A 143,303-nucleotide genomic window follows, 5' to 3' on the forward strand; every position below is an offset into this window, starting at 1 on the left:
GCGGGGCTTCCCTTGGAGGCTTTGGGCTGAGTCCCTCCTCCCTGGTCCCCCATTGGGTCAGTGGCTCCTACAGCCCTGCCAGTGAGGGACAAATGAGAAGAGCTGTTGATTTTTTCCCCCTTGGCCATTCAGCATTTCCCTACATAAATACTGAGAAAGATCCTGCCTTCTCCTCACTTCTCTAGACTTGGCCCTGGGCTAGACTTGGTCCCCTGGGGGTGGGAAGGGCCATGGGGGACTTGTTTATGCTCAGGGTGGCTGTGGGCATATGCTATGCAACCTTCAGTGCCTCTGCCTGGTAAGTCCTTCCCTCTCCCTCCCCCCCACCCCCCCTCCTCACCAAGGAAGCTTCTACTACCTCATCCCCATTCACCATTACCTCACTTTTTCTCTTTTTGGTAGGTCAGTGAACAATTTCCTGATAACAGGTCCCAAGGTAGGATGATCTCCTGCTCCTGTTTTTACCCATCCAGGTTCCTAAGGGAACTCTTTTGGGGAAGGAAAAGAGGGGAAGGGAGATAGTGCCAGAAGTCACCCACCCAGAGGAACCTATGATTGATTATTCCCTAATGGAGAGCTAACCCATTTGAGTCTTGCTTGCACCCTCTGACCCAGATGACCTGACTAGAGCCAGGGTTGAAGCTCACATCCTTTCCCCTCTGCCAGGCCTATCTGACCTACACCACCAGTGTGGCCCTGGGTGCCCAGAGTGGCATTGAGGAGTGTAAGTTCCAATTTGCTTGGGAACGCTGGAACTGCCCTGAAAATGCTCTCCAGCTTTCCACTCACAACAGGCTGAGAAGTGGTAAGTTTGTGCACCTGTACAAAGGGGTGTATGTCCATGAAGTTGGGCTTGAAGTATATATGTATGTGTAACATGTATGTGTACAGTGCAATGAAAAAGTTAGCAGTGATCTGCCACTTCCTTGTTGTGTGACCTCAAGTGAGTTACTTCCTCTCTCAACCTCAGTGTTGTCATTTGGGTCAATAAGGTCAGCTGTTTAGCTCACCAGGAGTGTTGTGAGGGTTGAATGAGGTGAATACAAAGGTGTCTCTATAGAAATGTAATTACTCTATTTTTTAATGCATGTCTGTATTTGTGTTTGTACACACTTATCTTGTACTGATTTGCATGAAACAAAAATGGGGAAAGGGCTCTGTGTTTGCAGTCCCTGAGGGAGTTTCAACTGTCATAAAATCCCAACAACAGAGAAACAGAGATCACACATTGAGCTATGCTTCAACTTGAGTGTGTGTGTGTGTGTGTGTGTGTGTGTGTGAGCAGTTGTTTGTAACTATGTATAGTAGTTTGCATGAAAGTTGTTTATGTAGAAACTATTAATGAAGAGTTGCCTGAGAAAAGCTAGGGGGAAGGGAGTAAAGAAGATAGGAAAAAAAGTATCTTCCTGTGGGGTACACAAATAGGATGAGAAGTAAAATGGGACAACGTTTATAAAGAGTTAGGAAGATACAAGCTCAGTAAGTGGTAGGTATTATCATGATGACTATTACATGGCTCCAACTCCATGTCAGAGAGAAGAAAATACCCTTCTCTCTTTCATGAGCCAGCCTCATAGCTCTGAGTCCTCACTGCCTAAGGACAAGAAGCAATGGCTAATGAACAGAGGCCTAGGCTGGATATCAGGGGGATAGTGTCCTGGTCCCAACACCATAACTGCTGAGGAGAGTGGCCTTGGTCTCATCACTTTATCTCTGGGTTTTACTTTCCCCATCTGTAGCATGGGGATGCTCATTCCTGCCTGGATGAAGTAAGGATGCTGGAAAGGCATGCACTGTTCTCTCAAGTAGAAGAGCATTCTCTTAATAAACCCAAAGAGGGAGGGGGACAGGAGAGAGAAATGAAATGGCATTTCTTTTCCAAAAACTCTTCTTTGGGTCATCAGGGTCCTAGTTTCCAGCCCCCTCTTTCTTTCCAAAGCCACCAGGGAGACTTCCTTCATTCATGCTATCAGCTCTGCTGGAGTCATGTACACCATCACCAAGAACTGTAGCATGGGCGACTTTGAAAACTGTGGCTGTGATGAGTCAAAAAATGGAAAAACAGGTAAGTTGTGCTCTCTGATGGGGGTGGGAAGAGGTGAAGGGTATAGAGCTGAGCGTAGGCTAAACTCTTCCAGGGAAAGGCTGAGGGACACAGCTTCTTCAAACCCCTAGACTCTAGCAGCAGCTTCATTGGTGGGAGCTCCTAGATCTAGACCCTCCTAAGAACTGAGCTGGATCCATGATTCTAGGACCAGCAAGTAGCACCAAGCTCTAAAGCCAACAAGGCATCTAGGAAGGAGGAGGCCAAAGAGAGTTTAAAGCTAACCCTTGTATTTCAGGCTTAGAATGACTTGTGCATAATCCAGAGCTACCCAATTATCTGCAGACAGCCCAAGAGACTTGGATTTGTCACTAATGAGGGAGGAGGTGGCTCTAACAAGACTACTGTAGCATAATGGTACAGAATTCTAGAATGTTTGAACTGCAGTGAACATTTGAGATCCTCTAGGCCAGCCCCAGCGTGCCTACCTTTACTTTGGGTATAGAGTTGAACTGTCTAGAGTTGGGGAGTACCTGAAGGGTGGGCAGTTGGCTTTGGGAATAGGACTCCCCCTGACCCCCACCGAAAATACCTCCATTTCCCTGTTTCACCTTTTTCCTTTTTTTTTGGCCGCCCTGCGTGGTTTGCAGGATCTTAGTTCCCTGACCAGGGATTGAACCCCGGCCTTGGCACTGAGAGTGCGGAGTCCTAACCACTGGACTACCAGGGAATTCCCTCCCTGTCTCACCGTTAGCTATAGCTTTACACACTTCTAGGACTCTTGGGGATGGTCTATGTCAGCTAAAATGACCTTGACTCTTCTCCAGGGACTTAGCAGGAAGCTATACACAGAACTTATTCTTTCCTTATGCGTAGGAGGCCATGGCTGGATCTGGGGAGGCTGCAGCGACAATGTAGAGTTTGGGGAAAGAATCTCCAAACTCTTCGTGGACAGTCTGGAGAAGGGGAAGGATGCCAGAGCCCTGATGAATCTTCATAACAACAGGGCAGGCAGGCTGGTACGTATAAGAGTTGACCAATGAGCCAACAGGCTCAGTATTTACAAAAGCCTCACATCCATACAGACCTTCACAACTTACCAAGAGCTGTCTCATACATGTTTCATCCTCACACCACCCAGCAGGACTGGGATAGCTACCCCCATTCTCTGGATGACAAAGCCAGTTAAGGCAGAGCCGTGGCTTGGCCAAGGCAATACATCTCATAAGTATCAGAACCAGACAATGAACACAGATCTTTTAGCCTAGTCCTTTTATCACTAAACCTTATATGCTAGCTCCTTCTACAGGCAGGTTTCTGAGAACACAGAACAAAGGCCTTGCTTTCATGACTTAAAATTTCAACCATTTCAACTGCATTTCTAGGAAATTAACAGGGGTTTATCATACAACCTATGTCCTAATGTCTTTCTGGGCTTGGAGGGGTTGGGACTGATCTAAGCTTCTCTGGAAGGTCTAATCTCCCCCAAGACTTTTGGTGGGGTAGCAATCCTTGGAGTGTTCTGAACTGAAATCTGGAGTCTAGTTGTATTAGAAGCTAAGAGCATAGAAATTTCCCTTTGAACCTATACCTAGATGTCCTGGTTGCCCATGGCAAAGGGAAGAGGTTTTCAAGGCAATTACAACCATGGGTAATCGCCTTGGGGGTAGGGGTTCAGAGCTTCCTTCCCTCTGGGAGAGGGCCCAAAAGACAAATCCAAATACCCACAAATACTCTAGCCCCCAGCTTCAACACAATAACAGTGCCAATGATCATGTTTTTCATTTTTAATTTACAAATTACTTTCTTGATCATTCTTATTCTTATGGGCAGAAAAAGAAACAGGCTCACAAGTGATGAAGTTAGGCCTTCAGCCTAGGTTACCTGACTTCAGTAACCTCCTCAACACTTGCCTCACTTCTTCCATAAGAATCACTCAGGGGAATGTTAAAATCACCAATACCATGGCCTTTAAACCTCTGAACTTCCTAATTGAGAAGATATGAGGTAGGGCCCAGATCTTCTTACGGGCCTCCCTCATAATTCTAATGTACTCTAAAGTTAAGAAGCACAAATCTAAAATATTCCATTAATTGCTAGCCTTTGGTCTTCTCTACTCAGAGCCAATCTCCTTTTGTCCTCCCTCTCTCTTTCTCTCTCTGTGAAGGCAGTGAGAGCCACCATGAAAAGGACTTGCAAATGTCATGGCATCTCGGGGAGCTGTAGCATCCAGACATGCTGGCTGCAGCTGGCTAACTTCCGGGAGATGGGCAACTACCTAAAGGCCAAGTATGACCAGGCACTGAAAATTGAGATGGATAAGCGGCGGCTAAGGGCTGGGAACAGTGCCGAGGGCCACTGGGCACCCACTGAGGCCTTCCTTCCTAGTGCAGAAGCTGAGCTGATCTTTTTAGAGGAATCGCCTGATTACTGTACCCGCAATTCCAGCTTGGGCATCTATGGCACAGAGGGTCGGGAGTGTCTGCAGAACAGCCACAATACATCCAGGTGGGAGCAATGCAGCTGCGGGCGCTTGTGTACAGAGTGTGGCCTGCAGGTGGAAGAGAAGAGAACTGAGGCTATAAGCAGCTGTAACTGCAAATTCCAGTGGTGCTGCACGGTCAAGTGTGACCAGTGTAGGCATGTGGTGAGCAAGTACTACTGCACGCGCTCCCCAGGCAGTGCTTGGTCCCAGGGCAAGGGCAGCACACGATAGCACCCCACAGGAACTTACTTGCTCAGTTGCATGACAATGGAGGGGGGACACAGCTTTTCTCTGGGAGAGAAGAGATAAGAAAAACAATTGGAAAGTCACAGGGTTGATCTGTAGTCCTCTTGATATCTGCTGTACATGGGAAAATGGAGGCCTAAGATTATACAGCATGTTCTTGACAGAGCTGAAATGGGAATCTGGGCCTCCTAACTTGGGTAGACCCCATTTCATCTTTCCTACAAGTTACTTCCTGGTCTTTCTGCCTGTAATTTTGCAGTTTGCTAAAGGGGGAGTTTTGGTTTGGGGTCCATATCCAAAAAGACCTTCAAAGTACTTGCCCCTGGAGTTTCAGACCATGTCCAACCCAGCTGTATGGCTGAGAATCAGAGAATGGAAGCCAAAAATGAGAGTTCTGTCCAGAGTCCTGAAGGAGCAACCTTCCCCTACTCTGGCAAGCTCCAGAAAGACCAACTACAAGTTCATACAGATAAGTGGGGCAGAGGCTACATACCTGCCTAGAGGGAGGTATATACGGTATTGGGTTTTTTACCTCAATATGCACTTTTGAAAAGTTCACCCCACCCAACCCTGGGGAAACCAGTACCCAATATAACCTGATGACTTTTCCAGCTCAGAAACTATCTCTGGAGCCATGGAGAAGGGATGGTTACAGTAAGTGGACAGATGACTACAACTTACCTGCTCAAGGCCCCCCAAGAGGGATTTTCCCCCAAAGAGCTGTAGAACAACTCTCTTTTGTTATTTTCCCAGATTGGGAACTCATCTTCATTCTGCAATAAATGCTTCTAGAATATATATTTAATTGAGACCTTTTATTTCTCTCCTTGGAAACCTTAGAATCAGAAAGGGAATGAGAAACCCTGCTTCTATATCCCAATTATACACAAGGCTAAAAGGAGAAACTGGAAATATCCAAGCCCCTTGATATCAGTGTTTGACAGATAATAAAATTGAGACCCAAGAACTGGCCTATAGGAAAAGAATCCAGATTTCTGAATTTGGAAAGTATTATTTTAATGCAACCTAAGCAACTTGAGGAACAAGCAAGCCCTTCGAACTTGAATCATATTCAAAGTGTGTTTGCTCTCTTAACTTGGGCTTCCTGGGGTGTCTGTACACCAAGGACCTGGGCCCCAAGGCAAGAGACTAGGAAAGTTGTGGATTCTACCTTCCTCATTTACACTTCTACATCTTCTACTGGTAAGCTTTGGAGGAGGAGTAGTTTCCATAAAGAGAGCCCTAGGGGCTCAACCACTGGTCTCCTAAATCTGAGCATCCTGGCCTTTGGAGTCTCCCCTCTCTGCAAAGGTCAAGCACCCTGCAGGGGGGACATATTTCAAATATGTTGAATAAACAAGTAAAATGACTGGTCACCAAGAGTGGGGAAACATTCTTAGCTTAATGTTTTTGAACATACAAATACTTTATTGCTCACCTTTCACACAAAGCACACCTCCAGCCATTTTCTTTCACAGCTTGACAATATTTACGTGTACAAAAACCCAGCAAGAAGCGTCATGTAGATTTCAGTAAAGGTGAGTGTCAAACATCAACGCAGCCAGGCTTTTGTTTTCTGCAGCAATAATAAAGGGCCTCCTGCTCTAAGCAAAAATCTGTCCTCTTACTTGGTAGTGCATTTTTTCCATTACAAAAAAAGTCTCCTGCCCAAAGCAAACTAACTTGTATTTGCTGAGCCAGTGGTATTAACTCGTGCATAAAACAAATTTCAGTTTGCTGTTTCTTCTAGCAGATTTCAAGTAAAAATAAGGTTGAAGGAACTTGTTTTGAATGGATGCAGGTCAGTTTGAATTGCTATACTTAACTAAATGCCTACGTGTACTATAGGTTCACAACTTAGTTTGCTTTTATAATCTTTACGGATTTTGGCCGTGTTCAAGATTTTCAGAGTTGAGCATATGGTACAGTATTCCATCGAAAGGATAAGGCTACTGAATGTGCTATCTGCAGAAGAGCTCATTTAATAGGAACTGACCTTGAAGTTCTATCATGAAGCAAATGTTGCATAACCTCTCAGAATAAAAAGCCAATCAGGGCAGAACTGTGCTTGGAAAATAGGCATTAGAATACTTTAAGGAAAATACATATAAATGGATTGTTAATATGAGGAAGGTTTCCTAGCTGTAAATCTAAAAAAATCTAGGAGAATCCTCATTTTTCAAAACTGCATATTGAAAACATGAAAACTACTTACTCAAGTAATTTTGTTCAGAAAAATATGCATGTTCTGACTGTGGAATTAGTCTACTGGTCAATTAAAGGCAATTTTAATTACCTTTTAAGAAATTCTTCATACAAAGGAGAGATACTGTATGTGTTTCTCAAATAAACAGCATTATGTAAGTCCATTAAAAAAAAAACAAAACCCAAAACGAACAGTATTGTATGAAGACCTACAAATGCTTATGCCAAGCAGGAATCTGCCTGTCACCTGTGGTCTCACATTAACTCAAAAACAATGCTGGATTCAGGATTCTGAAACTAAGTTTCTATTACTTGAGCTCTAGCAAAATGTAAGGTTCTGTAGCCTCAACTAGTATAATGTCTGCCCTGTCCAAATCCAGAATGATTATACTGATAACCTCCATGCTGGAAGTGCTGTTCAAACTGTCCTCCCTGGTGATAATTCTGGCTCCCTCTTCCTCCCCAACCTCCTCCCTGGCCTGCGCGTCCACCACCTCGGCCTCCGCGACCACCTCTCCCTCCGCAACCACTGCCTCGATCACCATGATGCCCTCCATCTTGGTATCTACTGTCCTGCTGATATCCACCACCCTGGTATCCACTTCCTGTATATGTAGATGTTTGGAAGCCACCATAACCACCACCCTGGTAGCCACCACTGTGGCCACTGTGATAGCCACCCGGCTGGAAACCGGAATCTCGGTAACTACCATCTTGGTAGCCACCGCCCCCTCCACTCCCTCCGTCTGTCCAGCCTCCTTGATGCTTATTTCCTCTTCCTCCCCCTCGGCCACCGTGGTCGTAGCCACCACGTCCGCCCCTCCCCCCTCCTTGTTCGTGACCTCCTCGCCCTCCGTATGAGGCATGTTCATAACCACCTCTCCCTGCTCCGCGGCCTCCTGCTGGCTGCTGGGTGCCATCCTGCCTCTTCTGCCATGGTGGCATCTCCGGGGGTGGAGGTTCAATTTCATTGGGCCTACCTCCTCTGTCAGGAACCCTGCCCATCAACACCTTATTGATGGCACAGGCAGTCTTTTCTCTTATAGAGCCACTGCTTGTCCTTAAAATCTTTGACAAGTCTTGTCTTGCGGCCAAAAGGTGGGCAACAGAAATAGTACTTTTAGGAGATAAGACTGAGCGTTTTGGCTGGTAAACCTTCGCTAATTTTTCTGTCTGACTCTTAGCTCTGTCAGACCAGCCAAAAGACTGGACAGTGACATCCAAACGTTTTATTAGCAGCTTTCTCCGAACTTCATATTCATTGGCTACGGCTTGGTTAATTGCTTCTATCTTTTCCCAGTGGGCTGGTCCCATTGGCTTCTTCAATAAAGGCTTTCCCACATGATTAGGTGGAACTTTTGCTAATGTTTCCTTTAATTTTTTTTCAATCCCGCTGAAGAATTGGAACATAGTTATATTGGCTGGAGGTTTGGACATTCCTAGAGCAATACATATGCCTTTCAACTCTTGAAAGACCTCACTACCGCCTCCTTCTTGAGCTTTTTTTGGAAGAGTATTCACACAGAGCATTCTGGCAGCTTCTAGTTCTGAGATGAGGTATGTGAGCAAAAGGAGGCAGTTCTTCTGAATGAGAAGGCGCTTGGTCACATCCCCAGATGTCAGTGAAAGATATGGACAGTTCATCTCCCCTAGTAGCCCACTCACCTCAAGCTGGAATTCTTCAGCTTCACTTGGGCTGTTAGTTGCTTGCACATTTTCGTCTAGTTTACAGAGCACTCTTAATTCAGACACCAACCAAGCACAGAGTTTGGTAAACTCAGGGGAACTGGCTCCAGCAGAGACTGCCTGAGACAGAGCGCCATCTTCTAACAATGGACCCTTGTAACCGAGATCTTCCAAAGACTCCAAGATGTCAGTCTCCATGAGGTCACACTCCATGCTACTGTGGTATTCAAATTTCCGAGTCGTCAGGCTCCCCTCTTCGCCGGTAACTCGTAAACTCGCGCATGCGCTGCCTTCCCGGAACTTCCAAATCCAGCTTAATGTTTTAAATTAAAAAACAATTTAAACGTTCAACATCAGGGCAAACTAGTTAAGTCATGGCTATACAATGGAATATTAGCCATTAAAATAATATTCTGAAAAATATTTAGTAACATGAAAAACATGCATGATATAATTAAGTGAATAAAGTAAATTACAAAACAGCATGTTCAGGATGAACCCAATTTTGTTTTAAAAATAGGAAAATATTAGCTATCATGTAATACCAAAGTAGAGTGGTTTGTTTTCCTTTTTGTGTTTTTCTGTATTTTTATATTTGTCTACAATAAACAAATATTTTTGTCATCAAAAAAATTAATAGTAAGTTATTTTTTTAATGTCAGCAGGGAATAACCAATCCATTTTTTTGTTTGAGTGAAAAAAAAGGTGAAATGTTCATTAAGGAAGTTGGCATCTCAGGAGGAAACATAAGCAGGTGCCTTGAAAGTCTACCCTGGTATCTATTACTTCTGTGCATTTAAAACTACCACAGATGCCAGAAGCCAGAGATAAAGAGAAATCCATAAAAATGCAGCCTATGTCAAGGAAATGGAAGATTTCCTCTACCTCCCTCCTTCTAAGGAAGGTTAAAAAAAACACACTACAGTTAGCAACGAAGAAGTGTGTATGTGTGTGTGTGTGTGTGTATGTGTGTATGTGATGGTGGTGGTGGCAGTGGTAGAAGGGAGAATGGGAGAGATACCATCCAAGCACAAAAATTGTGGTGAAGCAATAGGCAACCAAAAGAAAAGATTATTTCCCTGGGGCTCAGACAAAAAAAAAATTATCTAGCTTGATGTTGAACCCTCAAAACCCTCAATAAACATAGACAATAAACACAGATGCCAAATTACTCATGAAACCTGAGTTGTAACACTGCCAAGGAACTGAACAAACTAGACTTTTCTCTTTATTCGTAACTGAATCTCCATACAAAGACCCCAGGTATCTGATGCTTTGACATTTTCCCCAGGACCTTGTTGACATTCCCAAATAATCTTATGGGAGAACAATTGGGAATTCCATGAAAAGTTTGCCTACTTCCCCAAAAAGCTCATAGTCCCACTCCTCACAAGCCTCTTCCAACCTCATTCATTTTACCCTCATGGCAATCAATCACATCAACCAATCTTCCCACATGGATCCTGGGCCAGAAACTAAAGGAATTTGGATTTCTCTGCATCCATCACCTTCCTGTCAAGGACTCATTCCAAGGCATTACAGTGGCATTCAGATTCATTAGTTACAACCCTACACTCCTTCCCTTTTGGCTCATCCTTAACAAGCTGGCTATCATTAAGGTGACAGAACAGTAAAACCCCCGTGTTTGATAGGTCCAGGGCCCAAGACAGGTAGGTTGGCAGCCACAATCTGATAGTAGATCTTGAAAAGCTGCTGAAAAAGGAATTGACTCAATGAGAGAAACCTGTCCATGAGCCTAGTCCCACATTTCAGTAAATCCAGGCACTGATTCACATTGCCTGGAGAACAGAAGCCTGTATTTTCTCAGTCTATGCTTGCCAGGCCCCTACAAAACTTTTTCTCCTCCTCCTCCACCTCCTCTTCCTTCTCCTTTTTCTTCCTGTCTGATCTTTGCCATGGGCAGAATTAAGAAAACCCTAAGGCCTATTCCCAGAGTTTCCCATGGTCCCCTGCCAGTCTCCTCAGGGCTTGCTGGTGGGTGATCACAAGGGTGGAAAGGGAGTAACTGAGGACCTACTAAGTGTCAGATGCTTAATATATACTATCTCCTTCAATCCTCAGAACAATCCAGTTAAAGAGTTACAATTATTCCCCTCTTACTACTGAGGAAACTGTGGCTCAGAGAAGTTAAGCACCCAACCTAAAATTAAACACATGGAGGTAGATTTGAATTCGGACCTATTACCACATAAATCTATACTCTTCCTTTATACCACTTACACTCTGGGACCCCAGGGATCTCTTGCGACATTCTCCAGCTGTCATGACAGCTTTGTAGAATGACTCCATTTATATGCAGTGAAAGGTGTCCTTTTCCTCCCTCTTCTACAAGTAGAAGAGTCACATTTCTCAGCCCTTCTCCAGAAAGAAGAAACCTAACTTTTGACTTGCAAAGGCCTTCCTTAGAATGATAAAGCAGATAGCCTGGCTCCTGCTGACTTGGGAGGGCAGAATCCTGGTTCTCCAGGGGGTACTCAAAGAAAAAGGCTAACCATTGTGGTCTACATTAGAGGTCAAAGTTTCAAAGGAATGTCAAAAGAGGGGTGTTTATTTTAGAGGCTAGAGGAAAAAAATACAGGAAAGACAGAAAGACAAATTTCTAGCCCCAGATCACATACCACTCATATCATTGATCACAAAAGACAGTGACCAAGGGCCCAGATAATGAGGTTTGAAGTGTGGGGGATGAAACGAAAAGAAAGACCAGAGCAAAGACTTCCAGAAGTTAAAGACCTTCGGGTAGGACTAGTGTTCTACACCATTTTAATTCGGTTGCATTCCCTACCAGAGGAGGTAAGCTAGGTTTAGAGGAGGAAAGTTCCCCCGCACCCAGTATCACCAAGTGAGATAGCTGAACGTTAGACTCCAGGGCCCTGCACACTCTCCATGGCTGGTGCCCTGCCCACCCTGCCAGGCTGCCCTTTTTATCAGGAAATGAATGTATGATGACCAATGAAGGCACTGAAGAAATTAGGCCCAGGCTCTGGGAAGCCTCAAACTGCACTTGGTCAGTGAGGGAGGAAGGAGGCTGTGGGTAAGAGAAGTGGAATATGGGTAGGGGGTGGGTGGGATGTGGGTAAGGGAAAGGTGGTGCGCATTCCTCTCAGATTCTCAGATACCTGCCTAGACCTATGATAGGACTAGGGGATCCTAAAATGGCCACTTCTTCATCAGGAGCTTCTTGCAATCTATAAGAGATCACTTGATTCAGCTACCTGCTTCTTAATAGGAGAGCTCCTAATCTAAGGCCTAAGGAAGAGAAGCACATTTTACACTCTGTGTTGAAAGACCATCAGAGAGGGAGGGAGAAGCTAGTACTTCCCTCCCTGGGATAAAGTGCCTATTAGGAAATTTGCTGCATGCCTAACTGAATCAGCACTGCTATATTTTATTTTATTATTTATTTATTTATTACATCTTTATTGGAATATAATTGCTTTACAATGGTGTGTTAAGTTTCTGCTGTACAACCAAGTGAATCAGCTATAAGTATACATATACCCCCATATTCCCTCCCTCTTGAGCCTCCCTCCCACCCTCCCTTTCCCACCCCTCTAGGTCGCCACAAAGCACTGAGCTGATCTCCCTGTGCTATGTGGCTGCTTCCCACTAGCCATCCATTTTACGTTTGGTAGTGTGTATATGTCAGTGCTACTCTCTCACTTCGTCCCAGCTTTCCCTTCCCCACCCCACCCCCGTGTCCTCAAGGCCATTCTCTATGTCTGCATCTTTATTCGTGTCCTGCCACTAGGTTCATCAGTACCGGTTTTTTAGATTCCATATATAGGCATTAGCGTATGGTATTTGTTTTTCTCTTTCTGACTTACTTCACTCTGTATGACAGACTCTAGGTCCATCCACCTCATTACAACCAACTCAATTTCGTTGCTTTTTATGGCTGAGTAAGCACTGATATATTTTAAGTCTACGAAATCTTCTAGGACCTCTCATTATGGATTGAGGCCTTCAAAATACTCCTTTTCTCCAAGCCGAATAACCCTAATTACTTCAGTTTTTCACTAATTCTCTCTCACACACTTTTTCTTAGACCCTCTTCAAATGCACACCAGCTTTGGGTTTCTGTGAGGGGTTAGGTGAGGGTGTGAGCCAGAAACCCTTCTCAAACCTCAATTGCCATCACCTCTTTGCCCTCAAGTATCTGAAGAATCTGCCTATGCTTGGTTGTCACAGAGCTTTGATTGCCCCATCAGGCCCCACTTGCATTTCTCCATGGCCCAAGTTCATTTCTAACCCCTCCATTTCAGCCAAGTAGCCTTGATTCCCAGCTGCATCAGCTGGAACCTCAGTCATCAGGGTCCTCCTGTGCTAGAGGCTTGCAGGCAGTGCGGGGCAAGAACATGAAACTGACAGGACACACTTCCTTCTCTGCTCTCACCCGTGAAGCATTTAGCTACTTTAAAAGTCCAGTTTTATTTCTGTGCTGATGATTCCAAAATCCCCACTTCTGTGCAAGGTCTAGGCACCACAGCTCTAATATTCCACAGGATGTTTCAACTTGAGTGACAGAATTGATTTTCTCTATGATTCCTCTGCTTCCATCAGTAATCCAATGAAACTTTGAGTGACTAAGGCTTACTAATGAGTCACCCCTCACTTGTCCCTCTGCTCAACTCTTCATATTGTACCTGAATTTTGCACTAACTCAATAACTGATATTTTGCCCCTCAACTCTCCACCTAACACAATGCTACCATACTTATCTTACTAGTACACTACATTCAATTCATCATTACCTGATTAAAAACAAAAAACCTGCAATGTCCTAGAGAATACAATTCCAGTTCTTTGGCCTGACATTTCAAGTCTCCTAAACTTGACACTATCTTATTGTAAGCATTAAAAATTTTTTTCTATGAATATAATCTCATAAAAATCCGAAAAATTTAGAAGTAAACAGACCAAAAAGTGAATAATACCTTCACTCCCTTCTTCCCCCAGCTCACTGCCCTCCCCAGAGGTAACTGTTCCTATTTTGCTTTTCCAGTTTTATTCCTTGCTTCCTCAGTTCCAGCTAGACCAGGTTATGACAATTCTCTGTATATGCCATTCCCATGCAATTTCTGTATCCCAGTTGAGACCATTTCCCTCCCTGAGATACCTTTGCCTCCTCAACTTCAAATATTCCCTCCTTAAGGTCTATCTGCTCTTTGAAATGACCTGCCATTTATTTGAAAGAATCTAAATTTCACTGCCTATGATATCTAGGCATTATGTATTTCTCTATGCCTCAACAATAGAGCTGACAAGTCTCCTCCTTGGAGGTAGGGCCATGTTACCCACCTTCGTGCCTCTGCAAGCCTCTCACGACACTCTGCATTTGGTGGGTGATTACTGCTCTCCAGACACTAGCCAGTCTTGCCCAAAGGTGGTGTTAAGTGTACAGGTCATGGAATTTCAGAGATGGAAGAGACCTTAGAATTCATCTCCTACAAACCTCTCACTTTACAGAAGAGGAAAGACATTTGCCCAAGGTCATTTGCCTAGTTAAAGGTCAAGTTGAGGATAGACCTCAGGTCTCCTAATTCCAAGTTCAAGCAATTGCTAGGACCTCTGCTCTTGGGGGTGGGGGAAGTGGCCCAAAATACTCTCAGGACCAATCAGCTAGGCAGTAACTCAGACAGGTAACTGATGGGGGAGGTCTTGTATATGGTATGTGATATTAAAAAATTTTTAAGTTTAAAGAGAACACTTGAGGTTCCCAAACATACCATTACCACTTGAGCCCAAAGCAAAGGAAAAAGTCAGCCCATTCATTCCCCCTGCTACACTACACTTCATGGCATGTACCCCTTTTCCCCCTCCTCGGTATTCACCTTAAATTGGCTTCACCTGAATAAAAATGTTGAAGGGCACAAAATCAGAGTCATCTTGGATGCTGATATTTCTAGAAATCCACTGCTCTTCCTATTGCTTCATGGTTTATGCCTGCTGTCCCAAGTATAATTGTAATTGTGCCTCCTTTCACTCCAAAAAGTGTACTGTTTGATGGCAATCATATAGTCCTCCTATTTATAACCCACTTCATCCATTCAATAAACATTTCTTGACCACATACTCTGTTATAGGCATAGCACTAATGCGAGAGATGAAGAAGTTCATGACATTGACAAGGTCTCTGCCCTCATGGAACTAGTATTTTCATGGAGGACACATATAATGAACAAGTTAAAAAACAGATTATTACAGATTGAGATAAGTGTCATGATGGAAATAGTAGGGTTCTTATAACAAGGTGGCAACATCTTAAGAAAAAGTGGTCAGAGAAGGTTCTCTGTGAAGTTGACATTTAAAGTTATACCAAAGGAACTAGTTATAAGAGCTTCAAGAAAACATATTTCAGAGAGAAGCATTAACAAGCAATAAGGCCCAAAGCAGAAAAGAGCTTGGAAAATTCCAGGAACTGATAAAAGTTTGATATGACTGAAGAATGCTTTGCGTGTGGTGGCATGAGATGAACTTAGAGAAGTAAGCAGGGGTCAGATCATTGAAGACCCAATCGGTCACAGTAAAATGTCTGAATTTTGTTCCAGAGAAATGGAAAACCATTAAAAGATTTTAAGCTAGGGGATGATAGGATCCTATTTACCTTGTAAGAAAACTGGCTGTTATCTGGAAATAGTCAAGCGTGGAAGGCTGAAGACAAGGAGGCAGTTGTATTAAGACAGGCAAGAGCTGATAGTGACTCGGACTAAGGTAGGGATAAAGTGAACAGAGGGAAGAAGGAAGATGAGCAGTATGTATAAAAGAGGTAGAACCAATAAAATTTGCTGATGGATTGGATGTGATGGGTGAGAGAAGGGGAAGGATCTAGGGTGACTTCCAGTTTCCTAACTTTAGTAACTGAGTGGCAGGTGGTGCTGTTTACGGACATAGGCAAAATGAGAGGACCAGGTTAGGGCTAATGGGAAGATGGGGATCAAGAGTTCCATTTCAAGCACATTAACTTAGAAATTTTTCTGAGACATTCAAGTGGAAATCAAGCAGGCAATTGGCTATTAAGTCTGGGAAAGATACTAAATAAACTAGAAAAGAAAATTGAGATGGAGATGCAAACTTAAGAGTCGCCAATACAGAGAGAGTTTCTGAAGCCATGGGAGTAAATGAGATTTCCTAAAAGGAGTAGGAAGTGAAGGGAAGAGGGCACAGGTCCAAAGAAGCACCACACCTCTCCCATTGACGTCCACAAGTGCCTATTGAATAACCTGAGCAACTGAGCCTCTTTTTTTTTTTTTTTGAGCCTCTTTTTGATTTTAGGAACAGATGGATACAGATTTGCCAGCAGGTAGGGAAATATAAGAGCTAACCTTTGTGGGGGGCCTCCATCAATCTATTCAATCAGTAAATGTCTTCTATGGGTCATGATGGACTGTGCTAGGTGCCTGTCTGGGAGGTAAACACGAAGGGACACGTTCCCTCCCAATCAAGAAGGAAAGCACACCTATGCCCATAAAAACGTGGTGTGATAAATATTCTAATAAAAGTGTGTACAAGGGGGCTTCCCTGGTGGCGCAGTGGTTGAGAGTCCGCCTGCCGATGCAGGGGACACGGGTTCGTGCCCCGGTCCGGGAAGATCCCACATGCTGCGGAGCGGCTGGGCCCGTGAGCCATGGCCACTGAGCCTGAGCGGGAGAGGCCACAACAGTGAGAGGCCTGCTTACCGCAAAAAAAAAAAAAAAAAAAAAAAAAAAGTGTGTACAGGGGCAGTAGGAACATAGGGATGAAAGCAACCAATTTCTGCCTGGCCCAAAACTGAGGCAAACTCATCCAAGTAGTGAGAGGAGCTGAACATTAAAAGGGTGCTCTGAAGCCAGAAAGGCTTCCTTGCACGCTGTTTGTTTCTGTTTTGCTTTAAAACAAATCTCGTACTTCCTAGAATCAAGGTAAAATCATGACAGGTTGGTAGGGGTAAAAAAGGAGGCTTTGGCTCTCTGTCCTTTGACGACAGAGACTAGCCCTTTCCAATGAGCCTTAATCAGGTGTGGGGTGGGGGTAGGGGTTAGAGGAAAAAGTAGAAGAGAGTGGTTTATGGCTGTTCACAAAAAAAAAAAAAAAAAAGCAATAAAATACTTTGCCCTGAGCTGCAGAAGGGTCATAATTGGTATGATAAGCTATCATTTAACATGAGGAGGAAATTGAAGTTTCATTTCCTTGCTTTTGTGGCACCCCTTGAATTGGGTTGATGACACCATTCAGTCAGTCAGCATGAGGCCTGCCTTACCAATTTTGTTTTGCAAAACAAAGCCAGTCACGGTCAAACTCAGTTGGTCAATTCCACAGATTAACATGAGAGACCCCTGGAAAGCAAGACAGCTGGGTTAGCTCTGGCTGGGAAATGACGGGTTAATCCTAGGCCAGCTAGGCAGGGCGCTTTCATAAGATCTTTCAGGCTCCTGGCACCCTCCCACTCCTCACCCCTCCAAGAGCTTCCCACACTCACCAGTGTCCTGGGGTTGACTCTAAATAATCTCCAGAGTTTGAAGGACAGGGCTGAGCTGAGAGTATGGATGCATTTCCCCATTGTGCCATATGTTGATTGCCATCTTCTCGTCTTGATTTTTTAGACGCAGACTGGGTAGTATGGTGTGACAGAAAAAAAGCAGGCAGGAATCTGTATGAGCACAAACTGGGAAGAATGAAATTTTCTTTAAAAATTGACAATAATACAACATTTCTCTCAAATTCTGGGCTCCAATAGGTGTACCTACTCATTCCACAACCTAAAGAAAACAGCAAGGACGAAAATTTTGTTAAAGTTCTAGTTTTGTTGTCTCTATGGCTAAGACATTAGAAAAGAATCATTGATTCTCTTAGAGAATGATTCCCATTCTGATTCTTCTCCATGTCCAGAAAGTTGCTGAAAAATCGAGGCCACTTTAGAATAGATCACAATCTGGAGACTTTCAAAGCTCCCATTTAGCTGAATAATTCCATTTTTCTCTCTTTCTGAAGTCTGATGTTTCTGGTGAAAAAACAATTCTGCCAGTAACACATAAGGACTATCAAAAAGCCAAGAAAATCTGCACATGCAATGAAGTTGCCTGAATAATAATGGGGTTCATGTTCCAAAAGGAGATTAAGGTAATGTTTAATTTTAGTTCCCTGAAGGTTGTCTTACATTTTTCCAAAAGGATTTATTCCTGCAATCTTCTGTGACAATCAACACAATTTAATTTTGAGGTAATCAAGAGAGGTAATTTAGTATTGTGGGAAAAGTGCTGCTGATTTTGCCACAGATTTTACTGTAAAGCCATGCAAATCACTTTCTGTGCTTCAAAATCTTTACTATAAAAAAGAAGGGAATTTGATTAGATTACATTAGATATTCACAACATTTTTTTCAAATTCTAAAGTTCTATTCTGAGCCTCTAAATTTTTCTATCCTGACAGTTCTGGCCTTTATAAGATGTCCCATGCCAATTGCCATACAGAATAAATTAGAACCCCTTCTGGTTTCATGAAACATATAGCCTGTAAAATAGCAATAGTCAGATGTTCTTCATGTACACAGAGTCTTATGATTAGATTTTACTCATTTGAATTTAGTGCAGAAGGAAGCTTCTTTGTACATTATATTTTACAAGGATTTACTATTAAATTACCACCACAAGTAAGATGGCAGGTGGAGGTTTTTAACTGCTTATGACAATAATATTTTCAAGTGCTTCTTCTCAAGGGGTTCCTGGTATAATGAATAGCACTCTGGGTATGAGCCAAGAACATGGATCATCAGCCATTAGCTTTATGTGTGACCTTGGGCATGTCTCTTAGCTACCCTGAGCCTTGTTTGCTTCAATTATAAATAAAGGGCTTGGATTAGGTGGTTCAAAATTAATTAGTGGGCTTCCCTGGTGGCACAGTGGTTAAGAATCTGCCTGTCAATGCAGAGGACATGGGTTCAAGCTCTGGTCCAGGAAGATCCCACATGCTGCAGAGCAACTAAACCCATGTGCCCCAACTACTGAGCCTGCACTCTAGAGCCTGGGAGCCACAACTACTGAGCCCTCGTGCCACAACAACTGAAGCCTGCATGCCTAGAGCCCATGCTCTGCAACAAGAGAATCCACTGCTATGAGAAGCCCATGCACCGCAATGAAGAGTAGCCCCTGCTCACCACACTAGAGAAAGCCCACGCAGCAGTGAAGACCAAATGCAGCCAAAAATAAAGAAAGAAAGAAAGAAAGAAAGTTCCCTTTAAAAAAATAAATAAATAAAATTAGCAAAGCTTTTTTTTTTAATAAAGTTGATGTGCAAGAGCATGTAGTGGTTAAGTGTAAATAAAGGTATCAGTGCCTTTAGTAATACGGAGAATGAAAAGGGGTTTGGAAGCACTTTCTGAGTGAAGAAGGAAGAAAACCTATGATTGTCAGCCACAAAAAGCAATAGCATAAATGGAGTAAAGCCCCAAGTCCCACTTCATTAATTTATACACAATAAATCCATTAAATGAATGAACTTGGTTTATACACAACACTCAGTTGGCCCTATGAGAAAAACAGGAAGTTTCCCATGTCTATGAAGAACCACCATTAAGTAATGGAAAGGCTTTAGAGCCAAATATAATTAAGTTCAAAACCCCAGCTCTAATAATTCCCAGATATGGCCTCTACATCAAATCGTTTTTTTTTTTTTTTTTTTTTTTTTTTTTTGCGGTACGCGGGCCTCTCACTGTTGTGGCCTCTCCCGTTGCGGAGCACAGGCTCCGGACGCGCAGGCTCAGCGGCCATGGCTCACGGGACCAGCCGCTCCGCGGCATGTGGGATCCTCCCGGACCGGGGCACAAACCCGCGTCCCCTGCATCGGCAGGCGGACTCTCAACCACTGCGCCACCAGGGAAGCCCCCATCAAATCGTTTTAACTTCAAGATTGTTGTGAGGATTAAGATAACATAAGTGAAAGTGCTTAGCACAGTGCTTGGCACATAATAGGTAACGACAGATAGTAATCCTTCCATTAATGATGTGAAGAGAGTCCATATATAAGTTTAAAGAAAAAGACCTGAGGTAAAAAATTATAGCTAACTTTAACTGAGTGCTTACTCTGTGTCACAAGGCACTGTTAGGTACTTTTACACATTTAATCCTTAAAACAACCCTGTAAGGTAGGTATTATCATTATCCCCAGTAGAGAGAGGAGGAAACAGACTCAGAGAGGTTAAGCAAATTTTCCCACAGTCACAGAGCTAGGAAGTCATGGAGTTATGATAGAAAACTGCTTTGCTGTTTCCAAAGGCCAAATGCTAAACCATTTCACCATATGTCCAGTACATTATGTCAAAGGAGTATATTATTAAGTGCCAGATAAGTCAGCAATTAAGCTGTATTAGAGCAAAACTATATGAAATTGTCTCCTAGGCTAGGAATTATACAAGCATAAAAGAATAGGAGAATCTTCAGTGTTTGTGATGTAGGATGACAGAGTAAAGCAAAGAATGGCTTTAGCAAATGAACAGAATTAGGAATGGGCAAGGCGAGCAAACCAAACACTCTAGCTAGAACAGTGTCCATACGGCAAGTTCTGAGGATATATGTTTGGAAAGATAAGCATTGACCAGTCTGTGGGAGCCCTGAATGCCAGATTAACAACTATAAAATATTTTTCCAGCATATTATGTATATACAAGATAATAAGTATTTGTTGATTGTCACAAAGTAGTGAACATTAATTTCAAACAGCTACCCATGGAAGTAGGAAACCTGTTTTCTATACGGACAATGTCTATTCAACTTGGGTTCCCCTGACCAAACTGAATAGGAAGAAAACATGTTGGCACACTCTTTTTAATCCTTTCACTCTGTGATGTGCTTCATAATTTCAAAATCTTTTTAAAAATCATATTGCAATATAACTGACATATCAAGATCTTTATAGCAGCTTATGGTCAAGAATACTGAACTCACTGATAAAGATAAAGGGAAATGATCAAGATGAGGACAGGAAAAAAGATGAGGAGAATTTTAAAATAATAGAGCTCTAAAAAGGAAGAAGAGTATTCTAAGAAGATACCAGAGCATGGAATCCAGTGAAAAGGTCAGCTCAGATGGCATAGGAGATCCCAGGGTCAGGCCTCAGACCTAGGTAACTACTGAAGAGCTGAGGACAGGTTGAGGGCACCCAGACCTACAGGAAGCTGGACAAAGGGTCTGGCTTCCTAAATACAAGAGTGTGTTCAGGTTGGACGTACAATATTAGCAACAGAAAGAGGAATATAACAGTGTGATTTCACTAATGTGCCTAAAAATATTACATTTTGACTTAATTTAGTATATTGTGTTTCTTACCACAAAGATTACAGTGGTTTCAAATAATCCATTTTCTCAAACCATCCCTGAGAGGCATGAAGGAACTCATAATGGTTTGCTACTTACGTGTTGAACTTGTATCTCTGAAATGTGCAAACAAGTTAGACTAGAACTTGGGGTTCCTAGTAAATATTTTATTTTAATTGAACTTTGAAAGACTGAAGCTTTAAAATCTAAAAATTTTCATCTGGGATGTTTAGTCTGTAGCTAGTCATCGGATGGTTAGAAGTTTGGCATGACTAATTCTTCACAGTCCATTTGCTAAATGACACATTATAAAAGCAAGCACCACTGAAAAGGATGTGCTTGTTTCGAAAGCTTCAACCTCATTGTAGACTGACTGTTTTATGTGGGTCCGTGGCTAACCGTTTTATGGTGCAAGAGGCTCTAACCACATATATATGTTAAAGACGCCTTGAAATGTTCTCACACTGGCAAGGACTAGGAACACTAGATAAAGACCAGAGAGGCTGTCATTCTGGTCCCAACATAAAGGCCACCCAGAAGGATCAGGATTTTATAATCCTGATTAAAATAAGATTTATTAACCCCTGAGATGCTTATTCTTAAAAAATAGCTTTACCCTCTCTATCCCAAAATTAGAAAACTTGAGCTGAAAAGTAACTAGATCTTAGTAGAACAGTTGAGAATGCTTACTAAGTAAGTTCAGTAGGGCTGCTTCAAAACTAAAAAGTTGAGCACTGAGAGATCCAAACAATGATGACAGAAAGTTTAAAGAAGGATCCAGAAATTGTAGTTTAGGTTGACACATTGTTGGTAGCTGTGTCTTTAAAGGACTTTGTCTATTTCACCTAATTTGTCAAATTTATAAGCATAAAGTTGTTCCTACTATTCCCTTATTGTCCTTTTACTACTGGTAAGGTCTGTAGTGATTTGACAATATTGGGCTAAGTAGAATTGTTTGAGAAAGAAAAAAAAGGGAGGGAAATTTGAGATTGCTTTATGTGAAGCCATAACTTTTCCAAGGAGCATTCCATCGCCGTCTCAGCCAAGAAATGCAGATGAGGCAAGCGGGGGGAAAAAAGGAATTTTTTTTATGGTTCTAGTGATGGGCTGTTGGTTGGATTAGCTGCCCATTTGTCTGCAAGCTGCTTTCTCCTCCCATTCCGAGCTCCCTGCCATCACAGTGCAGCTGCTGGCCAGGAAGCCTGAGGAAGGGGCTCCCTCTGGAGCTGATGGCAGTGGCACTTTGGAAAGTGCTGGCAGGGGGTGGGCTATAAAAAACAATTTGGTCTGGGAACAAAAGGCATCAATCACAGCAGTGTCATCAACCCTTGATTTGGATGAGGGGAGAGAACTTTCTGGGTCATCCTGGAAGCAGGAAAGGAACAGACATCATATTTAGTAATCTCCCCTTTCCAATGGACTAAAGTATGTAGTTAATTTAATAGGAAAACTATGCTGGACTGCTCCACAAAGATTTTTTTCTTTAGTCATGTCCTTCAATGAGGTGGGAGAAAGCTATCTCCCTTACAGTATTTATCTGAAATTGCCAAAAATCATTGGACTCTACATTTAGAAGTGAACTTCTCTACTAAAGGCTCTCATAAGCCAGGGAGTTTCTGAGATTTAGTTAACTTCTGTAAAGTAAATGAAAGGTGCAAAGTTAGTACAGTGAATGTTATTAGTAAGGGGACTAACAAAAATAAAGAACCCAAGATAAGCACCTAAAGTCAAAGAAGTAGCAAACAAAGAAGAATTGAACCATCTCTGAATGAAAATTCAAAGCTTAATCTAAATAGTTCTTACATAGAGTTAACAACAAGAGAGAAGTGGCAGTATTTCTGAGATGGAAAAGTACTTCTAGAAAGTATCTGTGACACTTTCAAATCAAGCTAATCTGTGGCACCCTTAAGCCAGGGCAGATAAACTATTGCCCTGGGTTCTCCAAATGGGGGGGGGGGGCGCTTCTACATGTCATCCCAGAGCTAAACTTCTAAAGAAGTAAAGAAAAATCTAAACTTCTGTTTAGTCCCAAGTCATAAGAGAGCTGCATGCTTGCTTGCTTTTTTCTATGATCTCTTTGAGTCCTAGAGAAAGAAACTAAATGAAGTGGTATATCTTTTTTAACCAGAATACCACACTATCATTCAGTGCAAGAGAAATGCATTAAACCACCACTACTTAACAATAACAAATGTGTACACAGGACTTTGATACCACCTGACAGGTTATGTCAGAAGGCAGTCTTCTCATTTTCTTATTCATTCTATGCTATACTTTCCAGTTCTGGCCCATGAAATAATGACCTCAAATGTGTCCCAAGTTTAAAAATCCTATGGCTAACTACATTGTTTTCCATCTGCATGTATTTTTATCTATTTTTCCTCCAAAGTGTATCTCAAATTAGTCTGTTTTCTCTATTTTTTTCTTCCACTTAAAAAAAAAACCCAAAAACAAATGGCAGGTCTGGCGACTGAAGCTGACTTCCAGTATAGAATTTTTCTGCCATACACAGTGCTGCCTCTTTTTTGCACAAGAGGAGGCTCTTGTGGTGGAAATGACCTCCTGAAGCTGGAATCTCATTGTAAAAACTATTTGCTTTTTCCTATATGCTCTTGACCATTGCTCAAAATATAGCCATCCACTATTTATCTTTGTTTTTAAGATTTTAGTTTGTCTTCCCAACACGATGTTAAAGGTGTTTTGAAATACAGTGGGCACACCAGTCCCAGGAGGAATATGTCCAAAAATTCATATAAACACCATAACTGAGAACTTGTAAAACATCATGGCTCTAGATAGCTTAAAGATAGTCTATTAATAAGGAAGTGTTGCTAACCCTTTTAATGTTGACAACCATTAAAATATTTATCTTTTTAAACCCTTAAAAAATGACAAAAGCAGTAATATGAACACTGTAGAAAAATTAAAATACAGCTAAGCAAAAATAAGAAAATCAGTGTATTCCCACCATCCAGAGATTATATAATAACATTTGAGTGGGCGCCCTTCTACATCTTATTCCACACATATATATGTATTTCTTTATCAAAGTAAGATCTCACTGGGCTTCCCTGGTGGCACAGTGGTTAAGAATCCACCTGCCAGGGCTTCCCTGGTGGTGCAGTGGTTGAGAATCTGCCTGTCAATGCAGGGGACACGGGTTCGAGCCCTGGTCTGGGAAGATCCCACATCCCGCGGAGCAACTAGGCCTGCGAACCACAACTACTGAGCCTGCGCGTCTGGAGCCTGTGCTTCGCAACAAGAGAGGCTGCGATAGTGAGAGGCCCGTGCACCACGATGAAGAGTGGCCCCTGCTCGCCGCAACTAGAGAAAGCCCATGCACAGAAACGAAGACCCAACACAGCCAAAAAAAAATAATAATAAATTAAATTTTTAAAACTTTATAAAAAGAAGAATCCACCTGCCAATGCAGGGGACGCAGGTTCAAGCCCTGGTCCAGGAAGATCCCACATGCCACGGAGCAACTAAGCCCGTGCGCCACAACTACTGAGCCCATGAACCACAGCTGAAGCCTGCGTACCTAGAGCCTGTGCTCCGCAACAAGAGAAGCCATGGCAAGGAGAAGCCCGCGCACCGCAGCAAAGAGTAGCCCCCGCTCGCCACAACTAGAGAAAGCCCACACACAGGAATGAAGACCCAGTGCAGCCAAAAATAAAATAAATAAAATAAATTTATTTTAAAAAAAGTAAGATCTCACTGTACATATTGCTTCGTAACATGTCTTTTCAGTTAACCATCTTTACCTTCCAAGACAACACATTTTCATTGTATCTAATACTCAGTCTAGATTCAAATCTTCCCAGTTATCTCAAAAATGTCCTTTGCAGGGCTTCCCTGGTGGCGCAGTGGTTGAGAGTCTGCCTGCCAGTGCAGGGGATACGGGTTCGAGCCCTGGTCTGGGAAGATCCCACATACCGTGGAGCAACTAGGCCCGTGAGCCACAACTGCTGAGCCTGCGTGCCTGGAGCTTATGCTCTGCAACAAGAGAGGCCGCGACAGTGAGAGGCCTGTGCACCGCAATGAAGACTGGCCCCCGCTCACCGCAACTAGAGAAAGCCCACGCACAGAAACGAAGACCCAACTCAGCCAAATATAAATAAATAAATAAATAAAATTTTTTCAAAATGTCCTTTGCAGCTTGTCTGCATAAATGTGGGTTCAATCTAGAAACTAGTGTTGATTCTGATTATGTATCTCACATCTCTGTTAATCTAAAAGAGTTCCTTTTCTCATAATACCAATTTGTTGAAAGACCAAGGCAGCTGTCTTACAGAACATCACATCTTGTAAATTTTTGCTTCTTTATGGTATCATTCAGATGGCCACATTATTTCCTACTACTGTAAGCAGGAAGGTGGGCCTAAAGGCTTGATAATTTTAAGGTACACATGTTTGGCTAAAACACATCATAGATGATTAGTATATGTCATTTTTATATCAAATCAAGAGCTATATAGTATCTGAATGTTTCCCTATCAACAATGTGAAAAACTGAACACCAGCTTTTGATAATAACATACAGATCTTTTTTCCCCAACTTCATTTGTGAATAGTTTTAAAGCACAGAAAAGTTGAAAGAATAGTACACTAGAGTGCCCACCACCTAGACTGAACAATTGTTAATATTTTGTTAACTTTGCTTTATCTTTACATGTATAAAAATATTTCTTGCTGAACCATTTGAAAATAAGTTGCAAACATCAAAAAATTTCCCCTAGAAATTTCAGAATGCATAACCTAAACATGATATTCTCCTTTTATGGCCATATAATTTTGACCCTTTGAAATTTAGCAATTATTCCCTAATATCACCTAATATTTAGTCCATATCTAAATCTCCTTAATTGTCCCCCCAAAGGTCTTCTATAGATGTTTTTTTAGGCAAGAGCTACTCATTGCTTTTGGTTAAGGTGTTTCTTTGGTCTTCCCCATTTCCATTTTTTGTTTTATAATGACATTGCCTTTCTGAAGAGATGAGGCCAGTTTAATTATTTACTCTTAAAAAAAGTCTTTTACAACTTGGATCTTTTTTTAAGTAAATTAAAATTTCTTTAATAACTGAGAATTTTTCATTTTTTGAAAACTAGCACTTCATCACAAAAACATAATTGAGAAATATTAACCTAAAGACTTTGGTAGAGGGACCAATCATTCCATTTTGTGAAGGATTAAGGGGCCTCAAAGCATGCAGGACTTTCAGTGATACAACCAGAAATGAGTTGTCATGCTACTGTCGGTCACCCTTGTAGGGCACTTATTAATGTTGAGGAAATAATTATATATGACTGGTTAAAACTATAATTGAGTTCTAACCATTTTCATTTTACTAAATATAGGTAGCCCCCCTTTCTGAAAGTTCACTTGATGCCACTTTGCTCTTACGAAAGACCTGCATTCGTATCTGTTTTCACTAACCAAAAGAAATCTGAAGAGGATTTTTGCTTTTATGATAAAAGGCAAAAAGGGAAAACAGAACTATTTGTTTTGCAATGAGCCAATTCAGAGGCAGTGCGCACAGCGAGCAACAAGAGTAGCACCACGAATATCATTCCTAGGGAACTACACTCAGCATCCCAGCATCAAGCCGTGATAGCTTTGAACTGTCAGTGAACACCTGGCCTTTATCCCAATTGATTCTGTGAATCTGTTAGCAACTTGTGAACTAAGGTAATTGATTCTTCACATTACACCCTTTCAGCTTACGAAAGGTTTCATAGGAACACTCTACTATTGGATAGCGGAAAAAACCCGTAATTATTTATATACTTATACTTTTTAAACTCAGCTGTCTGAACTATGCATTAATTATGCATGTAGATATAGGCTAGGGAAAATATAACGAAAATTCCATATCTTCTCGAAATTAAAAAATAATAAGCAATATCTTACATCAGCCTTCTATTACTTAATGCTTACGTCATTGTTAAAATCATATCCTAAATCGACAGCCATTGCAACACAATGAGCTCCTCCACAGAGACAGCACCAGGGCAAGTGAGAGCCAGATGGGCACTGGATGACTGTGACTCACGGAGGAAAAATAACTAAATATGGGAAAGGATATCCTAAGAGACCGAGAAGCACCGTCATATGCATTCTTTGGGCAAACTTGCCAGAAGGAGCACAAGAAGTACCCAGTCACCTTCTCAGAGTTTTCCAAAAGTCCTCAGAGAGATGGAGGACCATGTCTTGCACTGTAAAGCTGTGCAAAACTTGTTTTTAAACTGTATGGTGTCTTTTGTGTATAGTTAACATACTACCAAATGTGTCTTTAGCTACCCCTGTCCTGGTGGTATTTTCAATAGCTACTAACCTTGCCTAGTACATTATGGAGGTTGTAAATTGGCAGAGAAATTTAAAGTAGGTTCTTGTTGGTGCACAGCAAAAATCAGTTATATATAGAAATGGTATCTTATTATCTTCAGTTGTCTCTGTTGCATCCTATATGAACTGTTGTTCTCTTAACTGAATACCACTTTGTAACTGTAAAAATAAAAAGTTGCAGTTACTTTGTTGACATTCTAAATCCTGCTAATACAATTTTCTTATTAAAAAAAAATCATACCCTAAACCAATATTTTACTTTAGATAATGTTATCTGCTGCATGAAATAGTTATTCTTTTAAAATTTATTTTTAAGAAATAATTTATGTCACATGTAGTTACTTAAACCCTTAGGAGTTACTTCTTTCTTAAGTAGAAGCATGCCTTTTACAGTGAGACAGTTCGTGATTTGTTCTTTGAGAGCTTTATTTTAATAAGGTTCTTCTGCAACTGGATGATGACAAAGTTTGGGTTTGTTGGGATTATTTTTCAGCAACCAATCAGCCAGCCAAATCTATGGAAAAAAGAAAAAAAAAAACCCTTACGTTAATTAATGATTACATATTTCTTCAATATATACTATTTCAATTTAAAATAGTTTCCAAAATCACTTTAAGAATAATAAGAAAATGAGCATTAAAAATTGAAACAGGGGGCTTCCCTGGTGGTGCAGTGGGTAAGAATCCACCTGCTAATGCAGGGGACACGGGTTTGAAAACTGGTCCGGGAAGATCCCACATGCTGCGGAGCAACTAAGCTCGTGTGCCACAACTACTGAGCCTGTACTCTAGAGCCCGTGAGCCACAACTACTGAGCCTGTGTGTGACACAACTACTGAAGCCCATGTGCCTAGAGCCTGTGCTCTGTAAAAAGAGAGGCCACCACAATGAGAAGCCCGCCCACCACAAGGAAGAGTAGCCTCCACTCACCGCAACTAGAGAAAGCCTGTGTGCAACAACAAAGAGCCAACACAGCCAAAAATAAATTAATTAATTAAAAAAATTGAAACAATAAGTTTTACATTATGCAATACTGTCAAGTATAGATCCAAACTGGAAAGGAAGGTAAAACTATGTCCATTCACAAATGACATGACCCTATTATATATAGGCAGATCTCCATCAGTTTACTGCACTTTGCAGATAGTGCATTTTTTTTTGTACAAATTGAAGATTTTTGATCACTCTGCATTGAGCAAGAGCAAGATTATTGGCATCATTTTTCTAAGAGTATTTGCTGACTTTGTGTCTCCATGTCATATTTTGCTAATTCTCACAATATTTCAAACATTTCCATTATTATTATATTTGTTATAGTGGTCTATGATCAGGGATCTTTAATGTTAATATTGCAAAAAAATTATGACTCACTGAAGGTTCAGATGATGCCTAGCATTTTTTAGCAATAAGGTATTGTTGCACACTTAATTGACTACAGAATAGTGTAACCATAACTTTTATACCCATTGGGAAACCAAAAAATTTGTATGACTTGCTTTACTGCAATACTTGCTTAATTGTGGTGGTCTGGAACCTAACCCACAACATCTCCATGGTATGCCTGTATTAAAAAATCCCAAAGAATCAAAGAAAGCTACTAGTGCTAATAAATTAATATGGCAAAGTTGTAGGTTACAAGATCAATACACAAAAATCAGTTGTGTTTCCATATATCAGCAATGAATGATTCAAAAAGGAAATTAGGAAATCACATTCATTTATAATGGATTTGAAAAAAATATCTAGGAATAAATTTAACCAACTTGTGTCCTGAAAATTATAAAACATTGCCAAAAGAAATTTAAAAACCTAAATAAATGGAAAGACATCCCATGTCCATGGATAGATTTACTAACATTCAGATGCTAAGATGTCAATATTACTCAAAGTGATCTATAGATTCAACACAATCCCCATCAAATTTCCAACAGTTGTTTTTGCAGAAAAGGAAAAGACAATCCTCAAATTCATATGGAATTTCAAGGAGCTCCAAATAGCCAAAACAATCATGAAAAAAGAAAAAAATCAAGTTGTAGAATTTGTTCTTCCCAATTTCAATATCTTCTATAAAGCTACAGTAATTAAAACAGTGTGGCATATAGATATACATATAGATCAATGGAATAGACTTGAGAGCCAGAAATAAACCCATATATATATGGTCAACTGATTTTTGACAATGGTATCAAGTCCATTCAGTGGAGAAGATATAGTTTCTTCAACCGATGGTACTAAGAAACTGGATTTCCACATGCAAAAGAATGAAGTTGGACCCCCTATCTCACACCATACATGCCGTGCAGCATGGTCAAAAAAGATAAAATAAAATAAAATAATAAAATGTATGGCATTGGCACAAAAACAGACACATAGATCAATGGAAAAGAACAGACAGCCCAGAAATGAACCCACACTTATATGGTCAATCAATCTATGCCAAAGGAGACAGGAAATACAATGGGGAAAAGATAGTCTCTTCAATAAATGGTTTTAGGAAAACTGAACAGCTACATGCAAAAGAATCGAACTGGACTACTCTCTCACACCATATACAAAAACAAACTAAAAATGGAATAAAGAATTAAATGCAGACAGGAAACCATAAAATTCCTAGAAGAAAACACAGGCATTATGCACTTTGAAATCAGTCTTAGCAATATATTTTTGAAAAATTTTATTGAACTATAGTTGATTCACAATGTTGTATTTTTAGAAATATATTTTTGAATATATCTCCTCAGTCAAGGGAAACAAAAGCAAAAAAACCCAAATGGGATGACATAAAACTAAAACACTTATGAACAGTGAAGGAAACTATCAACAAAATGAAAAGGCAGCCTACTGAATGGGAGGAGGTATTTGCAAACAATATACCTGATAAGAGGTTAATATTCAATATATACAAGTGACTCATACAACTCAACATCAAAAAAACAAAAAATGAATTTAAAAATGGGCAGAGAACCTGAATAGACATTTTTCTGAGGAAGACAAACAGATGGCCAACAGACACATGCAAAGATGCTCAACATCGCTAATCATCAAGGAAATGCAAATCAAAACCACAAGGAGATATTACCTCACATCAATTAGAATGGCTATCATCAAAAAGAAAAAATAACAAATGTTGGCAAGGACATGGAGAAAAGGGAACCCTGGTGCACTGTTGGTGGGAATATAAATAATTGATACAGCCACTACAGAAAGCAATATGGAGGTTCCTCAAAAAGTTAGAATCACAACTACCATATGATCTAGCAATTCCGCTTCTGGGTACTTTTCTGAAGAAAACAAAAACACTAATTTGAAAACATATATGCACCCCTATGTTCATTGCAGTATTATTTACAATAGCCAAGATAGGGAAGCAACCTAAGTCAATATATGAACAGATTAAAAAGATGTGATAGAGGGCAGACAGCAGAAGCATGCAGAACTACAATCCTTCAGCCTGTGGAACAAAAACCACATTCACAGAAATATACACAAGATGAAAAGGCAGAGGGCTACGTACCAGATGAAGGAACAAGATAAAACCCCCGAAAAACAACTAAATGGAGATAGGCAACCTTCCAGAAAAAGAATTCAGAATAATGATAGTGAAGATGATCCAGGACCTCAAAAAAAGAATGGAGGCAAATATCGAGAATATGCAAGAAATGTTTAACAAAAATCTAGAAGAATTAAAAGTACAAACAAACACAGATGAACAATACAAAAACTGAAATGAAAACTAAACTAGGGCTTCCCTGGTGGCACAGTGGTTGAGAGTCCGCCTGCCAATGCAGGGGACACAGGATCGTGCCCCAGTCCAGGAATATCCCACATGCCGTGGAGCAGCTGGGCCCGTGAGCCATTGCTGCTGAGCCTGTGCATGCGGAGCCTGTGCTCCGCAACAGGAGAGGCCACAACATTGAGTGGCCCACGTACTGCCAAAAAAAAAAAAAAAAAAAACTACACTAGAAGGAATCAATAGCAGAATAACTGAGGCAGAAGAACGGATAAGTGACCTGAAAGACAGAATGGTGGAATTCACTGCTACACAACAGAAGAAAGAAGAAAGAATGAAAAGAAATGAAGACAGCCTAAGAGACTTCTGGGACAACATTAAACACAACAACATTTGCATTATAGGGGTCCCAGAAGGAGAAGAGAGAGAGAAAGGACCCGAGAAAATATTTGAAGAGATTATAGTCAAAAACTTCCCTAACACAGGAAAGGAAATAGCCACCCAAGTCCAGGAACTGCAGAGAGTCCCATACAGGATAAACCCAAGGAGAAACACGCAGAGACACGTAGTAATCAAATGGGCAAAAATTAAAGACAATGAAAAATTATTGAAAGCAGCAAGGGAAAAACGACAAATAACATACAAGGGAACTCCCATAAGGTTAAGGTGATTTCTCAGCAGAAACCCTACAAGCCAGAATGGAGTGGCATGATATACTTAAAGTGATGAAAGGGAAGAACCTACAACAAGATTACTCTACCTGGCAAGGATCTCATTCATATTCTATGGAGAAATCAAAAGCTTTACAGACAAGCAAAAGCTAAGAGGATTCAGCATCACCAAACCAGCTCTACAACAAATGCTAAAGGAACTTCTCTAAGTGGGAAACCCAAGAGAAGAAAAGGACCTACAAAAACAAACCCAAAACAATTAAGAAAACGGTAATAGGAACATACATATCGATAATTACCTTAAACGTGAATGGATTAAATGCTCCAACCAAAAGATACAGGCTTGCTGAATGGATACAAAAACAAGACCCATATATATGCTGTCTACAAGATACCCACTTCAGACCTAGGGGCACATACAGACTGAAAGTGAGGGGATGGTAAAAGATATTCCATGCAAATGGAAATCAAAAGAAAGCTGGAGTAGCAATACTCATATCAGATAAAATAGACTTTAAAATAAAGAATGTTACAAGAGACAAGGAAGGACGCTATATAATGATCAAGGGATCAATCCAAGAAGAAGATATAACAATTATAAATGTATATGCACCCAACATAGGAGCACCTCAATACATAAGGCAACTGCTAACAGCTATAAAAGAGGAAATCGACAGTAACACAATAATAGTGGGGGACTTTAACACCTCACTTACACCAATGGACAGATCATCCAAACAGAAAATTAATAAGGAAACATAAGTTTTAAATGACACAATAGACCAGATAGATTTAATTGATATTTATAGGACATTCCATCCAAAAACAGCAGATTGCACTTTCTTCTCAAGTGCACACGGAACATTCTCCAGGAGGGATCACATCTTGGGTCACAAATCAAGCCTCAGCAAATTAAGAAAACTGAAATCATATCAAGCATCTTTTCTGACCACAACGCTATCATATTAGAAATCAATTACAGGGAAAAAAATGTAAAAAACACAAACACATGGAGGCTAAACGATACGTTACTAAACAACCAAGAGATCACTGAAGAAATCAAAGAGGAAATCAAAAAATACCTAGAGACAAATGAGAATGAAAACACGACGATCCAAAACCTATGGGATGCAGCAAAAGCAGTTCTAAGAGGGAAGTTTATAGCTATACAAGCCTACCTCAAGAAACAAGAAACGACTCAAATAAACAATCTAACCTTATACCTAAAGTAACTAGAGAAAGAAAAACAAACAAAACCCAAAGTTAGCAGAAGCAGAGAAATCACAAAGATCAGAGCAGGGCTTCCATGGTGGTGCAGTGGTTGAGAGTCCGCCTGCCGATGCAGGGGACACAGGTTCGTGACCCAGTCCGGGAAGATCCCACATGCCGTGGAGCAGCTGGGCCTGTGAGCCATGGCCGCTGAGCCTGCTCGTCTGGAGCCTGTGCTCCGCAACGGGAGGGCCACAACAGTGAGAGGCCTGCATACCGCAAAAAAAAGAAAAGAAAAGAAAAATCTTCCAACTAACAAAAGTCCAGGACCAAATGGCTTCACAGGTGAATTCTATCAAACATTTAGAGAAGAGCTAACACCCATCCTTCTCAAACTCCTCCAAAAAATTGCAGAGGAAAGAACACTCCCAAACTCATTCTATGAGGCCACCATCACCCTGATACCAAAACCAGACAAAGATAGTACAAAAAAAATTACAGACCAATATTACTCATGAATATAGATGCAAAAGTCCTCAACAAAATACTAGCAAACAGAATCCAACAACTCATTAAAAGAATCATACACCATGTTCAAGCGGGATTTTTCTCAGGGGTGCAAGGATTTTTCAATATACACAAATCAGTCATTGTGATACACCATATTAACAAATGGAAGAAGAAATACCGTATGATCATCTCAATAGATGCAGAAAAAGCTTTTGACAAAATTCAACACCCATTTATGATAAAAACTCTCCAGAAAGTGGGCATAGAGGGAACCCACCTCAACATATTAAAGGCCATATACAACAAACCCACAGCAAACATCATTCTCAATGCTGAAAAACTGAAAGCATTTCCTCTAAGATCAGGAACAAGACAAGGATGTCCAATCTCACACTCTTATTCAACATAGTTTTGGAAGTCCTAACCATGGCAATCAGAGAAGAAAAAGAAATAAAAGAATTACAAATTGGAAAAGAAGAAGTAAAACAGATGACATGATACTATACAAATAGAATCCTAGAGATGCCACCAGAAAACTACTAGAGCTGATCAATGAATTTGGTAAAGTTGTAGGATACAAAATTAATGCACAGGAATCTCTTCCTTTCCCATACACTAATGTTAAAAAAATCTGAAAGAGAAATTAAGGAAGCACTGCTATTCACCATTGCAACAAAAAGAATAATATACCTAGGAAGAAATCTACCTAGGGAGACAAAAGATGTGTATGCAGAAAACTATAAGACACTGATGAAAGAAATTAAAGATGATACAAACAGATGGAGAGATATACCATGTTCTTGGATTGGAAGAATCAATATTGTGAAAATGACTGTACTACCCAAAGCAATCTGCAGATTCAATGCAATCCTTATCAAATTACCAATGGCATTTTTCACAGAACTAGAACAAAAAATCTTAAAATTTATATGGAGACACGAAAGACCCCGAATAGCCAAAGCAGTCTTGAGGGAAAAAAACGGAGCTGGAGGAATCAGACTCCCTGACTTCAGACTATACTACAAAGCTACAGTAATCAAGACAGTATGGTACTGGCAGAAAAACAGAAATATAGATCAATGGAACAGGATAGAAAGCCCAGAGATAAACCCACGCACTTATGGTCAACTAATCTATGACAAAGGAGCCAAGGATATACAATGGAGAAAAGACAGTCTCTTCAATAAGTGGTGCTGCGAAAACTGGACAGCTACATGTAAAAGAATGAAATTAGAACACTCCCTAACACCATACACAAAAGTAAACTCAAAATGGATTAGAGACCTAAATGTAAGACCGGACACTATAAAACTCTTAGAGGAAAACATAGGAAGAACACTTTTTGACATAAATCACAGCAAGACCTTTTTTGATCCACCTCCTAGAGTAATGGAAATAAAATCAAAAATAAACAAATGGGACCTAATGTAACTTCAAAGCCTTTGCACAGCAAAGGAAACCGTAAACAAGACGAAAGACAGCCCTCATAATGGGAGAAAATACTTGAAAACGAATCAATGGGAAATACTTGCAAATGAATCAATGGAATCAATCAATCTCCAAAATATATAAACAGCTCATGCAGCTCAATATTAAAAAAACAAACAACCCAATCCCAAAATGGGCAGAAGACCTAAATAGACATTTCTCCAAAGAAGACACACAGATGGCCAAGAGGCACATGAAAAGCTGCTCAACATCACTAATTATTAGAGAAATTCAAATCAAAACTACAATGAGGTATCACCTCACACCAGTTAGAATGGGCATCATCAGAAAATCTACAAACAACAAATGCTGGACAGGGTGTGGAGTAAAAGGAACCCTCGGGCTTCCCTGGTGGCGCAGTGGTTGACAGTCCGCCAGCCAATGCAGGGGACACGGGTTCATGCCCCTGTCTGGGAGGATCCCACGTGCAAAAGAGTAGCTGGGCCTGTGAGCCATGGCTGCTGAGGCTGCGCGTCCCGAGCCTGTGCTCTGCAACGGGAGAGGCCACAGCAGTGAGAGGCCCGCGTACCAAAAAGAAAAAAAAAAATCTACAAACAATAAATGCTGGAGAGGGTGTGAAGAAAAGGGAACCTTCTTGCACTGTTGGTGGGAATGTAAATTGATATGGCCACTACGGAGAACAGTATGGAGGTTCCTTAAAAAACTAAAAATAGAATTACCATATGATCCAGCAATGCCACTAATGGGCATATACCCAGAGAAAACCGTAATTCAAAAAGACACAAGCACCCCAATGTTCACTGCAGCACTATTTACAATAGCCAGGTCATGGAAGCAACCTAAATGCCCATCGACAGATGAATGGATAAAAAAGATGTGGTACATATATACAATGGAATATTACTCAGCCATAAAAAGAACAAAATTGGGTCATTTGTTGAGATGTGGATGGATCTAGTGACTGTCATGCAGAGTGAAGTCAGAAAAACAAATATCGTATATTAACGCATATATGTGGAAGCTAGAAAAATGGTACAGTTGAACTGGTTTGCAGGGCAGAAATTGAGACACAGATGTAGAAAACAAACGTATGGACACCAAGGCGGGAAAGCGGTGGGTGGTGGGGGTGTGGGTGTGCTGAATTGGGTGATTGGGATTGACATGTATACACTGATGTGTATAAAATTGATGACTAATAAGAACCTGCTGTATAAAAAAATTAATAAAATAAAATTCAAAAAAAATGATGTGACATATGTACACACACACACACACAAAGGAATATTACTCAACCGTAAAAAAAGAAAATTTGTCATTTGCAACAAGATGGATAAACCTAGAAGGTATTATACTAGTGAAATAAATCAGAGAAAGATAAATACCATATGATTTCACTTATGTGTGGAATCTAAAAACCAAAACAAATGAATAAATATAACAAAACAGAGTCATAGATAGAGAGAACAAAGAGGTGATTGCCGGAGACAAGTGGGGTTGGGAATAAGTGAAAGAGAAGAGGGATATTAAGAGATATAAACTTCCAGTTACAAAATAAATGTCACAGGGATGAAATGTACCGCATGGGGAATATAGTCAACAACATTTCAATAACTTTGTATGGTGACAGGTGGTAACTAGACTTAATCATAGTGATCATTCTGTACTGTACAGAAATATCAAATCACTATGTCGTGCACCTGGAACTAATATAGTGTTGTAGATTAATTATAATTCAGTAATAAAAAAGGAATTCATACAAAACTCCAACAGATAACTGGACAAAAGATAAACAGATAATTCACAAAGGAGGAAATACAACTAAACATAGAGGGAAATGTTTAACCTCACCATTGTGTGAGGTTAGAACAACTGAATGGAAGTTAAAACAATTGAATTACCATCTTTAATCTATTTTTCCTCTCATCAAATCAGTCGCACTCCCACTCCAGTGTTTTTAACTTAATAAATAAATTTATTTAAAAAAAAGAAAGCAATGTGAGAGTATGTATTGTGACTGAAAATATTCACATTAGAAATTATAATGCAAAACAAAATTAAGAAAATTCTGAAAAAAAAGAGTAATTGAAAGGTTTAGAACTGACTTTGAAATATATTACAAACCTATGACTTAAAGCAATGTGGTACTTACAAATGAACAGATGAAATTAACAAACCAAAAAAAAAAAAAAAGAGAAACCCACTAAATGCATGTAAGAACTTAGTATATATTAACAGTGGGTTTTTAAATCGATGAAGAAAATACATACTGTTCAATAAATGGTTTTTGTCAATTGAGTAACCAAGTGGAAAATAAAATAAAATGTGGCTCTCTACCTCACTCCCTATAGCAAAAAAATATTCCAGATGACCAAAGACATATACATGGGGGGAGAAAAAGGAAATATTAAAAAGTACTAGAAGGCAGAATGAGAGAATGTTACTTATAATCTTGAAACAGAAAACCTTCTTCAAATATAACAGAAACCTGGAAGGCATAAAAGAGCTCAACAAATATAGTACAAAAATATTAAAATATATCCTGGAAGTAGTATTAAACTGAGAAAATCTAGTAACCAACAAAATATGTTGGTTAAAATATGTTTAATTTCTTAAACATAGAGAGTACCAATACAGTAAGAAAAAGACCTAGACGATCAAGCGCTGGCAAATGGACAAAGGCCTGGGGTAGGAAGTTCACAGAAAAGGAAATGCAAATGGCTTTAAGTAGCATATACTAAAAGATATTCAAACTCACTCATAACAAAAGAAATACAAATTAAGTTACGAGATAACCACTTTTCACCTGAGATTGGTTAAAAAAAAAAAATAAAACCCACAAAACTTGAAAAAACATCAGGTACTCTCATTCACTTTTTAAAATTTAATTAATAATTTATTTTTGGCTACATTGGGTCTTTGTTGCTGCATGCGGTCTTCTCATTGTGGTGGCTTCTCTTATTGCGGAGCCTAGGCTCTAGGCACGCAGGCTTCAGTAGTTGTAGCTCACGGGCTCTAGAGTTCAGGCTTCAGTAATGGTGGCACATGCGCTCAGCAGTTGTGGCTCACAGGCTGTAGAGTGCAGGCTCAGTAGTTGTGGCTCTCGGGCTTAGTTGCTCCACAGCATGTGGGATCTTCCTGGACCAGGGCTCGAACCTGTGTCCCCTGCATTGGCAGATGGATTCTTAACCACTGCGCCACCAGGGGACTCAGGGAAGTCTCCTCTCATTCATTTTTGATCAGAGTATAAAATGGTACAACCACTACAAAAGGTAATTTGGCAATATTTATCCAAATTAAAAATGCACACATCGGGCTTCCCTGGTGGCGCAGTAGTTGAGAGTCCGCCTGCCGATGCAGGGGACGTGGGTTTGTGCCCCGGTCCGGGAGGATCCCACATGCCGCGGAGCGGCTGGGCCCGTGAGCCATGGCCGCTGAGCCTGCGGGTCTGGAGCCTGTGCTCCGCAGCGCGAGAGGCCACAACAGTGAGAGGCCCGTGTACTGAAAAAAAAAAAAAAAAAAAGCACATATCAAAAACATCAAAATAACATTCTTTTTGACTTCGTATTTTCATTTGTAGAAATTTATTCTACAAATAAATGGTATGCTGACAAATGAATGAAGATATTCACTGTAGCAGTTTATAATAACAAAAGAGTGGAAACAACCTGAACAACCATCCATATGTGACTAATTAATAAATTGTAGGGAATTCCCTGGTGGTCCAGTGGTTAGGACTCCGCCCTTCCACTGAAGGGGGCATGGGTTCGATCCCTGGTCAGGGAACTAAGATCCCACAAGCTGCACGGCCAAAAAAAAATTTTAAAATTTGTAGAAAATCCATAAAACAGAATGCCATAAGCTGTTCTTTTAAAATGGGGCAATTTTGTTTATGGTGCTATTTAATAATTTATAATACATATTAAGTATATAAGGTAAAAAGCGTCAAATAGTGTGTTTAGTGGCTAGCATTTGTATCTATATGTGTTTTTAAGTACATATAAATAATAAGTATTTTATTTTATGCTTATATATGTATAGAGTTTCTCTGAAAGGATATACTAGAAGCTGGTAACAATAATTAACTCCAAGGAACAACTGGGTAGCTGAGGAAGAGGAATGGAAAGGAGAGTTACTTTTCACTATATATCCTTTTGGAACTTTTAAATTTTATACCATATTCCAACATTGCTTATTCAAAAAATTAAACAGCTTAAAAAATAAGTAAGTTTTTTAAGGGATAAATTTTTTTTTTAATTTCATGTTTTGAATTATAATTTGACTTTTTGATCTCTTTCCAAATGAAATAATCTCAATGTGTGAAAAGTGTTATACTCAGAGATGTTTATTGTTACAGTATTTATAATAGCAAACAACTCAAACAGCAAAAGAATGGTAAAGGTAACAAAAGAAACATCATGTAACTATTAAAATAATCTCTATAAAATATATACTTAAATATACCAATATTTATGGGATATGTGTTTATATGTAGTGATATAAAAAAATAAAATCTGGGCAAAGAAAAAAAAAACAGGACTAGTTTTTTTGAAACTAAACAGGATTAGTTTCATTGGAGATATAGGCTTTAAAAACCAAACCAAACCAAACCAAACCAAAACCAGTAATAGCAGCAGCTAATGTTTGAGCACTTACGCACCAAGCACTTTAAGAATTTTACATGCACTAATACATTTAATCCTAACAATATCCCTACTAGGTAGACAGTTGCCAATATACCTACATCTTATTGATGAGAATAAAGAGACTCAGAGAGAGGTTACGTGTCTAGAGTCAGAGCTGAATCTAAGCAAGATGACTTGGGAGACCATGTTTAGGAAATGGAACCAGGAGTATCTTTTTCTTCTCTTCTTTACATTTTTCAGTAGTTTCAGGTTTCTTACTAAATGAAAATATACTATTTTCACAATGAAAAAAGACATATTAAAGAAATAACCTGTCAATCTTTTTCTTTTTGGTAAAAGTGGTAATGTTAGTGGGAAAGATTAAATCTTTTGTCTTCCAAAGGGGATTCCCTTTGAGAATGCTAACAAAGGCTAGAGATATTATTTTGGTACGGCTGGTATTAAAATAACCTTCCTTGATTATCTCAGATGGGTGGGAGTATCTATAAAGAAGGACCCCGGCTGACACTTGGCCCTGGACAATCATCCTAGGTCCTCATACTCAACCGTTCTTCCCCCTGAATGAGCAATGTTGAGGCCTCTAGGTATGTGAATAAATGTTTTCTGTTAAAAAAATTTAGATTGCAAAAAAAAAAAAAAAAAAAAAAATTTAGATAGCATGAGAAACAAAAATGTTGAACACAATTCAAGTAAATAATTTTATCATTTGATTATATAAATTATATACAAAAACAATGCTCAGCAATGAAAGGATGCAAAATGACTGAAAATGTACTTAGGAAGAATTTTTTTTTAAGAGTTAAAGCACAGCAAGAAAATAAGTATAACTGACCCTTGAGCAACATAGGTTTGAACTGCGGGGGGTCCACTTACACGCAGATTTTTTTCCAATAGTAAATACTACAGTACTACACAATCCACGACTGGCTGAACTCAGGATGCAGAATCACAGATACAGAGGAAATGAAGATACGAGGGTCTACTATAAGTTTTATGTCAGATTTTTGACGGCACAAAGAGTCAGTGCCCCTAACCCCGACTCTCAAGGGTCAACTATAATCAAAAGTTATACAAAATGAAGTATCTAAAATGTATATATAAAGTTTTTTTAAATGACTCTCAATATGTTTCAAAGAATATAATATTTTAACTATGAAAACTATAGACAATATTGTTCAGTATGAATAAAAAGATTTCTTACAAAAGGATCTGCTGGTTTTTGCTTACAAAGCTCTGAAAGTCCTTTAAACAGAGTTGGCATTACGTGCACATTTAAATAGTCCTTAGCAGCTTGTCCAACTGGAATGGGCTCAACAATCACTGCAAATACAAATGATTAAAGCTAATATAAATGATGAAATATTACACAATCATTAAAAAGGACACCTTCAAATAAATTTTAACAGCATGAGAAATACTTAAGAGTTAATTTTTTAAAAAAAGGAAACAGAACTATATACCTAATATTTTGTTCAAAAACACACAAGCACACACATACAGAAAATAATAAGACTCATAAGACTGGCAAAAAAAACCCATCAAAATGCTGACAGTGCTCATACATAAGATTCTGATGATATTTTCAACAATCTCCTTTTCTGCATTTACATTTCCATGTTTTTTACAGTAAATACATAATGGACAATATTATGAAAAAGAAAAATATGAAGAATGTGTATAATCTAGGAGATTAATTCATCACAAAAATTAACTCCTGTCAACAAAATGGTAGGCATTTTGCAAAGTGTTACAGATACAACAGTGAATAATACATGCTTCTTGCTCTCTTACAGACTACTGAATATACACATAAAACCTATTTCTATAATAGTCTGAATATTCCTGCTGTTATTTTTCAGGTTTTAAAATAAATAATGTAAGATTTAGGGAAATTTTAGTGTTTTCAGCTTTTTTGAACACTATGTAGGTGAACCAGACTTGCAGTACAACAAGAAATATATTTCTACCAGAAAGAAATGTGTAACTCTTCATAGGTCTTTTGAGGTTGATATCCATCAATGTGCTTTTTTCTTTTTTAATAAAATTTTTAATTTATTTTTGGCTGAGCTACGTTTTCATTGCTGGGCGCAGGCCTTTTCCAGTTGTGGCAAGTGGAACTACTCTTCGTTGTGGTGAACGGGCTTCTCACTGTGGTGGCCTCTCTTGTTGCAGAGCATGGGCTCTAGGTGCGCAGGCTTCAGTAGTTGTGGCTCGCAGGCTCAGTAGCTGTGGCTCACGGGCTTAGTTGCTCCGTGGCATGTGGGATCTTCCCAGACCAGGGCTTGAACCCATGTCCCCTGCATTGGCAGGCAGATTCTTAACCACTGCGCCACGAAGGAAGTCCCAATGTGCTACTTTTGATAAAGATAAGAAAGCAAAGCGACTAGTCTCATGTGTTCAGATCTAAATCCTCACTGACTGAAGGCAAAGGAAGGTGGGAGGATAATTTCTGTATGACTGTATGTATATGTGTATAGGCGCAGTCTCAATGAGACAAAAACTTAACAATGGGAGTCATTTGCCAGGATGCCATGAAGAGCTGGGAGAAGTCTCACAGGTATTGGGTAACAGGCTCCTTTCCTATTAGTCTCATGATAGTACCCTTTATTACACTGATTACTGTAATAATTTTGTTTCATTTTGATGATATAAATATTTGTCATCTGTCTCTTCTACTCTGTAAGACCATGTTAAGACAATGTTTATCATGTTCACTGGCCCCAGGTCCTTTTATATTACTTTAAACATGAAAATCTGAAAAAAAATAAAAATAAATTAAAAAATAAAAATGAAAATCTGATTATATCGCTTTCATCCTTAAAATGCTTCACTGATTCCTTCTTTTTCTGTTTTTTTTCTTTTTTTTTTTGCAATACGCAAGCCTCTCACTGTTGTGGCCTCTCCCATTGCGGAGCACAGGCTCCAGACCTGCAGGCTCAGCGGCCATGGCTCACGGGCCCAGCCGCTCCGCAGCATGTGGGATCCTCCCAGACCAGGGCACGAACCCGCGTCCCCTGCATCGGCAGGCGGACTCTCAACCACTGCGCCACCAGGGAAGCCCCTGGGTTTTTTTTATACAGCAGGTTCTTATTAGGTATCCATTTTATACATAGTAGTGTATACATGTCAATCCCAATCGCCCAGTTCATCACACCACCACACACCCCGCCACTTTCCCCCCTTGGCGTCCATACATTTGTTCTCTACATCTGTGTCTCAATTTCTGCCCTGCAAACCAGTTCATCTGTACCATTTTTCTAGGTTCCACATATATGCGTTAATATACAATATTTGTTTTTCTCTTCCTGACTTACTTCACTCTGTGTGACAGTCTCTAGATGCATCCACGTCTCAACAAGTGACTCAATTTCGTTCCTTTTTATGGCTGAGTAATATTCCATTTTATATATGTACCACATCTTCTTTATCCATTCATCTGTCGATGGGCATTTAGGTTGCTTCCATGACCTGGCTATTGTAAATAGTGCTGCAGTGAACATTGGGGTGCATGTGCCTTTTTGAATTACGGTTTTCTCTGGGTATATGCACAGTAGTGGGATTGCTGGATCATATGGTAATTCTATTTTTAGTTTTTTAAGGAACCTCCATAATGTTCTCCATAGTGGCCATATCAATTTACATTCCCACCAAGAGTGCAAGAGGGTTCCCTTTCCTCCACACCCTCCCCAGCATTTGTTGTTTGTAGATTTTCTGATGATGCCCTATCTAACTGGTGTGAGGTGTTACCTCATTGTAGTTTTGATTTGCATTTCGCTAATAACTAGTAATGCTGAGCAGCTTTTCATGTGCTTCTTGGCCATCTGTATGTCTTCTTTAGAGAAATGTATATTTAGGTCTTCTGCCCATTTTTGGATTGGGTGGTTGTTTTTTTAATATTGAGCTGCATGAGCTGTTTATATATTTTGGAGATTAATCCTTTGTCCATCGATTCATTTGCAAATATTTTCTCCCATTCTGAGGGTTGTCTTTTCATCTTGTTTGTAGTTTACTTTGCTGTGCAAAAGCTTTGAAGTTTCATTAGGTCCCATTTGTTTATTTTTGATTTTATTTCCATTACTCTAGGAGGTGGATCAAAAAAGGTCTTGCTGTGATTTATGTCAAAAAGTGTTCTTCCTATGTTTTCCTCTAAGAGTTTTATAGTGTCCAGTCTTACATTTAGGCCTCGAATCCATTTTGAGTTTATTTTTGTGTATGGTGTTAGGGAGTGTTCTAATTTCATTCTTTTACATGTAGCTGTCCAGTTTTCGCAGCACCACTTATTGAAGAGACAGTCTTTTCTCCATTGTATATCCTTGGCTCCTTTGTCATAGATTAGTTGACTATAGGTGTGTGGGTTTATCTCTGGGCTTTCTATCCTGTTCCATTGATCTACACTTCTGTTTTTCTGCCAGTACCATATTTTCTTGATTACTGTAGCTTTGTAGTATAGTCTGAAGTCAGGGAGTCTGATTCCTCCAGCTCCGTTTTTTTCCCTCAAGACTGCTTTGGCTATTCGGGGTCTTTCGTGTCTCCATATAAATTTCAAGATATTTTGTTCTAGTTCTGTGAAAAATGCCATTGGTTATTTGATAGGGATTGCATTGAATCTGCAGATTGCTTTGGGTAGTACAGTCATTTTCACAATATTGATTCTTCCAATCCAAGAACATGGTATCTCTCTCCATCTGTTTGTATCATCTTTAATTTCTTTCATCAGTGTCTTATAGTTTTCTGCATACACATCTTTTGTCTCCCTAGGTAGGTTTCTTCCTAGGTATTTTATTCTTTTTGTTGCAATGGTGAATAGCAGTGCTTCCTTAATTTCTCTTTCAGATTTTTTTAACATTAGTGTATGGGAAAGGAAGAGATTCCTGTGCATTAATTTTGTATCCTACAACTTTACCAAATTCATTGATCAGCTCTAGTAGTTTTCTGGTGGCATCTCTAGGATTCTATTTGTATAGTATCATGTCATCTGTTTTACTTCTTCTTTTCCAATTTGTAATTCTTTTATTTCTTTTTCTTCTCTGATTGCCATGGTTAGGACTTCCAAAATTATGTTGAATAAGAGTGTGAGATTGGACATCCTTGTCTTGTTCCTGATCTTAGAGGAAATGCTTTCAGTTTTTCAGCATTGAGAATGATGTTTGCTGTGGGTTTGTTGTATATGGCCTTTATTATGTTGAGGTGGGTTCCCTCTATGCCCACTTTCTGGAGAGTTTTTATCATAAATGGGTGTTGAATTTTGTCAAAAGCTTTTTCTGCATCTATTGAGATGATCATATGGTATTTCTTCTTCCATTTGTTAATATGGTGTATCACAATGACTGATTTGTGTATATTGAAAAATCCTTGCATCCCTGAGAAAAATCCCGCTTGAACATGGTGTATGATTCTTTTAATGAGTTGTTGGATTCTGTTTGCTAGTATTTTGTTGAGGATTTTTGCATCTATATTCATGAGTAATATTGGTCTGTAATTTTTTTTGTACTATCTTTGTCTGGTTTTGGTATCAGGGTGATGGTGGCCTCATAGAATGAGTTTGGGAGTGTTCCTTCCTCTGCAATTTTTTGGAAGAGTTTGAGACGGATGTTAGCTCTTCTCTAAATGTTTGATAGAATTCACCTGTGAAGCCATTTGGTCCTGGACTTTTGTTTGTTGGAAGATTTTTCTTTTTTTCTTTTTCTTTTTTTTGCGGTATGCAGGCCTCTCACTGTTGTGGCCCTCCCGTTGCGGAGCGCAGGCTCAGGACAAGCAGGCTCAGCGGCCATGGCTCACAGGCCCAGCTGTTCCGTGGCATGTGGGATCTTCCCAGACTGGGGCACGAACCTGTGTCCCCTGCATCAGCAGGCGGACTCTCAACCACTGTGCCACCGGGGAAGCCCTGTTGGAAGATTTTTAATCACAGTTTCTATTTCATTACTTGTGATTGGTCTGTTCATATTTTCTATTTCTTCCTGGTTCAGTCTTGGAAGGTTATACCTTTCTAACAATTTGTCCATTTCTTCCAGGTTGTCCATTTTATTGCCATAGAGTTGCTTGTAGTAGTCTCTTAGGATGCTTTGTATTTCTGTGGTGTCTGTTGTAACCTCCTTTTTCATTTCTAATTTTATTGAGTCCTCGCCCTCTTTTTCTTGATGAGTCTGGCTAATGGCTTGTCAATTTTGTTTATCTTCTCAAGAAGCAGCTTTTAGTTTTATTGATCTTTGCTATTGTTTTCTTTGTTTCTATTACATTTACTTCTGCTCTGATTTTTTTTTTTTTTTTGCCAGCCTCTCACTGTTGTGGCCTCTCCTGCTGCGGAGCACAGGCTCCAGACGCCCAGGCTCAGCGGCCATGGCTCACAGGCCCAGCCAGTCTGCAGAATGTGGGATCTTCCCGGACCGGGTCACGAACCCATGTTCCCTGCATCGGCAGGCAGACTCTCAACCACTGCACCACCAGGGAAGCCCTGCTCTGATCTTCATGATTTCTCTGCTTCTGCTAACTTTGGGTTTTGTTTGTTCTTCTTTCTCTAGTTCCTTTAGGTATAAGGTTAGATTGTTTATTTGAGATGTTTCTTGAGGTAGGCTTGTATAGCTATAAACTTCCCTCTTAGAACTGCTTTTGCTGCATCCCATAGGTTTTGGATCGTCGTGTTTTCATTCTCATTTGTCTCTAGGTATTTTTTGATTTCCTCTTTGATTTCTTCAGTGATCTCTTGGTTGTTTAGTAACGTATCGTTTAGCCTCCATGTGTTTGTGTTTTTTACATTTTTTTTCCCTGTAACTGATTTCTAATATGATAGCGTTGTGGTCAGAAAAGATGCTTGATATGATTTCAATTTTCTTAATTTGCTGAGGCTTGATTTGTGACCCAAGATGTGATCCCTCCTGGAGAATGTTCCGTGTGCACTTGAGAAGAAAGTGTAATCTGCTGTTTTTGGATGGAATGTCCTATAAATATCAATTAAATCTATCTGGTCTATTGTGTCATTTAAAGCTTGTGTTTCCTTATTAATTTTCTGTTTGGATGATCTGTCCATTGGTGTAAGTGAGGTGTTAAAGTCCCCCACTATTATTGTGTTACTCTCGACTTCCTCTTTTATAGCTGTTAGCAGTTGCCTTATGTATTGAGGTGCTCCTATGTTGGATGCATATACATTTATAATTGTTATATCTTCTTCTTGGATTGATCCCTTGATCATTATATAGCGTCCTTCCTTGTCTCTTGTAACATTCTTTATTTTAAAGTCTATTTTATCTGATATGAGTATTGCTACTCCAGCTTTCTTTTGATTTCCATTTGCATGGAATATCTTTTACCATCCCCTCACTTTCAGTCTGTATGTGCCCCTAGGTCTGAAGTGGGTATCTTGTAGACAGCATATATATGGGTCTTGTTTTTGTATCCATTCAGCAAGCCTTTATCTTTTGGTTGGAGCATTTAATCCATTCACGTTTAAGGTAATTATCGATATGTATGTTCCTATTACCGTTTTCTTAATTGTTTTGGGTTTGTTTTTGTAGGTCCTTTTCTTCTCTTGGGTTTCCCACTTAGAGAAGTTCCTTTAGCATTTGTTGTAGAGCTGGTTTGGTGATGCTGAATCCTCTTAGCTTTTGCTTGTCTGTAAAGCTTTTGATTTCTCCATAGAATATGAATGAGATCCTTGCCAGGTAGAGTAATCTTGGTTGTAGGTTCTTCCCTTTCATCACTTTAAGTATATCATGCCACTCCATTCTGGCTTGTAGGGTTTCTGCTGAGAAATCACCTTAACCTTATGCGAGTTCCCTTGTATGTTACTTGTCGTTTTTCCCTTGCTGCTTTCAATAATTTTTCATTGTCTTTAATTTTTGCCCATTTGATTACTACGTGTCTCTGCGTGTTTCTCCTTGGGTTTATCCTGTATGGGACTCTCTGCAGTTCCTGGACTTGGGTGGCTATTTCCTTTCCTGTGTTAGGGAAGTTTTTGACTATAATCTCTTCAAACATTTTCTCGCGTCCCTTCTCTCTCTCTTCCCCTTCTGGGACCCCTATAATGCAAATGTTGTTGTGTTTAATGTTGTCCCAGAAGTCTCTTAGGCTGTCTTCATTTCTTTTCATTGTTTCTTCTTTCTTCTGTTGCGCAGCAGTGAATTCCACCATTCTTCCAGGTCACTTATCCGTTCTTCTGCCTCAGTTATTCTGCTATTGATTCCTTCTAGTGTAGTTTTCATTTCAGTTATTGTATTGTTTATCTGTGTTTGTTTGTACTTTAATTCTTCTAGGTCTTTGTTAAACATTTCTTGTGCCTTCTTGATCTTTGCCTCCATTCTTTTTCCGAGGTCCTGGATCATCTTCACTATTATTATTCTGAATTCTTTTTCTGGAAGGTTGCCTAACTCCACTTCATTTAGTTGCTTTTCTGGGGTGTTATCTTGTTTCTTTATCTGGTACATAGCCCTCTGCCTTTTCATCTTTTCTTTCTGTGAATGTGGTTTTTGTTCCACAGGCTGCAGGACTGTAGTTCTTCTTGCTTCTCGCTTCATTGATTCCTTACTGCACTTATATTCAAGACAGAATCCCATACGTTGGCCCACTGACTACACTATGTGTCCTCTATTTACCTCTTCAACCTCATCTTAGTGTCTCTTCCTCCAAATCTTTCAGTTTATATATGTGCCATGTACCATATTCTTTCCTGCTCATCACTTGAGCACTTGCTGTTCTTCTCCTAGAATGTTCTTCCCTTTCTCTGGTTAACCACTATTTATCCTTTGGATCTCAACTAAAATGTCACTCCTCAGTCGGGCCTGTCTTGTTACCAGTCTCTCATGATACCCTCTAATTGCCGTATAGTACTTACCACAGAGTAACTATGCAACTCTTAGATAATAACTATGCAATTATATAGGTAATTATTGTTTAGTGGCTATCTTTTGAACACTAAACTATAAACTCCATGGGAGCAGAAACCTCATCTATTTTTTATAATTTTATTTTTTAAAGTTTTATTGAGGTATAATTCCCTTATCATGAAATTCTTCCACTGAAGTATACAACTTATTTTATTTATTTTTTTTGTGGTACGTGAGCCTCTCACTGCTGTGGCCTCTCCCGTCACGGAGCACAGGCTCCGGACGCGCACACCCAGCGACCACGGCTCACGGGCCCAGCCGCTGCACAGCATGTGGGATCCTCTTGGACCGGGGCACGAACCCGTGTCCCCTGCATTGGCAGGCGGACTCCCAACCACTACACCACCGGGGAAGCCCCTATACAACTTATTTAATAAACTTATAATTGTGTGATCCTCACTGCAGTCCAGTTTTAGAAAACTTCCATCATCGCAAAAAGGTTTCCTTGTATTCATTTGCAATTCACCACTACCACTCCCACCCCCAGCCCTTGGCAACCACGAAGCTTCTTTCTCTTTCTAAAAACATCTTTTCTGGACATTTCCGATAAATGGATCATATAATATATGGTCTTTTGTGCCTGGATTCTTCTACTTTGCATAATGTTTTGAGGTTCACCCATGTTGTAGCATGTATCAGGAGTCTGTTCCTTTTAATTGTTGAGTAGTATTCCATTGTATGGCTGTATGGCTATACTAAATGCTGTTTATCCATTGGTGAACAGTTGGATTGTTTCCAGTTTGGTGCTGTATTAAATAATGCCACCATGAATATTCACATGTGTTTAAGTAGAGTTACGTTTTCATTTTTCTTGTGTGGGTACATGCTGCCAGGAGTAGAACTGGTAGTGGAGTTACATGTCACGTGGATGTGTTAACATTTTAAGAAATCACCAAACTGTTTCCCAAAGTGGCTGTACCATTTTACAATAATGTATGGAGAATGCCAGTATCTCTATACCCTTGCCATTGATTATAGCATTCTAGTGGGTATGCAGGTGGTATCTCATTGTTTCATTTGCATTTCCCCGATGATTATGTTGAGCACTTTTTCATGTGCTTATTAGCCATTCATCTTCTTTTGTGAAATGCCTATTCAATTCTTTTGCCCAGTTTTTAATTCAGTTGTTTGTCTTAGTATTGAATTGTAAACGTTCTTTATATATTCTGGATACAAGTGCTTTACCTGATATATCATTTGCAAATATTTTCTCCCAGTCTGTCGTTATCATTTCATACTTTTTAAATATATATATATATTTATTTATTTATTTTTGGCTGCATTGGGTCTTCGTTGCCGCGTGTGGGTTTTCTTTAGTTGTGGCGAGCGGGGTGCTACTCTTCACTGCGGTGCACATGCTTCTCATTGCAGTGGCTTCTGTTGTTGCAGAGCATGGGCTCTAGGCATGTGGGCTTCACATGGGCTCAGTATTTGTGGCTCACGGGCTATAGCGTGCAGGTTCAGTAGTTGTGGTGCACGGGGTTAGTTGCTCCATGGCATGTGGGATCTTCCTGGACCAGGGATAGAACCCGTGTCCCCTGCATTGTCAGGTGGATTCTTAACCACTGTGCCACTAGGGAAGTCCCCTTTTCATACTCTTAATGATGGCTTTTAAAGAAGAAAAGCTTTGAATTTTAATGTAGTCCAATTTATCAATATTTTCCTTTATAGATCATACTTTTGATGTCATATTTAAGAGCTTTGTCCAACTCAAGGTAATGAAGATTTTTTATATTTTCTTCTAGATGTTTTTAGCTCTTACGTTTAGGTTGATGATCCATGTTGAGTTAAATTTTGTGTGTGGTGTGATCCAAGGGTCTAAGTTGTTTTGTTTGTTTTTGCATGCGGATATCCAGTTGTCTCTGCACCATTCGTTGAAGAGCCCACCCTCTCTCCATCAAATTTTCTACATACTTTTGTCGAACATCAATTGTACATAAATGTAAGAATCTAATTCTAGATTCTCATTTCTGCTTCATTGATCTTTATGTCTACCCTTATGTCAGGACCATACTGCCTTAATTATTGTGGTTTCATAATAGGTTTTGAAATCAGGTTAGTGGAGGTCCTCCAACTTTGTTCTTTGTTTTCAGAATTGTTTTAGCTCTTCTAGGTCCTTTGCAATTCCATATAAATTTTAGAATCAGCTTGTCAATTTCTACATAAAAGCATTCATAGACTTTTATAGGGATTGTATTAAATTTATCAATCAATTTGGAGAGAACTGCCATCTTGACAATATTGACTCTTCCAGGAACAAGTGATGTCTATTTATTTAGATATTCTTGAATTTCTCTCAGCAACATTTTGTGCTTTTCAGTGCACAAGAATTTCACTTCTTTTGTTAAATTTATTATTAAATATCTTATTTTTGATGCTACTGTGAATAAAACTGTTTCCTTAACTTCATTTTTGGATTGTTTGTTTCTGTTTTTGCTGACCATTTATTATCTGTCTCTGACCACTTATTATTTGGAAGTTGGAGGACTTCCACTAACCTGATTTCAAAACCTATTATGAAACCACAATAATTAAGACTGTATGGTACTGACATAAGGATAGACAATAAAGATCAACGAAGCAGAACTGAGAATCTAGAATTAGATTCTTACATTTATGGCCAACTGATTTTCGACAATAGGGCTGGATGAATTAATGAGAAACTAAAAAGGGTTTTCATGTTTCTTACATAGATAAACTTTCAATGTACTTTTAAAAGCTTTTTCATGGCATAATTTATATACTGCATTGTATATTTATTTTTATAGACTTTTAAAATAGAGTCTTCTTGAAAAGAGCAGAGACATCTTATTCATCTTTGTATTTCTGGCACACAGTAGTTAACTCAATAAATTTGTTGAATGAAAGGAATATAGCAAAGCTTTGAAGCAGCCATCCCTATTAAAAGGGAAGGGAAGAGCACTAGCTTTTTCAAGGATTAGGAATATGTTTTAGAATATCTTTGTAACTTGCTTTAGTGACTCCTCATCATATAGGGTTTTGCATATAGTTCCTGACTGACTGCTAAGCAAGAGGGAGCTCATATCATCAACTCTGAGAACTTTCTCTCAAGAACTTCACATTCTCATAGCAAGAGATCTGCAAGGTAGTAGGTAATAAATCATTTATCTTTATCCTACAACTGCTGCTTCTCAAATGTCTAACTGTATCTAGAGGATTAATTAATGGGTAAAATCAATCTAAAATAACAGTTTAGGGATATAACCCTATGAGTAAGAAGTGCTTCCAAAAATATCTTCTACTTAAGATAAATGAGCTTTTAACTCTATTTTAGTTAAAAGCTAAGGAGGAAAAGTCTAATTCACTAGTAGGACTAAATCTAAAGATCTACCACATTAAAAAGACATCTCATGTTTAAGATGTGCTCCAAAATAATATGGAAGCAGGAAAAGTAGGAGCAGGGGTTATAGATGAAATAATACTGAACTAAACCAACTATACTTCAATTAGAGAAAAAAAAGACTGACCAAAATTGTTGAAGCTGGGTGATGGGTTCATTAGGAGTTTATTATACCATGCTATCTACTTTTGTGTAAATATTCCACAATGAACAGTTCCAACGAAAAAAATATCTTAATGGGATGGATACGACAGAAACTTCTGTCACAGAAATAAAGTATGTAGTAGGCAAATCCTTTTTGTGTACAGATATCTTTAAAACAGTTTTTGTTCAAAAATCTGAACTTTTAAATCTCCAAGACAATTTTCAATTTTCTTTGAATAAATCTTCAGCAGAAAATACTGAGGAACAGGTCTAAATTACTTAGAGAAAAAAAAAAAAGCCAAAAAAAATTCAAAATTGCCCAATGCTTAGACTTTTCTTTATAATGAAAATCACCAAAACTCCTTTCTGCTCTAAAAATATTACTGAAAATAAACTAAAAACCTCAGTGCTGCTCCTTATTATACCCACTTATAAAAGGTTTATAACTTTCATAACAGGTTGGAAACAAAAAGAGGGCCTGAGAACTATTAATTTCATAAAACCATGAGTTTGTTAGACAAACAGTAAACTGTTAGAGAAAATGGCAAATCAGTCATAATTTCCAAAGAAGATTCTTTTTCAAGTGTAACAAATTTGACTGATGCATTTAGGGATAACTAAAAGGAATTACAACACAGAAGAAGAAAAACCCAAGAGAAAAGAAAGAAAAAAAAGTAAACTCTTCTCAAAATATTCCCTAGAGGTCACAATTTAGTTCTGAGAAAAATGTTTTCTACTCTTGGCTTCAAGTTAAGTAACTACAATTTGACAATATGACAGAATATACTGGAGAAAAACCCTGTTATCTTCCTTCCCAGCTTCATCTCCAAAATAAAAGAGAAAGCAAACAAGTAGATGCAACTAATTACTCATCTGTCACTCACCTGCAGGAAACATGAATCGCATTTCTCTTTCTGCTGCAGCAAAATCATTACTTCCATGAAGTGCATTCCTTAGCTCATCTGTGCCATAAATTGCCCTTAGACTAAAAGCAAGTTAGAGATGATGACCATCCAATCTGACATGCTTTCTTTACTTTTTATATATGCATTCTATTTAGGAATTTTACAGAAGCATCGCCACTTCTCACATATGGAGGTCTTAATCTATTTTGAATTTAAGCATAAATCTATCTACATGAGGGTCAAGTATATTTAAATCTGTGGGAGGGATACACTGGAAAAATAAGAGTTACCTGGGTGAAAAAGAGGTGTTGTTTTGTGACAACTGAAAAAGCAATGCATTTTCAAAGTGCAAGAACTCAATGCCCTCTGGTTTCCAGACATTAATGATAATGCTGAAAATCTGAGTTTCTGGTCCTGCGTTACCAATATTCTATAAAATACCATACCAATTTTCCCAAGAAAAATCCTACACCAGTGGCAGTTTAATTCAAGGATGAGAGAAAAATAAGGCTAGTCAACCATAAATCAAAATTCTCTGAGACCTTTTGTGGTATTTGATATTAAAATACACATTTAAGTAGTTAAAACACAAAATGGACCTCCCCCACCCAGCCCTCCACCACCACCAAAAAAAATCAGGTTATTTAGGAAAACTTTCAAATTAAAGGAAATTCCTATTACAATGAAATCAGATTTTTTTTTTCATTTTCATAGTTGGATTCCATTTCTCCCCCAGGAAAGTTACCTGTCTGGGTGTGTCTCCTTAGCTACTAAGCTATTACTTGGTCCCAAGAGTTCTTTCCAGTAAGAGATGGCTTTAAATCTAGCTAATATCATGGCAACAAGTGGTCCAGAACTCATGTAAGCTGTTAAATTGGGGAAAAACATTTTCCCATACTGTTCCACATAAAAGTTACTACAGTGCTCAGGGCTGAGACGCAGTTTTCTTCTCTAAAAGAGAAACAAAATCAACAAAAGCATTATTGACAGTTCAATAATACCTCATTCAGTCATTAATAACTTGAAATTAGTACCAATCTGACCACAAATTTGAGATTTATTTTTGTATTATGAACGAAGGGCAAGATAAGAAAGTTAAATGTAGGCTGTAAATAAGAATTATTTAACCTACTTAAGAAAAACTATTCCTGTTGGGCAGCCTCTTTCAACATATGGTATGTTAATGACAAATTCATCATATCTCCTTCTTAAAGTAAAAACACGCCAATCATCAATATTCTGTTAATACATACTTTGTATAAAGCAACAAAATTGAGGGGCTTCCCTGGTGGCGCAGTGGTTGAGAGTCCGCCTGCCGATGCAGGGGACACGGGTTCGTGCCCCAGTCCGGGAAGAGCCCACATGCCGCGGAGTGGCTGGGCTCATGAGCCATGGCTGCTGAGCCTGCGCGTCCGGAGCCTGTGCTCCGCAACGGGAGAGGCCACAACAGTGAGAGACCCGCGTACCGCAAAAAAAAAAAAAAAGTAACAAAATTGGACTTTAGAATATTCCAAATTCATCTTTCCCTATCTATTTGTGATATTTTCCTATTCATTGTGAAATTTTCCTACATATTTTCCTACATATTTAGAAATAGTACGCAGTATAATGATGCAGTAAACAAGTTTTTCACTTGAACATGAAAGTTGTATATTCTTTATTCTGGTTCTGCCATAAATATGTTGATTCACTATGATCTTAAGAATGATTAGTTAGCATTGTTTGTTAATTTGAAAGAATATGAAATGTTTGGGACAAATAAATGTTAATTTTGTTCACAAATGAGAAACTATATGAATTAATTATTAAATTTTAAAAACCACAGAAGCTGAGTCAGTCATTCTTCCAATTAGAAAGCATCACATTTTCCCTAAGAGCAACTATTTGAGTATATCTCATTTATTTATTTATTTTTGGCTGCGTTCGGTCTTCGTTGCTGCACACGGGCTTTTCTCTAGTTGTGGCAAGAGGGGGTTACTCTTTGTCGCCACGCACGGGCTTCTCATTGCAGTGGCTTCTCTTGTTGAGAAGCACAGGCTCTAGGCACATGGGCTTCAGGAGTTGTGGCAGGTGGGCTCAGTAGTTGTGGCTCGCGGGCTCTAGAGTGCAGGCTCAGTAGTTGTGGTGCACGGGCTTAGTTGCTCCGTGGCATGTGGGATCTTCCCAGACCAGGGCTCGAACCCGTGTCCCCTGCATCGGCAGGCGAGTTCTTAACCACTGCGCCACCAGGGAGGTCCCTTGAGTACATTTTTAAAAAAATAACTCCATTACTACTGTTTATCAAATTCACTAAAGGTGGATCAGGAGGGAAAGGGCTCAAAATAGAATACAGGGATTCAAAGTAGACATCAAGGAAAACTTGCTGGAGTAAGGATGATGAGACATGGAGATAAATTACTAGGGGAAGGCTAAAAATCTCCAAGATTAAGGCAGATATCTATCTTTCTAAAATGGGTTAGAGGGCTTCCCTGGTGGCGCAGTGGTTAAGAATCTGCCTGCCGATGCAGGAGACATGGGTTCGAGCCCTGGTCTGGGAAGATCCCACATGCCACAGAGCAACGAAGCCCGTGCGCCACAACTACTGAGCCTGCGCTCTAGAGCCCGTGAGCCACAACTACTGAGACTGTGTGCCACAACTACTGAAGCCCACATGCCTAGAGCCCATGCTCCGCAACGAGAAGCCACTGCAATGAGAAGCCCGTGTACTGCAACAAAGAGTAGCCCCCGCTCGCTGCAACTAAAGAATAGCCCAAGCGCAGCAATGAAGGCCCAATGCAGCCAAAAATAAATAAATAAATAAATTTATTTAACTAACTAAATAAAATAAAATGGGTTAGATTTTCCTGAGAGTACAGTGTGAATTTTACCAAGTGACCTACCTCTTAAAGTTCCTTCCAAAACTATCATGTGTCTTCAAGTTTCAGAAACTTGATAAAATTGCTTGGTTTGTAGAGAGGGATCTAAACTGCCCAGAGCAAGAATCTTGTAGAGATGCTTACTAGGTAAGTCAGCAATGCTATGAACAGGCTCTACTGGACAAACATAACATTCTCACTAGTCAAGGATCAGTTACAGTACTGTAAAAAAAAAAAAAAAAAAAAAAAAAAGGTGCTGACATCTATTCTCATATTAAAATTCATACAGTCAAGAAATAGAAGAAATTTGAGAAGTTATAACAGTGCCTGATTTAGTATAATCCTTGATTCTATTATTTAAAATTAAGATATGCCAGTATTTGTGATTCTTATGCATATTGATTTGAGTGGTTTTTTTCCTGCACTGTAAGCCCTTATCTGCCATTATACCCCTTAACAAGCAAGGGAAGCTATATTCTGCAGGTATGCTAGCTAATGCAGCGTAATTTTAAAAATTAAGGGCTCATCTTAAACTAAAGTTGATACTGAATCAGTGATTCCATCAGTTGCTTTAAAATTAGATCAGATAAACTTTTTTGAAATTTAGATTAATATTTTCACAACGAGGGAATTCCCTGGCAGTCCAGTGGTTAGGAGTCTGTGCTTTCACTGCCAAGGGCATGGGTTCAATCCCTGGTAGGGGAACTAAGATCCCGCAGCTGCGGCCAAAAAATGAATAGAAATCAACAACAAATATTTTCACAAAGAGGAGTTATTAGTTTGTAACACAGGAAAGGCTGCCACCTACTGAAAGAATACATCATATTTTAGAAGTTTTTTCCTAGATGGAACAAGAAAGCCTCAAGTTCAAGGAACTCCCACCTATAATAGAGCCTACTTTTAAAGCATACAGTACAAAGGACAAATGATTCCACTGACATGAGACACCTGGAATAGCAAAGTCATAGAGACAGAAAGTAGAATAGTAGTTACCAGGGGTAAGGAGAGGGCTGAACAGGTAGTTAGTGTTTAATGGGTACAGAGTTTCAGTTTGAGATGACGAAAAAGTTCTAGAGATGGATAGTGGTGATGGCTGCACAACAGTGTGAAGGTACTTAATTCCCCTGAAATGTACGCTTAAAAATGGTTAAAAAGGTAAATTTTATGTTGTGTATATTTTATCACAATTAAAACAAAAAAGAAGCATACAATATACCAAGGCGTTCTTTGGTTTGAAACTTCTTGCTGACTAGGGAAAGTGTTAAATATTAGCATTTACACTAAGTTTTTTTTTCTAACACTGTTTTAATTTATAGTTATCATTAACTCCTTAATTATTAAGTTTTTCACTAATTCTTTTCAAAATATGGATTTAAAAGACAAATTGGAAACTTTATATTATTTGTATACTTTGTTTCTTTCTCAAATTAATGAGTAATATACTTACAGGGCTAAAAAATTCAAAGCAATATAAAAAGGTTTATATGAAAAATCTCATTCCCATCCCTGTCCTAACCCAGCCTGTTCTTCCTCGCCCTCAATATGCAACCATTTTTTAATGGTTATTTATCTCCTAGTTTCATTTTGCAAATACCGGCAAACATGTATATTACTTTTTCTCTTTCTATCATAGAAAGTAGCTACACATTGTTCTGCATCTTGCTTTTTTCCATAAAAGGACACAGAGGGGTTTATAATTAGTTGCATAGTATTCAATTTGGTGGCTCGCCAGGGTCAATTTAACCAATCTTCTAATGCTGGGTTGTTTTCAATCTTTTGCCTGTAAATAAATAATGCTGCAAAAAATAACCTAGATATAGGTCACTTCATATTAATACATGGGTTATAGGAGAGATTCCCAGAAGAGTACTGCTGGGTTTAAGGGTATATGCATCTGTAATACTGATAGATAACTGCCAGATCCCCTTCCATAGGGGTTATGTCATTTACTTTTATATTCTTGCCAGATGGTATCTCAGTGTCATTTTAATTTGCTTTATTCCTGCTTAGAGATTGAGCATCTTTTCCTATGTTTCAGAAGCATTTGTTTTTCTTTTTCTGTGACCATCCACATGTACTGCCCATTTTCAACTGAATTTTTATCCTGTTCTAGCAGCTTTTTATATACTAGGGAGATTAGCCTTTGTGATATGAATTACAAATCTTCTTCCCAAGTCTTGTCATTTGTGTTTTGACTTTGCTTATTATGTTTATTTGGCCATGTGCAAGTTTTTTATATTTATACTTTTTTTTTTTTTTTTGCGGTACGCGGGCCTCTCACTGTTGTGGCCTCTCCCGTTGCGGAGCACAGGTTCCGGACGCACAGGCTCAGCGGCCATGGCTCACGGACCCAGCCGCTCCACGGCATGTGGGATCTCCCCGGACCGGGGCACGAACCCATGTCCCCTGCATCAGCAGGAGGACTCTCAACCACTGCGCCACCAGGGAAGCCCCTATATTTATACTTTTATCAATCTTTTCCTTTACGGTACCTAGACTTTATTTTTTTTTAAGTAAATTTATTTATTTATTTATGTCTGTGTTGGGTCTTCATTGCTGCACATGGGCTTTCTCTAGCTGCGGCGAGTGGGGGCTATGCTTCTTTGCAGTGCATGGGCTTCTCACTGCGGTGGCTTCTCTTGTTGCGGAGCACAGGCTCTAGGCACACGGACTTCAGTAGTTGTGGCTCGTGGGCTCAGTAGTTGTGGCTCGCGGGCTCTAGAGTGCAGGCTCAGTAGTTGTGTCGCATGGGTTTAGTGGCTCCGCAGCACGTGGGATCTTCCCGGACCAGGGCTCAAACCCATGTCCCCTGCATTGGCAGGTGGATTCTTAACCACTGCGCCACCAGGGAAGCCCGAGTTTTCTCCTTTTTCTATTTTCTAAAAGATTCAATAGGCAATATGACACTGTATATTTATTAGAGAATAAAAAACTGAAATTTCAAATAAGGATGGTAGAGAAAAAAGGAAGATTAAAAATATTCCATTTTAAAGACGCAGACATAGAGAATGGACTTGAGGACATGGAGAGGGGAAAGGGTAAGTTGGGTCGAAGTGAGAGAGTGGCATGGACATATATACACTACCAAATGTAAAACAGATAGCTAGTGGGAAGCAGCTGCATAGCACAGGGAGATCAGCTCAGTGCTCTGTGACCTAGAGGGGTGGGATAGGGAGGATGGGAGAAAGACGCAAGAGGGAGGAGATATGGGGATATATGTAAATGTATAGCTGATTCACTTTGTTATAAAGCAGACACTAACACACCATTGTAAAGCAATTATACTCCAATAAAGATGTTTAAAAAAAATTCCATTCTATTTAAGTTTTTTTAAATTTGATAATGTTTAACAACACTCTATATTCATTTTCAAAACTATCAACTGCAGAACAAGTATAAGGCTTAAAACATTAAAAGTTTGTAAATAACTGGAAAAAAAAAAACCAACCAAAAAAACACCCAACAGGGGCTTCCCTGGTGGTGCAGTGTTTGAGAGTCCGCCTGCCGATGCAGGGGACCCGGGTTCGTGCCCCAGTCTGGGAAGATCCCACATGCCACGGATCGGCTGGGCCCGTGAGCCACGGCCGCTGAGCCTGCGCGTAAAAACACCGAACAGTCAAGAGAAGACCAAGTAAATAGACTGTGGCTCATCTGTACAGAAGAGTATTACACAGAAGTTAGGAAGAATGAGATAGGTTCACATGTAATGATCTGGAATGCTATCTGAGGGACTCTGTAAAGGGGGTCAAGGGAAGGGGACTGTCCTACTTTATGGGGGAAAAATGTTTGTAAATGCATAAAAAAAATCCTGGAAGAACAGGAAAGTGTTAAGTGGTTGCCTCTCTCTGGAGTTTAGGACTTGAGCTGGGAGAGGAGAGATGGAAGAAAAAGAAATTTTACTTCTCATTTTATATCCTTTTGAAATGTGAAAAAACTTTTGTAATATTATCACATATAGCTTTTATACTTATAAGAATAAACCTAAATTTCATGCTAAATACTAAAGATCTAAATGGGCTGACACATTTACATAAACATTTTTAAAAGGTAAAATCAAAGGTAATCTTGGACTTCCCTGGTGGCGCAGTGGTTAAGAATCCGCCTGCCAAGGCAGGGGTCACAGGTTCAAGCCCTGGTCGGGGAAGATCCCACATGCCGCGGAGCAGCTAGGCCCGTGCGCCACAACTACTGAGCCTGTGCTCTAGAGCCCACAAGCCACAACTACTGAAGCCTGCGTGCCCAGAGCCTGTGCTCCGCAACAAGAGGAGCCACCGCAATGAGAAGCCCACGCACTGCGACGAAGAGTAGCCCCTGCTCACTGCAACTAGAGAAAGCCCGTGTGCAGCAACAAAGACCCAATGCAGCCCAAAATAAAAATAAATAATAATAAATTAATTTAAAAAAATAAGGTAATCTAAAATAACAGTTTAGGGATATAACCCTATGCCTAAGAAGAGTTTCCAAATATATCTTCTACTTAAGTGAATTTTAAATTCTATTTTAGTTAGAAGCTAAGGAGGAAAAGCCTAATTCACTAGAGAGAAAAAAAACATGATGATCCTGCCCAGAAGTTACCTGAACAATGGTGAATCCAGATCTGAGAATAATATCTTGTATCTCCTCCTCTTTGTCAACAATATCTGGTTTGATAATGGCCAGAGTCTTTTCTACATAGATCTGAGGTGGGGGCATTGATAGCTCCATTCTGGCTTTTCAGTGTACAATTTAAGAGATTCTTGACTGGTATCAACTGTAATGACAGGCACCCCCCACCAACCCAAATTTAATGTAATTGTGACTAAAGAGCATTATCAGGTGCTTAATTTTATTAATTTATAAAGCTGGAAACTGTCATACCTTTTTCAACAAGAAGCGTCTCAATAATACGATTTCTACTCTGCTTCTAAGTCCTGCGGTGGGTTTTCCTAAGCACTTTCATGGAGGTGGAGAGACCAAGGAGCAAGGCGAAAGCCTAGACCCTTGGGACCCAGGAGGAGACTAGGTCTGCAACCCTCCGCGCCGCTCACCGGCCCGCACCACCCCGCCCCCCCCCCCCGCCCCCCGGGGAAGCTTAGCGTCAGGCCCGGTTGGAAAGGAGAATCCCTGACCCTCTGTGGGCTGCACCCCCAGATTCCTTCCGAATCCGACCCTCAACTGGGCACTCACCTCAGCCCGGGCTCCTGGAGAGTCACCACATGTTGTTGCTAGGAGACCGGAAACCCAGCTTAGAGACGGTGGCTGCAGAGGCCCAATTCCAGCAGAGCGCTTGGCAGCCCTTGGCTAGCTCAAGAAAGGGAACCAGCCACAGGCATTTTTATTCCCCTTGCACATCTTAAAAGCAATAGACGTTTTCTAACATTTTCCTCATAATTTATCTTACTTCATCCTCCTAGCCATTCGAAGGACACTTCAATTATCTCCACTTTATAAATGATGAGACAAATCATACACACTTTCCCTCGTCCTACCCCAGCCCCTCCCAGACAGTGTATGTAAGAAAACCCACGTTAAATACCTTCCTTATTTCACCAGATAATGCTATCCCCTCTATTCCCAGCTTCTGTAAACATTAAAAGGCAATCTTTGACTTGTGAAATAACATTTATTTAAAGAGCAGTAAAAGAAGTTTCATCTATTTACCTCTAAATTAAGCCTATGAAACAAAGACATGGGCAATACATATGGCATAACCCCAAATCTCAGCTTTCTGTGTTTTCTTTGTATTATGTCCACGGGCACCTTTAATTCTTTGGTTGTAAGTTAAGGCATTATTCTTATTGGAAAAGAAAACAGAGAAATGGTAAACAAGTACTGGGATCTTCTCTAGGTCAGAGTCTCAATGAAAGATCCAAATTCCAGAAAAGTTCAGGGTAGCAGCTCCAAGTTAGCAAAATAGGTTTTCCATCATCCATGGGGCTGGTTAGTTCTCATTCCAGACTATTTAAGACTCTTCTTTCATCTAACCAAATACTCAGCACCTACAGGGTCAAGGCAGACAACAAGCTATGAATCTTTATGGAGGTTTGAAAGCAGTTTTATTTCTTTCTCCGCAGAGATTCAACTACACTTTTTTTCTTTAAAGTAAGAAGCTGCCCAGAAAAGAAACCCTCAAATGTCTTCTTCTGGCTACCATATCTTACCTTCTATAGATGGGACAATGTGAACATATATTAATACCAACAGGTACAGCAACCAAAAAATGGACAGTGACTCCAGCCTCTGGTTTGCATGTTCAGCCCTCTGACTTGAGGCTCTGGAAGCAGATGCGCCCATTATTTATCTATCCCCAGGTCTCTTAAGAGCTCTTCACTGCTGCCTGCCTGCCTAGACTATTTTATTTCACTATCTATTAAAGCTGGTCCCACAGAGGTTCAGAGTTTTCCAAACCAGCAGGTACAATGTCAGTCCGTCAGGTCCTTGAATCACCTCTGAACATAAACTCTGGGAACGCAAGGTCACTTCAACACCACCCTTATTCTCACAGACTTTCTAAAATCAGATTCCAGAAACTACATTCCTTTTTCTTGCAGCTCTCTACCTACAGTACCTGAATCTGTTCCAAGACTTCTCGCTGCATCTCCACAGCCATACGGTACACCTGATGATCAGAGTCATTGTACATCACAGCATTCTGGAACATCAGCATCAGGTCCCTCTGGAACTGAGCCACGGTGCGAATACGTCCCTTAGACAGGTTCCTTTTCAGGCTAGTTAAGTCCATGGGTCTACAGGTGGCCAAGAGAAACCAGAGGAAATCAAACCTTCATGTGGAACATGTGGTGACCTAACATGCTCTCCTGAAGAACTAACCAGCTCTTAATGAAAACAGTAGTAAAGATAACAATCCCCATCAGATAATAAAATAGCAATAGCAGCTAACATACGACTGCTTACAATAAGCCAAGTGCTATGCTAGATACTTTCTATATGAACTCACTTGATCCTCTCAATAAACCTATATGGTAGGTACCATTGTCACAATTGGCAATGAGGAACCTGAAATCAAAGAAGTTAGGTACTTGCCCAAAGTCACACAGCTTAGTTTCCAATTCAGAAACAGCCTGACTCCAGAGCCCACAGGCCCAGCCATTTCACTTTACAATTGGAGGTATCAAAGTTATAAAGAGCTCCAATGATCAGTTTGTCACAGGGTAGTTACTGACCGATTGTTTACAATGTGTAGTCATATACTACGTATTTAATCAACTGTTTTTACTGTATCATCAAAAGCTCAGAGGTTTTTTTTCTTCTTTCATGGAGATGAAAAGAGAATCAAGTGAATATTAAGGTAAATATTATATAATGCAACACAGAGAGTGGGTATATAAAAGGCGGCACAGCAGCGTAGAAAGAGGACTGAACTGGGAGGTAAGACTCTGGGGTTTAGTTCTAGCTCTGCTATTCACTGTTGATCACAGACAAGTCATGACCACCTCTGAGTCTTAGTTTCCTCATCTACAGAATTAAGGAGTCTGTCTCCAAAGGTTCTTTTCTGATCTTTTATACACTACTAACACACACTGGTTTATGACAGCATCTTAGATGAACTATGCTATAAAAATCCAAAATACTGCAATCAACCAGTGTTTATAACATCCATTTGGATTACCATCTTTGCCTTAGCATACCTATAACTGCCTGAATGAATACAGTGTTCCTTTTAAAGTTTTGCTCTGAAATAACAGTGCCAAAAACTACCAAAGGCAAATGTAAGATTATAATAAATGGATCATACTACTTAAAAGTCAATACTGATAAAAGCCTCTTTATCCTTTTGTTCCCTATATTCTCAAATGAGGACTGAGCTTACCTTACCATAACTTTATAAACTTGTTCAGCTGCAAAATATATCTTGAGCTTAAGTAATGTAAATGAAATAAATAATCTAACAGATGTGAAATAAAGTATGAAAAGACAGATATAAAAGCAACCAACCTTTCTTGACCCCATTTCCACTGACCTTTTCACCACATCCTTGTATCCTGGGGCCTGCCTTTCTGACACAGGCTTCAGAAACAGACTGCTGAACCTGTTAAGGGACAAACCCAGAGAGGATGAAGAAACCCTGGAAAGTCACCCTAAATGAGAAGAGTGGCTGTGAATACCAAGAGTGGCTTGGAGTTCTACCTGTGACTGGCTATCATCTTCCAGACTGGCAGGAGAGTCTTCTTAAATAGCAAGTGATCCTGAACAGGGTCACTGTGGCCTAGATCAGACCTATAGGATAAAGCAGAGCAGAAAACAAACAGTAACTTCACAAATGGTATTCTGTTCCCCCTAGATGCTTGATAAGGTTTCCTCAACACATAGTGCTCCTAGTTAACATCTGAAGGAAATAACACCACAGGAATGAAAACATGCTTTCATAAAGGACCCCAGACTCTATAAATATTCTCTTACTGATCAGTATTATCAAATGAAGTGGTTAAATTCTTGTAAAGTGTACTAAAAATAGGCAACTGCCTTTGCCTTTTGGAATCTTGCTGATTTGCCCTTTAGCACCTGTGACTTTAAAGAACTGGTCTATAAAAGTAGTCTTTGTTCACTGATGTCTCCCAAGTTCCTGGTACATACTAGGTGCTCAAATAAGTATTTGATAAATGAATCTGGTCCTGTTTTTTTATGCAGAAATATGCCACATTAAGAAGTATCTCTCCCATACTTCCAGAGGAAAAAATACTTGGTTTCATATCCCAAGGAATTCTCTTACACTTCATCTGAATGCTATACAATTTAAATACTTTTCCTTTTCACTCTCCTCTGTATAGTAATCTTTAAAATACCAAGAAAAATCCATTTCTCCTCATGGTCCTTCCTTCTCTGGGCTAAACTGCCTAATTTATTTAGTTTTTCTTTAGAGGTGCAACTGCTCAATGTTTTATTTCATTTTATAATTTTCCCAGTTGGCAAGTTTTCTATTTACCCCAAAGTTAAACATCATGTTACACTTCACACTTTATACACTGCATTATTCTCTCTAAATAGGCTCTCTTCACACCTAAGGTTTCACACCCTCATTTTGCTTTATGTACCACATTGTGTGCATCCATTTGAGCACAACTCATACCTTATCATTCTCCAATCTGAACAGCTCCACATAACTATTCATTTTCATGATGCACTATCTCACCTGTATCTAAATTACATACCACAAAAATCAATTTTTCCTTAAGCCCAGAACCCTATAAGAACAAGGGACTTAAAGCCCAAAGCAAACCTCTTCCTTTGTCTCTGATCAGTCAGTCAGAATAAACAATAGGTCCTTGGTACTGATGCAATTTTGTTCATATAGCCACAGAACAGGTATTTATTGTTTCCATTACGTGAAAGGTACTACAATAGGTTTTGTAACTTCATAATCAATCACCTTTGCAATATTTTAAGAAACAATCCCTTGCATACCTTTATTTCCATCTATTTGGAAATGCATGCCAAGCAACTACAAGTGAAAGTGTGGGAGTGGAAAGGATATGCACTTAGATTGGTACTCCAAAGGTTCTACTTTACTCCTGAGAGTCAGTACAGACTAAGGAAGAAGCCAGAAAAGAGGGGCCTAGGGAATGTCTATCTTTCAAAGTAGTTTTAAGGTTCCCTAGTGATAGCACAAGAACTCAAATGCCTATCTCCCCTTAAGCTATCTAGCCAAGCAGACTCAATTACTAATATCTACTGCTTTCTAATAAAGATTTCATGTTTAACCTAAATTCTAAGATAAGAGTGTGGTGTTTGCGTTTCAAGATGCTGAAATGTCATGAGATAAAACATCCCAGATTATTAAAGATTTCCCGTTTTGGGGATAGTCATCATATGCCATCTGCTCATACTCACAAACGGAGTTATAGAAAAGCAAAGGAAGCAATTCTTCAACAAGCTAGGTTTTTAGCTGTATTCTATTTGTGTAACAAAAATTTGTAATCTGCTATTTACAAAAATATATATGCATGGCTCAGTTGTATACCTTAAACAAAAGAAGGCTAAAATAATTACTGGTTTGCCTCCCCACAGATAATGTGGGTGGATCTGGGATACATCAAAGAAAAAAAAACAGTTCATACTATCTTCTCTCAATACTTAGACACAAAACTAGGCCCAGAAAATGAACTATTTGTTACATAACAAAAATAACTTTGTTTTTCTGATTTAAAAAGAAATTCACTTTACTGAAAAAAATTAAGATTCTAAAATGTGACCTCTGGCCCCATAGTTATTTATGTTAAAATCAGATAATTATATAAACAATTTCCCAAGATGTGTGAAAAAGGAACAAGGGCGATAATAACTTAAAAATAATTTTTAATTTCAAGTTAGTAGGAGATGTTTTAGTATTTTTAAAAGTATAGTTTGTATAATAGTAGACTTGAGTGACAATCTGACTCAGCAACGTTTCCTGAATAAATACAGAGAGAAGGATTACTTATGAAAGAGATTCTTAATGTTGATAAAACAGTCTTGTTTTATAAGATGAAAGCATATAGACTGCTATTTATACAGTAAAATTATATTTAATTATATTACTAGTGTTTTCGAGCTCTAATTCTCTACTTTTCAATTTACAAAAGTAATCAACGCCCGTGGCAACAAATTCAAGTAGGCGTAAACAGATGTAAAAGTATTAATCCTAACAACATGGGATAAAAGTCTATACTTACAGCTTTGAGGAGGTAGCATGGCTGAAAAGGATATCCACCAGAGGAGTCTCCTGGATGCTGAAGCTATCATCACACTCACCTGAAGAATGCTGGTCTTCCATCTCTGACACATACCCTTCACTCTGGTCCTGCTCTTTGGATTCTTGCTGAACCTCCCCCTGGGAATGCCAGGAAACAAAGGAAAGTTTAGAAAGAGATTTACTATCAAGGTAATTTTTCTTGCATGGGGTAAATGAAGGCTGATCTTAAGGTAAGAATAGGCCAGTTATATAAAGCTATAGAATAAGTTGGAGAAAGGTGACTTAACTAGACCTAAGACAAAGAATTCTTAGAGAACTCTGACTCTGTATCCCAAGAAAAAATGAAAAAGCAATATACTCTATTATAGATAGATGTTGTTTTCTTTTAAAACTGTCATTATTACTTGTGGCCCTGGAGCTAACTAGTCTAGCTGGCCAGATGATATTAATGATAACGGTATTCTAAATTTTACTGATTGCTTACTATGAGCCAGGGACTATGCTAAGTGCTGCACATGAATTATCTCATTTAAAACTCACAGTACACCTGTAAGGTAGAGCACTATTATTCCATTTCAGCAGAGAAAACTGAGGTTCTAAAATGTTCACTAGGGCTTCCCTGGTGGCGCAGTGGTTGAGAGTCCGCCTGCCGATGCAGGGGACACGGGTTCATGCCCCGGTCCATGAGGATCCCACAAGCCGCGGAGCGGCTGGGCCCGTGAGCCATGGCCGATGGGCCTGCACGTCTGGAGCCTGTGCTCCACAACAGGAGAGGCCACAACAGTGAGAGGCCCACATACCGCAAAAAAAAAAAAAAAAGTTCACTAACCTGCCTAAGCCTACACAGCTAACTGATGCTAAAACCAGGATTTAGACCCAGGTAACTGAACTCTCTGGAGTTAGCCTATGTTCTCTAACCATTCTGCCTGCCTCTTTGGGCAGAGGACTGATCAGACAGCTGGTTTAAGTTATTCACTTACCTCTGCACTCGCTGTGGGTTGTTCCTGAAGTGCCCAAATATCTGAGGGAGGTGGAGCCACCTCTGGCCTTCCATTTTCTCCCAGTAATGACTTCTCAGTTACCAAGGGGTCTACCTTGGCTGAAAGCTCTTCAGGCTCTTTGCAGGGCTCCCCCTCTCCTTCAGTAGCTTCAATTCCCCTCGCCTCTTGTCTGGTGCCAGATGAAGGGGAGCAGCCTTCACCTGATTCTTTTTTGCTAATGCACAACGGCTCCATTAAATAGACTACCTGCAATCATAGTTTACTGTTAGATGTATAAGAACACCAGTGGAAATCATCATCTACATATCAATAATGCCACATCACAACACTACTACCACTGTGACTAAGTTTGAGATGGTAAGGGTTAATTGATTCATTCAGTCATTTTAAATTTATCAAATATCTTATATACACAGGTACTGGGCTAATTGGTTGGGATCTAACAGTAAACAAGATAGACATGATTCTTGCCTCAAGGAGCTTATGTTCTAATTTTTCACCTCAAGTGTCAACTCAAATCAACTGGTAACGACTGTCTAAAAAACTGCTGAAAACTTTGTCTGCCACAAACAATGCAGATAGAATTGGCAATATGTGAACAACTGGCAAGACCAGATTCTTGCTGGTCTTGACCTAGGTTCTACTGAATATGTAGAGTTGCCACATAAATATAAACTCTCTGTCCAACTCTTTATTTCTGGTCCTCAGCCCTTCACTAGGGAAATACGAACACTGCAAAATATTGCCTGGAAGTCTTAACATTATAAGCTTCAAGGGGAGTTTGGGCAAGTGTCACCTCCCATGACTCTGAAAGAATGAATTACAAGGATACTCCTAAAGACAGGCCTATATACAGAAATCCCACTTCCTCTGATCAGGCTCCTAATGACTGGGATCTTAGAACATTCAGTCAAAAAGTACATATTTGGCACATGTTTTGTATCAGCACCAAGTGCTGGAGACACAGAAATGAACTCAGTTCCCGCCTATGTGGACCTTATATTTTAGTAAACAATAATGAGAGCGGTAGATATATGGGTAAACATTCTCTTAGGAAGTTGAGATTCTTCCCACCTTTGGAAATAATGGCTCCCCATTACCTCAGAGATAAAGTGGAGGAGGTTCTGGCGGCTGACTTGCTCCGCCTCTTCCTGAGATTCCTCACTGCCACCGTCCCCCACAAGCAGCTCACGAGGTTCTCTCCCTGGGCTGCTTTCCTCTAGTTCCTCAGCCCCTGGCTCCTCAGTTTCCCTCCAGCTGCCCAAATCAAGATCCAAACTGGAGTCCCATGAGCTGAAGAGTGACCTGCAATCGTTGCTCAACTCAGAGTCATTGGGATAGTCTTGTTCAGAATCCAACCAAACCCATTCATGCCTCATCTGTAAATACACAGAAAAAAATGCATTAAATTCACTCAAATCAGTATTCCTAAGGCATTTCCATCTCCCAATTTTGGTAGAAAGATAAGGGGTCAGAAATTTTTTTCGACTCAACATTAGGAAGAGTAAAAACTAGCTGAAGGGAGACATCAAGAGAAAAAGTGATCCGTCATTGGGAATAAAGAAAAAGCCCTATGTCAAGCAGTATAATAGAATTATCACCCAATAATTATTTGTTGTTAGATTTCCTCATACTCTAAAAGAGAAAAAACTGGAGCACTGCTAGCTGAAATGAATGCCTCTATCCCAAACCACCCTTAAACTCAACTGCAAGGCAACAATTTTGATGGACAAGGGATCTTTTCCTCAGCATACAGACATTTTTAACCTATCAACCATTAAATCCTCAATGCATACTAAGATACCTGTGGCATCCTTCTGGTCATATCCAGCTCTCACTTCTCAGAAAGAGAACTGCAAATCAAGTTTTAAAAATATCTTTCCTTGCTTTCAGTACACTGCACTCCTGGTTTTCTTAGTCCTTCATCCTCTCCCTTTTACTACTTTAATACATCCATCTTCTATGTTCTTGTTTGGGCCTCTGCTTCCTTAATATGTCCTTAAAAAAATGTAGCTACTTTGAGGTTCCAACTTTGATCTTTATTAAGGTGGCTTCCAAATCTCTCCACCTTTACTTTTTATATGCATTCTGGTCTCATTTCTCCATGTACCCAAAGGTCAACTCCCTTAGGTGCCCTACCATCTCCTTCAACTCAACACTTATAAAACTAAAATCACTTTTCTTTCTGAACATCTCCCAATAATTGCTTCTCCCCAAATTCCTTATGCCGATCAACACTATTTTCTTAGTCCTATTTTGACTCTTTCTTCTCTTATATTCAGTAAACAAGTCCACTTGCCAATTTTCTTCCACAATAATTTTTCTTAATGCCCGTCCTTTACATCTGAATAAATGTGATAGCCTCCTGGTCAGTTTCTCTATTCTTAATCCAACCTGCTCTGAATAGTCTCCCTATTCAATGCTTTACAATAGCTATCACCTCAAATTTCTCAATCTGTCACTCAAAGCCCTCCATAAATCAAGCTCTATTTTGTCCCCTTAGCCTGGTACCTGTAATTCACTATTCTTTAATATGATTCCTAATTACATTAGTCTCCTTATTTCCCCCACCTCAGATGCCTATACCTTAATTTAGCTTGCTAAGCTTGTAAATCACGTTCTCTACCAACCCAAAATCTACGTCCTTTAATGGACCTCTTCCTCCACAAACTTCTCCAACTTTTAGGGCTCCGTTGCTTATATCACATGCATGTTTGCAGACTGCTTTGGGAATGTACTGTAATTGTATTTAATTTTCTAACTCCTGGATTGATTGAACTATCACTCACAAAGACGGTATCTTCTACTTCCTTAGGATCCTAGCAAGCTTTATAGTTTTACTTAAGCCAAAAAGATCCGTGACTTCCAATCATAAAGTTCTATATCTTTCTCAAGAAGGCTCAAAATACTAGACAATACCCTATTAATCTCCATCTCTTTTTAATAAAAAGCTCACTAGTTCACTTCACTGATTTAGTTTTTATTTAGTAACAGAAGTTGGAATAAACTCAGGTGATAAACTTGATAACGGAGTTTAGCCTTCAAATAGTAATGTTATGAATTCTAAAATACACAAGAACCCTACACACAGAAAGGAATAATAATATACTATTCAAGAAATACCATGTGCAAAGACAGTATAAGTAAAACAAATGCCGAGGATAAAGATGCTACCTATATCCATGCTTTAATCTTCTTTAAGCAATGACATAAACAGAGAACTCTGAAAACCTTAAGTTTTATCAAACATTGAAGAAAGGCTGAATAAGGCAGTACTTACAGCACAATGCAGTACTTTTAAACATTATAAACTCAATCTTGGTTACTTACCTTCTCTGACCTGTAGGAGAACAGTTCATATTATAAGACCACTTTCCCCCCAACAATCTCGTTCCCACAAATGACGAAAGTTTCTATACAGAAGAAATCACAAGTTTCACACACACATTCACACACTCAAAGAACACACCAAAGGCTAGAGTTTTCTTTTCTTTCAGAGTTTATTGTGTACACATACACTTCACAGGTTTTGTTTTTTTTTTTTAAGTCTGTACACTTCACAAGACAGTACAAACTAGCTACAATCTGCTAGCAACACATCAGGACATTAACACATCCCATAATTTTTGCCCTAAAACAGGCAATTGTGCTACTCCAGCTCTCTGAGAGAGATTTTTCCAGCTCATGTCATGTGGCCCAGACACCTCCTCTTCTGTAACTTCCACTTCTGGAACTTCCACAAGCCCAAGCTCTATCTTTACTTCTATTTCATGTTCAGCTCAGTGCAGATACTCTGGGGCTTCACTTTTTCATCTTCATATCTGCTTCAATGGCACAGCGGCGCCCCCTGGTTCCCCCATCCTAGATGACAGGCAGACAAAGACAGGGAGCATGAGTGAGTTAGCTATGAGGTTAGAGAAAAGGTGCAACAAGAATGCTGGGGATTTGGTTTTGGGGGGGGGAAGTGGGGGGAGAATCAGCAGAAAAATCCAGGAAATGAGGGGCATTTATCTGTCTTCCCACAGAGTGGGCTAAAAAGCACCTGGTAGTAGTGTGTGAGAGGAAATGTAGGACAGAGTACCTTGCTTCTGCCCACCATAGAGGTCACTGGAGTTCACCTGGGGTCCCACAGAATGACTATCAGTCATCCCACCCGGGCCCCAAATCATGTGCAAAGGAACAGGAAGAGTAAAAGATGGGCGGGAGAGTCAGAAAGGGCAGTGGATAGTGAGATTCTTGGCTAACATACCTGTCCAGCTGTTGATCCCTATAAGAAAGGCCTTTCCTGCAGACTGACCCTGGCACTAGTTCCCTAGCACCTCCTGAGTTGTTTTCCGTGAGATCAGGACAATCAGAAGGCTTCTTTCCATCTGCTGCTCTCTCCCTGCAGCCCAGCTCCTTCCTCTTGTGCAATACTTTGCTGTCTTCAATAGATAAAAGATTCTATTAACCAGCCTTGCAACAACCAGCCAATTGCTTGGGGATTCAGAGTCACTGTTGCAGGCCAGTAGGAAAGAATGGAGATTACGGACTGTGGTACGGACTAAGGCCTGTAGGTAAGATGAGCTAGTGAACACTTTTGCTGGGCCAGGCCATTTTTACATTTCTAACATGCAAGGACTCTAAAATTCTTAGATCTCATGAACACAAGTTGCCTTTGAGGCAACAGTAAGTATAAAAATACCACCCTTGCATTTGTATAACACTTCCTTTTTTTTTCCAAGCCATTTTATCCTCACAACATCCCTGTGAGGTACGCTGGACAGGCACCTCATTATATTACCTCCAGCACACAGATGAGGAAAACAAAGCTCCAAGAGATAATCCAGAGTTTTAAGATCATGTGGTTTTCTAGGCTGATATCCTTCCATTACATCATGACTTAGTGCCTCATAATGAACAACAGAGAGTCAGAGTATTGTTCAAATCACAGAGGAAAAGATTAGAAGTCTTTCGGCTAGCTTTACTAAGCTTATCTCTAATTCCACCAGCCACTACTGTTATGTAGTGGTCACTGTTACTGAGATCTTTATCTTAAATTTTACTGAATGTTTGCGTATCAGTCATCACTCTTGCAACTTAGTATTAGAGGAAAAGAAAAAACCCATGTGCTGAGTATCTGTAGGTATGAGGAACACTTTTTAAAAGCCAGCTAGCAGTTACTGCTCTGAGCAATCTTCTATTTGTAAGAAAAGAACTGTCAAAAGGTGCAGTCAAGAAATGAGGAGAAGGTGCATCCTAGATCCTTACCAATAATACCTCATTTCAGCTCAGTGAAGTCATAAATGGTCCCTACCCAGCCCACACACACACACATGCAGAAAGACAGGAGTGCAGAAGAGAGAGTTTCTTATTCGATGACTTGAATAAACAGAAGTTTAAGACATTGCCACAGTCTGCATGTTCGATTTCCCTCTGCCACCCACCCCCAGCAAGAGCTGAGAAACTTTGTGGCAACACCACCCCTTGCAGCCATTCAATACTTACAAAGAGAGAGAGAAGGAAGGCAGGAGAGCCCATGGGGACACTGTCCTGTTAGAGGACAAACAAACACTGATCAGGTTCCACGGAAACTCTCAGCTGCAAGCACCCCAAACCTCAGGACAGAGACACAAGCACCACACACACAAAGACAAAAATTTTTAAACTCAAGAATAAGAGGAAAGAGATCCAAAAGCAATCTGGCCATTATGCCTCTGGAATAGGAACTGATGGTCCCCAAATGCTGCAAGCTATGTCATTTCTCCCACCTTGTGAGCACTCTCCGAGAGGAGATGATAATTCATGCACTCAGCTCACAATTTCTCCCATGTGACTGGGTCTTCCAGTCACAGCAGGTTTCTTCAGTGTTTGGATGGGAGCAAACAACTACCATTTTAAAATCTTTATGTCTGTATACCATTGGAATGTAGAAGCCTGGAAGTACCAAGTAGTAACATAAGGTTCCTTGGATGCTTCAAACTTCTATCACTGGAACACTGGCACACAGGCTCTTCCTTGGTCTCCTCACCTTCTCTGAAGAATCCTGTTTGCGGGTAGAATCTCTCCCTCGAAGACTTTTAGCACTGATCCCAGATTCAGATGTCTGCATAATCAACTGTGTGGCCAGGAATTGCTGTAGGGAGAAGAAACAGAGTTGGCCCTAGAGACCTGATCCATCAAGGAAGAATGAAGACACCTTAGGCTTTGTAAATAGGAGTACAGTACTGTTCTGCAAACAACATTCAAATACGTCTTGAATGATTAGGAGTTTTAGCACATTAGGTTTTAGTTCTAGTTGTGCATGCTAAGGAATCGGAAAATGCCAAATAGCTCTAATTTTTTGTTGTTGTTATAATATAGCATCAAAATCTCTATGCTCTTACTCTATAGCACAGGGAATCAGTATCTTGTAATAATCTATAATGGAAAAGAATCTGAAAAGAATATACACAAAAAATTGGGGTGGCCAAAAGTTCGTTAGGATTCTTTTCTGTAAAATGTTATCTGAAAAACCTTAACTTTTTAGCCAACCCCATAGATATAAAACTGAATCACTTTGCTGTCCACTTGAGACGAACACAACACTGTAAATTAACTATATTTCAATTTTTAAAAAAATCCTAAAAAACAAATCTCTATGCTCTAAGAATGAGAGAGAATAAAACTAGATGAACCAAAGCAATTTAAGTAATCAGTAAGCAATTTAAGTAGACTGGCAGACTGCAGAGATAGACAACATCCCTCCAAGTTCAATATCCCAAAGGGTGCCTGGTAATGTAACTACAGGATAGAAGTAGGTTCCCTGCAATGAAAAGGATCGTCTACCATGTACATAATTCATATCACTTAAAAATATACATTCACCATTTCACAAAAATTTTATTAAAAAACTTCAGGAAACAAGATATTTGCCCAAGAAAGGCAGAATATTCTCTCACAACTCTTTTACCAAACCAGCATGAGAAAATCATCATGAATCCAGCAAGAACAAAATTGTATCTTCCTGTGTCCCTGATGGCTATTCCAAGCAAAAACCACAACACCCCTTCCTAACATCAATACAAATCCTTCTCTTGAGTATTTTAAAATTCTCAGGATCCTCAAAGTACCTGGATCTGCTCCAAGACATCTCGCTGCATTTCTACTGCCATGTGATAGACATCGTGGTCTGAGCTATTATACATCACAGCATTCTGGAACATCAGCATAATGTCACGCTGAAATTCAGCTGTGCTGCGGATCAGTCCATTTTCAATGTTTTTCTTAATAGTTGACAAATCCATAGGCCTAAAAAACAGAGCAGGAGGAAATGGGAGCATAGAGGGGAAAAGGACTCCACTGATCTCTGAATATACTATTACCGTATGCATTTCCTCATATATACCATTAGTCCCAGCTACCAGGACTCAAACACCAAGCCCTAAAACAAGTACTTAACCCCAAAACCAAATTCAGCCTATATAATAAGTACTGAGAAAGGTAATAAAGAGGGTTAATTCTTTTAGACTCAGTGATCCAGTCAGTGAAAAAATTAGTTTAGCACTTGGTCATACTTACATCAAAAACATCTGCTTTAAACTTTGTCTAAACCAAAAGTCCACTAAGGGGCTTCCCTGGTGGCGCAGTGGTTGGGAGTCCGCCTGCCGATATGGGGGACACGGGTTCATGCCCCGGTCCGGGAGGATCCCACATGCCGCAGAGCGGCTGGGCCCGTGGGCCATGGCCACTGGGCCTGCACATCTGGAGCCTGTGCTCCGCGGCGGGAGAGGCCACGGCGGTGAGAAGCCCGCGTACCGCAAAAAAAAAAAAAAGTCCACTAAGACTGGACAACTTACAATTCAGGCCTAGTCAGCGTGCTGAATGGATCATGGCTTACCTCTGTACAATGCTGTGGTAGCCAGGTGCTATGTCATCTGTAACAGGCTGCAGGAAGACATTAGCATACCTGTCCAAAAAGAATATGGTGCAATTACTGACTTATCCTCCAAGAAGCACAGGTGAGGGAACTTGATCTAAGCGGCTGAAGGTTTAAGAGCCAATGCCATCAGTCCTGTATAAGCATACTCAGACTTTTTTCTAATTATCAACAATGAAGAGGAGCAGGAGAAAATGTTCCCACTACTTGGTAAAGCCCACTCACCTATGATTAGCTGCGGCTCTCCATACAAGCATGATGGCTTTCTTCCAGATTTTCTGTGCCTGAATAGCTTCCTGATCCTCACTACAGACAGAGCTGAAATAAAAGAAATATGGGAGTCCCACTTGGCATAAGTCCAAAAAAAATGTGTCTTAATTACTTCTTGTCAGATGTTTGTTCCAGGCCAAGAAACAGAAGATGAAAAAGTAAGACTAAAGAAAAGATCCTCTCCTACTTCTCACCTTCACTGCCTTGACCTCAAAGAAAGAATCGCAGATACTCACAATTGTGAAGAAGCAGGGCTGCTGGGGATGGAGTCTGCCAGTGTGTGGGACTGCAGCGTAGCATTGTGTATGCTAAAACCATCGTCACTCTCACTCACAGGGGGCTCATTATCCATTTCTGACAAATAGCCTTCTCCTTGATCTTCTTCCTTAGGCTCCTCTAGGCTGGCCGCTTCACTGACTCCATCTTCCTCCTCATCCTCACCTGGGGCATCCTTAGACATAGTGTGCTCCAGTCAACAAATGGAAAGGAGAGCAAAGCTATCCAGCAAAGCATCATTAAACATGATCTGTCTTTTGGGTTAGATCAGTTCTAGAAAATGACCTCACACTGTTTCCTGACTGAGCCCTCTATCACTTATACTACCATCTACTTAAAGATACTGACTGATCAAGTAACTTAGAACCTGGACAAAGAATAAGACCCAGGATCTTTTTAAAAGGAAGAAAAAAAAAAGCTACTTACTTAAGACTAAGCTAAGAGGCGTTCCTTCTTTCCCCTTGCTCTTGAGAGGAACTCTGACCCTGGGTACAAAGTTATCAAAAATAGTTTTTATTTTGTGTCTCATCTGATGGAGCAAGCTCACATCGCACTAAGTCTGTTTGTTACTACTGCTTTAGTAATTCTAATAAGAAAACTTTGGATGACTTTCTCTGAATAGTATAATTAATAATCTGATTTCTATATGCTCTCCCTGGCTCTGATATCCCTACTCACTCCAAATCACTCTGGATGTATCAAAGCTTCTTTGTGCATTATATGCAAAGAAAGGTCTGTGTGATATTCACAAACTCTTTCAATTAGGAAGCACCTGTTGCCATAGTACTCCCACTATGCCTAACTGTCCACTGCAGCTTTTCCCCATGCAACTCCTTAACCAGTCTCATCTCAGAGAACAATGATGCGAATTTACTGAAATTCATTAAAAGGTAGTGCTATAGGGAAATCTAGTCACACAGCAAGAGGAATAAAGAAAAGTCTGAAATACCTTTATCTGGCTTCCAAAAATAGTCCCTGATTCTTCTTTCAATGAGTCTGCAGAGGAGAGAAAGACTACCTGAAGATTTTTCCACCTTAGCCTTCCCCTTCCTATGGACAATAGTCCCCTGCAGCTCTCCTTTCCATGCTGACCTATTCTACCTCCTCTACTTGCCCACAACCCACAAATCCCTCAGAAGCCAAAGCAAATGATTTAAAGTTAGTTATAGAGTACATATTTCCTGGCTTTATTATTTACCTGACATTTCAAACTTGTGCTGAGTCTCTGACTCTAAAGGATCTTCAATGGGATTTGAGCCATGTGATGGAGACAACATGCTTTCAGGGGATGCCTGAAGACCAAAAAGAACAAATACCTTAAGTCCTGGTAAATCACTACAGCTTATACATTATTCTTCAATGATAATGAGACTATACAAGAAATTCTAAGTCCTCCTACCCATATAATATGATTCTAATGGTCACCTTAATAGAACAGGGTTAAGTATATATAGCACTGATCATACCTATGGGCTTTGGACACATCAACATGTCAGAACTCAGGCATGCAACAGGAAAACCAAAGGCCTAAAATGTCACTTCTTACCTAAGATATAACCCTCCACCCCCTGCCCCCATCCCCCAAGCCCCTGATGTTAAATACCTCTGTCTTCACTGTTGTAATTGGAGTTTCATCGCCTCTCCTACTGGAAGCATCTGCTTCAGTAATTTCTCCAGTTGCAGTACTTCTGGGTTCCTCATCTAAGTCCTGACTCCTGAGTTCTGGTGGCTCCATACTCGTGGCTGGAACAACTCCAGATACTATTTCAGCCCCTGAAATGCCTTGCTCTGGTTCTGCAGGTTCCATTTTGATCTCAACACTGGGTTCCCTGATGTCCACCAGTTCATGGATTCCTTTGCTTTCTGTTTCTTCAAAGTCCAGCCTCTCTTGCTTGACCGTCATCTCTGGTGCAGGGAGAGGTACTGGCTTGTCCCGTTCCTGCTGCATAGGGTGCTCCCAGGGGCCAGGCAGGGATTGGGGATCATCATTCTCTTCACAGAATGACAGTGCTGCTTCCACTGCTGCCACATCCAGCACTTCAGGATGATCATCTACCTGTCCCATAATATAAACACTGTTGAAGCCACAAAAAGAAGCCCAAGTCCCTCAATTCATTAGCACCAAATGAGATGGCCTGAATCTGAAGCTTCTCTCTCCATCTTCTCCATGTAGCAGAAGCAATCAATGGACAGGTACCTGTCTGGTGCAAACCAGTAACATAGGAAAGGCTGGGTAGATGACTAGTATGTCAGCATCAAAGGCCTTTGGGACTACAGAGATAGAGATGGGAAGAAGCAGGAGAGTTGTTTATGTAATTCTTACTACAAGAAGCAAGGAGAGGCTGAGGAAAGAAGCCTATGTAGGACCCATGAGACATTCTTTGGGGCTTTGCTGAATAGTTACCTTGTCCTCAATGATGGCAATGATGTCCCCAACAGTCTCAAAGTCCAGTTCTTCACCTGTGTAAGACACAGCAATATCCATCTTCTCAGCCAGATCTAAATCTTCCTTCCCATCAATGCTAGGAGCCTTTGATCCTCCAGGGGCCTCTGCTACCCCTGACCGGAAACACTCTTCTTTGATAGAATTGATGATCATGGAGATTTCACTGCTATCCATGGAGACAGTCACAGTATGTGGATCCCCCACAGCCTCCATGGGAACACAGGTGTCAGGCTGACTCACTGAATAACAGGAAAAGAAAACCATCTCAGAAGCTTATTTGGTACCAACTGCCCACCTGGAGATCACACCAATGCTGTGGACAGATGTCAAGCACCCATACACTTAAGCTCAGTAAAAGTTATCTTACATCTGCCCATGTTTTCTTCTCCTCAATTTTATCTAGAAAGGTGAAAACACATTCTCAAGCCCATTCATATATGTACACTTAGCCCTTTTGCCCCAACACATAAATGCCCACCCACTTCTTCTCACATCCTTGTTTTTGTAAGAATAAAGATGCACATGTCCACAGAGAACAGAAGCTGATGCTCTTGGTCGCCTTTCTCTAACTGAAGCTCAAAATGAAATTTTGGATCTAGTTGCTGCTCAGGGCGTGGGTCAAGGACGCACCTGGAGCTACACTCTCAGGAGTGGAGACAGCCGGAGCAGAGGATGGTGCTGGCAGCGCAGGCATCATGACAATGGTAGCTTGGGACACAGACTCTACAGGGGGTGGCACAATTTTAACTGGAGGTTCACTGGCAACAGTAGTGAAGGAAGCAAGAGGTGTGGTGAACTGTGTAGGACCAGCTTCTAAAAGCCGGGAAAGAGTGGGAGCACCTAACAGACAAAGAGGTACACAAACGAGGTAAGAAGAAAGCACATGAGCAAGAAGCAAACAATAGCCACTTTAAGACTCAAACCAAGAAAATTTTTAGTCTCAAAGGATGAAAGTAACTCCTCTGTTAAATAAGCTCATTATCTATATCCTTATTTTTTCAAACCTTACTTAAGATCTTCTGCCAAGTTAGGAATGACTCAAAGCACTAGAATACATAACTCACATGAAAAATGAGTGGTAATTTAAAAAAAAAGGTATGAATAAATCTGTCCCTTCTGCTGAAGTTAAGCATGCTATAAACCACCCAAATTTAACACCACTCAAATACTAAAATCAAATGTTTGGCAATTTTTAAAACTCTTTTTTGCTTTACGTTTTCTACCTCATTTAATTCTCACTACATCCTTGTGAAGTATATATATTGCAATTAATTAAGAGGAAACTGAGGCTTAAAAATTAAGTTACCTATCCAAGGTCACAAAACCAGTGTGTGGCAGGCCTGAGACTCTTTAAGTCTAGTGTTCTAGTTCCAAATCTTATCTGCCTATGCTATAGTCTCAGGTATCCCTAGCACCCTTTTGTGATTTTTGCACCTTCACCATTAACTTCACTATTCCTCTCATTCAGTATCTACGCTGTGGTCATCCAGGACAATCAGTATTTTGAAGATGACATGGATTTACAATTTCGAGCACCACGTGGTTTAACAGGTGAAGTAGCTCCAAGGTTGGGCTTTAAATCTAGGAAGCACAGTTGATTAATAACAAAGGCTAGAAACAAAGGGCAGTCAATGCCACGTTCAACATCTCTAAAATAAAGTCGACAACGGAAAAGTAGTGACTTACCTGAGGCAGCTGGGGAGGCTGCAACAGTGTTGGGTGTTTGCTGCATCTCCCCACCATGTATCATGGGAAGGACCCCGCCTACCTCCAGGAGGACACCTGTACTGTTCAGGTGGCCAGAAGCCACAGCCATTTCACTCTCATTGACCTACCAGGGAAGAATAGAGGTGAAGGCTACACTCAAGCTTTCCTTTATTACCACTTCCCAAAAAAGCTCCAGCAGTTGGCCAAACTTCATGAAACTAAAAGTTAATATCCAAAGAAAAGGATTTCAGACCCAAGGGAAACTCTGATTTTCAAAACTTATTGACAAGAGTTCTCTGGAGAAGAGAACCAAAATAATTATGGCTTCAGATACCTCAGGACCCAAGGATACTACTATCAACTATTTTGTTTTGTTGTGTTTTTAAATTAACATTTAACTAGGAGATCTCTTCCTCTTTTGAACTTTTTTTTCCATGTTATATTTTAGGTCCCAGGCACTCCCTTCCAAATTACTTAATCACCACAGCTCTCAAACACCCACAGAAGTCTCCATACCAGTCTGGGGCTAGTAGGCAGGAGGCTGCCCTTCTTCAAGAGCTCTGACAGCAGAGGGGAGGGGGGTGGAGTTGCTTTCTGTCCAAGCATCTTTTTCTGGGGTGAATCATCTGTTACTGGGGTCATGGGGGCTTCTAAGGGTGCAGAGCCTGGAGGAAGGGTGTCAGGAATTCCAGGAAACGAGGTGACTGGGGTACTCGGCAAAGTCCCAGGGGTTACCTAAGAGACAACAGAGAACCTTTATCTGACTTCTCAAACTCAGGAAGGTTCCCTACTCATCTGGATGGGTTAGTGTGTCTACCTATTACTTTATTAGTCCTGAGTGGAACTGCCCAGAAACCCTCTACCCGTCTTGCTCTCAACCACACCTTTCTTCCCCACAATTTTTTCTCTTCTACTCACTCAAACCCAAAGTGACTCAATCATTCCACCCAATTTGCCTTTTATAAACTCCTTACCCACTACCAATATTATATTTACATAGAAATCAGCCTATATTTCAGCAGGAATTTCGTAAGACCAGTACACTTACAAGTAATTCCTTAAGTTAGTCTTTTACCTATCTCTAAAAATATCAAAAGCCTCAATGTTTTTAGGTCCATTCTTATCTTAGAGCACAGAACATGGTAAATTATGTCTTTAGAATTCAGACCAAGAGAGGAAATTGCCTCTAAGCCAAAAGTGGTTTCCTCGTCACTCAGCTCTCTGCTGGCTTACTGCCCCTTTGCTGATCAATTCCTGTGGATGGAAATATACTCACCCCAGAGGTGGCCTCTTCCATAGTGGTTGCAGTCAAGTCGGCAAGTGGATAATCACCTCCTGGGGAGGCAGAATCTATAGGAGAGCGAACCATCACAGTAGGTAACCTCCGAGGGGGTGTTTTTACTGCTTGACGGGCTAGAACATACAAAAGAACAATTTCTGTCTTCAAGATTGAATAAATAAAGCTAGACTCTGCTATTATATAGTAAAGGACAAATAGGGATGTTACATTACTAAGGCAGCATTAAGAATCTGGATTAGAAAGCTTTCTTTACAAGTTTTTAGCCTAATTTTTCCTATGAGCAATTCTCACCCTAAGCAAACTTGTGTACCCTAAAGGTCCTTGGAGTAGGAAAGTAGTTTAAACATCCCTCAATATCCTCTTCAACAACTTAAGATTCTGCTTTTAACAAGAGGGAAAGACCTCAATGGCTCAAAGCATGTATTCCTAGAATTACAAATGCTGAAGTTCCTCCCCTTATCCAATGACTAAGTTATTCTCAATCTTTTTACAGGCTTTGACTTCTAAAACCTTGTTTATGTTCAATACGTTATTATCAGGCTTTTGTGTCTTAAAAGAACACAAGGTCTAGTGAGATCTCATCAGAGCTCACTTTCTAAGAGTTTCTTCCTGGACATAAAGGGACGTTTTTATTCTAGTAAAAGAGAAGATGACAGAGAAAAGCATGCAATTGGAATTAGTAGATTCTGTGTTAACAAACAGTCTTCAACTGTCATCGTCAGGCAGTAGTGTATAGTCAAATTGTTAAACAGTCACTAGGTTCACCTTACCCTGATAAGCCGCATCCGTAGCTTTCCTCTTTACTTCAGCCTCCTCTTCCTCCAATTTCTTTTTCCTAAAGAGGAAGATAAGGGTTAGATCCTAGCCGGCTGTAGCTCCTTCACAGTGCCCTCACAGGGAAGTTTTTTTGCCAGGCTAGCACTTTCTAGAGGAAAAACCTAAAAAATAAATCTTTATCAGCAAAATAGGGAATTTTGAGTATACTGCCTAACTACCAAGTTCTTTACCCAGGCAAACTAGAGCCACTTTTAAGTTAGAACTAAGTTATGTTCTCACACTGAAATATTCTATCACATTACCTTCTAGGACTCACTACCCCCTCCCAGCCACCAGGCCACTCTGCAGCTTTCCCTTTCCAGAATCTCTCAAGTCTAAAGGGATGGCAGACGTAGGAAATAAGCCAGATTACTTAAGAAGTAAAGAGGATAAAAAGAGAAAAAGGAGTACAGATGGAAGAACAGTATAATATAACCCACATCGCAATGTCATTGCAAAGCTCATCCAGTCTGCTGTCCATGTGCCCAGCTTGAATTAGTTCTGCATCTCTTTTCAGCCGTCTGTAGGATGAGAGGTAGGTAGACTGGGTTTTTTAATCTATTTAAAAAATTCTGACTAGTATAAGCCAAGCCGATTTGTCTCTCCCAACCATTTTGCATTCTCTGATAAGTACCTATATTTTTCCTGGGTTTCCTTTATCACTTTCTTTAGTTCCTCAACTCGCTCAGCAGTCAGTTTCCGAACAATGACATCTTCAACGGTTTCTACCACTTCTCCCTTTTCACCCCGTTTCCGTCTATGGAAAAATTTAAAAAACAAACAAAAACAAAACAAAACAAAAAAAACACATTTGAATAAGAGAACATTTTTTCCTACTCCCACTTGCTTTCTTTGAGCCTTCTCCAACATCTAACCAGAGATAATTTCTAACTTTTATCACACCATGATATAAACATAAAAAAACCAGACTTCCACAGTAAATATTCTCCACTAAAGAGATTTGGCTCAAGTGCCTGGCTTTGTACTCACTTTGGGGTCTCAGTGGTCTCTAGGAGCTCTGAGTACTGGGAAGCACAATGCTATGGAAAAAAGTGAAAATATGATGAGCAAGCCTAAAAAGAAATGACCTTTCAAAGTTTCAACATATTAGACTAAGGTTTAGACAGGGGAGCTATATTTAAGGTAGGAGTAGCTTCTAGGAGGACAAATTACTTTGCAATCAAGTTAGTTCAAAATAATCAATACCATAACACAGAAAAGGGAGTCTTCTGGCCGGGAGTTTGTCTATTTGAGGAAAGACAAGCTAAGAGCCAATATTTATACTTAATATCTACTGAGTAGTTACCGTATGCAAGGCACTGTGCTTAATGCTTTCTAGGTATTACCTCAACTAAATACTTTCAACAATCCTGAATCAACTTTTATCCCTATTTTACAAATCAGAAAACTGAGGCTCATGGTTCAAAGTTTTCAAGTGGAGTCATATTAAACCCAGATCCATCTAATGTACAAGACTGGTCTTTTAACTGTTATGCTACACTGACAAGAATAGTTTGTAATAGTGTGGGCATACATGGATGGATCTGCAAATATTGAGAAAAAGGAAAAGTATTCTCAAACTATTCTTCATGGTACAAAAGCCTTGTGATTAAAATGGTAGGACCTGGTCACACCGGTCAGAATGGCCATCATTAAAAAGTCTACAAATAATAAATGTTGGAGAGGGTGTGGAGAAAAAGAGAACCCTCTAACACTGTTGGTGGGAATGTAAATTGGTGCGGCCACTGAAGAAAACAGCACAGAGATTCCTCAAAAAACAAAAAATAAAACTACTATATGATCCAGCAATCCCACTCCAGAGCATATAACCAGACAAAACTATAATTTGAAAAGATACATGCAACCCTATGTTCATAGCAGCACTATTTACAATAGCCAAGCTAAGACATGGAAACAACCTAAATATCCATCGACAAGTGAATGAATAAAGAAGATATTCACAGACATAGAGAACAGACTTGTGGTTACCAAGGAGAAGGGGGTGTGGGGGAGGAAAGGATGGGGAGTTTGGGATTAGCAGATGCAAACTATTATATACAGGATGGATAAACAACAAGGTGCTTTTGTATAGCACAGGGAACAATATTCAATATCCTGTGATAAACCATAATGGAAAAGAATATGAAAAAGAATATATGCATGTATAACTGAATCACTTTGCTGTACAGCAGAAATTAACGCAACATTGTAAGTCAATTATACTTCAATAAAATTTAAAAAAGAAATAAACGTAAGAACAAATAAATAAGATACTTAAAAAACAAAAACAAAAAAGGCAGGACCTGGAAGGGAACCCACTTCACACCTCAAAAAGTGCTCTAAAAGAACGTTTACTTGGGAACTTACTTTTTGAGAGAACCAGTCTGGAGGGCGGCCAGGTTCTGCAAAGGGCTTGATTGCTCTGCTAACTGATACCCTACAAAATTAGAAAAGCTTATCACATACCAAATTGAAAAAAAAGGAGAGAAGGTATACTGAGAGTTCAAGGTTTAGAGTACAAACTTTGGAGTAAAAAACTGTCACTGGGAAATATTCTGCAATATGTGACTATGGAAAATGACACAGCTACTGAAAAGTCATTTTAGAGGGAAAGCGTCATTGCTAAACAGTCTTCCTACGTGATGTATTTCCTGAGTGAAGTGAAGCTATTAGGACCTAGTAAAGTACCATTTCTGTTCATTTGGGAAAATATTTTTATGTTGATCTTGGTTCTTTCAGAAAACATCTGTCATTTGGGAAGCAATCTATAAAATATTCCAGCCCCCAAAAGTTATCTTTTGATCTATTAATACAACTCTTAGGAATATAAGAAAATAACAAAAGAAGCAAGCACCAGGAAGAAAGCACCATGTAGACTTGACCAGACTGATGAACAGTTAGGTTTTTCCTAAATACCTGCAAGAGGATGTTTAACTTATGGCACTTCATCTCTAGAAAATATTAAACAACCCATAAAAATAACTATGAAATATAAAATATACGGTGATACAGAACGTATTTGTAACATAATATTAACTGAAAAAAAGTGACACAATTTTCTGCTATGATGCACTCATATGACTTTTTAAAAAGTTACAGGTATAAAGACAAAGGAAGAAACAGGCAAAAATGAAAATAGACTGAAATGGTTTGATGCAAGAGCGTGAAGGGGCTTCAACTGTGTCTATTTCTTTAAAAAGATCTGAAGGAAACATGACAAAATATTAAGATTTCTTAAATGCAGGTACCAGATACATGGGCACTCTATTACTCTCCCTACTTTTCAATGTGGCTGAAGTATTTCACAACTTTAAAAACAAAAAAGTTTTGAATTTTGTGTTGGGATAATGGTTTCAGAGTTTTTTCTTTTATAAAAAATTTACTTTATCCCTGGTGGCGCAGTGGTTGAGAGTCCACCTGCCGATGCAGGGGACACGGGTTCATGCCCTGGTCCGGGAAGATCCCACATGCCGCGGAGCGGCTGGGCCCATGAGCCATGGCCGCTGAGCCTGAGCATCCGGAGCCTGTGCTCCGCAACGAGAGAGGCCGCAACAGTGAGAGGCCCGCGTACCGCAAAAAAAAAAAAAAAAAATTTACTTTAACATTGTTATGTGGATAGCTATCAGCAAAAAATAAAGTTTGATCCGTAAATTACATCTTTCTTTATACTAAGAAAAGCCCCCAAATCGATCAAAGATTTATATATTTTTAAAAATATAACCATAAAAGTACTAGAAGAAATCAAAGGAGATTTTATAACCTCAGACTAGGGAAGAACTTTCTAATTATGTCACAAAATCCAGGAGCTATAAGAGAAAATTATTAATAGACTACATTTTAAAACTCTTCATGTAAAAATATTACATTAAGCAAAGCCAAATAGCAAAGTGGTTTAAAAAAATGCACCTCAAAATAGACAAATGGCTAATCTCCCTAATATATAAGGAGCCACCCCACCCCCCCACCCCCAGTCAAAGAGAAAGACTAATAGTCAAATAGAAAAACAGGAAAAAGCAGTTTACAGAAAAGGAAATAAAAGTGGCTCTTCAACACAAGAAGATATTTAACTTCACTCATCATAGGATAGATGCAAATGAAAGATATGAGAACTATTTCAAAGTTTGATCTTATACTGTCAAAGATCAAAAATACATAACACCACATTCTATGAATCAGGCCATAGAAAAACAGGTACTATGACATATTACCAATGGGAGTATAAATTGAAACAAATCTCTGAGTAGGGCAATTTGAAATACTTACCAAATTTTATAAACATATATATTCTTTGACTCAATAATTCTACTTTCAGTTTATCTTAGATACAATTCATACATAACTACTCAAGGCTATATTTATATTAGCGAATGTCCATCAACAGAGTTCTAGTTAAATAAATTATGGTACTGCATAAAATATCATGCAGCTGTTAAAAAAAATGAGCTAGATCTTCATATGAAGATATACAAGGGTCTATAAGATACAGTACTAAGTTAAAGAAAAAGTAGCAGTGACAAGGTAAAGAACACTGTGCATAATATATAACCAGTTGTTTAAAAAAGAGGGGAAAAGAAAATATTTATTTGTTCATGTATACAAATTTAATGGCAGAGAAACACACAAGAAACTGCTAACCCTGGGAGATAAGATACAGTGATGGGAGGAAAACACTGTGTACCATTTTAATTTTTATTTATTTCTTCACTTATTTTGGGCTTCTTTGGGTCTTCATTTCTGCGCGCGGGCTTTCTCTAGCTGCGGCAAGTGGGGGCTACTCTTCGTTGCAGTGCACAGGCTTCTCACTGCAGTGGCTTCTCTTGTTGCAGAGCATGGGCTCTAGGTGCGCGGTTTTCAGTAGTTGTGGCACACGGTCTCAGTAGTTGTGGCTCACGGGCTCTAGAGCACAGGCTCAGTAGTTGTGGTGCACAGGCTTAGTTGCTCCGCGCCATGTGGGATCTTCCCGGACCAGGGCTCAAACCCGTGTCCCCTGCATTGGCAGGTGGATTCTTAACCAGTGAGCCACCAGGGAAGTCCCAACCATTTTGAATTTTGAACCTTATGACTTAAGTACCTCCTCAAAATATAAATACAATTTAAAATTTTAAAGTTTTACTTAAGTGTTCTACTATTTTTTATATAAGAATATAAGAAAATATACAGATTAGATTCTACTTCAATTCAGTTTACTTGGTATTTCGTTTAAAAATGAGTTCAGTTTATATTTGAGTTATATTTTAGTTCAATCTGAGATTTACCAAATTAGTGTGCTTCGTTTTGTCACAGGATTTACCAGCTCAAGAACAGTTGCTACCTGGAAGATCCTGGTTTCATCTTTGAAAACTTATTTGAAAAATACATAAAGGGGCTTCCCTGGCGGCGCAATGGTTGAGAGTCCGCCTGCCGATGCAGGGGACACGGGTTTGTGCCCCGGTCCGGGAAGATCCCACATGCCGTGGAGCGGCTCGACCCATGAGCCATGGCCGCTGAGCCTGCGCGTCCGGACCACTGTTGTGGCCTCTCCCGTACTCCGCAACGGGAGAGGCCACAACAGTGAGAGGCCCGCATACCGAAAAAACAAACAAACAAAAAACATAAAATTGTTTAAGTGTTAAGTGTGACCAGCAATGGTGCTTTGGTAAACTCATTTGAATGGTTAAAGTAGTAGAGATATACCATACAAATGCAAATTTGTATATTAAGTAATCTGAACACTTAAGACAATTAAAAGGTGTCCTTAGATCCTGAGGGAAAAAAGAGGGGGGGAAAAAAGGACTAATGTTAAAAATGAAAGCGTATGTCCTGGTAGCAAAAAAGATTGGAAACCACACACAGTCCTATTTTCTGGTACTTAAAAGAAATACTGAGTGCTAAGACAATTCAATAGGGAAAGAATAATGTTTTCAACAAATACTGAGTCCTGGGACAGTTGCATACCTACATGCAAAAGAGACTCCTGCTTTACAACCTACACAAAAATTAACTCAAAATGGATCAAAGACCTAAATGTGGAGAGTTGAAAGTTGTTAGAAGAAAATATAGACGTAAACAGTTTCTTAGCTACGACACCAAAAGCACAAGCAACAGAAGAAAAAATAAACTCATATCAAAACTAACAACTTTTGTGCTGTAGGCAATACCAACAGATATCAACGATACCAAAGAAAGGCACCACACAAAACAGGAGAAATATTTGCAAATCATCTATCTAACAAGGGATTTGTGTCCAGAATATATAAAGAATCTTAAAACTCAATAATGAAAAATAATCCAAGGGATCTGAGCAGACATTTTTACAAAAAAGACATACAAATGGCCAATAAGAACATGAAAACATGCTCAACAACACTACTGGTCATCAGGGAAATGCAAATCAAAACCACAATGAGATACCATTTCATACTCATTAGTACAGCTATAACGAAAAAAGAAAACAATAAACGTTGTCAAGCATGCAGAGAAATTGGGGCCCTCATTTATTGCTGGTGGGAATGTCAAACAGTGGGGCCACTTCCTAGTTTGGCAGTTCCTCAAAAAGTTGAATAGAGAATTACAATATGATCTAGCAATTCCACTCTTTCAAGACAACTGGAAACATATCTGCACAAAATCTTGTACACAAATGTTCATAGCAGCATTAATTATAACAGTCAGAAAAATGGAAACAACCCAAATGTTCATTAACTGACAAATGGTAAACAAAATGTGGCATACCCACACAAGGGACTATTATTTAATCAAAACAAGGAATAAAGGGGACTTCTCTGGTGGTCCAGTGGCTAAGAATCTGCCTTCCAATGCAGGGGACAAGGGTTTGATCCCTGGTCAGGGAACTAAGATCCCATGTGCTGCAGGGGAACTAAGATCCCATGTGCTGCAGGACAACTAAGCCCGCGTGCCACAAAGAAAGATCCCGCATGCTGCAACTAAGACCTAATGCAGCCAAATAATATTTAAAAAAAAAAAAAAGGAATAAAGTACTGATACATACTCCAACATGAATGACCCTTGAAAGCACTATGCTAAGTGAAAGAAGCCAGCCACAGACAACCACAAACTATATGATTCTATCTACATGAAATGTCCAAAGTAAGTTATCTATAGAGAGACAAAGTAGATGAGTGGTTGGTGGGGAAGGGGGAGGGGAGATGTTAGAGAGGTAAAGAGGAGACTGTAGAATAACTGCTAAGGGATAAGAGGCTTCTTTCAGGGGTATTTAAAATGTTCTAAAATTAGACTCTAGTGACGGTCTTACAATTCCAAATATACTAAATTCTGTGAATATACTTGGTTAATTTTATGGTAAGTGAACTATATCTCAATAAAGCTGTTAAAAAACAAATGCTGCTTAAAGGTTAACTTATGGAATCCACCGGTATAAAAAAAAAATACCCGACAGTTTCTAATCCCCAAGAAAGCAGATACCTTACCAATTTTGATCTCCACTCCTCATAACGGAAGACGCTAAACACAGCTTCTCTCGGATGGACCATGGCTCTGTAGGGCCAGTACTCAGCAGCTTATGTTCTGAAAGGAGAGAAGACTTGGAGACAACCACTGAGACACTAATTCTAAGCCCCAAAGGGAGGACTAAAAGCCTAACACAGAACATCCCAACCTGTAAGGACAAAGTGAGCCACTATCACCAAATCTTGATTTTCACCTCTCTAGTAAACACCACCACTAGGGTGACGCCTATTCATTGCATGAGAACTGCACTGAGTATATGGCAAAACATTTTTTCTGCAAATGCCATGGTTACTCTATGTTTTTTTTTTTTAAAAAAAGAGTCATTAATTTATCGCAGTTCTCCCCAGAGACCCAGTTTTAAGAATGCTTTACTCCAGGGACTTCCCTGGCGGTCCAGTGGTTAAGACTCTGTACTTCCACTGCAGGAGACACGGCTTGGATCCCGGATGGGGGGGAACCAAGACTCTGCATGCCCCGCGGCGTAACCAAACAAGAATGCTTTATTCCAATTTGGACGCAAGGGCTATTTCCCAGGATTCCGAGCGGCCAACCCCCACACCCCACCCTGCACTGCCCCACCTCCTTCTTAGCATAAACTTGTTTACTTCTCTCAGGAACACCCACTACCCTTTAGCTGCTGGGCCTAAAAAACCTTTTCACTCCGTGAAACAGGGGGAAATGGCTGAGATGCACGAAATGCAATTTCCCCCCAGTGGCAGAAAAAGCTCACGGTTAAGATACCCCATTTCTCTGTGAGTACAGGCCTCACAAACGTTCGTCAGAAAACGACTCTTTGAGACGCCGGCCATTCCATATAGCTGTTGTGTGGACAACATGTCTGCCCACACGCCCGAGCCTCTGAGGAACCTTTTTTCCTCTCACTCCGCGGAGCGCCCAAACATACAAGAACTCCCTGAGGTGCTTCTCTCAAAACTCCGCGGCCTTACTGAAACACAAGACTCTACGCTTCTAGGCCCCCAACCATTGGCCTTCACAACGCCGGTCGAGGGCAGGTCTTTGACGGCCCTGGGCCCTCAGGCAAATCATTGCTCGTACTCTCTAAGAGCGTGACAGAAATCTGTTGCCTGGCCTTGGCTCTACAAACACCTTCCACACAAGAGCAGCGCAATTACTTACTGCCCGTTCCGGTCGCCATCTTGGCCCCGAAGTCTCCAACCCCTGAAGGAAGACCGTCTGGTAGGGCTAAAGCCCGCGGGATTCTGGGAAATCGAGTTCCGGTGTTTGTTCGCGGTGCGTCATGGGAAATGTAGTCCCCACCCCCCCACCCCCCCACCCTAGGATGAACAAGCGCCCTAAACTAGGTCTCCTGTGAGAGGATGGCGACTAAAGCCTAACGATTGCCTTTAGGCTTCTTAGAAAAGAAATGCCTAGGGTTCAAGAAAAACTGATAAACCGGAGTTCCAGTGGGCCCAACTCCAAACTCCGACAGTTGGTAACCCGTCCTGCATTAGAGCAGAGAGGTCAAGCCGTAGCAGTTTTCCGGTCTCGCCCGCCCCCTTGCGCCGATTGGTAGGTGCAGATTTCGCTATCTGATTCGCTGAACGAAAGCAGCGCGTAATTTAAAACATTGTATCAGTAACAAAGGTGCACCTCGTGGGCGGAGTTGTGCTCTCAGGCTAGGAAAGTCCAGGTTCGGCCGCGGAGTGAGAGTGAGACGGTACCGTAGAAGTGTGGCGTCTTCGGGTGAGTGTGCGGCTGTGCTTGAGCCCAGCTGAGGTACTTGCTTTTGCCCTGGCGGATTCGGCTTTCAGAAAGCGGAACTGCCGCCATCCCTTTTTTTCTTAATACCACTGTCCTCACTGTGGGCCTGGGGGGCGAGGTTGGAGCAGGAGCCTAGGGCTACTGACACCGCCTCCACGACACCGTTGAGCGAGGCACCCTACTTGGAGCGTGGCCTTATGCTTTCGGAGCCGGATATCTGTTCATTCCTGTTCGCAGTCCGAAATGCTGCCTCAGATTGGATTAAATGATTAACTCTTTCTCTCATTCCCTTCCCCTTTGCTGGTAGTTTAAGGGAAAAGGGAGTAAGAATTCAGGCAGCGAGACTAGATTGTCCTGGGGCCAGGGAATTGTTTCTTACCCAGAATTTGCCGCCCCTTTTATCCCTTAAGGTTCTCCTCTCTACCCACTCTCGTCTCTTTTTAGACCTAAACTGCCCCTGCTGAAATGTCGCAAGGGATCCTTTCTCCACCAGCCGGCTTGCTGTCGGATGAGGAGGTCGTAGTCTCCCCCATGTTTGAGTCCACAGCTGCAGATTTGGGATCTGTGGTACGCAAGGACCTGCTGTCAGACTGCTCTGTCATCTCCACCTCCCTGGAAGACAAGCAGCAGGTAAAGGAGTTGAAGAGTGGCTTGGGGACAGAAAGTGATATCCTTAGCCTACTAGTTGTCCATACAGAGTAGCATGAGGTAAAAAATCCAGCAATCCTAGGGTTTGAGGGATCAACTCAAAATTAAGAGCATGACAAGTAAAAAATGTACAGTTGTGTGTCCATAAGAAAACTATTAATTGCATTGCATTAACGAAACATCCTCAAATGCATACTCTCAGTTAATCCTATGAGGGAAGGCAATTGTTGTGTCTCCTTCGCCATGAGTCCCAGACATTTTAAATAATTTGCACAAGGTCGTATTGCCATTAAGTAGGTGGAATGTAAATTCAGGTTTTAATATCAACCACAGCTTCCATTTAAGGAGCTTTTCTTTCTGCTGAGCTGAGGTTTCTCAGCTGCAGCATTATTGATATTTGGGGCCAGATAATTCTTTGTTATACAGGGCCGTCCTGTGCGTTGTAAGACGTTAAGCAGCATTCCTGGCCTCTACCCACTAGATGTCAGTAGCTGCTTACCATTTGTGACAACCGGGAAACCTGTCCTGACATTACTAAATGTCCCTTGAAAGGGAAATGGCCATGATTGAGAACAACTCTACTCAGAAGTCTCCCCTTTTGTAGAAGTTTCATGAGAGCAGGAGCCTTGTTAATGTTCTTCACTGTGGACTACCAGAGCTCTTAGAATTTCTGGGCCAGAGTAGACAGATCTCTAAATATCTGTTGGATGAACGTGGTGGGTGCTATTATTAACCCCACTCTACAGATGAGGAAACTGAGGTGAAAAGAATTTAAAGAACTTGTTCAAGATCTCATAGTTACTAAATGATGAAATTGGGACTCAAATTCAGGTATGTCTGCCTTCAGGGTGCTTAACTACTGTCTTTTGCTATATCACACGCTGATTTTCATACCAGTTAACTAGTTCTGACTCAGATACTCTGTGGTAAGCCAAGTTTTCAGGATAGTGAAGAGACAAGGAAGGGTGATTAAGTACTGAAAAACTCCATGTGGGTTGGAATGATTATGGAACCCAAGTAATAGCACAGAGTCATATGAGGTGGAATAGAGATAGTGTTAGCATGATTCCCAGGAAATATGCTATATTTGCCCATCTGCTCAGAAGTAACTGTTGAGATTAATCTGTGATATTGGCCTGGAATTCTGCCACAGGTTCCATCTGAAGATAGTACAGAGAAGGTGAAGGTATACCTGAGGGTCAGGCCCTTGTTATCTTCAGAGTTAGAACGACAGGAGGATCAGGTAAGTTTCTGAGGAGGGAGGATTCAAGGTGGAATGATACAGCACAGTAGAGGTTCCCAGGAATGTTTCCTTCTGTGACAACTGTGTTTTCCCCCTTCTCAGGGTTGTGTCCGTATTGAGAATATAGAGACCCTTGCCCTACAGGCACCCAAGGACTCTTTTGCCCAGAAGAGCAATGAGCGAGGAATTGGACAGGCCACCCACAGATTCACCTTTTCCCAGGTATGGAGTTACTGACGTGTGAACAAGGGACCAATACCTAGGGGCAACTTTATTCCCTCTTTAGAAGGAAAGCTTTTTACTTGACTGTGACTCCTTATATATGCAGGTCTACAATCTGGGGGACCCTTGTTATGTGCTAGTCAGTGTGTCAAGTACTGTATGTGCATTAATTCCCAACAACTCTATTGTTATTATTATCATCATTGTCCCTAATTTCCTGGTAAGGATACTGTGGCTCGGTGAGTATAATGTTGCTGAAGCCATGTAGCTAGTCATTGGTAGAGTTAGGACTTGAGTCTAGATCCATCTATCTCCCAAGCCCATGCTTGTGACCATTATGTTGTTCCATTTTGTGTGCAGCATTGGACTTAGTGGATAGCATTCCATAAGTATTTGTTGATTTGGATGAAAAATGGACTGGCAGAGAGTATTTAGGCAGCAGCTGGCAGCAATGCAGGAAGAAGTTGCTTGAGTAGTCTCCAGAGCCAACCACCCAGGAAGGGATGTATCTCTACTGGCTCTGCACAGAGAAAAGTGGGAAACGAAGGATGGGCCTCTGAGAAATTGGGTATGTCTCTAGATCTTTGGGCCAGAAGTGGGCCAGGAATGTTTCTTCAACCTGACTGTGAAGGAGATGGTCAAGGATGTACTTAAAGGACAGAACTGGCTCATCTATACATATGGAGTCACCAACTCAGGGAAAACCCACACAATTCAAGGTGAGTAATAGGCCTCACAGAACTGCTGACTGTCTTTGCCTTTTGATGCTCTGAGTTGGGGAACAGCACTTACTACAGCTGTCTACCTTTCACATGCCTCCAGGTACCATCAAGGATGGTGGGATCCTGCCCCGGTCCCTGGCTCTGATTTTCAATAGTCTCCAAGGCCAACTTCATCCAACACCTGATCTGAAGCCTGTGCTCTCCAACGAGGTAATGTGGCTAGACAGCAAGCAGATCCGGCAGGAGGAATTGAAGAAACTAGCCCTGCTAAATGGAGGCCTCCAAGAGGTAAAGTGTTGGTGTTCACAGAGGCAGGGATGGGGGACAAAATCTCCAGAAAGTTTTGTGCTTATGTTATCCCTGGACTCCTCCAGGAGGAGCTGTCCACCTCCTTGAAGAAGAATGTCTACATTGAAAGTCGGATGGGTACCAGCAGCAGCTTTGACAGTGGCATTGCTGGGCTGTCCTCCACCAGTCAGTTTACCAGCAGTAGCCAGCTGGATGGTATGTACCATGACTGGGCTCTGTGCCAAGTAACAGTAGGAACTTATTCTCTACTCCCCAAAACTTCCAGGGGTACAGACCAGAGGTTGCAACCTGAGCTTCACCTTCTGAGGCCCCTGCAGGCCAAAGGGGAGATGGACTACTCTTGAGTTGATGCTCTGTACATTGGCTTCTTCCCCAGAAACGAGTCACCAATGGGCACAGCCAGACACTGCCCCAGTAAGTGTCCCTGCAGATGTTCGCTTCTCCATCTGGATCTCCTTCTTTGAGATCTACAATGAACTGCTTTATGACCTGTTAGAACCACATAGCCAGCAGCGCAAGAGGCAGACACTGCGGCTGTGTGAGGATCAGAATGGCAATCCCTACGTGAAAGGTATGGGAAAGCAGGGAGGCTGGCATGAACCCTGGAGGGGACCTTGGGAGAGACTAGGAAAAGAGTTAGGTGCTTCCCTCTTATGTATGCCCTTCTTTCCTTGGCCTCTCAGATCTCAATTGGATTCACGTTCAGGATGCTGAGGAGGCCTGGAAACTCCTGAAAGTGGGTCGTAAAAACCAGAGCTTTGCCAGCACCCACCTGAACCAGAACTCCAGCCGCAGGTTGGTGGGTTATGAGTCAGCCTTTCTTTCAGTGTGTTCCAGGAAACATTAGTCCTCCACCTGGTCATAGAAGATATGCAGTGACTTTTCTCTCTTTCTTAACTTCCAGTCATAGCATCTTCTCAGTCCGGATCCTGCACCTTCAGGGGGAAGGGGATATAATCCCCAAGATTAGCGAGTAAGTTTTTCCATTTAGAAATTTGGGTTCTTGGCCATAAATGGTAATTGGGGGAGGGGACGAGAGTGGTCCTCAGGGGAATTACTTCCGTTAGATTCATGCTCTCCTTCCTTGGGTACAGAGATTCTTCATGGGTCCTCCCCTCCCTAAAACTATACAAAGGGCTAGAAAGCTCATAACATGTGGGATCCTTATGTCAGATCCTGTCCATCATTCAAGGTTATCACTCTGTGATCTGGCTGGTTCTGAGCGCTGCAAAGATCAAAAGAGTGGTGAGCGCCTGAAGGAAGCAGGAAACATTAACACTTCTCTGCACACCTTGGGCCGCTGTATTACTGCCCTGCGCCAAAACCAGCAGAACCGGTAAGCTTTTCACTGCAAGCCAGGATGGCCTGGAGCTCTGCAGTTTGCTAAGAGACTTCCTGGTCATCACTGGGGCTAGTGCTAGGATACCCCCAAGGGCTGGAGTTCTGCTCATAGCTCTATTCTCTGATTCCCTGCCAGGTCAAAGCAGAACCTGGTTCCCTTCCGTGACAGCAAGTTGACTCGAGTGTTCCAAGGCTTCTTCACAGGCCGAGGCCGCTCCTGCATGATTGTCAATGTGAATCCCTGTGCATCTACCTATGATGAGACCCTTCATGTGGCCAAGTTCTCAGCCATTACTAGCCAGGTGAGAAGCTATAGGTGTGATGACTGTGCTCACTTTGGGCTGGTACCTGTACTTAAGGAAGCTACTAGGGACTAGTAATGGATTCAGTTAAGATTTTTCCCCCTCACTAGCTTGTGCATGCTCCACCTGTGCAACTGGGATTCCCATCGCTACATTCATTCATCAAGGAACACAGTCTGCGGGCATCTCCCAGCTTAGAGACTGGAGCTAAAACAGACCCATGCCTTGATGATGATATTGAAAATGAAGTTGACATCTCCACATATGGCAAGGAGGTGAGAATGCAAGAAAGCTTTGGTGTAGCAGCTTGATGGCGATACATTTTCCATGCTACCTTCCAGGTGGGCCTGTGCCTTTTTAGGGCATGGGCTTCTAGTGACCTCTGACCTGTGTTTCCCTCCTAGGAGCTTCTACAGGTGGTGGGAGCCATGAAAGCACTGCTTTTGAAAGAACGGCAGGAAAAGTTGAGGCTGGAGATGCAGCTCCGTGATGAAATTTGCAATGAGATGGTGGAGCAGATGCAACAGCGGGAACAGTGGTGCAGGTACCAGCTGAGTAACCCCTCTTGTTCTGTCACTTAGACCTGATGGTGGGAAGCAGAGACTAGGATGGAGTAGTGCCTCAAGATCTGCTCTCCAAGCTCACTCCTCAGAATCTTCACTCACTTCTCTCTTCTCCTCTGACAGTGAACATTTGGACACCCAAAAGGAACTACTAGAGGAAATGTATGAAGAGAAACTAACGATCCTCAAGGAATCACTGACAAGTTTTTACCAAGAAGAACTTCAGGTGAGTTGCCCTAAACCAGTCCCAACTAGCTGCTCAGATTCCCATCGCTACTTGCCTGAGATAAACAGATTATATAAACTCTCATAGGGGTAGGAATATGTAATTCACCTTTCTATAGTCTCCTTAGTGCTTTGTACTTGTCAGTCTATGTTTGATTAATTGATTAAGAGTTTGATTGGCCAGAAAATGGTGTAAGTGCTAACAAACAGGATTTTGAGGCCCATGTATCACGGAAATTTTTGTTCATTGTTCAGTCATCTATTCCTGTAGGGTTCGTCTGACTCTGAATGGAATTGTGCTCTCTGCTTCCTTCTTAGGAGCGGGATGAGAAGATTGAAGAGCTAGAAGCTCTCTTGAAGGAAGCCAGACAGCAGCCAGTGGCCCATCAACAATCAGTGTCAGAACTGTCCCTACGGCGGTCACAAAGGTTGGCGGCTTCTGCCTCCACCCAGCAGCTCCAGGAGATTAAAGCTAAACTGCAACAATGCAAAGCAGAGCTAAACTCCACCACTGAAGGTGAGGAAGGAGATAGGGCAGGAAGCATAAGTTTCAGGGAAGAGCTGTTCTTCAAACTTGGGCCTTCTGGTGCCAGCTCCAACATAATTTCCTTAACTCCAAGCTACATCCCCCTGACCTTTCATCCTAGGATGCACACAGCATCACTTGTTATGTTTGCTGCAAGCTACTGTTAATTCAGTTAAAGAGATAAGTCCAAGGCTAGAAAGCCTACACATGTAAGGTTTTTGTTTCCTTCTCTCAGAGCTGCAGAAATATCAGAAAATGTTAGAACCACCACCCTCAGCCAAGCCCTTCATCGTTGATGTGGACAAGAAGTTAGAGGAGGGCCAGAAGGTAATTACCTTTCTCTGTTACCAAAGCTCTCACCTAAGGCAATTTCCAACACTATATCCCTGGTTCATATGAGGACAAGATGTTTTCTCTGCAGTCCTAGAGAATGGCTACCTCATTCAAGTGACTAGTCTTTCTAGTTTTACTTCTCTTCAAATGGTTCTCCGACTCCTCCAGATCACTGGTTGATCTTGGCCACAATTTGGTTCCTACTCCTCCTTTTTCAGAATATAAGGCTGCTGCGGACAGAGCTTCAGAAACTTGGTGAGTCTCTCCAGTCAGCAGAAAGAGCCTGTTGCCACAGCACTGGAGCAGGAAAACTTCGCCAAGCCTTGGCCACATGTGATGACATCTTAATCAAACAGGTTAGGGAAGCCTATATACCACTTTCTCCCATCAGCCCACTTCAGAGTATACGTGAGAAAGAGAAAGGTAAAGATTTTTAGGCTAATCTTATAGTGAGGGGAGTTTCTCTTCCTTGCAAAATAAACATTCACTAAGTACAAGGCATTATGTTAAGTAATTTGTAGGCTTTTTCTGTTATATAACAACCCTAGAGAGGTAGATACTATCATATTTCATCCAAGATGCTTAGATTATAAGAAACAATTAATTGTAAGACAAAACACTAACAATTAAGCTATGACACTGTCATCAGTAAATGCATCCTGATTCCAGATGTATTCAAATGTAAAAAAAAAAAAACCATCCTAGGCTAATTTGATACCTAGGAAATGAGGCTCTTGGAGGTTAGGTAAAATCATTCAAGCTCATACCACCTGATGTGTTAGAAAAGGTCCTTCTATTCAGTGCTATTTGTTTGGGTCTTAAAGAAAATACCCTCCTATTCAGTTAAAAGCTCTGACCATAAAGAGTTAATCTTTGTAAAAAGCAGTTTTAGTAACTAGTAGTGGATAGTGTGTATTACCTTGCCCTCCTGTTTCTCTAATACATTAGACAGAAATGTTTTCTATAACTTTGTTGATCTTCCTTAGGATCAGACCCTGGCTGAGCTGCAGAATAACATGATGCTAGTAAAACTGGACCTTCGGAAGAAGGCAGCATGCATCGCGGAGCAGTATCATACTGTGCTGAAACTCCAAGGCCAGGCTTCTACCAAAAAGCGCCTCGGTGCCAACCAGGAAAACCAGCAACCAAACCAACAGCCCCCAGGGAAGAAACCATTTCTTCGTAACTTACTGCCCCGAACACCCACCTGCCAAAGCTCAACAGACTACAGCCCTTATGCCCGGATCCTGCGCTCACGGTGCTCCCCTTTACTCAAATCTGGGCCTTTTGGCAAAAAATACTAAGGTTGTGAGGAGAGAGCATTGCCCTGAGGTGGGTCAGCTGCTCAGCTTAAGAAATAGGTTTCTTTAAAGCTTTACTATATATATACCTGGAACTCTATCCAGAATGCAATATTCAGACATTAGTTTTTCTCCCTTTTGTAATATAATCACCTATGTATTCTTACACTTTTTTACTTATATGGTTTCTATGCACACAAAAGTTATATTAAAATAAAGATATTGTTCACATTTTAAATTTGAATTCTAAATTTAGCATAATCATTGAAGTAAATTATAAAAGGGGCAGAAAAATTGAAAATCAAGTATCATTCGGGCCCCTGGGAACTTTGCACAGGAATGGCAGTGCAGACCAGCAACTGGTGCACAGCTAACCCAAGAAAGCTTGGCAAGAAATTAATTCAAGGGACATTAGATATTCTAAACCTTCCTTAATATAAAATGAAGTGTCACCAATAAAGATGTTAAAAAAACCAAAAAACAAAAACAGGTTAATTAACTAAATGATTAAAAGGTTAATAAAAAAGTTATTCATAAAAAAATAAAATAAAATGAAGTGTCATACATTAGGAGATGAATGGGTAACAAACTTGTTTTGGAACAAAAATAAAGGAAGGCTGGGCCCTGAGCTCAGAATAACCCATAGCATCTACTGTACAAATTCATTACAGCAGGTATTATAGTCATGGCATATTACCTCCTACTGAATGCACAAGCACAGGCCTGAAACTCCCAAGAGCATAGCAAGAATGATTACTTTTACCTTGTCTAATAGATGAAGGCTAGAAAAAAAACATTCTTGTGGAGATGGGGGGGCATGTGGGGGGGAGACAATTATGGCAAAATATTTATTAAAACAGACCGACTCTAAGAGTTTATTTTTATCTGTACAATCACAGAAGTTATCACACCCAAATGTCCATGAAACTCTGTAACCCTGCCTCCTTGCTGTGCTTTAGTAGGTGTATAGCTAACTCTATAGACATCTTTTCCCCTTAGTAGGGGCCATCAGCAGTTCCACACTCAGTGAGAGTCCTTTTGCCCCTTCTTTTGTTCAACTCTAGTAAGTTACTTCCAATTTGAAAGCTTCTAGGAGACGCCTCAAAACCAAAACGCCAGGGCTTCCCTGGTGGCGCAGTGGTTGAGAGTCCGCCTGCTGATGCAGGGGACACGGGTTCGTGCCCCGGTCCGGGAAGATCCCGCATGCCGCAGAGTGGCTGGGCCCGTAAGCCATGGCCACTGAGCCTGCGCGTCTGGAGCCTGTGCTCCACAACAGGAGAGGCCACAGCAGTGAGAGGCCTGCATCCCGCAAAAAAAAAAACAAAAAAAACGGCAGAATGTCTTCCCAGTAAGAACAAAAGTATACCTTCACCCCATTTAAACCTAATCTCTGATATCAGAATAGTCATGCTCAGCAAATCAAAGAATGATGAGTCATGTCTATCCAGTGCCCTGACCTTCCTAGGGTATCCAGTGCCCTACTATCAGCAGAGGGTAGAGTTGCAAGCTTTTCTCCCTTCTTTCTTCCTTGCCTCTCTAAAGAAATCTCCCACTCCCAGCAGCATTTAAACTTTGTCCCTGTAGCCTTGCCTGTGCTAAAGTGCTGTTAAAGGGATGTTTTGGGGGGGCAAAAAGGTCTGGGGAAAAAGGCCAAGATCTATAGCCACTCTGAACAGAAGGGAGATAGAAGTGCTTCAAACTGGCAAAGACAGACTCTGTTCCTGCCAGGATTCTTCTGTCAGTCTACTGTGCAGGTGATTCTATAAACTCCCCAAGGAGCTGTTTCCATGTGTACAAACAAAAAGAACTAAGGTCCTTGGAAGAATAGACGTGGCTGTTCTTTACATGGAGGTAAGGCTTAATATGGGTCTGGCAATGTGCTGGCTTGAAAGTAGCCAACTATGGTGTGACTGAAGACAGGTTGAGTGGAGAAACTCTGCGTGTGGGAGTGTTGTTAGCAGACAGTGAAGCAGGGAGGAAAAAGGGAGCAGGCATCTCGGTGGAGGGAGTCTCGCCTTGGTTCCGAAGCTGTAGGATTTGCCGGAGCAAGGCCTTACCTTCTTCCCGGGTCTGAAACAAAGTCAGGCAAATGTGTCAAAATATGTCCAAGGCTTTTCTCAAAAACAGTTTCTAAAATACTGACATACAAAAAAAAAAAAAAAAAAAAGAAACAAAGAATAAAATACTGACATACAAAGTTCCACAGAACAAGGTAGCCTTTCCAGTCACCCTGTTTTATTTTTTTTTTAATCTTTATTGGAGTATAATTGCTTCACAATACTGTGTTAGTTTCTATTGCACACCAAAGTGAGTCAGCCATATGCATACATATGTCCCCATATCCCCTCCCTCTTGAGCCACGGCAATCAGAGAAGAAAAAGAAATAAAAGGAATACAAATTGGAAGAGAAGAAGTAAAACTGTCACTGTTTGCAGATGACGTGATACTATACATAGAAAATCCTAAAGATGCCCCCAGAAAACTACTAGAACTAATCAATTAATTTGGTAAGGTTGCAGGATACAAAATTAATGCACAGAAATCTCTGGCATTCCAATACACCAACAATGAAAAATCAGAGAAATTAAGGAAACAACCCCATTTGCCATCGCACAAAAAGAATAAAATACCTAGGAATAAACCTGCCTAAGGAGGTGAAAGACTTGTACTCAGAAAACTATTAAACACTGATGAAAGAAATCAAAGATGACTTAAACAGATGGAGAAATAGACCATGTTCTTGGATTGGAAGAATCAATATTGTGAAAATGACTATACTACCCAAAGCAATCTACAGATTGAATGCAAACCACTCACCCTCTTAACCACCTTCCACTTTCCACCCCCAGATCATAGTAAAGTCATGTGCTAGAACCTAAAATCCAAACCTTTTACTAAAGAACCGATACTCACATCATTGAATGCACAGCACTTTTGGGCACAAGCTGAAGCTTCATCCCACAGCTTGCACTTAAAATAATACTGGGCCAGATAGCGGAAAGCAGTGCTCTCCTCCAAGTGTTCCACTATTTCCTAGATAAGGAAATCAGGAATGACTGAGGTGACAAGAATAAGATCAGCGACCCAATTCTCATGCTCATGACACATACCCCACACGAATAGATATCTTGGATATATTTGATGTAACATTGGGCTGCCTGTTCTGACTCAGTCAACTGTTCATGAAGCCTACAAAAGAAATTGGTCTTTAAGTATAAATCATATCTCAAAGCAAGCTAGTGATAAAAAGTAAAAGCACACAGTTAAGATAAAAAAATGATAATACATAGACAAGTACAAATTTTGACATAAATGACACAGTGGGACCCAGAATAGTATTAGTGCCCAGAGGTGGTGGTTACTTCATCAAAGCTTAGAATCATTACTCTGCTACTGGTGATGGAGAAAAAGTTAGTAAACACTTAAGCTGGATAATATACCATTGCAAAAATTCCCTGGTAATACCCTGAGTGAGATTAAAAAAGATACCAAGCAATTCACATGTTTTGTAAGAATCCAGAAAAGAACTGGCAGGAATGAAATTGCATTTAAGAACCTCTTTCCTTATCATTTCTGAGTTATTCCTTATTTTCCTGGGCCTTATCAGGAGGAGATTAGTACCTAAAGTAGTTTTCCTAGACTGCTCTGACATAAAAATTTCATTTCTTTCAATTCATTCTTGAATTTTCCAAATAGGAAAACAATTCCTCTTCAAAGAGAAGTAGCATTCTTTTGAGTCGAGATGGCTAAATTTCCAGATCAGTAATCATACACTGTGCTACATCCCCTCATTCATGTAGATGATGGATGGGAAGCTCTAGAATGTGCAGGACCCACCTCACCAGAGAAGCCAACAGAAATATCACTAGCGTGTCACTCTTTCACTCACTTTGCCAGTTTCACCAGAGCCATCTTTTCCACATCTCCCACGGCGTAAGCTCTCCAATAGCACTGTCAAAAAAATAAATAAACCGGTCACTTCAACCACTGCCCCATGTGCCATGACTAATCACATAGAGACTCAGGTCCTGCAAGCCTCCCAGAAGTTCAGACTTGGAGAATACAAAGCATTTTTACTAGATCTGATAGGTCCAGGCTACATACTAACATTCCCACTAATGATGTCAGCCCAACTTTGCTTTATACACCCTATGTGCCTATAAATATTCAGACTTCCCTATGTAGATAGATCTACATGAAGTAAAATTAAGCACAGAGAGCTCAACCCCTCATCCAAACAGCGGATTTCCACACAAACTCTTCAGGACCCAATTTCAGATACCTTTTTGGCTTCCACTAGTTGATTGAGTTTCTCATAACATTCTCCTAAAGCGACCAGCATACGAGAATCATTGGGCCTGAGAGGGAAAAGAAATAGGAAATCCAAGCAAAAACTGAAGTCCTCCCTTGAGGAACCACCACCACTATTTCAAAGCTATGAAGGGAATGGGCTTTAATCCAATACTTCATGTAATTATATTATTTTGTGTTCACAATTATACAATTAACACGTTAGTAGAATACACTACATAAAAATGACCAAACAACATATGGCATGTTTAAACTCAGGTCTCTAAGAGTCAAAACCATTCACTGTGATTCTTCAATAGCTATCAAAAGAGAAAGAAGAGTGTCAGCCCTTCCCACAACAAACACATCATCAAGTGGCCCGACTTACCGAAGCTGGTGGGCCCGTCTATAATAATAAAGGCAATAAAATGGCATCTTAAGGATTTCATAGGTCTGCCCAAGGCCATACCAGGCTCTGTAGTCCCGCTTATTGACCTCAATAGCATGCCTAAGAAATGGAAGAGAGACTGGTAAGAGAGCAGAATCAAAGTTAGCGACTTGCAGGCTCAATAGAGACTCCTAAAATCACAACAATCTGCTCCATCTCCCCCTCCAACTAAATGCTCACCTATAAGCCTGAATAGCAGCAGATGTGTTCTTCATTTCCATGTACTCATGTCCCATCAGCGTCCAGGCACCAAGATACCGAGGATTCAATTTCAGTGCTCTCTGGAAATACAAGGCTGCTTTCTCATGCTGAGAACGCAAACTATAATAATTGCCTAATTGAAAGACAAACAAACAAAATATATAAATAACTAGAAAGGCAAAAATAAGTCACTAAAATAGGCAGCATTCCACAGAGTAGGCATGAACCATAACCCATTCCCCCAAAGTCCTTGCAGAAAAGCCAAATTCTACATATGGGCAACATCATCATTCCCTTGGAAAATATATTTTATCTATTACACATTCTGGTGTTTTTAAAAAAAAAGTTTCCTAACACCACAAAGATTTTCTTCATTTTATTTCCTCTCAATATAGCACTTATATTTCCTTAATAAAGGGTAGGAAATTCCTAGAGTATGCTTTAGATTGGTGGTTTTCCAACTATCTTCCTAGGTTTCTAAGGAGGTACCTAAAGGATTAAAAAGGTAGCACTCTGAACTCCCCTCTTCCACAAGAATCAAGGAAGTTCTATTATCATTGGTCTTAAAAAGAATATATGAAAGATTTTAAGATTCTATAAAAACTTTTATTTGAAGAAAGGGAATAAAGGCCATCTTTCTTATACTAACTAGTAAATGGATAAACGAAATGTAGTATATATCCAGACAACGAAATACTTCTCAGCAGTAAAAAGAGAAGAACTACTGACATATGTTGCAACATGGACAAACCTCGAAAAAGAGCTCAGTGAAAAAAGCTAGACAATAAGACTAAATATTCCAAGATTCCACTTATATGAAATTTCCAGAAAATGCAAAACTATACAGATAGAAGGCAGATCTGCTGGGGATTGGGAGTAGGGTTGACTGCAAATAGACCCAAGGGAACTTTTTGGGATGATGGAGTGTTCTAAACTGGATTATGATTATGGTTACACAACTGTATAAATTAGCAAAAACTCAGTGAACTGTAAGCTTAAGATAAGTAAATTTTATGTTATGTAAATTATCCCTCAATAAAGCTATTTTTAATATATACCAATAAAATGGACAACCTAGAAGAAATGGACATATTCCTAGAAATGTATAAGCTCCCAAGATTAAATCAGGAATAAGTAGAAAGTATGAACAGACCAATTACCAGTAATGAAAATGAATCAGTAATAAAACAACTCCCAACAAAAAAAGTCCAGAACCAGATGGCTTCACAGGTGAATTTTACCAAACATTTAGATAAGAGCTAACACTTATCTTTTCCAAATTATTCCAAAAAATTGCAGAGCAAGAAATGTTTCCAAACTCATTCTACAAAGCCAGCATCACCCTGATACCAAAACCAAAGATACCACAAAAAAAGAAAATTACAGGCCAATATCACTAATGAACATAGATGAAAAAATCCTCAATAAAGTATTAGCAAACTGAATCCAACAATACATTAAAAGGATCATACATCATGATCAAGTGGGATTTATCCCAGGGATGCAAGGATGGTTCAATATCTGCAAATCAATCAATGTGATACACCACACTAACAAAACGAAGAATAAAAATTATATGACCATCTTGATACAGAAAAAGCTTTTGACAAAATTCAACATGCATTTATGATAAAAACTCTCCACAAAGTAGGTATAGAGGGAACATCAACATAATAAAGGCCATATATGATAAGCCCACAGCTAACATCATACTCAAAGGTGAAAAGCTAAAAACTTTTCCTCTAAGATCAGGAAAAAAATCAAGGATGCCCACTTTTGTGACTTTTTTCAATGTAGTACTCAAAGTCTTAGCCACAGCAATCGGATAAGAAAAAGAAATAAAAGGAATCCAAATTAGAAAGGAAGAAGTAAAACTGCCACTGTTTACAGATGACATGATTCTATACATAGAAAATCCTAAAGATGTCACCAAAAAATTACTAGAGCTCATCAATGAATTCAGTAAAGTTGCACACTACAAAATTAATACAGAAATCTGTTGCATTTCTATACACTAATGACAAACTACCAGAAAGAGAAATTAATGAAACAATCCCATTTACAATCACACCCAAAAAAATAAAATACCTAGGAGTAAATCTAATTAAGGAGTTAAAAGACTTGTACTCAGAAAACTATAATACACTGATGAAAGAAAATGAAGACACAAACAGAAAGATACACTTTGTTTATGGATTTGAACCATTAATATTATTAAAATGACCATACTACCCAAGACAACCTACAGATTCAATGCAATCCCTAACAAAATACCAACGGTGGGACTTCCCTGGTGGTCCAGTGGTTAAGACTCTGTGCTCCCAATGCAGGGGGCCCAGATTTAATCCCTGGTCAGGGAACGAGATCCCGCATGCCACAACTAAAGATCCCACATGCCACAACTAAAGATCCTGCATGCTGCAACAAAGACGCCACACGCGGCAATGAATATTCTGTGTGCTGCAACTAAGACCCAGTGCAGCCAAATAAATAAATAAATATTTTTAAAAAAATACCAATGGGATTTTTCACAGAACCAGAACAAATAATCCCAAAATTTGTACGGGAACACAAAAGACCCTGAACAGACAAAACAATCTTGAGAAAGAAGAACAAAACAGGAAGCATCACATTCCCTGACTTCAGACTATACTACTAAGCTACAGTGATCAAAACAGTATGGTACTGGTCCAGAAACTCACGCACTTATGGTTAATTAATCATGACAAAGGAGGCAAGAATATACAATGGGGAAAAGACCGCCTCCAATAAGTGATGCTGGGAAAACTGGACAGCTACATGTAACAGAATGAAATTAGAACATTTTCTCATACCATATAAAAAAATAAACTCAAAATGGATTAAAGATCTAAATGTAAGAACAGAAACCATTAAAACTCCTAGGAGAAAACAGAGGCAAAACACTCTTTGACAGGAATCATAGCAATATTTTTTTGGATCCATCACCTAAGGCAAAGAAACAAAAGCAAAAATAAACAAATGTGATCTAATTAGACTGAAAAGCTTTTGCACAGCAAACAAAACAATCAACAAAACGAAAAGACAGGGACTTCCCTGGTGGCACAGTGGTTAAGAATCCACCTGCCAATGCAGGAGACATGGGTTTGATCCTACATGCCGTGGAGCAACTAAACCCATGCACCACAACAACTGAGCCCGTGCTCTAGAGCCCACAAGCCCAAGTACTGAAGCCTGCGCACCTAGAGCCCGTGCTCCACAACAAGAGAAGCCACCACAATGAGAAGCCTGTGAACCGCAACGAAGAGTAGCCCCTGCTTGTCACAACTAGAGAAAGCCTATGCACAGCAACAAAAACCCAATGCAGCCAAAAATAAATTAATTAATTAAAACAAAACAAAACAAAACAAAAAGACAGCTTACTGAATGGGAGAAAATATTTGCAAATGATATCCAAAATATATAAACAGTTCATACAACTTAATATCAAAAAAACAAACAACCCAGTCAAGAAATGGTCAGAAGACTTGATAGACATTTTTCCAAAGAAGACGTACAGATGGCCAATAGGCACATGAAAAGATGCTCAATATCATTAATCATCAGAAAAGCAAATCATGGGGCTTCCCTGGTGGCGCAGTGGTTAAGAATCCGCCTGCCAATGCAGGGGACACGGGTTTGAGCCCTGGTCCAGGAAGATCCCACATGCCGCAGAGCAGCTAAGCCCGTGTGCCACAACTATTGACCCTGCGCTCTAGAGTCCATGAGCCACAACTACTGAGACCATGCGCCACAACTACTGAAGCCCGCGTGCCTAGAACCCGTGTTCCGCAACAAGAGAAGCCACCGCAATAAGAAGCCCACACACCACAACAAAGAGTAGCCCCCAACTAAAAGAAAGCCTAACTAAAAGAAAGCCCATGTGCAGCAACTCCTAGAAGAAAACCGCAACTAAAAGAAAGCCCACGTGCAGTAACAAGGACCCTACACAGCCAAAAATAAATAAATAATTTTTTTTTTTAAAAAAAGAAAAGCAAATCAAAACCACAATGAGATATCACCTCACAACTGTCAGAATGGCTATCATCAAAAAGACCACAAATAACAAATGTTAGTGAGGATGTGGAGAGAAGGGAACATTTGTACACTGTTGGTAGGAATGTTAATTGGTGCAGCCACTAGGGAGAACAGTATGGAGGTTCCTCAAAAACCTGAAAATAGAACTACGATATGATCTAACAATTCCACTTCTGGGTATATATTCAAGGAAAACAAAAACACAAATTTGAAAAGATACATGCACCCCAATGTTCACAGCAATATTATTTACAATAGCCAAGATATGGAAGCAACCTAAGTGTCCATCAACAGAGGAATGGATAAAGAAGATGTGGTATACATACATAATGGACTACTACTCAGCCATTAAAAAGAATGAAATTTTGCCATTTGCAACAACATGGATGGATCTGGAAGGTATTATGCTTAGTGAAATGTCAATTTGAGAAAGACAAACTATCTATTATCACTTATACATGGAATCTAAAAAATAAAACAAATGAATGAATATAACAGAACAGAAACAGACTCACAGATATAGAGAACAAACTAGTGGTTACCTATGGGGAGAGGGAAGTGGGGAGGGCAAGATAGGCATAGGGGATTAAGAGGTACAAACTACTACGTGTAAAATAAATAAGCTACAAGGAAATATTGTACAGCACAGGGAATATGGCCAATATTTTATAGAACTTTAAACGGAGTATAATCTATAAAAAACTTGAATCACTATGTTGTACACCTGAAACTAATACTGTAAATCAACTATACCTCAATTTTTTTTAAAAAAAAGAGGGCTTCCCTGGTGGCGCAGTCGTTAAGAATCCGCACTGCAACAGAGTAGCCCCCGCTCGCCACAACTAGAGAAAACCCGCGTGCAGCAGCAAAGACCCAATGCAGCCAAAAATTAAATAAATGAATAAATTCATTTAAAAAAAATAAATAATAAATAATAAAAGAAGAAAAAACAATTTGAGATATACCAAGACTCTGAGGGATTTTTCATGAGATATTGTTGAGTGAGAAAAGTAAAATACAGAGAAATGTGTGTAATATGATCCTATTTTTGTAAGCAAACAGCCCATTAAACCCTGCATATGTGTATGTGTATGTTTCATGTGGTATGGGACATGCTAACACAAGTATGTTAAAGGAGGAAAGGTGCAGTGAGGGAAAAAAACCCTGCACTTTAAAAACATTTCCGTTATGTATAAATTGCATGTGCATAAACTAGATAAAAAGATGGATTTAAATGTATATATACTAATTTACAGAGATAATGATATACTGTCAAACGGAAAAAGCAAATTGCAGAGAAATTATACAATTCCACTTTGGTAAAAAACAAGTAATAAGATTTCTATATATGTGTTTGTCTTTGCTTTTAATTTGTCTAGATTCAGCTGTCAGTTTGATTCAGGAGAAATTATTTATAACAATTGTCTGTATCACCTAAGATCATTCAAGTTCACATTCACCTGGGAAAAAAGATGGAGGGCTTTATGTCCTATAAAAGGATACCTTTGCTTCTGCCACTGACTCAGACCCAGAGACAGAGGAATAAGCAAACTCTAGGCAGATTGTCCAAAGGTTAACTTCTGTAATAGAATAGGAGAAGTGAAGTAGTGGTAGCAAGGGTATAAGCTTTAGCTGCTAAAGGAGTCAGGATGAAAAGGAGGTGTTAAGGAAGTCAGAACAGGCAAGTTCTGGGCAAAGATTAAGTAGATGAGATTTTCTGACCAGTTGGAACAGCTAAAATGTACTGAATGATTACAATGTGCTGGGCAACTTACATTGTTAAAAGTGCTTTTTATATGTTAATTTACTTACTCCTCACAACGAATACATGGGAGAATGTTCTACTGTTATTATCCCTTTATGGATGAGGAAAGTATAGCACACAGAAGTTAAATCCAATGTCACACAGCTAGTTAGTAACAAAACCAAGATTTAAACTTGGGCAGTTTTGTTCCAGAGTCCAAATCTTAACCATGCTATACTGTAATATATACATATATAAATACATATACGTATTTGTTTGTGTGTATGTGTGTATGTGTGTGTGTGTGTGTGTGTGTAAAGCTGCCTCTCAGAGACTGGGACTCCAGAAAAGATGCAGAGGAAGCATTCAATTCACATCAAGACATAACTGCAGAAGCAAGGACTAAACAAGTAGGAGATTCTTGCCATCACTCTATTCTTAAGTTGTTTCATTCTCTTTCAGGTCTTCAGTTTCTTCTCGTCTCTCTCCACCCTTCTTTCTCCTTTGTGAAAGCTGAAATATATTTTTTGTCATATCTAATGTTCCTTTTTCTTGATTTTTAAGATAGGTGGGCTGAATTCAACAAACATTTATTGACCATAAGTCAGGAACTTCGCTAGGCATTACAGATACACTGAAGAACAAACAGTTCATTAAGAAGTTTACCAATCAAACGATTATTTAAAAAACCAGATGGGAATTCCCTGGCAGTCCAGTGGTTAGGACTCCGCACTCTCACTGCCAAGGGCCAGTGTTCAAACCCTGGTCCGGGAAATAAGATCCTGCAAGCCACGAGGCATGGCCAAAAAATAAATAAATACATAAAATAAAAAAAAACAGAAACTCCTAAAGCATTACTCTTCATATGTACGTATCCTTTGATTTTGTTTTGTTTGGTTTATTTTTTGCGGTACGCGGGCCTCTCACTGCTGTGGCCTCTCCTGTTGCGGTGCACAGGCTCCGGATGCGCAGGCTCAGCGGTCATGGCTCACGGGCCCAGCCACCCCACGGCATGTGGGATCTTCCCGGACCGGGGCACGAACCCGTGTCCCCTGCATTGCCAGGCGGACTCTCAACCACTGAATCACCAGGGAAGCCCATATCCTTTGATTTTAACTGGCTTTAAGTTAGTAAGCTAAAAAAGGAACAGTTCATTATCTCCCCTACCTCTATTTCCTTTCTTCAGGTGAAGGACACTGTTATCAATCTGGTTACCCATTCACCAATTCCTGTAAGTTCTACTTCCTAAATATCTTCTAAATCTAATCGCCTCTCTTCATTCCTCCTGCCAATACCTCAGCTTGGGCTCTCATCATCTCTAGACTGGATTATTGCAAAAGCCTCCTTGTTGGTCTTGCCCTTTTTCTAATCCTCCCAGCACACTGTCTCCTGTTATCATTTGAAAATGAAAATCTAAAAACATTTATCATTCTCTGGTTTAAAATCCTTCAGAAGACTTCTCCTGCCTTAAGAATAAAATCCAAACTTTTAGTAAGGCACAAAAGGCTCTTCAAGATCTGGCCCCGTTCATACATTCCCTCCTCCCACACCATGCTTCAGGACACTAAACTATTTCAGGATCACTGTCTGTTTCACACTTCAATGCCTCTGCACTGCAATACCCTTCCCAAGTCAATCCATCTCCTCCTTTAGTGAACTCTTTCTCTCCTGCCCATCCTTCAGGTATCACCTTCTCAAGAAGCCTTCCCTCATCAGACTGGATTAGCTACTTTTCCTATATACTCTATTAGCATCCTATGTTTACTTCAATCATAACCCTCAACCCACATAGTTGTTTCTTACTGGTCTTCCTCAGTAGGTAATGAGGTAGATACTGCAACACAAACCACCATATCTGGCACTCAGAAGATGTTCAAAAGATGTTTTCTGAATAAACTGGAGTTCCATCCTCACTTTAACAGACTTTATACTTCATTCTCAATGCTCTGATATTGAAAAGATTATTTGTTCCTCTTACCTATGTTCCCATAGGATTTTTCTTTTTTTAATATTTATTTCCCATACTACACTACAACTTCCTAAAGGGCTGGAAATATTTATTGAATGACTGAATTGAAATTCTATCAGTTTACTAACAACATCCTAACATACAAATGTATGTTCTCAATGCAGTGTCACCAAAGACCCAGGAACAGGGTCTTTCATCTCCAGGAAACTTAGGCTTTCAATCACAACCAACCAAGTTTACTTTTATCCAAGAGTGGCCATTCATCTATTTATGTCAACTGATTATCAGGTCACAGTAGTGTGGCCAAGTACATAGGGCCATGGTTCTCAACCAAGGATGATTCTGACCCCAAGAGGTTATTTGGCTTTATCTGCACAACTGGGGGAAGGAGGTTATTGACATCTAGTGGGTAGAGCTGGGTATACTTCTAACACCCTGCAATGTATAGGACAGACCCCCACAAAAGAAATTATCAGCCAAAAATGTCAATAGAGCCAAGAGTGAGACACCCTGATACAGAAAAAGATACACTCTCATCTCTTTTCATAGGATTGGAAATTCTTACAAACATTTTAGTAATATTAGTAAGTTTAAAATACACAGGCTTTTTTTTTTTTAAATACACAGGACCTCCCTGGTGGTCCAGTGGTAAAGAATCTGCCTTCCAATGCAGGGGACACGGGTTCGATCCCTGGTCAGGGAACTAAGATCCCACATGACATGGGGCAACTAAGCCGTGCGCCACAACTACTGAGCCTGCATGCTGCAAACTAGAGTCCACGCACTCTGGAGCCCGCACGCCACAACTACAGAGCCCATGCACTCTGGAGCCCACGCACCACAGCTAGAGAGAAGCCCGCGTGCCACAGCAAAGAGCCCACGCCGCAACAGAAGATCCTGCATGCCTCAACAAAGACCCCGCGTGTCGCAGCAAAGAGCCCACACCGCAACAGAAGATCCTGCATGTCTCAACAAGGACCCTGCATGTCGCAACTAAGACCTGACACGGCTAAAAAATAAATAAATAGGGGCTTCCTTGGTGGCGCAGTGGTTGAGAGTCCGCCTGCCAATGCAGGGGACACGGGTTCGTGCCCCAGTCCGGGAGGATCCCACATGCCGCAGAGCGGCTGGGCCCGTGGGCCATGGCCGCTGAGCCTATGCATCCGGAGCCTGTGCTCCACAACAGGAAAGGCCACAACAGTGAGAGGCCCGTATACCGCAAAAAATAATAATAAACAAAATAATAATTTTAAAATACAGGGACTTCCCTGGTGGTGCAGTGGTTAAGAATCCGCCTGCCAATGCAGGGGACACGGGTTCGAGCCCTGGTCCAGGAAGATCCCACATCCGCCAAGCAACTAAGCCTGTGCGCCACAACTACTGAAGCCCACGTGCCTAGAGCCCGTGCTCTGCAACAAGAGAAGCCACCACAATGGGAAGCCCACGCACCACAACGAAGAATAGCCCCCGCTCACCACAACTAGAGAAAGCCCGCGTGCAGCAACAAAGACCCAACGCAGCCAAAAATAAAATAGATAAAATAAATTTACTAAAATAAAAAACCCACATATATATATAAAAAATACACACGTTTTTGATCCAGCCTTTCAAGGAACTAATTATACAGAAATAGCTGCATAAACATGTAAAAATAAATATATACATACAAAGATGTTTCCTGAAGCAATTTTTATGTTAACAAACACTAGCCACAACTTATACAACAGAAAACGATTAAATAAAAATAATGGCACATCTATATAATAAAATACTAAATAGCCATCAAAAATAATACAATACAACTCTACATGTACTAGCATGGAAAGATGGAAAAGATATATTGTTAGGTTAAAACAAAGGACATTACAAAGCAGTGTGTATAATGATACAGTTTTTGCAAGCAAACCATACACACACACATACACCATTTATAGTACTCACACAGAAAAATATTCTGGAGTCATATCCACCAATCTTGGGGGTGGGATTACAGTGATCCTTCACATTCTATTGTATATAATTTTGTTACCTTTTTTTTTTTTTATAAATTTATTTTATTTATTTATTTTTGGCTGCGTTGGGTCTTCGTTGCTGTGCACGGCATTTCTCTAGTTGTGGTGAGCGGGGGCTACTCTTTGTTGTGGTGCGTGGGCTCCTCATTACGGTGGCTTCTCTGTTGTGGAGCACGGGCTCTAGGCACGTGGGCTCAGTAGTTGTGGCACATGGGCTCTAGAGCACAGGCTCAGTAGTTGTGGAGCAAGGGCCCAGTTGCTCCACGGCATGTGGGATATTCCTGGACCAGGGCTCGAACCCGTGTCCCCTGCATTGGCAGGCGGATTCTTAACCACTGCGCCACCAAGGAAGTCCCAATTTTGTTACCTTTGACACTTATTTTTTTTGGCTGTGCTGTGAGGCATGCAGGAATGCAGGATCCCAGTTCCCCGACCAGGCATCGAACCCATGTCCCCTGCAGTGGGTGCACGGAGTCCTAACCACTGGACCGCCAGGGAATTCCCTTTTTTTCTTTTGACACTTTTATATTATTGTTATTTTTACATTTGGATTACTCACAATAAAGATAAAAAAAGAAAAAAGATGGTGACTCTTACCAATTACACAGCATGTTTCTACACGATATTTATCAATCTCACAGAGGTTGTGAGCCAGATAACTCAACTCAGATTTCATGCTCTGAAAGAAAAGAAAGACGATCTAAGCATGAAAAAGGAACCCCTACATAATTGTTCTTGTAGCTAATGCTACTAGGTGACAATCCAACCCAGGAGATCAAAGCACAAAAGAGCTTAAGTCCAAGCAAAGGAAGGAGCTCACCCTGACATAAAGAAGGTTGGAGAATGTGTCCATATTTTCAATCCTGTAAGGGTCTTGTTTCCTTAGCTCATTAAAAATAGAGAGGGCTTTGTCGATATCTGCAGAAAGAAGACAGAGAGTTCAGAAAACAACACAGCACTACCTTCAGGGTTTGATGGTATTTCGTTGTCCTTATTCACTCACCTCTGATATTGTGATAGGCAACTGCAATTTGGGAAACAATATATGAGCTCTTAGAGAAGCCCACATCAATGAGATTCTGATACTTTTGCAGGGCCTCCTCTATCAACTGCAACTCTGTGTATATATGAGCCAGAAAAAACTCTTTCATCCAGGTGTCTGGCAAAGACAGGAACTTCAGCTGGCAGCAGGAGAGAGAGGAACACACTTAATATACTTTGACCTCTCTCCCAAATGAACATCAAGGAACTATATTGTCTAAAAGAATTTATCACCAAAATTTTATTAGAGTACCTAATAATGAACACAGGGCAGTTCAATTAAGTGAACAGGACTTACAAGCACAATAGGGAGGAATAGGGAGGAATGGTCTAGCTGGGGACAGCTTCAAAGAAACGACAGGATTTGAGGCGAGCCTTGGAGGATGGGTAGAAACTGAATAGAAAAAGGGAGAGGAAGAGAAAAAAGACAACATTCTAAGTAAGGACAATAAAAATAGAGGAAAAACAGTCATAATGAGTGTGGGTAAATAGAATGAGGCAACTAGCTCAGTTTGAGGGGAGGCTATGTGTTGGGAAGAAGTGGAAAAATAAGACTGAACTGATAGGGTGGGTCCTATGCTGCAACAGGAAATGGGATGCAACAGGAAACCACTGCAATTTTTGACAGGAGAATGACATGATGACATGGGTGCTTTAAGAATAAGTTTGGAAACAGTATGTCAGATGGCTTGGAAATGGGAAAGTTAGATAGAAAGTATTTATTACTTTTAAGTAATCCAAATTTGAGATGATAACCAAGACAGCAAAGGAAACCAAGAGAAAGAGATGCAGACAAGAAGGTAACCATGGCAATGTCTGGCGACTGACTAGATAAAGGGAAATAAGAGAAAGGGAAGAGACAAAATATGACTCTGAGGAGTCAAGACTGGGTGCATCCTGAGAAACAGAGATACAACTGAGAGTCCATCAAGTTGGGAGGAAGAAAGAGAATTTGGTAGGCAAGATGAGAAATTTGGTTTTGCATATTCTGAGTTCAGAGATAAAACAAACTTTTAATGAAAGTCTAGTAGGCAGTTAGAGATAGGTAAATACAAGTAAACCAAGATTGAGATTTCAGACACAAATGTAGTAGCATGTATCACTATTGGGGAAAATCAACCAGCCCTTGGTCCTTTAGAGCCAACAAAAGGAAGTGTGTTGTTGCTTCTATTAACTATTGAATAACAGCAAAATAAACTTTGTAGACAATGTTCTCTAACAATGACTAATAAAACAATGCAGTTTATAAAGCAATTTCATATACATTATTTCATTTAGAGATTTCAACAAATCTCTAAATCTCAACAGAGACCTATGAGAGCTCAGAAGAAACATTAAAAATGTTTTTAACTCAATTCTTGATATCACAGAAATCGTTCCTATAGCATCTTTGGAATTAGTAGAGAAACTATAATAACATTTAGTCTATAAAACAAGTTACAGTAAAACTTGAATGTGAAACATGAATATGAAAAGATACTCTAAGTCAACTGAATGCAAATGCAACAGCAACTACCAAACAAGATCTAGACATCAGTCTTTCAAATAAAGACCTAAATCCCAACAGTGAAAGAGACTAGAGAAGGAGCAAAGAGGTAGCTATAATGAAAGGTTTAGCAAAACTTTCTCCCCCTACCCCATTATTAAAGAATTACATAAGACTTGAAGCAGAAGATTTTTTACATAGCTCATCTCAATTTACCATCTCCTTGTCTGTAATCAAGTTACAGAGCTCTAGCCAGGCTCCCCAATGCAAAGGCAAAACATGAGTAGCCTCCACAAACACATCAATGGCCTCTTTCACCAAGTCCAGCTTTCGAAGCACCACACCATACCTAGGAAAGAAGGGAACGATCACAGAAGTTAACAACATCTCCCCTCTACTCAGAAGAATATCTCACATAAGTTCCAAATTACTATAACACTTACAGATAAAGGCCAAATCCATCAAGCTCCCGAGCCTGGTGTTTTTTGCTGAGCTCCACTCTCAATTCTCTGAGAGCCTCATTTTTCACTTGACCTTTCTCCAGTGGGCCTAGGAAAGAAACAGAGTTTCTGATCTAAGGGTAGACTGCTGTTTTTCATTTCATAGACCTAGATATTCCCTTTGGCATCAACCAAAGTTACACCTGGAACTTCCAGCAAACACTCACAAGTGGCCAATGACATCTTTTTTTTTTTTTTTTTGCGGTACGTGGGCCTCTCACTGTTGTGGCCTCTCCCGTTGCGGAGCACAGGCTCCAGACGCGCAGCCTCAGTGGCCATGGCTAACGGGCCCAGCTGCTCCGCGGCACGTGGGATCATCCCAGACCAGGGCACGAACCCATGTCCCCTGCACTGGCAGGTGGACTCCCAACCACTGCGCCACCAGGGAAGTCCCCTCCAATGACATCTTACACAGTCCATTTACTTTATTATAGAAACTGCAACTGATAAGTGGTCTGCAGTCATATTTTGTTAGGCCCACACAGGTTTTTAAAAATCTGAATTAATTATCAATGCTGAAAACTCAGAAGCCTCAACTAAAAATCTAAATTTCCAGGTTCAGGTTGCAGGGAACAGGTTAGGGCCGGCGGAAGAAAGCCCCTGACAACACCAGGCCCACATTCCCATAGGGCAACCCTCAGAGGGAGTTGGGTGACAACCAGCCAGTTGTGCTCTCCAATTTGCAAACTCCTCCTCAGTGGACTCCTCTTCAGTCCACTTCCCATGTTTATATTAACTGCCTGGCTCCTGTAGGCATTATAGAGTTTGTTTTAGTCCAAAAGGTAAGAGAAAGAAATTCATACCTAGGCTGTCAACTGTTTCATCATCCTTCTTCTTTTCTCCAGACTGTAAGAGAAAATCAATAAATAGGTCTTTTTTCCACTTATTCTGAAACCTGTAGCAGCCTGATTCAACCAAAAAGTCCAACCAAAATGACATCTACTATTGGTCACTAATTTTAAACAACTATTCGGGGGCTCCCACTAGCCAAATCTGGAATAATCTGAGTACCAAAATGAAAAAGTGAAATAATGAATTATAAACAATTAAAAATACAGGAATTCTTGAGTCCATACTGATACTAGATAAATGCATAAATAAGTGGAGAAGGGGAAGACAGACTCTTGCTTAGAATTTACTACTCAAGAGAGTGCTGGAGTAGAAAATCATCATTTTGCAACATTTTAATAAAGAATACTTCAGGCAAAAATTAACAATGAATTTCTTGACTAATGGTTATTTAGGTTTTTAATTTTTTTGTCTATTACAAAAAACCCTTCAATGAACAGCCCTGTACATATATATATCCTTGTGCACACACTGAAGTATTTCTATTGGACAAGCTAAGTTTCTTAAGGAAGAATTGTTTGGGCATAGTATTTCAAATTGACATAATCTGCCCAGAGCAGCGGCCCACACATGTTGGGGCGTGGGTTTCATCTCCCCATACCAAGAAGTGGGTGGTGGGCTGAGGCCCCAGTGGTTCTGGGTGCCAAATCTCACCCACAGGCACGCCAACCAAACCAACGCCAAACTACTTTTACTCCTGAAACAGAGTGTCTACTGCCCCATACCTTTGTCAATAATGAATATTACCAATATTTTTATATTTTCTTTCGTACTGTCATTTTTTTTACTTTACTTATGATGTCTTCTTTATTATTGCTAAGTATTTATAAAGTACATTCACCAAGTAGACTTTTGCTAAACTATTTGAAGATTAAACTTGCTACTGGGATTCTAAATATGGATGCTTCACTGACAGCAGAATGACATCTTAAAATGGCCCTCACCAGATATCTAGAATACATGTACAGGAAATAGGCTTTCTTGCTATTGCAGCCATGCAGGAAATGTGCTGCCCGATCATACTCTTTAACGTCAAAGTAGGCCTTGGCCAGGGTGTAAGCATCCATATCCTGAGCATCCTCCTAAAAAAGAGACAAGTTAATGTAAGTGGTTAGGAACAGGATAACGAAAGTTCAAATCCAAGAATATTCATTAATTTCAAGATGTAAGAAAGGATAATTATTTTCCTCCTCCCAAAAACCTAATACTTATTTATTAGTTTATGAAGTAAGGTCACAGAACATTTTTTCAAAATAAAAGCTTGGGGACAATATTAAAATTTAAAAAACTAAACCAATGCACTCAGAAACTTTTATTGTTTCTGCAAATGTTGTGGGAAATTGCATATGCTTTAGTGTTAGGGACTTGGATTTAAATTCTGACTGCTTGATTTCCTGGTTTCAAGACATTAGTACGGAACTTACTTAGCTTCTCTGAGTATTCACTTCTTCATCTGTAAAATGGAGCCAGTAATACGGATTTGATATGAGGAAAAAGTGAGAAAGTCATGAAAAATGACTAGCATTAATATGTGACATGCCTTTCCTTCGGCAGACTTTTAAATTTCCACATAAATGCAACATGCTGTGGAATTACTTACACTTTTTGTATTTCAACAAAGTTTTGACATGTTAGTATTGTAAAAACCAAAAAAACACAGCTATAATTCTCTATGTAAAAAAAAAAAAATGAAATGATGCACATTTGAGGTAAAAACATACAATCCCCGCAAATTCTAAGGATAAGTTGATTAAAACTTTAGTAATTTCATTCTCCTCATCCTTCATGTCCAAATATTACCAGCACAAAACTGGAACCAAAATTATGTTCAATATTTTCTTCATTGGATGAAAATGTCCTAAATATGGCCATTCAGCTTAGGATTGTGGTGGCCCTTTTCACGTACACTCACCATTTACTTATTTCTTCTCCTGCCTCTCTCACCTGCATTGTATCTTTTGGATTAAGGAACATTCATTGTTTTTAAGTGTGTGTGTGTGTGTGTGTGTGTGTGTGTGTGTGTGTGTGTGTGTGTGTGGTTGGTGGGGGTGGTAATCAAGAAATGGCATCTTCAGGAAAAATAAAATGGATTATGATAAAGATCTTTCAGATGACACAGACTATGTAAACATATATACTATAGATCATACATAAAATGTATTCCTATCTCATTTAATTGTCTCAATATCCCCACAAAGTAATACTATTATCCACAGATGGGGAAAACTGTGGCTCAGGAGGTTAATTAAGTTGCCAAAAGTCACTAGTATGGCTGAGATTTGAACCCAGAGCTGTCTGGATCCAAAATCAGTTTCGTGCTGTTGTATTGGGCTGGCCAAAAAGTCCATTCGGTTTTTTCCATTAGATGGCTCTAGTAGTGCTTAGTTGTCTTTAACTTCATTTGAAACAATTCTGTTAGAGTGTATTGTGACAGCTGTCACATCAGGGTTTTTTTTTTTTTTTAATATTTATTTATTATTTATTTTTGGCTGTGTTGGGTCTTCGTTTCTTTTTTTTTTTTTTTTTTGCGGTACGCGGGCCTCTCACTGTTGTGGCCTCTCGCGTTGTGGAGCACAGGTTCCGGACGCGCAGGCTCAGCGGCCATGGCTCACGGGACCAGCCGCTCCGCGGCATGTGGGATCTTCCCAGACCAGGGTACAAACCCGTGTCCCCTACATCCGCAGGCAAACTCTCAACCACTGCGCCACCAGGGAAGCCCGGGTCTTCGTTTCTGTGCGAGGGCTTTCTCTAGGTGCGGCAAGCAGGGGCCACTCTTCATCGCGGTGCGCGGGCCTCTCACTAACGCGGCCACTCTTGTTACGGAACACAGGCTCCAGACCCGCAGGCTCAGTAGTTGTGGCTCACAGGCCTAGTTGCTCCGCGGCATGTGGGATCCTCCCAGACCAGGGCTCGAACCCGTGTCTCCTGCATTGGCAGGCAGACTCTCAACCACTGCGCCACCAGGGAAGCCCTCAGGGTTAATTTTTTTAAAAACTTATCAAAACTGGTGAACTTCTGTGTAGCCATTTTAATATTGAAGATAGAAGGAAAAAAGCAACATTTTCCGCATATTATGCTTTATTATTTCAAGAAAGGTAAAAATGAAACTGAAACGCAAAAAAAGATTTGTGCAGTGTATGGAGATGGTGCTGTGACTGATCGAACGTGTCAAAAGTGGTCTGCAAAGTTTCGTGCAGGAGATTTCTCACTGGATGAGGCTGCATGGTTGGGTAGACCAGTTGAAGCTGATAGCAATCAAATTGAGATGTTAATTGAGAACAAGCAACGTTATACCATGCAGGAGACAGCTGATATACTCAAAATATCCAAATCAAGAGTTGAAAATCATTTGCACCAGCCTGGTTATATGAATTGCTTTGATGTTTGGGTTACATGTAAGTTAAGCGGAAAAAAACCTTCTTGACTGTTTTTCCGCATGTGTTTTTCTCTCTTAAATGCAATGAAAACGTTCCATTTTTAAAACAATTGTGATGGGCAATGAAAAGTGTATAGATACTGTACAATAATGTGGAACAGAAGAGATCGTGAAGCAAGCGAAATGAACCACCATCAACCACACCAAAGGCCGGTTTTCATCCAAAGAAGGTGATGTTGTGTATATGGTGCAATTGGAAAGGCGTCCTCTATTATGAGCTCCTTCCGGAAAACCAAACAATTAATTCCAACGAGTACTGCTCCCAATTAGACCAACTGAAACAGCACTTGATGAAAAGCCTCCAGAATTAGTCAACAGAATACGCATAATCTCCCATCAGGATAACGCACGACTGCATGTTTCTTTGATGAACAGGCAAAAACTGTTACAGCTTGGCTGGGAAGTTCTGATTCAACTGCTGTATTCACCAGACATTGCACCTTTGGATTTCCATTTATTTAGGTCTTTACAAAATTCTCTTAATGGAAAAAATTTCAATTCCCTGGAAGACTGTAAAAAGCACCTGGAACAGTTCTTTGCTCAAAAAGATAAAAAGTTTTGGGGGCTTCCCTGGTGGCGCAATGGTTGAGAGTCCACCTGCCGATGCAGGAGACACGGGTTCGTGCCCCGGTCCGGGAAGATCCCACATGCCGCGGAGCGACTGGGCCCGTGGGCCATGGCCGCTAAGCCTGCGCGTCCGGAGCCTGTGCTCCGCAACGGGAGAGGCCACAGCAGTGAGAGGCCCGCGTACCGCAAAAAAAAAAGATAAAAAAAAAAGATAAAAACTTTTGGTAAGATGGAATTATGAAGTTGCCTGAAAAATGTGAGGAGGTAGTGGAACAGTGAATACGTTGTTCAATAAACTTCTTGGTGAAAATGCGTGATTTGTATTTTTATTTTAAAACCGAAGGAACTTTTTGGCCAATCCAATAAAAACCTTTGACGCTTCTCCCCGTTATGAATACTATCTAGGTTGAGCTAGAAAACCTAAAAGGCTGAAATCTTAAGCAAGGATTGTTTACTAATCTCTCCAGCTTAAGTAAGAGCACCACTAAGTCTTTCAAAACTCAGCAAAAACATACAGATAAAATCGCTTAAAACACCCAGCTCTTTGAATGCTTGAATTTCCCCTACAAACATCCCTGCTAAGCAGTATGCTCCCTTCCGGTGACAGAGCACTCAGTATCTCTTCTGATGATGGGGAGCACTCAATGTGAAGACGTGCTTACCTCTGTAATAGGCGGCGGCGGCTGCAGCTCGGACAGAGGCAACGCCGGGAGGGAGAAGGCCAACTCCGCAGACCTGGAACACCCACACAAACTGAATCAGCTAAAGACTCCCAGGGCCGAGGATCCAAGCCCGGTCCCCTCGGACTCCGACATCTTACCATTTGCTACTGTGCAGTAGGCCCCGCTCCCGGGTAAGGCCCGCGATAAGTAGCAGCTGCTTTTTAATTTCCCGCAAATTTGAGAAATCGCCGCTCGATGACAGGGCGGGGACCACGGCAGCCGACACTGACACCGGGACTACAGAAGAGCTGGCAGCCATTTTCCTGTCTTGACCACCCCAGCCAATCACCAGCGAAAATACTAGCTGCCCCTCCGCACCAAAAAAGTCTGTCTGTTATTGGCACGCTCTTGCTCCAGAGAAACCAATCAGAAATCTTCTTTCTCGTAACGTCAGTAAGAGGTGGGGAGGGAAGAGGAAATTACTTCTCCGATTGGCGAAGAACTAGTGGGGCGCGAAAGTTAGAACAAGAAAGAGGGGGGATAGCCACGACTTCTGGGCGGGGCAGAGAGGAATGAGTGATTGGGAAGGTGGCTTGGGAAACTAGGGTTGGGAATAGGGGCAAGAGAGTGCAGAATGATGTGATTGGACGAAAGATAAGAGTGTAGTTCTTGGGTAGATTCTGTGCCGCTGGATGACATAGTGGTGTATGTGTGTAGCAAGGATGTCTGGTATCCTCTAGATTTTTTCTTAAAGAAGTAAATTGTATGGCCACAGGTGGAGAATTCTTCCTCTTTACCCACCTTTTTCTTACCCCAGGGGAATGGGGAGGGTAACTAACATTTATTGAGGGCTTACCTTATGACAGGTTCTGTACTTTTACATACATAATCGGGTTTAACCATTAAAACAGCTCTATGATATTGTATCATCCCAGTTTTACAGATGAAGAAAACGAAAGCTCAGAGAGTTTGCATCACTCTTCCAAGGAGAGTGTTTAGATTATAACCCAGCTCTGACTCCAAAACCCAGAGTTCTTAAACACTACATGAACATTTTCAACCTGTTTTGTTTTTAACCCTTTCATAGTAATATATGGTTTTACCAACTCCCTTGGGAATGTTTTGAACCCATTCTTTGGGTGTTATATAGAAGTGATTTTAAGTAAATCATGTTGTTTAGATTAACATGTATTATTAAAGATTGTATTCTAAAGTCAACTTTATTGCAACATACTATACAATGCATGAAGGCAAAATTCTTTTTTCTTGTTTCATAAGTGTTGCACACTTTGTATTTGTTTTAAATTTATAATTTAAGAAAAAATGATTTGTTAGCAAATACAAAAATTACAGTATATCATACATCTACTCATGTGTATCTATGTATATATATTTGTATATATATACTGAATATAAACTGAATAAATACTGACACATAGAATGAAATGTAACTGTTTATGGCATTATAGATAGATAATGCTTTTATGACTTGTTTAGAATTCTTATATTTGCCCTTTAAAATGTTATTGTTTATTTTTATAATTGTCTATAATTTAATAGTTTTTGTTTTGTTTTTAAATAACAAGAAAATAGAGATGATTTCAATATGCTTTTGGCAAGCACTTATTTACAAACAACACATTTTTAGTGTAGCCAGTCTTTTGTCCCAATGAATGAAAAGATAAATTGGATATAATTGTCACACAATTTTTAAAAATAAATTTATTTATTTATTTTTGGCTATATCGGGCCTTTGTTGCTGTGCACGGGATCTTCTCTAATTGCGTCGAGCAGGGGCTACTCCTCGTTGTAGTGCGCGGGCTTCTCATTGTGGTGGCTTCTCTTGTTGCAGAGCACAGGCTCTAGGTGCATGGGCTTCAGTAGTTGTGGCACGTGGGCTCAGTAGTTGTGGTGCTCGGGCTTAATTGCTCCACGGCATGTGAGATCTTCCCAGACCAGGTATCGAACCCGTGTCCCCTGCCTTGGCAGGCAGATTCTGAACCACTGAGCCACCAGGGAAGCCCACTGTGGGTAAATTTTTAAAGTATATATGACTTAAAATAAAACACTACAACAGTCAAATCCACCAAGGAGGCTTCCAGTGTTCAGCTGAGTAATACAGCTGACCCTTGAACAACATGGGTTAGAACTGTGAAGATCCACTTATATGCAGATTTTTTCAATAAATACGTATACGTGGGCTTCCCTGGTCTGGGAAGATCCCACATGCTGTGGAGCAACTAAGCCCATGCACCACAACTACTGAGCCCATGTGCCACAACTACTGAAGCTCGTGCGCCTAGAGCCCGTGCTCCACAACAAGAGAAGCCACCACAATGAGAAGCCTGCGCACCGTGACGAAGAGTAGCCCCTGCTCTCTGCAACTAGAGAAAGCCCGCGCGCAGCAATGAAGACCCAATGCAGCCAAAAAAAAAAAGAAGTTATACTCAGATTTTTGACTGGGGGGCGGGGGCTGGCACTCCGAAATCCCATGTTGTTCAGATGTCAACTGTAAACTGTTTCATGTTCCTCTGATCACCAAGAACCACCTCACATTCATTCTTTCATTCACTCAAGACCCAAACTGTTTCCTTTTATCAGGAGAAAATATTTTAATAATTATCTTATTTGTTAAATGTTTAAAAAATGAAAACCATAATCACCACCTTTAATGATGTGGACTGCCCCCCCCAGCACGTTTGTGAACTCCTGATCTCTACTTCCTTGCCTTTCCAACACCACCAATCTCAGCCCAGTTCAAAGGTGTTTTATTTCCAAGCTGACATCAGTCCTCCTTTTACATTTCTTCTCTCTCCAGGGGTACAACGGTGGTAATAATGAGTTCTTTACTGGGAAGCAGTTGAGTGGAGAGCTGTAGAATGTGGGCCCTAAGCCATATTACCTAGGTTCAAGCCCTAACTCCACCATTACCAGTATTCCCAAGATCTTGAGAATATCATTTATTCTATGTGCTTTAGGTCATTCAATGATAAAATGAGGACCATAACAATAATTCCTGCTATTCAGTTGGGGTAAGAACTGAATGAGATAATCCATGTAATATAGTTAGAGCAATTGTTAACACAATGAGCACTGGATACATGTAAGATGTTCTTGAACACTTACTCTCTGCTGGGATCTTTGCATATCAGATCACTAATTTGCAGGACAACCCTGCAAAGCAGTTTACAGGTATGATACATTTATATCAGATACAGTATATAAGTATGCTTATACATAACATACAGTATATAAGAACAGTTTAAAGAATAATACTAAGGGAATTCCTTGGTGGTCCAGTGGGTAAGACTGTGCTCCCAATGCAGAGACCCGAGTTCGATCCCTGGTCAGGGAACTAGATCCCACGTGCATGCCAAAACTGAGAGTTTGCATGCCCCAACTAAAAGATCCAGCATGCTGCAATGAAGACCCAGCGCAGCCAAAAAAGAAAGTGAGGGAAGGAAGGAAGGAAGAAAGGGAGGGAGGGAGGGAGGAAGGGAGGAAATTAAAAGAGCACACATGACCCACTACTTCGATTAAGAATAGAACAGGGCTTCCCTGGTGGCGCAGTGGTTGAGTCCCCCTTCCGATGCAGGGGACACGGGTTCATGCCCCGGTCCGGGAAGATCCCACATGCTGCGGAGCGACTGGGTCCGTGGGCCATGGCAGCTAAGCCTGCGCGTCCAGAGCCTGTGCTCCGCAACAGGAGAGGCCACAACAGTGAGAGGCCCATGTACCGCAAAAAAAAAAAAAGGAATAGAACATTACCAGTTCCTTAGCAACCTAAATGTCCATTGAAAGAGGAATGGATAAAGAGGATGTGGTACATATATACAATGGAATAAATTAGTCATAAAAAAGAACAAAATAATGCCATTTGCAGCAACATGGATGGACCTAGAGATTGTCATACTTAGTGAAGTTAGTCAGACACAGAAAGACAAATATCATATGATATCACTTATATGTGGAATCTAAAAAACGGATACAAAAATGAACTGACTTACAAAACAGAAGTAGAGTCACAAATGTAGAAAACAAACTTATGGTCACCAGGGGATAAGGGGAGAAGGGATAAGTTGGGAGATTGGGATTGACATATACACACTACTATATATAAAACAGATAGCTACTAATAAGAACCTGCCGTATAGCACAGGGAACTCTACTCAATGCTCTGTAATGGCCTATATAGGAAAAGAATCTAAAAATGGATATATGTATAACTGATTCACTTTGCTGTACACCTAAAACTAACACAACTTGTAAATCAACTATACACCAATAAAAAAAATTTTTTTAAAGAATACCAGGGCTTCCCTGGTGGCGCAGTGGTTGAGAGTCCGCCTGCCGATGCAGGGGACACGGGTTCGTGCCCCGGTCCGGGAAGATCCCACATGCCACGGAGCGGCTAGGCCCGTGAACCATGGCCACTGAGTGTCCGGAGCTTGTGCTCCGCAACGGGAGAAGCCACAACAGTGAGAGGCCCGCGTACAGAAAAAAAAGAAAAAAAGAAAAAGAACATTACCAGTTCTTTATTTTTATTTATTTATTTATAAAAAATTTTTTTAAACCAGAACACTTAATGCATGACTAGCCGTTGAAACCCATAAGATGAACTGTATGCTGCAACAGCTGCCCTCTTGGGTTTAGGTGTTGCTCCTTCACAGAATCCATGCCTGAATCCACAGCATACAATTTTTAGGTGCCTCATTCACTGGTCAAGGCGATATTTTGTCTTTTAGCCTTGGCACTCCATTATACTTTCTCTTCCTCTTGGCCAGGTAGCCACATTTGCCACAGGTTGACTTCTGAAGGTGGGAGGCGGCAAAATGTATGCACCTTACTGTGACGCTTTCTCAGTGATGACATCCCCTTCCTAACCTCTTCTGTGGCCAAGACCAAAGAGATTACCAGTTCTTTAGAAGCCCCTCCAGTGACACTATCCTTCCTCCTCCCCTCCCTTCCCTTTGCTCTTTCTCTTTTCCTTTCCTCCCTCTGTACATTCTTTCTTCCATTCTCCTCCTTTTAAAGAATTCCCTCTTTTTTTTTCTTTCCGCACTCTGCTATTTCACAGCTATGAAACCTAGAGCAACATACTTAATTCTTATGGACTTCAGTATCCTTATCTATAAAATGGGAATAATAAGAACAATACCTACCTTACAGGCTCGTGGTAAAATTTAATGAGATAGTGTTTGTGTGAGGGTTAAATGAGATAATCTATGTGAAACCTTAGCACAGACCTTGGCATATGGTTGGAAGTCAATAAATAGTTGTTTATATATTTATTATTATTTTAAAATCATTTCTTCTCTGATGGAAGAATTCTGTGGTATAATGGAAATAGGCCTTTGGAGTCATAGAGACCTGGGTTCAAATTGTGGTTCCATTATATACCAGCAGTGGCTTAATGAAAGTCACTAAACCTCTCCATCTATAAAATGGGGGTGATGATACTAATGGTCAGTAATTGACCACACAGGGTTGTTGTGAGGATCAGAAGAAATGACACATAAAGTACCCAGTAATCAGTTAAAACCTTTCCCTTCCTCTCTCCTTTTCTTCCTCTTTCTTTGATAAATTTTCTTCCCAACAGGGCTATTAAAAGCAGCTGTGTGCTTGTGCAGTTTCTCCTAAACTCTGGATTCAGCTCGGCAAGTGTTTAACAAGCACCCACTAGGTGGCTACAAACACCTTCCTGGCTGGTGTGCTGTTATGCCTAGGACACTAATCCCCTTTGAGAAAATGAAGTTCTAGGATCATCTCCATTCCTGGGTCTGGACCCCTGGGATAATTTTTTCAATAATTTCTAAAAAGAAGAAAGAATAAGAAGTTGCTGAATACAACTCTAGGCCCTAACCCCAAGCTTGTCACACACGACAGCTTCAGTAACAACTTTATCCAGTCATGTGCTGTCCCAACTAACATTCTCCAGCTGCCCTAGGGGTTTGTAATACAGTGAAGGTTGACACACCTGAGGCCTTTCCCAGAATAAACTCCATTGTCTTCTCCTACTATGATCCCAGCTCTGGCCAACAGATAGAGCCATTTCCTCCCTCCCTTCTCTTCAAACTGCCTAAGCAGAAAAGCTGTTGCACAAAAGATGTGTGGTCCAGGAATGGGAGAACTGTGGCCATCACCAGACACCAGAGCTAAAGAAGGGTGAGGGCTGACTACTACCAGGAAGAATCTATTACATCTAAACTGGTGAGGACAGAAAGAACAGTCAGTTCCCATCAGGGTTTCAGCCCTACGGATATCTGGGACTGTTTAGTTTTTTGTTGGGGCTGGGAGAGGGCTGTCCTGTGCATTTTAAGATGTTTAACATCCCTAGCTGCTAGCCTCTAGATGCCAGTAGCATTCCCCTCCCCAACCAAAAATGCCTGTGACAACCAAAAATGTCTCAGACATTGCCAAACGTCCCCTGTGGGGCAGAATCACTCCTAGTTGAGAACCACTGGTTTGCAGCCACTAATAGTGTTGGGGCAATGGTCTATATAGAATAGACTCCTGGGGACCTTCAGGGGATGTACTCTGAGGGCCACCTGCCCTGACAGCCCAGTTTCCAATGCTTGGGAGTTGCGGGAAGGCCCTTAAAACAAGGAAACTAGCCCTCACCTGTTGAGTAAGAAAAGCTAAGGGGGTCACAAACAGAAGGGAAGAGAGCAAATGTGGAGTTGAAACCCTCATGGTTAGGATTAGACTGTGAGGTGTGGTTTATTTTTTTATTTTTAATTAATTATTTAATTATTTATTTAGTTATGGCTTCGTTGGGTCTTCGTTGCTGCGCGCGGGCTTTCTCTAGATGCAGCGAGCAGGGGCTACTCTTCGTTGTGGTGCGAGGGCTTCTCCTTGCGGTGGCTTCTCTTGGTGCGGAGCACAGGCTCTAAGCGCGTGGGCTTCAGTAGTTGTGGCACGTGGGCTCAGTAGTTGTGGCACACGGGCTTAGTTGCTCCACGGCATGTGGGATCTTCCCAGACCAGGGCTCGAACCCGTGACCCCTGCATTGGCAGGCGGATTCTTAATCTCTGCGCCACCAGGGAAGTCCCTATTTTTTTTAAATATTTATTTTATTTATTTGGCTGCACCGGGTCTTAGTTGCGGCAGGTGGGCTCCTTAGTTGTGGCATGCAAACTCCTAGCTGCAGCATGCACGTGGGATCCATTTCCCTGACCAGGGATCGAAACCGGGCTCCCTACATTGGGAGCATGGAGTCCCAACAACTGCGCCACCAGGGAAGTCCCCAGGTGTGGTTTATTTTAATCTCTAAAGATAAAGAAACTGAGGCTCAGCGATCAAGCAACTTGCCTAAGGTCAAACACCTAGGAAGTGATAGAACTAGATTTCAAACCCAGGACTATCTCCAAAGCCTTATGCTGCAACTCTGGGACTCCTGGAGCCTTATTTATGCATTCATTCATCCATCTGTTCATTTAACAACTACTTAGTTTCCACTATGTGCCAAGCTCTGGGAATAGAGTGATAAACAAGATAGTCAGTCCCTACATTCATGGACCGTGTTGTCTAATGGGAGATAAAAATGACAAAGAAACAATCATACAAGGAATTAGTCAACAACAGTTATAAGAGCAGTGAAGGAAACACTTAGGGAACTAGACCTGTGCTAGACTATGGCCAAAGATGGCTCTAAGTCCTTCTATCCCTAGATACATGCCCTTTTACAAGGTGACTTTTCATCAAGAAGTGAGTCTATTTCTCTGCTGTTGAATTTGTGCTGGCCCTATGACTTTCTTTAACCTATTGGTTAAACAAATGCAGTAGAAGTGACATTATATGACTTCTGGGGACCTTCAAGGGATGTACTCTGAGGGCCACCTGCCCTGAAAGCCCAGTTTCCAATGCTTGAGAGTTGGAGGAGGCATCAAGGGACCTTACAGCTTCTACTCTCACCCTCTTGCTGCCCTGAAGCCACCATGTAAGGAAGCCCCAGGTTAGCCTCCTAGCTGTCTCAGGCATTCTAGCTGTCCCAGCTGTTTCCACCATTTTGGCTGAGGCTCCTTACAATGAGCAAGGCTATCTAGGAACAGCTAGCAGCCAGTCAACCCAACAACTGACAGCGGCTGCAGAGGTCACCCAGGCAAGACTGAGCCCAGTCAAACTGCAGAATCATGAGCAAATGGTTAAGGGAAGTTTGTTATCCAAAGACAGAAATCCAGTTGAAGGTCCTAACCTGATCTGGGGGTGGGCAGTGGGTCAGGGGAGGCTTCCTTGAAGACATAGGTTCAAGCTGAGACCTGGAGAATAAGTGGGAGTCAGCCTGGTAGAGCATGGGGGAAGAGTATCCAGGCAGCAGAGACCACCATTTGAAGGCCTTGAGCTAAAAATGGAACTGTGTTTGTCTGAGGTCCTACGCAGGGAATGGTGGCACGAGATGGTCTAAAGAGAGAGGCAAGCCCAGCATTGCAGGCAATGACCAGTGAGTGAAGTGTTTTACTTACCACCCACCACCCATCTCCATCTCCATCCTGGACCGACTTTTTATCACATTCTGAATACATCCATGGGCTGTTTCAAGCATGTAAATTTCATCCACTGTGTATGTCAAAGAATTAAAAAGTTGAAAATACAGATGCACGTTAACCTGCCTCCCAGAAGCTTGCAAAAGGTTGAGTCACAGTCTTCTGGGGATGAATGATATGAAGATGACAAGGCAGCCTGAGCACATGGTAAAAAATGTATTTTTAATAGCTGCGATGACCGTCTAAGCTATTATGGCCCCATCTTCACTGATCTCAGCTCATACTTAAATGGAAATTTACTTGAAAAGCCCTTTCTTTGTATAATGGGAAGGCAGGCTTGTCCAATTCCATTTCCCCAAGGTAATAGCTCCAGGATGTAATGGGACGCCTCGCTACCAGCCCTGCTCATCGGGGGCTCAGAGCCTGGGTACCCCCCCCTTCTCAGTGTTCTTTATCCCTATTACTCAATAAGGTCCCCCCTAAGGATGCCTCACCTCCAAGGTCAATGCTGAGAACTGTTAGGAGGAGGGAGAATTGACTGGGCTGATATCACTGTGTTGCTCATTCTCTTTGCGGTGGGGGAAGATGATACAGCGGGAGCTCCTTCTGCAGGGGCAAAGAGCTAAGCCTGATCACAGCAGGCTTCCCATCAGGCAGGCTTCCCTCAGGACAACCACAGGACCCCACACCCAGGCTGTTCATTGGTTCCAACCACCCGAGGGAGGAGGGCAGGAGTGGGGTGGCTCTGTCCTTATCCAACCTAGCAACTCCTGCTTTCTCTCCTATCCCAAGAGGGTCCCACTGCGAAGCACTACAGAAGAGGGGATCATTCACATTTTTTTTTTTTGGCGGTACGCGGGCCTCTCACTGTTGTGGCCTCTCCCGTTGCGGAGCACAGGCTCCAGACGCACAGGCTCAGCGGCCATGGCTCACGGGCCCAGCCGCTCGGCGGCATGTGACATCCTCCCGGACCGGGGCATGAACCCGTGTCCCCTGCATTGGTAGGCGGACTCTCAACCACTGCGCCACCAGGGAAGCCCCAATTCACATTTTTTTCACTACAAAAGTGAATATTTACTTAGGATAATAAAATAAATCATACAAAATTACACATTAAAAAAAATGACAGGGATTTACTTGGCGATCCAGTGGTTTAAGGCTCCACGCTGCCATTGCAGGAGGCGCTTGTTCGATCCCAGATTGGGGAACTAAGATCCGCGTGCCGCGTAGTGCGGCCAAAAAAAAAAAAAACAACTGACAAATCCCATAAGCATTACAAAATCCGAGGGGGGGGGAAACATGTTTTTATTAATTAACTTCCTGACATACCTCCATAATACATTTTTTCCTACATTTTAGCCTGCAATTTTTTTTCTTTAAATTTGAACGCTTTCACTTTACCAACCCTGACTTACAAGAGCTTCCTTTTGTTTTTCGTGCTCTTGTTTTTTTTGTTAAGGTATAAGATACATACAATAAAATGTGAAAAGTACCCATTTTCACATGTGAAAAGTAATTTGATCTTAAGTGTACAATTCAAGGTTTGTTTGTTTTTTATATATGCACACACTCATAAAACCACCACCCAGATCAAGGTAAAGAACATTTCTGACAGGTGTTTACTCTTAATCCAGTTCTATTACCAATACCTTTTTTTTTTAATTGACTGAGGTTCAGGTATTAGGCTATGAGCTTTATGAAACATGATATCATTTGATCCTCATAACAAATTACCACTATCATCTCCATTTTACAGATGAAGAAACTGAGGCTTCAAGAATTTAAATGCCTTGCAAAAGGTCACCCACAGAAGCAGGTGCCAATGTGGCACTCAAACCCGGATCTGCCAGACTCCAAGGCTCATGTGCCTAACCACTGCTATAGCAGGGGGCATCTACTGGCATCATTTCAAAGTAACCTACTGCCTCCCCCATTTTTGTTTTATTTTACTTATGTTCTCCAGGAACCTCTGGGCTTCCCTTTAAAACTTGGATGGAACAAGCTCCACTTTCAGCATACCCGCTCCTGTGAGCTCATTGCCTGGCTCCCGCCCCCTGAGGAAGACATCAGAGGACCCTCTACCAGCCCACTGTTTCTGGCAGCACAGTGACCACTCCACTGAGCTTGCGGCCCCTCCTGAGAAAACAGCTCCATTCTCACACTTCCCAGGGTCCATGAGTGTAGAAAGCACAGCTCAGACCCGAGAATGCTCTTTATCTGGAGTTGGAATGGAAAAGTCACTCAGTCTTTGAACAAGTCCTGCTTCAGCCACTTCCTAATCAAGTAACCACGAGCAAGTTGTTTTATCTCATAGAATGAGAGTTTCCTCAACTGGAGTAGGAGGGTACTAAGAGAAGCTCGCTCATAAAGTTGTTCTGAGGATGAGATGAGATCATGCCATGCAGACAGTCATTACACAAAGATTGTTGCATTTCCAACAGGCAGGGGGTCCGGTGTCCCTTCACACTTGCCAGATTACCTGCTGGGTCCAGGTCAGGAAAGGATCAATCACAATAAAATTACAGAGTGGTGGCAAATAAAAATAAGAAGTAAGGGAGAAGAAGGGAGCCAGGAAGATGAAAGACCTGGGCAGAGAGAGGGTGAAGTACAAGCTGAGAGTCCTGAGCTGGCACCTCAGACTCAGGAAGGAGCCCTCCCTGGGGCAGCCTGGCACTGAGCATTTAGGCCTTCCCTGTCTTTGGATAGCCTCCCAGACAGCTCACAGCTTGCACCTGCCTACTCCAAGGCCCACCTGGTTGTTGGAGGCTAATGAAATCCCCCTTTCTCCCTTCCTTCCTGCTTTGTCCTCCAAGCTGAGGCTGGTCCCAAGCTGACCCAAATCCGGTAAACATATCTCCACGGTGTTGACCTCATGCTGAGGAGGCATCTGGCTCAGTCCCAGCTCTTTCTGCCAGGGGACACACAGAGACATGCATCCCATCCTCTAACACCCTCCCCCTGCGCCCCCCCTCAACACTCGCAACCTGGGCAAGAGAAATGCATCTTCTCTGCTGCCTCTCTAATTTGAGAAGGTAGACAAGAAGGCTAAACCCACTCCCACCTACACGGTCTGAAGAAGACTCATGAGTGCCCATTCGTAGAGCAGCACTAGGGGCCAGGGGACGGGGGTACGCACTTGCCCTAGCGCACTTGCCTTAGTAAGTGCTAACTGCTATGCCTAAATTTCTCTAACCCGTACAACCCTGGGAGAGAAGTGTTATTTCCTCCTTTTTACCCATGAGGAAACAGGGTCTGAAAAGTTAACAGTGTGGCACAAGGTCAGTGGGTGGCCAAGCCAGAATCCAAACTCAGGTTTATCTCTAAAACCTAGTTGCTTTAACTCATACATTTCGATCTAAATTAACTTTTTGTAGTAAATGCTAATGTTCCCAGCTCAGAGTTGAAAAAACTAAGTCTCAGAGAAATTTAGCAACTCACCTGCAATCACACAATTATTCTTTTGCCCCATAACTCTGCAATTACATGATGATACCTTTGCCCCATTAACTCTCATTTGCTAATCTCCTGCATCCCTGTTGACTGCCCTCATGGAGCCTGTCATTTCTTGCCTCAGGTTGGAGATGACTGGGTGAGCATCCTTCCTCCCAGTCTGCCACCCAAGGTGCCTAGTGAGTGCCTAGCTGTTGGCCTCCATGCTTAGTCAGTCCTTGCTACTTGAAATTGATCCCAAATGGCTGCCAGAGCCTCTCCTCAGCCTCTGCCTCTGAGGGTCCCTTGGGCCCAAAGAAGTGTGATGACCTCAGATTGGGCCAAAGGCAATAACAAGGAGCTGCCGGCATCAAGCCTGGGGTAGCAGACAGAAGGCCCCAGAGCAAGTCTGATTTAATCCTGTAATGGAAGGTGACTCAGATAAGGCTTTTATCAACCCTTCCTAGGCTGTGGGGAAAAAAGGACCACCCCAGAGTCATGGAGAGATGCTTTCCACTGTCCTAGGGCTGCCCAAGGGTCCCTGAAGGCCTGGCCCCACTGGAAGGACCAGGGGAAAGCAGAGGTATCAAGGGGCACTTGGAGGAATTTGTCTCAAATTTTCAGGACTGAGGGGACAGGAGGGAGAGGAGGAGACTTGGGAATTCATATGTTCAGGCAGAGAGGATATTAAACCCTAACACTTAAAATAATAACAATAACAATAATAACCGCTATAATTTATTAGGCATTGTACTAGGCTTTTAAATGCTTATGCAGTAGGTACCATTATCATCCTTATTATAGAAGAGAAAATCAGACTCAGGAAGGTAAGTCACACAGTTACTAAAACGGGAGAGCTGGGACTTCCACCTAAATCTGCCTGATTCCAATGCCCTCTGGCCTCACCATGACGCAGATGGATGGTACACAATCACTCTTACTCACACACATCTTCACTCCCGGAACCTTTGTTTGTCAGCACCTCAGGCACTTCGCCTCTTCCTGGAAGAATTCCAGGAAGCTTTATGTAACCACAAGCTGCAGCCTCCCTAACACCATAAAGGAGAGAAAATACAGGATAAAGCTAGGTGAGCTGACCAATCAGGAGCAGAAAGGCTACACAGCCCCCACCTCTGAACCCCCAGGGGCAGCCATACCAAAGGCAAAGTGGTATCTGGCCTTCTGCCAACTGCTTTCTCTGTCCCTCGCCCCCTCCCCCAGCCCTAAGCTCCCTACCCTCACTTCTCATTTTTTTTCCTAGATCAACTTTACTTTCCAAGCCCCTACTCCACTCATCTTGTTCATTCAGGAACACTTCTAAGTACTCATTGTTAGCAATAGACTAGGGATTCACCTCCCTTGCCAGAGAGAAACACATACAATGCAATATTAATAGCAATAATAGCTAACACTTACTGAGCACTTACTATATGCCAGTCACTTTTCTTTCAATTTGAGCTTGAAAATGCAGGCAGAACAAGCAGTAGCTTTTATGTCAATTACAAGGAGACTAAGTCAGACAAGGGGAGGGATCTAATGTTCCATAAGCTTTCTCTGCATGGAGGCCCAGTACCCTCAGGAGACAGAGGAGCATGGTAACAAAGATCATGGACTCTGGGCTCAGGCCACCTCGGGTCTGAGGTCAGCTCCATTACTGGCTAGCTATGGATTTGTAGACAAGCTAATTCTCTGAGTCTCAGTTTCTTCCTTGATAAAATGTAAATAATAGTACTTATCTCCTAAGGCTGTTGAGAGGATTAAAGAAATGATGTTTGTAAAGTGTTTAGCAAACTCCCTAACCCATAATAATCAATCAATTTTTAGCAATTATTATTACTTATTAAAATAGTGTTAGGATGAAATAGCTAAATTGCAAACTTTTTTAAAGCTCTTCAGACCTAAGCAGGATTTTTTTTTTTTTAATTGCATGGTTGTAGTTGATTGGACTTAAAACTACCATGCTCCTTGGGACTAAGAGGTCAAGGGCTTTCCACATCATTCTGCCTGCTGCTTGGAAGCATACTTGGCAGGAGCTGTTGTAACAGAAGTGGTTTGGGGCAAGTACCTATAGATCTAATTATCTGGGCTTGAGCAGAAATTACCACTGGGAGAGCCGCAGGGGCAGCATTTTTGGATTTGTTTGCTTCATACATTAGTTTGCTAGAGCTGCCTAGCAAACTAATGTGGTAACAAAGTACTACAAAACGGGTGGCTTAACCAACAGGAATTCATTGCATCACAGTTCTGGAGGCTGGATGTCCAAAATCAAGGTTTGAGCAGAGTTGGTTCCCTCGACGGCTGTGAGAGAGAATCTGTTCCAGGCCTCTCCCCTAGCCGGTGGTTTGCTGGCCATCTTTGGTGTTCTTGGCTTATAGTATCACCACCTTGATCTCTGCCTTCACCTTCACACGACATTCTCCCTGTGCACTTGTCTATGTCCAGTTTTTGTCTTTTTATAAGGACATTAGAGGTACTGGATTTGAAGCCCACCCTTCTCCAGTTTGACCTCATCTTTTTTTTTTAATTGAGGTGTAGTTGATTTACAGTGTTTCTGTAACAGCAAAGTGTACAGCAAAGTGATTCCGTAAGTTATTACAAGATATTGAATATAGGTCCCTGTGCTATACAGTAGGTCCTTGTTGCTTATCTATTTTATATTATATATACTAGTGTAGATCTATTAATCCCAAATTCCTAATTTGTCCTTGCCCCCCCCTTTCCCCTTCGGTAACCATAGGTTTGTTTTCTGTGTCTCAGTCTATTTCTGTTTTGTAAATAAGTTCACTTGTATCAATTTTTTAGATTATACATATAAGTGAGATCATATGATATTTGTCTTTCTCTGTCTGACTTACTTCACTTAGTATGATCATCTTTAGGTCCATCCATGTTGCTGCAAATACCATTACTTCATTCTTTTTTATGGCTGGGTAAAAATCCACTGTGTGCATGTGTGTGTGTGTGTATATATATATATATATATATATATAAAAAACACATCTTCTTTAGCCATTCATCTGTAGATGGACATTTAGTTTGCTTCCATGTCTTGGCTATTGTAGTCCTCATCTTAACCATATCTGAAATGGCCCTGTTTCCAACTAAGGTCACCTTCTGAGGTACTGGAGGTTAGGATTTCAACATATAAATTTGGGGGGATGGTGCAATTCAACCCATATCATGTTAGAATTTCTTGACTAAGCTCATGACTTTAAACTCTGGAAAAAAATTTAAGAATTTGTGGGTGTTCATGTTGACCCTCTAAGTCCATGAACCCCTCCTCTCCACCCTTCTCATCTACCTACTTTTCAATACTTCTACCCCAGAATTAGAGTCCTCTTCAAAATCACCATTTTACTTTCCAAAGCTTTCAAACTCCTTTTCAGTGTGTGATGACCATACTGAGGGCTCAGTAATTATCCAAAAATTACTTGTCGAATAGGCACTAAGCTCTATGAAAACCACAGCAATCAAGACCCAGTACCTACCCTCACAAAGCTACTGAGTAGATAGCAGAGCATTTACTTTAATTTTAATTTTAGAGCATTTTCCTTTTTTAAAAAATAAATTTTATTTATTTATTTATGGCTGCTTTGGGTCCTTGTTGCTGCACGTGGCCTTTCTGTAGTTGCAGCGAGCGGAGGCTACTCTTCATTGCAGTGCGCAGGCTTCTCATTGTGGTGGCTTCTCTTGTTGCGGAGCACAGGCTCTAGGCACGTGGGCTTCAGTAGTTGTGGCACGTGGGCTCAGTAGTTGTGGCACGCAGGCTTAGTTGCTCCGTGGCATGTGGGATCTTCTTGGACCAGGACTCAAACCCATGTCCCCTGCATTGGCAGGCGGATTCTTAACCACTGAACCACCAGTGAAGCCCAGAAAAGTAGACAAGGGGGCACCTGGATTTGAACAGGGGACCTCTTGATCTGCAGTCAAATGCTCTACCACTGAGCTATACCTCCTCTCATTTTCCTTTAAAATCTGGCTCCAGCACCAACTTTTGTCACATTTTCATAATCATTGTAGCTAATAAAACATTTATGGATTTTAATCTGTATGCCAGGCAGCAGGCAAAGAATTTACATTCACTACTTCATTTAATACTTGGATCAATGATATGAAGTGGGTACATTATTGTCCCCACTTTACTGACGGGGATAATAGACATTTATAATTATATACTCTCAGATAGCTTTTCCCTGTTTATTTTTTTTACAATTTTCTTTCTTTTTTTTTTTTTTTTTTGGTCACACCATGCGGCTTAGTTCCCCAACCAGGGATTGAACCCAGGCCCTCAGCAGTGAAAGTGTGAAGTCCTAACGACTGGACCGCCAGGGAATTGCCTTCCCTGTTTCTTTAATTAGCTCAGTGTAAGTCCTCTAACCCCACCCATCCTTAGGTCCTCAATATCCCTTTAGACAAAGTGAGAGAGTGGCATGGACATATATACACTACCAAACGTAAAATAGATAGCTAGTGGGAAGCAGACGCATAGCACAGGGAGATCAGCTCGGTGGTTTGTGACCACATAGAGGGGTGGGATAGGGAGGGTGGGAGGGAGGGAGACGCAAGAGGGAAGAGATATGGGAACATATGTGTATGTATAACTGATTCACTATGTTATAAAGCAGAAACTAACACACCATTGTAAAGCAATTATACTCCAATAAAGATGTAAAAAAAAAATCCCTTTTGAAACTACATGATCATATAATACAATTTTTTTGAGAACTTCCAGGTGCTGTTGCAAATCAAACATTTTGAGCCTTTCCATATAATGACAAAATATTCAAGAAAACATGGGGGAAAAAAGTTTCTCAACTAGTTTGTTGATAATTTGATTCATAACTGGTTTTACTGATTTGTGCTTACTAGTTAACTGAGGTATGGGTGTGTTTTGAGTATATAAGCTCATTTGTAAGAAAACCATTCAAGTTTTTAAAGAAGTGTGTTTTACCTTATAAAGGGACAACATTGCCCTTATCCTAGAATAGTCTCTTTGGGTTGCAAGGAAAAGAGAGGCACTCGTGCTAGTGTAAGAAAAGGTGAGTACTAATGGTTGGGTGTGTAGACTGCATAGACTTCAAGGACAGGAAATTAGCATGGCTAGGCCTTATGGAACTGAAAAAATCATCAGGAACAAGTCCATTTCCATCATTTTCACATAGACTAAAGCTAAATGGCTTCTTCTTTGTATATGTCTCTGTACTTCTCCGTATCAGTTTCCTCAGCTCATCCATCAGCTGTACTAGTTCTGGAGTCTACATGACGCCCCACAATTGACTGCTTCAGTTCCCAAAAGAGGAATCTGATCTGTCTAGTTTAGGTTAAGTGTTCACTTGTGGTCCAACCAACAAATGGCCAAGGGGACAGGGTCATATGGCACAAACATGGCTGCCCAGGTCTAGCTATTTGGCAAGAACTATGATTGGGAACAGTTCCTAGAGAAGTGGACCATAGATGACAAACCAAAGTATGAATACTAGAGAGTTCTGAAGACTATAATGACCTAGTTGACCAGACTCCCTATTTTGTTCCAAAATATTAGTTGGCAGATAAATTTGTGAACAATTCTAACATGGCTACCATTTCTTAAGCTCTCACCTTAGTATCTTATTTAACTTCACAACCCTTCCAGATAGGCATTATCATTCCTGTCTTACAGATGAGAAATCTGAGGCTCAGCAAGATTAAGTGAGAAGTAGTCACGTCACGGTGAGCTAGGATTGGAACCTGGGTCTATTTGACTCCAAATCCTGTACTCTTAACTTCTAGGAGTAGGAGACTTATGCTATTACAGTAAAAAGCAGTTTTTTAGCTACTGTTCTAGCTTACAACCATAACCTCAAATATATTTGTAAGGTCTACAAACTTCTTTAAATTGCATCTACATCAATGACTCATATGAGTCCCTAGCAACCTGTGCAGTAGTCAGGGCAAGCTCAAATGAAGTGCCTCGAATTCTTCTTATCACATTGTAGATTCACCTTGCCCATTGGACCAGTGAGTGAGAAGTAGTAATCAGACAGCTGACTTGGCAGCTACAATCCACAGAAGATGTGTACATCGAATGTTAGATGTGAGCAAATGCTTCTAAATCAATTGGACCGCCCTAGAGATTTGGCTGGCAATGAATGAGAGTGTGAGGTGCTTTTGACACACGCATCCAGCATCTGATTTGAGCGAAAATGTCCAAGGGCACAGGTGGGACTCCCAGCCCCAGGCTCTAGACTGTGGTAGCTGAAGACCTAATCTGCTGTCTGCAACTGGATTGCATCAAGGGCAGTTTCTGGTCTCCTGGTTCTCCTGAATCATTGGGAGTTGTGTGGGTTAAGAAGCTCCTCTCCCCAACTCCCACCCCCACCTTTAAACACCCTTCTCTAGCAAAGTTTGGTCTCTGTAGCCCCTTTGCCGGTAATAGGAGATGGTACTTCTCCCCCGCCCACCAAGTTCAGAAAGGAAAGCACAACAAGATTTCTTGTTCGCTGAGAAAACTACCTCCTTTACATTTGGCTTCTTTTCCATTGAGATCAAAAGTTGCAAATCAATCAGGAGAAAACTGCCCTCGGGACTGTTGAGCAGACATTTTCACTCAAATCAGATGCTGCATGTGTGTGTCAAAAGCATCTCATACTCTCATTCATTGCCAGCCAAGTCTCTAGGGAGGTCCAATTGATTTAGAAGCATTCACTGCACACATCTGTGGATTGTAGCTGCCAGGCCAGCCATCTGATTACTACTTCTCACTCACTGGTCCAATGGGCAAGGTGAATCTACAATGTGATAAGAAGAATTCGATGGAATGAAAGACAGAGCAGCTGTCCTCCACACTCCAGGATCAGCAAGCTGAGAAAACTGAAGGTACTAAAAATTAACCAGGTTTTGAAGCTATCATTGAACATTTACCACATACCAAGGGTTTGGCATACATTAGTTCATTTAATCATCAAAACAACTCTGGTAACTAGATGTTATTAATATCTTCATTTACAGGTATAAACAATATTTTAGCTATGGAAAGCAGAATTTCTTAAACATAATAAATTATGAATAGGCTTTATGAGTGGATCATCATCTCTAAAACTAATTTCTCTCACAAAAGGGACCTGGGAAGAGCTCTCTGGGCAGGGTGGTTAAATGGTTATCACTTTTACTGCTTTGCCTCACTATCATCTTCTGCAAAAAAAAAACTTTAAGTGCACTTCTGTAGTCAGACAGATCTGGATTCCAATCACGGCTCTTAGAGTAATCAGGAAAGTGAACTCACTCTTAGTATTTCAAACAGAGGGAATTTATTTATTTATTTATTTATTTAAAAAATAAAAAGAACTGTATTATTACCTGTTACATCTCCTATATTCCCCTCCTACCCCCTCCAAACAGAGGGAATTTAATACTGTGGCCACTCAGGTAATGGAAGAACCGAGAAGCCAAACAGGGGAAAGTGAGGTGACCCAGAGATTAGCAAGAGCAGGAAACCGCTACCATCCCTGGTCTGGAGTCCAAAGTAAGGGAGATAGAGCCCAGAAGCTGCCAAGGCTGAGGGTCCCCTGTTTCCTCCTGTCCTCAGCCCCCTAATCTCGAGCCAGTGGCTCCCATTGGCCAAACCCAAACAAAATTCAGCGACAAGGAAGCCTGGGAAATGTTGCCTGCTGGGAGGTGGGTTTGGGGTAGAGGGGTCAGGGGAACCCATTTGTGACACAGAGTATCATAAGGGGAGCAATGGATATGAGGGCAAACAGGCAAATGATGGACCCAGTTCTTGCTAGTATCAAATTCCACCTTTATAAAACAATTTCTGTCTTACAATGTTGTTGTGAGAATTAAAGGAGCAAATCTAAAAGAAGTGCACAGTCCCTGGCACATAGTTTGGAGGCAGCTCTAACTAATTTTCCCCAGACAGGAAAACAAGATTCAGACAGATGAGGTGATTTGCTTAAGGAAAGAGCTTGGGGTTTCTTTGGCGGAAACTGGTGTGATCTTGGGCCCGTCACTTTATTTCTTTGAGCCTCAATTTCCTTACTCTACCAACTCACTGGGTTGCTGAGGAGATTAATTCTGTCTGCAGATACTGATATTTACTAAGCACCTACCATGTGCCAGGCTCTGTGAGTGCGGATAAACAAGGCAGACTCACACAGTCCCTGCCCTCCTGCAGTTTACAGTCTGGTTGGGGAACAGACATGATAAGAAAGTTGTACAGACCACCATGAAATGACGCTGTGATAAAGGCCATGAAGAAGTCAGTACTGGAAGGGTGGGTTACATCGTGGCCTGGCCTAGTCTGGGAAGGTCAACTTGGCTTCCTTGTGACTAAAGTCAGTGGGAGGGGGCCTGGTGAGGAGCCAGCCACCGTGCCCCCAGCCTCCCCAGGGTCAGGCTACAAAACTCGCCTGAGAGGACATCCCGCATCCCACGTCCGGCATACCCCCACCATTCGCAGGGGCTCCGGGCGGCATAGGCCCTTCACAGCAAGGCACCGCGTCCCTCGCGGGGCCGCCCAACCTAGGCGCATCAGCTCCCGCGCTCGGCGGCCCCGCGTCCCGGGCAGCCGCTGATAGTGCGCTAATGCGTATCGAATTTTTGTTGAATTCGGCCTGCGGCCCGCGCAGAGAGCGTGGCAACAGCGCTGCCAGAGCCTCTTAATTCCCTTTGCTTCGATCCCGCCGTTAATGACATAACCTTCTCCTCTAATTAACTGACAACTGCATTAGGCGGCGCGCCTCCTCCGCACGCCGCCTGCGGCTTCCCCACCGCGGAGCCCGCGCCGGGGCAGAACCCGCGCCGGGTTTCACTCGAACTAAACGGGGAGACCTGCTATGGGGGTGGGGAGGTGGGGGGGATAGTGTTTCAGGATAGGACGCCCCAGCCGCCCTTATCACTCAAAAACGTATGCTGTTGTTTATGTTGTTGTTTACTGTGTGCTAACATTGGGCCACACACTTAACATGCTTTAGCTTACTGATTCGCTACCGCGACCCAGGAAGCAGATAAATTGGGGTTCACAGGTGAAGGAACATAGGCGATAACCAAGGATTGTAGCAAGCGAGTGAGGGAGGCAGGACTCCCACCCCTCCTACCCAAGCTTGTGCCCTTAACTCCTAGGCTACCTACCCTCCAACATGTAATTTAGACTACACTAAATATGAAATATAGTAA

The 143,303-nt window shown here is 40.9% G+C and overlaps 6 protein-coding genes and 2 non-coding genes across 17 annotated transcripts; 2 read left to right on the forward strand and 6 right to left on the reverse strand.

Annotated features, from left to right (window-relative positions):
• Positions 1 to 230: 230 nt before the first annotated feature.
• Positions 231 to 4,801, forward strand: WNT8A (Wnt family member 8A). Of its 2 annotated transcripts, XM_030869521.2 has the most exons (6): positions 231 to 298; positions 403 to 436; positions 667 to 805; positions 1,940 to 2,065; positions 2,921 to 3,063; positions 4,212 to 4,801. In XM_030869521.2, exons 1-6 carry the CDS (start codon positions 231 to 233, stop codon positions 4,758 to 4,760), a joined length of 1,059 nt encoding a protein of 352 aa, XP_030725381.1. In that variant the 3' UTR covers positions 4,761 to 4,801. The 2 variants fall into 2 exon arrangements, with proteins under 2 accessions (XP_030725381.1, XP_030725380.1); XM_030869520.2 differs by having other exon boundaries at positions 269 to 436.
• A 1,387-nt stretch (positions 4,802 to 6,188) lies between these two features.
• Positions 6,189 to 17,003, reverse strand: LOC115860089 (protein FAM98A-like). The gene is made up of 2 exons (XM_030869519.2): positions 16,927 to 17,003; positions 6,189 to 8,979 (listed from the first exon to the last, which is right to left on the reverse strand). The coding sequence occupies exon 2, from the start codon at positions 8,877 to 8,879 to the stop codon at positions 7,326 to 7,328; it is 1,554 nt and encodes a 517-aa protein (XP_030725379.1). The 5' UTR covers positions 8,880 to 8,979; positions 16,927 to 17,003; the 3' UTR covers positions 6,189 to 7,325.
• Positions 17,004 to 17,206: 203 nt separating this feature from the next.
• On the reverse strand, positions 17,207 to 68,898 carry LOC115860087 (nucleoside diphosphate kinase homolog 5). Of its 4 annotated transcripts, none has more exons than XM_060296257.1 (8): positions 68,442 to 68,898; positions 67,321 to 67,587; positions 66,321 to 66,478; positions 63,799 to 63,888; positions 63,632 to 63,700; positions 62,219 to 62,396; positions 60,838 to 61,649; positions 53,630 to 53,767 (listed from the first exon to the last, which is right to left on the reverse strand). In XM_060296257.1, the coding sequence occupies exons 1-7, from the start codon at positions 68,835 to 68,837 to the stop codon at positions 61,599 to 61,601; spliced, it is 1,209 nt and encodes a 402-aa protein (XP_060152240.1). In that variant the 5' UTR covers positions 68,838 to 68,898; the 3' UTR covers positions 53,630 to 53,767; positions 60,838 to 61,598. The 4 variants fall into 4 exon arrangements, with proteins under 4 accessions (XP_060152242.1, XP_060152240.1, XP_030725377.1 ...); XM_030869517.2 differs by lacking the exon at positions 53,630 to 53,767 and adding an exon at positions 60,429 to 60,650; XM_060296259.1 differs by lacking the exons at positions 62,219 to 62,396; positions 63,632 to 63,700; positions 63,799 to 63,888; ... (1 more) ...; positions 67,321 to 67,587; positions 68,442 to 68,898 and adding exons at positions 17,207 to 17,331; positions 27,309 to 27,833; positions 40,732 to 40,850; positions 52,796 to 52,896; positions 60,247 to 60,421 and having other exon boundaries at positions 53,562 to 53,767; positions 60,838 to 62,208.
• Positions 68,899 to 70,828: 1,930 nt separating this feature from the next.
• Positions 70,829 to 90,782, reverse strand: LOC115860084 (bromodomain-containing protein 8). 5 transcript variants are annotated; one of them, XR_011377336.1, is made up of 23 exons: positions 90,658 to 90,782; positions 89,481 to 89,577; positions 84,421 to 84,490; positions 83,044 to 83,093; positions 82,688 to 82,810; positions 82,494 to 82,574; positions 82,008 to 82,072; positions 81,214 to 81,350; positions 80,454 to 80,672; positions 79,917 to 80,061; positions 78,861 to 79,070; positions 78,189 to 78,469; positions 77,388 to 77,840; positions 76,983 to 77,076; positions 76,734 to 76,780; positions 75,745 to 75,959; positions 75,464 to 75,556; positions 75,200 to 75,268; positions 74,433 to 74,610; positions 73,352 to 73,456; positions 72,829 to 72,873; positions 71,591 to 71,765; positions 70,829 to 71,202 (listed from the first exon to the last, which is right to left on the reverse strand). XR_011377336.1 is itself a non-coding variant. In XM_030869510.2 (22 exons), the coding sequence occupies exons 1-22, from the start codon at positions 90,674 to 90,676 to the stop codon at positions 71,143 to 71,145; spliced, it is 2,856 nt and encodes a 951-aa protein (XP_030725370.1). In that variant the 5' UTR covers positions 90,677 to 90,780; the 3' UTR covers positions 70,829 to 71,142. The 5 variants fall into 5 exon arrangements, 3 of the variants coding, with proteins under 3 accessions (XP_030725370.1, XP_030725372.1, XP_069901299.1); XR_004042319.2 differs by lacking the exon at positions 80,454 to 80,672 and having other exon boundaries at positions 90,658 to 90,781; XM_030869510.2 differs by lacking the exon at positions 71,591 to 71,765 and having other exon boundaries at positions 90,658 to 90,780.
• A 925-nt stretch (positions 90,783 to 91,707) lies between these two features.
• On the forward strand, positions 91,708 to 98,980 carry KIF20A (kinesin family member 20A). Its single transcript, XM_030869515.2, has 18 exons — positions 91,708 to 91,872; positions 93,044 to 93,133; positions 93,236 to 93,355; positions 93,936 to 94,074; positions 94,178 to 94,365; positions 94,452 to 94,581; positions 94,763 to 94,957; positions 95,070 to 95,181; positions 95,291 to 95,359; positions 95,579 to 95,722; positions 95,864 to 96,029; positions 96,140 to 96,304; positions 96,434 to 96,573; positions 96,716 to 96,818; positions 97,136 to 97,334; positions 97,579 to 97,670; positions 97,895 to 98,032; positions 98,663 to 98,980. The coding sequence occupies exons 1-18, from the start codon at positions 91,708 to 91,710 to the stop codon at positions 98,978 to 98,980; spliced, it is 2,673 nt and encodes an 890-aa protein (XP_030725375.1).
• An 863-nt stretch (positions 98,981 to 99,843) lies between these two features.
• Positions 99,844 to 122,563, reverse strand: CDC23 (cell division cycle 23). Of its 2 annotated transcripts, none has more exons than XM_030869508.2 (16): positions 122,397 to 122,563; positions 122,239 to 122,311; positions 118,518 to 118,655; positions 117,528 to 117,570; positions 116,668 to 116,773; positions 116,441 to 116,573; positions 114,701 to 114,878; positions 114,518 to 114,615; positions 114,295 to 114,376; positions 103,896 to 104,049; positions 103,656 to 103,775; positions 103,260 to 103,335; positions 102,867 to 102,928; positions 102,088 to 102,166; positions 101,891 to 102,010; positions 99,844 to 101,047 (listed from the first exon to the last, which is right to left on the reverse strand). In XM_030869508.2, exons 1-16 carry the CDS (start codon positions 122,555 to 122,557, stop codon positions 100,877 to 100,879), a joined length of 1,794 nt encoding a protein of 597 aa, XP_030725368.1. In that variant the 5' UTR covers positions 122,558 to 122,563; the 3' UTR covers positions 99,844 to 100,876. The 2 variants fall into 2 exon arrangements, with proteins under 2 accessions (XP_030725368.1, XP_060152243.1); XM_060296260.1 differs by lacking the exon at positions 122,397 to 122,563 and adding an exon at positions 118,998 to 119,026.
• Positions 118,142 to 118,263, reverse strand: LOC115860315 (small nucleolar RNA ACA64). Its single transcript, XR_004042420.1, has one exon. It is a non-coding gene; the product is annotated as a small nucleolar RNA ACA64 (small nucleolar RNA).
• Positions 122,564 to 138,034: 15,471 nt separating the features above from the next.
• On the reverse strand, positions 138,035 to 138,106 carry TRNAC-GCA (transfer RNA cysteine (anticodon GCA)). Its single transcript has one exon. It is a non-coding gene; the product is annotated as a tRNA-Cys (tRNA).
• Positions 138,107 to 143,303: the final 5,197 nt, after the last annotated feature.

Source organism: Globicephala melas, chromosome 3 (genome assembly GCF_963455315.2).
Source record: "Globicephala melas chromosome 3, mGloMel1.2, whole genome shotgun sequence".
Classification (NCBI taxonomy): Eukaryota; Metazoa; Chordata; class Mammalia; order Artiodactyla; family Delphinidae; genus Globicephala; species Globicephala melas.

Bases quoted from the DNA above. Each gene is read 5' to 3' on its own strand.
- CDC23 (XM_030869508.2), bottom strand. From the start codon at position 122,557: ATGGCTGCCAGCTCTTCTGTAGTCCCGGTGTCAGTGTCGGCTGCCGTG. The intron at 122,312-122,396 runs GTAAGATGTCGG...TGGGTGTTCCAG, and splicing joins CTACTGCACAGTAGCAAATG to GTCTGCGGAGTTGGCCTTCT. The intron at 103,336-103,655 runs GTAAGTCGGGCC...TTTCCCTCTCAG, and splicing joins AGACGGGCCCACCAGCTTCG to GCCCAATGATTCTCGTATGC.
- WNT8A (XM_030869520.2), top strand. From the start codon at position 269: ATGCTATGCAACCTTCAGTGCCTCTGCCTGGTAAGTCCTTCCCTCTCC. The intron at 437-666 runs GTAGGATGATCT...CCCCTCTGCCAG, and splicing joins TCCTGATAACAGGTCCCAAG to GCCTATCTGACCTACACCAC. The intron at 3,064-4,211 runs GTACGTATAAGA...CTCTCTGTGAAG, and splicing joins ACAACAGGGCAGGCAGGCTG to GCAGTGAGAGCCACCATGAA.
- KIF20A (XM_030869515.2), top strand. From the start codon at position 91,708: ATGTCGCAAGGGATCCTTTCTCCACCAGCCGGCTTGCTGTCGGATGAG. The intron at 94,075-94,177 runs GTGAGTAATAGG...ACATGCCTCCAG, and splicing joins GAAAACCCACACAATTCAAG to GTACCATCAAGGATGGTGGG. The intron at 97,671-97,894 runs GTAATTACCTTT...CTCCTTTTTCAG, and splicing joins AGTTAGAGGAGGGCCAGAAG to AATATAAGGCTGCTGCGGAC.
- LOC115860084 (XM_030869510.2), bottom strand. The intron at 82,811-83,043 runs GTGAGTACAAAG...ATTTTTCCATAG, and splicing joins GAGACCACTGAGACCCCAAA to ACGGAAACGGGGTGAAAAGG. The intron at 71,203-72,828 runs GTAAGTATTGAA...CCTGTCATCTAG, and splicing joins CCTTCCTTCTCTCTCTCTTT to GATGGGGGAACCAGGGGGCG.
- LOC115860087 (XM_060296257.1), bottom strand. From the start codon at position 68,837: ATGTTGAGTCGAAAAAAATTTCTGACCCCTTATCTTTCTACCAAAATT. The intron at 67,588-68,441 runs GTAATGGGGAGC...CTATGATTGCAG, and splicing joins TCCTCCACTTTATCTCTGAG to GTAGTCTATTTAATGGAGCC. The intron at 63,889-66,320 runs GTAAGTATAGAC...TTTATCCTATAG, and splicing joins CATGCTACCTCCTCAAAGCT to GTCTGATCTAGGCCACAGTG.
- LOC115860089 (XM_030869519.2), bottom strand. From the start codon at position 8,879: ATGGAGTGTGACCTCATGGAGACTGACATCTTGGAGTCTTTGGAAGAT.